General features: G+C 45.9%; 1 protein-coding gene and 2 long non-coding RNA genes across 5 annotated transcripts; 1 reads left to right on the top strand and 2 right to left on the bottom strand.

Annotated features, from left to right (window-relative positions):
- Positions 1–47,163: 47,163 nt before the first annotated feature.
- On the bottom strand, positions 47,164–77,145 carry LOC141270632 (uncharacterized). 2 transcript variants are annotated; one of them, XM_073680707.1, is made up of 7 exons: positions 77,057–77,145; positions 65,567–65,710; positions 65,258–65,437; positions 65,052–65,175; positions 64,886–64,968; positions 64,665–64,755; positions 47,165–49,012 (listed from the first exon to the last, which is right to left on the bottom strand). In XM_073680707.1, the coding sequence occupies exons 2-7, from the start codon at positions 65,630–65,632 to the stop codon at positions 47,346–47,348; spliced, it is 2,211 nt and encodes a 736-aa protein (XP_073536808.1). In that variant the 5' UTR covers positions 65,633–65,710; positions 77,057–77,145; the 3' UTR covers positions 47,165–47,345. The 2 variants fall into 2 exon arrangements, with proteins under 2 accessions (XP_073536807.1, XP_073536808.1); XM_073680706.1 differs by lacking the exons at positions 65,567–65,710; positions 77,057–77,145 and having other exon boundaries at positions 47,164–49,012; positions 65,258–65,512.
- Positions 77,146–92,739, top strand: LOC141270708 (uncharacterized). Of its 2 annotated transcripts, XR_012321731.1 has the most exons (4): positions 77,146–77,209; positions 91,319–91,459; positions 91,528–91,674; positions 91,756–92,739. It is a non-coding gene; the product is annotated as an uncharacterized lncRNA (long non-coding RNA). The 2 variants fall into 2 exon arrangements; XR_012321730.1 differs by having other exon boundaries at positions 91,319–91,674.
- Positions 92,740–99,348: 6,609 nt separating this feature from the next.
- LOC141270709 (uncharacterized) lies at positions 99,349–99,856 on the bottom strand. Its single transcript, XR_012321732.1, has 3 exons — positions 99,727–99,856; positions 99,555–99,648; positions 99,349–99,478 (listed from the first exon to the last, which is right to left on the bottom strand). It is a non-coding gene; the product is annotated as an uncharacterized lncRNA (long non-coding RNA).
- Between the last annotated feature and the right edge of the window lie 34,080 nt (positions 99,857–133,936).

Here is a 133,936-nt window from a genome sequence, read left to right on the forward strand (position 1 = left end):
TACGAGGTGTACGGAGCGGAGCCGTGTGTACGGAGCGGAGCCGCGTGTGTACGAGGCGTATGGAGCGGAGCCGCGTGTGTACGAGGCGTACGGAGCAGAGCCGCGCGTGTACGAGGCGTACGGAGCAGAGCCGCGCGTGTACGAGGCGTACGGTGCAGAGCCGCGCGTGTACGAGGCGTACGGAGCGGAGCCGCGTGTGTACGAGGCGTACGGAGCGGAGCCGCGTGTGTACGAGGCGTACGGAGCGGAGCCGCGTGTGTACGAGGTGTACGGAGCGGAGCCGCGCGTGTACGAGGTGTACGGAGCGGAGCCGCGCGTGTACGAGGTGTACGGAGCGGAGCCGCGCGTGTACGATGTGTACGTAGCGGAGCCGCGTGTGTACGAGGTGTACGGAGCGGAGCCGTGTGTACGGAGCGGAGCCGCGTGTGTACGAGGCGTACGGAGCGGAGCCGCGCGTGTACGAGGTGTACGGAGCAGAGCCGCGCGTGTACGAGGTGTACGGAGCGGAGCCGCGCGTGTACAAGGTGTACGGAACGGAGCCGCGTGTGTACGAGGTGTACGGAGCTGAGCCGCGCGTGTACGGGGTTTACGGAGCAGAGCCGCGCGTGTAGGAGATGTACGGAGCGGAGCCGCGCGTGTACGAGGTGTACGGAGCGGAGCCGCGCGTGTACGAGGTGTACGGAGCGGAGCCGCGCGTGTACGAGGTGTACGGAGCGGAGCCGCGCGTGTACGAGGTGTACGGAGCGGAGCCGCGCGTGTACGAGGTGTACGGAGCGGAGCCACGCGTGTACGAGGTGTACGGAGCGGAGCCGCGCGTGTACGAGGTGTACGGAGCGGAGCCGAGCGTGTACGAGGTGTACGGAGCGGAGCCGCGCGTGTACGAGGTGTACGGAGCGGAGCCGCGCGTGTACGAGGTGTACGGAGCGGAGCCGCGTGTGTACGAGGTGTACGGAGCGGAGCCGCGTGTGTACGAGGCGTACGGAGCGGAGCCGCGTGTGTACGAGGCGTGCGGAGCCACGCGTGTACGAGGCGTGCGGAGCCGGGCATGTACGAGGCGTGCGGAGCCGCGCGTTTACGAGGCGTGCGGAGCGGAGCCGCACGTGTACGAGGCGTGCGGAGCCACGCGTGTACGAGGCGTACGGAGCTGAGCCGCACGTGTACGAGGTGTACAGAGCGGAGCCATGTGTATATTATTGTGTACCCCCTTGGCACACCCACTTTTCCCCTTACCGCCCCTTTCTCTGCCCTGAGCTCAGTCCCGGTGGTCCAGCGCTCTCTGGGTTACAGATTTGGGGCATCTTGGTAGAAGTTCCTCCCGGTCTCTGACTTGCACGGACTCTTTGTTACTTACATACAGATATAGGATAATCTGCAGGGAGTCTGATCGGTGTGCGGCCTCCGTACTGATATCACGACTCCCATGAGATAATGGACTTTCTTCCTCCCGGAGCCGTTGGCTTTGTGTCACACAGGAGCGCTGGTGCAGCCGCAGTCACCGCCCAGTACTGGGACTGACAGTAAGCTTTGTACTGAGGCTCTGCGGAGCCAGCTATCAATCCAAGTGACATCAATCTCTGATGAGCGCTCACCACTACCTGGCGCCTATGAATAGATGTTCTTTACTGCTATTCACATATGCTGGATGCAAGGATCGTGAACTACATTGGAGGAGCTTCATGGGAACATTTTTTTAATAATTTGGTGAACGAGGGAAAGTGTGGGAGAGTCTTCATTCAAATAAAACATTTTCTGTGTGTGTTTTTTTGGGGGGGATTACTGGGTAAGTAATGGGGGTGTCTGATAACTAATCCCAGGGCTTGATACCAGCTGACATTATATAGCTGACATCAACCCCCAATAATATTACCTTGATTTCCACCGCATGAGGGCAATCGGGAAGAGCTGGGCAAAGCACCAGAATTTGCGTATCTAATGTAATGCGCCACTTCTGGGGTGGCTGCGAGATAGTATTTTTAGGCTGGGAAGGGCCCAATAACCAGGGACCTTCCCAGCCTGATAATATCAGCTCCCTACTTTATCTTTGCTGGCAGGGCTGTGGAGTCGGTAAGGCAAACCTCCCACTCCTCAATTTCCATGACTCCTGACTCCTTCATACATGGCTCATGTTTAAGTGATAAATTTACTGTAGCACAGATTCATCTCAGCTAAAAGTCTAGACCCTTAGATCAGGAATAGGACAGACATTTATAGGACATTTCATAACTTTCCCAAGTTCTTATGAAAAAAATATTCCCCACAAACTGCATTGAACTACTGTACCCAATAAAATATATATTTTAGGAGTTGGTCCATTTGATACCGACTCCACCAAAATGGTATCCGACTCCACGACCCCGACTCCACAGCTCTGTTTGCTGGTTATCAAATATAGGGGGGACCAGGCCTGGAGTCAGCACTCGGCGCACCCGGGCAAGTGCCGGGGCCCTGAGCAGGCAGGGGCCCACTCGCTGTCGGGCTCCCCGGCGCTTTGGTGCCTGTGAGCGGAGGAGTGCGGTGCCAGCGCCCACGAGTGGGCCCCCTCCCGCTTGCTCAGGGCCCCGGCATAATACCTCTCCTCGTGCCTCCGCAGCGCTGGCCTCTTCCGTCTCTTGACTGTGACGTCTCAGGTCAGAGGGCGCAATGACGACTTTCCAGCGCGCCCTCTGCTGAGAAGTCACAGCTCAGAGAATGGGGGACAGTATATTGTATGGAGCATTATATGGGGCCCATAATACTGTATGGAGGACTATAATGTCCGATCTGCACTGTGCGTTGAGAGAATTTGCCGGTTTCTGAGCTATTGTAGAATTTACAATAGATATCACACGTGTAATGTAAGAAGCGAAATCTTTGGCATTGTACTATATACACTGCTCAAAAAAAATAAAGGGAACACTTAAACAACAGAACATAACTGCAAGTAAATCAAACTTCTGTGAAATCAAACTGTCCACTTAGGAAGCAACACTGATTGACAATCAATTTCACATGCTGTTTTGCAAATGGTATAGACAATAGATGGAAATTATTGGCAATTATCAAGACACACTCAATAAAGGAATGGTCCTGCAGGTGGGGACCACAGACCACATCTCAGTACCAATGCTTTCTGGCTGATGTTTTGGTCACTTTTGAATGTTGGTTGTGCTTTCACACTCATGGTAGCATGAGACGGACTCTACAACCCACAGACGTTGCTCAGTTCATCCAGGATGGCACATCCATGTGCGCTGTGGCAAGAAGGTTTGCTGTGTCTGTTAGCGTAGTGTCCAGAGGCTGGAGGTGCTACCAGGAGACGTGGAAGGGGCTGTAGGAGGGCAACAACCCAGCAGCAGGACTGCTACCTCCGCCTTTGTGCAAGGAGGAACAGGAGGCGCACTTCTAGAGCCCTGCAAAATGTGTGCATGTGTCAGCACAAACAGTTAGAAACCGACTCCATGAGGGTGCTATGATAGTCCGACGTCCACAGATGGGGGTTGTGCTCACAGCCCAACACCGTGCAGGACGCTTGACATTTGCCACAGAACACCAGGATTGGCAAAGTCGCCACTGGCGCCCTGTGCTCTTCACAGATGAAAGCAGGTTCACACTGAGCACATGTGACAGATGTGAGAGTCTGGAGATGCCATGGAGAGCGATCTGCTGCCTGCAACATCCTTCAGCATGACCGGTTTAGCAGTGGGTCAGTAATGGTGTGGGGTGGCATTTCTTTGGCGGGCCACACAGCCCTCCATGTGCTTGCCAGAGGTAGCCTGACTGCCATTAGGTACCGAGATGAGATCCTCAGACCCCTTGTGAGACCATATGCTGGTGCGGTTGGCCCTGGGTTCCTCCTAATGCAGGACAATACCTGACCTTATGTGGCTGGAGTGTGTCAGCAGTTCCTGTAAGATGAAGGCATTGAAGCTATGGACTGGCCCGCCCGTTCCCCAGACCTGAATCCGAATGAGCACATCTGGGACATCATGTCTCGCTCCATCCACCAACGTCACGTTGCACCACAGACTGTCCAGGAGTTGGCGGATGCTTTAGTCCAGGTCTGGGAGGAGATCCCATAGGAGACCATTCGTAACCTCATCAGGAGCATGCCCAGGCATTGTAGGGAGGTCATACAGGCACGTGGAGGCCACACACAATACTGAGCCTCATTTTGACTTGTTTTAAGGACATTACACCAAAGTTGGATCAGCCTGTAGTGTGTTTTTCCACTTTAATTTTGGGGGTGACTCCCAATCCAGGCCTCCATTGGTTAATAAATTTGATTTCCATTGATGATTTTTGTGTGATTTTGCTGTGAGCACATTCAACTTTGTACAGAACAAAGTATTCAATGAGAATATTTCATTCATTCAGATCTAGGATGTGTTATTTGAGTGTTCCCTTTATTTTTTTGAGCAGTGTATATATTTCTCTGCCGTATCTTTGCATTATGAATCGTGATATGTGTTAAACGGACCCACTGAGACTTTTTCGCCCGGGGTCCACGAAAACCTGGAGCCAGCACTGGGGGGGGACCCTACGTCATTTTTTTTCATTCATTTATTTATTTATTTATTTATTAACAAGTTGTATCCTTAACAAATATATTTATTAGGCCACGGCCCCACTATCAGTATTCGGTCAGTATTTTTCTCTCAGGAGTGGGAGCCAAAACCAGGAGTGGGTGATAAATACTGAATTGGTGACTTGTTTCTATTATACCTTTTCTCTGATTGTTCCTCACCTGGTTTTGGTTCCTACTCCTGAGAAAAAATACTAACCGAATACTGACCAAATACTGATAGTGGGGCTGTGGCCTAAGACCAATAATAGCAAGGAATGTACAACCATGTACCAGAATAAATATATGAATGAATGGTTGTATTATTCAAAGAATTGAAACATTTTCCCCTTATAGTGCGACCATTTTATCACCATATTTAATGAAGAAGTATTCTTGATTAGACATTACTTTATTAAATAGTGATGTGTTTTCATTTAAGATATTAAAATAAAATAAAAATTATGAAAAATAAGAATAAAAAAATAAAAAAAATGAAATTAATAATAAGGCCTTTATACGTGTTGGTGACAGATGTAGAGTAGTTCTGTTCTCAGTAACACATAACCTTAATATTTCCACATTCTGGGGGATTTCATATCTGTCTTACCCTCGTATTACCAAAATAAACAACTTACACAACTTTGCATGTAATACTCTTCTTTAGTGTAAAGAATAACTCATTATTATAATACTTCATTTTATTATATCCGATAGTCAGACCATTGTACCTTATTAATATTTCTTCTTTACCAAAATGAGTGAGGAATATGTATTGATCAAATGTGATAATGTAATTATGAAATATTATGTTATGAAATCAATCAAGGCCAAAATTAAAAATAATTATTTATAAATCTTCTTTATAAATTCTAGATCAGCTTTATACCATATATTTGTCTGAAGATGTGTGCACCTATCTATGTAACCATTAAAAATAATATTGAATACTAGGGATGAGTGAATCCGAACCCCTTTTAAGGCTATAGCAACGCTTTGGACACAACGTATTTTCGCTGCGTCCAAAGCGCTGCGTCCGATCCCACATGTAATTCCGTATGTGCTCATTGAACACATGCTGAGTTAGCACACCCTATCCATTCTATTATGGAAATTTCTGATGCGGAGACTAGCATCTCCGCAACAGAAATTGACATGCTAAAGCCGCCTCATCGGTGAGTTTACGGCTATGCAACCCTGCCTGTGGGAGTACTATGCCTTTAAGTCTCTGTGTGTACTCAGCAACCCTGCCTGTGGGAGTATTGTGTTGTGGCTTAAGCTTCTGTGTGTACTCTGCACCCCTGCCTGTGGGAGTACTGTTGCAAAAAGCCTCTGTGTATTCTGCATCCTTGACTGTACGAGTAGTGTGCCTAAAAAATAATTCTACTCTGCAGCCATGTGTTTGCCATTTGCGGGCCAAAAAAAATAATTTTACTCTACCGCAGTGTCTGTACAAGTAGTGTGCCTAAAAAATAAATCTACTCTACTCTATGTGAGTAGTGTGCCTAAAAAACACTTCCAAAAATGAGGAGAGCATCAAATAGGGCACCTGGTGGTGCTGGTCTAGCTGGTGGTGGTGTAACTGCTGCAGGGAGAGGACATAGTTGTTCTATGCCCGAACATGTTGAGGCAGTTTTAGATTGGATGGCCGAGAGTGCTACGTGCCCAAATGAAACACCTTCCTTTGGTGTACACAGGTGACAGGACGTTCTGCATCATTTCGTAGGACCGAGTACCGCTGCATAAATGATGAGTCCACAAGATGGTGACAAGGTGTTAGGTTGAATGGCTCTGAGTGCCTCCAGTTCCTTTGCATTATCTTCTACCCAATTCACTGCAGAAAGTGCACAGTTGGTACCAGAGAACCATGGTCATCTGACTTCCACCTCACCCCCTTGCAAATAAGCCAAGCAGTCTGAGCCCCAAGTCATGCAGCAGTCATTTCTGCTTTTTGATGACTCCACTGGCTGGGGTTCCACCTGGGCATCAATGAGACTGCGTGCAGTGATGCCCAACCACTTGTTAAGTTGGAGGATGAGTACATGGGAGGACTAGTGCACATGGTCAGCGGACCACAGCAGCACATCTCAGAGGATGACAAAACACAGTTGCCAACTGCTGCATCTTTCTGTACCAGTACAGATTACTAGGTGGACACCCTGCTGGATCCAAGCTAGAAGGACAACGTACTATCATTACTTCGGTCACTGGAGTGGGATCGCAAAATGAATGAATACAAGCACACACTAGTAGAGAAACTACAGATGGTGTTCCCACCTGACAGCAGGGGCTCAATGGAAGAACAAGACAAAGGTGGAGGAGGAAGTCACCAATGCCGCTGTGGCTCTCGGAAGAGAAGCTTAGCATGGCTGAAATGTGGCAAAACTTTATGAGTATGCAACAACATCCATCACCACCATCTGATATGGTCTGTATTAGCAGGAGGCAGCATTACAACAACATGGTGGAAGAGTACCTGTCCACACGTCTCCACGTACTAACTGATGGGTCTGCCCCATTTAACTTCTGGGTCTCAAAATTGGACACATTGCCTGAGCTTGGCCTTTACGCCGTGGAGGTGCTGGCCTGCCCTGCTGCAAGTGTACTGTTGGAATGTGTGTTTAGGCGGTGTGATCACAGACAGGGGCATCCGCCTGTCTACATCCAATGTGGGGAAGCTAACATTCTTTAACCCCTTTTTGACATGTGCCATACTATTACGACACATGTCATGTCTCTCCCTTTGGTGCGGGCTCCAGCGCTGAGCCCGCACCTTTACAGGCACATGACAGCTGACCTGTACAGCTGTCATGAACCTCTAACAGCCGCTGTCAATCTCTGACCGGGGCATTTAACTCGCGCTTACCGGAAGTGTGTCACTAACCCCACCCATCAGCATCCATGTCACACGACCGCGGGTCGCTGATGGGTTGGCATGACAACCCAGGGTCTGCAGGAGACCCCAGTGGTTGCCATTTCTGCTAAACACAGGCGATCTGATCATCGCATCTTATAGTCTCCCATGGAGACTATTGAAGCATGTGTAAAGTAAAAAAAAATGTTTTAAAAATATTAAAAAAGGAAAAAATATATAAAAGTTTAAATCACCCCCCCTTTCCACCCATTCAAAATAAAACAATAAAAAAAAAGAAATATACACATATTTGGAATCACCGCGTACAGAATTGCCCAAACTATCAAAATATAAAAAGCATTAATCCCGTTTTTCAGTACACGATATCGTAAAACCAATGGTGTCGTTCAAATGTACAATTTGTCCCACAAAAAATAAGCCCCACATGACCATATTGACAGAAAAATAAAAAAGTTATGGCTTTGGGAAGAAGGGGAGCAAAAAAACAAAAACGCAAAATTGGAAAATGGCACCGAGGATAAAGGGGTTAAAATGAACCAGACATGGATCCCACAGAACTTGGCCTGGATGATTAGACAACTATAACAGCCGCACCAAGCCATTCGTTTCATTTGGGTGCCTCCACCCTAAATAAAAACCTCATAAACTGTGTTGGCTACTCCTCCTCCTCCTTTTCCACCTACACCGCCACGTTCACCTCCTTCAGTTAGACTTCCACCCTCTGGTTGTAGCTTGTTAGTTTATTTTGGGTTCATTATATGTTTTTTTAAGTCAGCTCCCTAAAAAAAAAAAAAATAAAAAAAAATGCCCAAAAACCACAGTGTTGGATTCCCCCTCCCTTACCTCCTCCACCTACACCGCCACGTCCACCTCTTCCTCCACTTGGACCTGCGCCTCCTGGTTCTAGATTGCTAGTTTTAGTTTTGTTAATTCAAGGTTGTTTTAAGTTAGGTGCATTAAAAAAAAAAAAAAAAAAGCATTTTTTTTTAAAAATGATTAACCGTTTCCCGACCGCCCACTGTATATAAACGTCGGCGCTGCCTGGGCTCTGTGCAGCGCCGATGTTTATAAACGGTCGGTGGTCCTGCAGCGCTCAGGACCCCCAGGGTCTTGCAAGCGCTGCGGGTGCGGTGCAGAGCGACAGCTCTGAGAGGGGACATCATCGGGACCTGATTGGATCAGGTCCCAATGATGTTAACTCTTTTCTATCTTCTAGATGCCACGATCTATAGCGATCGCAGCATTTAGAAGATAGTGAGAGGAGAGGGGGTCGTCCACTTACCTCTCTGACGGCCCCCCTGATGTCTGAGATGACCTGGCGTTGTCATGGCAGCCAGAGGTCACATGACCGCCCCCGGGTCTGCCATGTACAGTCATGGCCAAAAGTATTGAGAATGAGACAAATAGTAATTTTTCCAAAGTTTACTGCTTCATTTTTGTAATGGCAATTTGCATATACTCCTTAATGTCATAGAGTGATCAGCTTAACAGCAATTACTGTACTTGCAAAGTCAATATTTGCCCAGAAAATTAACTTTAACACCCAAAACACATTTCAACATCATTGCAGTCCTGCCTTAAAAGGAGCAGCTAACATCGTTTTAGTGATTGCTCCATTAACACAGGTGTGGGTGTTGATGAGGACAGGGCTGGCGATCAATCAGTCATGATTAAGTAAGAATGACATCACTAGACACTTTAAAAGGAGGCTGGTTCTTGGTATCATTGTTTCTCTTCAGTTAACCATGGTTATCTCTAAAGAAACACGTGCAGCCATCATTGCACTGCACAAAAATGGCCTAACAGGGAAGAGTATCGCAGCTACAAAGATTGCACCTCAGTCAACAATCTATCGCATCATCAAGAACTTCAAGGAGAGAGCTTCCATTGTTGTCAAAAAGGCTCCAGGGCGCCCAAGAAAGACCAGCAAGCGCCAGGACCGTATCTTAAAACTGTTTCAGCTGCGGGATCGGACTACCAGCAGTGTCGAGCTTGCTCAGGAATGGCAGCAAGCTGGTGTGAGTGCTTCTGCACGCACTGTGAGGCGGAGACTTTTTGAGCAAGGGCTGGTTTCAAGGAGGCCAGCAAAGGAGCCACTTCTCTCCAGAAAAAACATCAGGGACCGACTGATATTCTGCAAAAGGTACAGGGAGTGGACTGCTGAGGACTGGGGCAAAGTCATTTTCTCTGATGAATCCCCTTTTCGATTGTTTGGGACATCTGGAAAACAGCTTTTTCGGAGAAGAAGAGGTGAGCGCTACCATCAGTCTGGTCTCATGCCAACTGTAAAGCATCCTGAAACCATTCATGTGTGTGGTTGCTTCTCAGCCAAGGGAATCGGCTCACTCACAGTCTTGCCTAAAAACACAGCCATGAGTAAAGAATGGTACCAGAATGTCCTCCAAGAGCAACTTCTCCCAACCGTCCAAGAGCAGTTTGGCGCCCAAAAATGCCTTTTCCAGCATGATGGAGCACCTTGCCATAAAGCAAAGGTGATAACAAAATGGCTCATGGAACAAAACATAGAGATTTTGGGTCCATGGCCTGGAAACTCCCCAGATCTTAATCCCATTGAGAACTTGTGGTCAATCATCAAGAGACGGGTGGACAAACAAAAACCAACAAATTCTGGCAAAATGCAAGCATTGATTATGCAAGAATGGACTGCTATCAGTCAGGATTTGGTCCAAAAGTTGATTGAGAGCATGCCAGGGAGAATTACAGAGGTCTTGAAGAAGAAGGGGCAACACTGCAAATATTGACTTGCTGCATTAACTCATTCTAACTGTCAATATAACCTATTGGTACTCATAATATGATTGCAATTATATTTCTGTATGTGATATAAACATCAGACAAACACTAATAAAAAACAGAGGCCAGCAGATCATGTGAAAATATAATTTTGGTGTCATTCTCAAAACTTTTGGCCATGACTGTACAGTGTCCTGCTAGGTTCAGCCTGCAGCTGAGTCTAGCAGGAGATAATGACAGTGTTACACTGTCAGCAGAGCTCTCATGCAATGCAATACATGTCTATTGCATTGCATGAGAACAGTGATTAGAAAAATAAAAATTGATGTCCCATAAAGGGACTAAGTAAAAATGTAAAAAAAAAAGTCTAAAAAATGTTTTCAAACTGTTAAAAAAAAAAACAACACAAAATAAATAAAAATAAATGAATAAAATATTAAACCAATAAATCCGTATATTTATGCAAAAAAAAAGTACACATATTTGGTATCGCCGTGTCTGGAACAACCCAATCTATAAAACTGTCACACTAATTAACCCCTTCTGTGCACACCGTAAAAAATAAAAATAAAAAACGGAGCAAAAAACTATGCTTTTTCATCATATTGCCAAACAAAAAGTGGAATAAAATGCAATCAAAAAGCCAAATAGAAATAAAAATGGTGCCGCTGAAAACGTCATCTTGTCCAGCAAAAAAAAAGCCGCGATCAGCCGAAAAATAAAAAAGTTATAGCTCTCAAAATAAAGCGATGCAAAAAGATTATTTTTTCTATAAAATAGTTTTATTGTGTAAAAGCACCAAAACGTAAAAAACTATATAAGTGTAGTCTCGCTGTAAACTTACTGACCCGAAGAATAATGCTGCCTTATCACTTTTACCACATGCAGAACGGCATAAAAAAACCCTCAAAAAACAATTCCTGAATTGTTGGTTTTTGTTCATTTTACCTCCCAAAAAACGGTAAAAAAAGTCACGTACCCAAAAATGGTACCAATAAAAACGTCAACTCGTCCCGCAAAAAACAAGCCATCACATGACTGTCGGATGAAATATGGAAAAATGATGGCTCTCAAAATATGGCGATGCAAAATCTAGATTTTGCAAAAAATCGTTTTTTAGTGTGTGACTGCTGTCAATCATAAAAACCCAATATAAATCTGGTATCGCTGTAATCGCACCAACCCGAAGAATAAAGTAATCTCATCACTTATACCGCACGAGGAATGGCGTAAAAAATAAATAAAACCAATTCTTCACCTGCTACTGATTTGTTTATTATGTCTCCCAAAGACGGCACTAAGGCTCTGCTCACATTTATCCTGCGCTCTGCGCTGAGCGCTTACATCGGGGTTTCTGTGTAAATCTCTGAAATACGTGATTCAGACGGAACCCATGACGGAAGATTCCCTGTAATGAGGCAGATATAGGTACTGTGGCTGCCGTCTGGCCTGTGATCCCATGGTGTCAGTTTTTTTAGGCGTGCATAAAAGTGCGGTTGGCCACAGTTTTGTGCACTTCTGAAAAAAAGGACACCGCTACACAGAGGCCAGACGGAGTCCAGAGTAACTCTGCTGCCTCATTATAGTGAATGGATCTCTCGGGGGTTTCATCTGAATTACATCACTTGGAAATTTAGATGGAAACCCCGATGTAAGTGCTCAGCCTAGAGCGCCGGATAAATGTTACGTAAAATGTTCCCAATAAAAGCTTCAACTCAGTCCTCAAAAAAAGCTAGTCCCCACTCAGGTCCATTATCTGTTAAAAATATAAGGGACTTCCAAGTTACTGGTAGCAGAAAGGCTCTGGAAAAGCGAAATGGCCCTTGCCCCCCAAAAGAAATTCAGAAAATTTTTTGCTCCCAAATCCAAATGCCTCCCTCAATTCTGAGCCCCACAATGTGCCTAAACTACATTTAGGGTCCACATGTTTGGCATTCCTGTAGCGATGAGAGCTTGCCTAATTTACAGGTGCATGTCAACCCGAAGAACGAGCTGGGCACAACGTACTGGTCACTACAGCGTACTGGTCACTTCAACGGCAGTTTGAAATTTTCACTCAGCAACATCCACTGCGGCTTGTTTCTGGAAAAGACCCATGGAGTCAAAATCGTCATTACACCTGTAGTTAAATTCCCAAAGGGGTATAATTTTCAAAATGGGGTCAATTGAGGGGGGATTCTGCTCTTCTTGCACTTAGGGGCTGTGTATATGAAGTCCGCAAACTATTCTACAATAATTTGTTCTCCAAGAGTCAAATAGCGCTCTGTCCCTCCCGGATCTCGCCGTATGGCTAAGCGGTACGATACAGCCACATACGGGGTATTGCCACGGTTAGAAGAAATTGTGTGACACATTTTGGCACCATTTTTACCCATTGCCCTGTGTAAAAATGTAAAATCTGAGCCTAAAACATTTTTTGTGGTAAAAATATAATTATGTTTTCTTCACTGCCCAATGGTATAAATTTAAAAATTAAAAAATACTCACTACTTCCCTAGATGAATTCCTTGAGAGGTGTAGTTTACAAAATGGAGTCACTTGTGGGGGTTTCTGCTGTTTCGGCATGTCAGCGACTCTTCAAATGTGACATGGTGTCTGCAACCTATCCCAGCCAACATAGCGCTCCTTTCTCTTCCGAACCCTGCCGTACACCAAAGCATGGGTTTTCCCCCATATATGGGGTATCGGCGTACTCAGGAGAAATTGCACAACAAATTTCATGGTGCAATTTCTCCTGTTACCCTTATGATAATGCAAAATTAGGGGATGAAAAACATTTTTGTGGGAAAAATGTGAAAATTTTATTTTTACGGCTCAATATTATAAACTTCTGTGAAGCACCTGGGGGTTCAAGGTGCTCACCACACATCTAGATAAGTTCCCTAAGGGATCTAGTTTCCAAAATGGTTTCACTTGTTGGGGGTTTCCACTGTTTATGCACATCAGGGGCTCCCCAAATGCAACATGGCGTCCGCTAATTATTCAAACAAATTTTACATTCAAAAAGTCAAATGGCGCTCCTTCCATTCCGGACCCTGCCGTGCGCCCAAACAGTGGTTTTCCCCCACATATGGGGTATTGACTTACTCAGGAGAAATTGCACAACAAATTTCATGGTGCAATTTCTCCTGTTACCCTTATGATAATGCAAAATTAAGGGATGAAAAACGTTTTTGTGGGGAAAATGTGAACATTTTATTTTTACGGCTCAATATTATAAACTTCTGTGAAGCACCTGGGGGTTCAAGGTGCTCACCACACATCTAGATAAGTTCCCTAAGGGGTCTAGTTTCCAAAATGGTGTCACTTGTGGGGGATTTCTACTATTTAGGCACATCAGGGTCTCCCCAAATGCGATATGGTGTCCGCTAATTATTCAAACAAATTTGACATTCAAAAAGTCAAATGGCGCTCCTTCCCTTCCGAACCCTGCCGTGCGCCCAAACAGTGGTTTTCCCCCACATATGGGGTATCGGCTTACTCAGGAGAAATTGCACAACAAATTTCATGGTGCAATTTCTCCTGTTACCCTTATGATAATGCAAAATTAAGGGATGAAAAACGTTTTTGTGGGAAAAATGTGAACATTTTATTTTTACGGCTCAATATTATAAACTTCTGTGAAGCACCTGGGGGGTCAAGGTGCTCACCACACATCTATATAAGTTCCCTAAGGGGTCTAGTTTCCAAAATGGTGTCACTTGTGGGGGGTTTCCACTGTTTAGGTACATCAGGGGCTCCCCAAATGCGACATGGTGTCCGCTAATTATTCAAACAAATTTTACATTCAAAAAGTCTAATGGCGCTCCTTCCCTTCCGAACCCTGCAGTGCGCCCAAACAGTGGTTTTCCCCCACATATGGGGTATCAGCGTTCTCAGGAGAAACTGCACTACAAATTGTGTAGTCCATTTTTTCCAGTTACCCTTGTGAAAATAAAAAAATTGGGTCTAAAGTAACATTTTTGTGAAAAAAAGTTAAATATTCATTGTGTTCTTCCACATTCCAAAAATTCCCGTGAAGCACCTGAAGGGTTAATAAACTTCTTGAATGTGGTTTTGAGCACCTTGAGGGGTGCAGTTTTTAGAATGGTATGAATTTTGGGTATTTTTTTGTCATAAAGGCCCCTCAAAGTCACTTCAAATAAGATGTGGTCCCTAAAAAAATGGTTTTGAAATTCAAAGTTTGAAAATTACAAAATTTTCACCAAATTTCCAATTTTTTCACAAATAAATGCAAGGGATATTGAAGAAATTTTACCACTATCATGAAGTACAAGATGTCACAAAAAAACAGTCTCAGAATCAGTGAGATCCGTTGAAGCGTTCCAGAGCTACTACCTCATAAAGTGACACTGGTCAGAATTGAAAAAATTGGCCTGGTCACGAAGGTGAAAACAGGCTCTGGCGCGAAAGGGTTAAAAGAAAAGAGATGCGCTGCAAACCACTCATAAAATACAAAAAGTGTGATTAATACCTGTCTTAGAGAAAATGGTAGTCCAAATGAAGCACTTCAGATATACGCAAAGTATATATATATCTGAAGTGTTTCATTTGGACTACCATTTTCTCTAAAACAGGTAGGAATCACTCTTTTTGTATTTTATGAGTGGTTTGCTGCGTATCTCTTTTCTTTTAATCATTTCATTATTATTTGCACCGGTGCTTTGAGACTGTGGCTCTTTGCCTATCTGATCTTACTATAGCAGCAGCGCTACTGCAGTTTTTAACATTAAAAAAAACCCCTGATAAAACGAAGAAAAAAAGTCACCCACAAAAACTGTGTTGGATTACTCCTCCCTTGCCTCTTCCACCTACACCGCCACATCCACCTCCTCCACTTGGACTTGTTCCTCCTGGTTCAAGATTATTATTTTTTATTTATGCTCTGCTTATCGTAGGGACAGGACACAGCTGTAGTGAGGGACAGTATTAGGTTTTGTGTATGCGCAGTTCTCCAAAAACACTTTCTATGTGTACTCTGCACCCTTGTCTGTGATGGTACTGTGAGTGCCCTGAAGTTTTTCTTATTTGCAACCGTGCCTGTGGGAGTCATGTGCGTAAAAAAAAAAACTCTCTTATACACCTATGTGCAAATTTTTCTAATCTGCAACTGTGTCTGTGAGAGTACTTTGGCTAAAAAAAACACTTAAAAAAATGAAGAGAGTCAAATGATTGACGTGGATGACAAGTTCTTGCTTTTTGCTATCTTGTGTTTCTTTCATCTTCTTTCAGATCGATATCATTGTGTTTCTTCTTTCAGATCGGTATCATCTGCTGGAAATAAGTGTTCACTCAATTCACATACATTCCTTCCACAGTCCACAACATGCTAACGGCATTCCATGCATTCTTTACAGTTTCATAATTTTATGAAATCTGTAGCCAGAAATTAATCCACTGCACAAACTTTTTAGAATCGTCCCAAAATTTGTCCTTTTTTTGGGGGGCGGGGGGGATTTTATGTTATTTTAAGTAATTTCCCTATCCAAACTTGTTTGCCAGGCACTTGTCCTGCTCTTGCCCCATTTAGTTTCCTTTTACAGCCTCCTAGCCCTTACTATAACCATTTTACAGCACCGAAGTTCGGGTCACCATTGACTTCCATTGGGTTCGGGGTCACGTTCGGATACCGAACCGAACTTTAACTCTAGTTTGGCCGAGCCCAAAGAACCCGAACATCCATGGGTCCACTCATCCATATTGAATACTATAAAATTATCATTTGGAAAAAAGTACTCTAAATGTTACTCTTCTTGATTAACTATTTTGATGTGAGATTACACTTATCCACCATTAACTAAAGAAATAATAATTACTAAAGAAATATCTTCAGATTCTCATAATTAACCTTATCTGTAATATTTCACACAATCTAACCCTTTTTTCCTACATGAGGCCTCTCGCTCAGTCACACAATACCACATTATTCTTATGTTACATTCTGTCTTAGCAGCTGCTCATACGTCGTCTATCACATTCATTCTCAGAATGTCACCAATTTATGTTCATACCATATATTCCCCATAAGAAAGTATGCATACATATATATTATGTACAGTCTTTCCAGCATATGCAAGGCTGAGTTTCACCTTGTGGGTACGTCGCATATGATGTAGTGAGCGGGAAGGCAGAAGTGATGGTGCAGCGCAGACAAGCGAGCAACAGCAGGTTGAGAATGCCGAAACAGTGCACAGAACACCCCCACTTTCACCAGCAGCTTTGACATATTGGGTTAATTTTTAAGGAAGCTCAGCACCACCAAATTCAACACATGCACCAGGCAAGGAATGTGTGTCACACCAGCTAGGCCCAGTGCTGCTACAAGATTTCGCTCGTTATCGCACACCAGCAGACCGGGCTTGAGGTTCAGCAGCACTAACCACTCATTGTTCTGTTGTTTGATCTCCATCCACAGCTCCTCCGTGGGATCTTTCCTCCAAATGGATGAGTTTCTGAACAGCCTGCTGTCATTTCCCACTGGCTTTGCTGAAGTTGGTGGTGCAGGTCTTACAAGGAACAGATGAGGCGGTGGAGGAAGCGGAGGAGAAGGAGGAGGAACATGGACAGAGAAACGTCCAACAATCCTCGGTGGTGGTAGGACATGCGCCAGAATGCCTTCTGCCTCAAACCCAGCTACATTTACCCGGTGGGTAGTTAGAGAGATGTAACGTCCTTGGCCGTGCTTACTGGTCCACGTATCAGTGGTTATGTGGACCTTGCCACTGATGGAGTTGCACAGTGCACACTTGATTTTGTCTGCAACATGTGTGCAGGGCAGGAATGGCCTGTCTGGAAAAGTAGTGGCGGCTGGGAACCATGTATTGTGTGACAGCCAACGACAGCTGGTGGAGAAGGACAGTTTTTAAATTTGTCCTTCTCCACCAGCTGGAATGGCAGCATTTCAAAGGCCAGGAATTTTGAAATGCTGTCATTCAGGACCAGGGCTCATGGGTAGGGGGGTACTTTCGCTTTCTCTACAGTTTGTTAGAATCCTCCCGTTTGTTTTTTCCATCTTGTGTTTTGCGGTCACGTGACCATCTGCCTTTATATTCCAGCTCCGCCTTTTTGGCTGTGCTGGACTTCAGTGTTGTTTGACTATTTTGCTTGCCAGGTGCTTCTGTGCCTATCTCTGTCAGTTCGTTTGGTCCTTTTGGGACCTCTAGTACCTTTTTGTCAGTTTATCTTTTTGTGTTCTGTTCAGGAGGTGTCCCATTTTTGTTCCAGTCCTTAGTTCTTTTAGGGACCCCTTCCCTTTATTCTGTAGGTCTTCGTTCAGACTAGTCTAGGACTAAGGCGGGTCCATTCACTAGGAACAGACAGCCCGCTACATCGTAGGGATTCAGCTTAGTCTTACTGTAGGGAAAGCTTTCCCCTTCTTTCCTTAGTACTTGTTGCAGATCATAACAGTGTTTTGGGAATGGACACCTGAATGGACAGCTTCCATGGGATGATGTAGAGATGCTCGGTGACACAGTTGTTAGTGCTGTCACATCCTCTCTTTGCGGTGAGCCATATGGCCCTGTTGATTGGGAGTGGGAGGAAGAGACCGAGACCACAGCAGAAGAGGGAGAGGAGGAGCCTCAGATCTTCGTTGGTTTTTCACATGTGTACTCCACTGCACCTTGTGCTTTGAATTCAAATGACTCGTCATGTAGGTGGTGCTCAGGTTCAGAACATTTATGCCTCACTTCAGACTCTGATGGCACAGCGTGCAAACCACACGTCTCTTGTCGTCAGCACATTCCCTAAAGAAATTCAATACCAGGAAGTTCCTTTGAGCTGGCTTTGGTGTGCTCAGTTTGTTGGAGCGGTGGGCAGCAGTAGGTGACGTACTGCCAATGGGCCGGCCTCTGTGCTTTTGCACCCACCTCCTCTTCTTCCAAACTGCGCATGTCACACGGATGGCCTTTACTCCATGTGAGGTCTAGGACCTCATCATCTGTCACATCATCTTCCATCCACTCCTCACCCCTACCCTCCATGCCGGTCTGCACACTGCTGAAAGACGCAGCAGTTGGCACCTGTGTTTCGTTATCATTAGAGATGTGCTCCAGTGGTCCACTAATCGTGTGCACTAACCCTCCCATATACTCATCCTCCAACTGAACAAGTGGTTGGGTATCAGTGCACTCAATCTCTTTCACTTGTAGGGCAGGGCCAGGTGGATGGCCCAAGGAAACCCAGCCAGCAGAATCATCAGAAAGTAGAAGTGACTGCTGCATAACTTGGGGCTCAGACTGCTTGGCTGATTTGTAAGAGGGTGATGTGGAAGCCAGATTACCATGGTCCGCAGGTGCCAACTCTGTGCTTTCAGCAGGGGACCAGGTCGAAGATAATGCGAAGGAACTGGAGGCACTCTCAGCCATCCAATCTGAAACCGCCTCAACATGTCCAGGCCTCACCATTCGTCCAGCTGAACTCGGGCCTACGAAATTACGAAACATGTCGTGTTGCCTGCGTGCACCAGAGGAAAGTGTTTCATTTGGACACGTAGCAGGCAAAGAATGACCACGTCCTCTCCCTGCAGCAGCTACACCACCAGCACCATGACCACATCATCTTTTGTATGGTCTCCTCATTTTTCCACCCATAAAAGTGCACAGTAGAGAAGAGAAAGTGCCCTGCAGATTATTACACTCTTAGGGCACGCTGCACCAGGCTCCGAATAAAATGGCGGCACAATCCGTAATCTGGCATTTATACAGGCCGGGTCATGTGTGGCGCCGGCAATTACAGCCATGCTAATACTTATTAAACCTGAAGCTCATCAAGAGAATGCCAAGAGTATGCAAAGCAGTCATCAAAGCAAAAGGTGGCTATTTTGAAGAACCTAGAATATAAGACATAATTTCAGTTGTTTCACACTTTTTTGTTAAGTATATAATTCCACATGTGTTAATTCATAGTTTTGATGCCTTCAGTGTGAATGTCCAATTTTCATAGTCATGAAAATACAGAAAAATCTTTAAATGAGAAGGTGTGTCCAAACTTTTGGTCTGTACTGTATATATATATATATATATATACACACACATACACACTTACAAAAACCTATAGATACTATTACTATATTTAACTATTACGAATAACTAGAGATATACGACATATACACTGCTCAAAAAAAATAAAGGGAACACTCAAATAACACATCCTAGATCTGAATGAATGAAATATTCTCATTGAATACTTTGTTCTGTACAAAGTTGAATGTGCTGACAACAAAATCACACAAAAATCATCAATGGAAATCAAATTTATTAACCAATGGAGGCCTGGATTTGGAGTCACCCCCAAAATTAAAGTGGAAAAACACACTACAGGCTGATCCACCTTTGATATAATGTCCTTAAAACAAGTCAAAATGAGGCTCAGTATTGTGTGTGGCCTCCACGTGCCTGGACAGTCTGTGGTGCAGTATTGTGTGGTGCCTCCACGTGCCTGGACTGGTGGATGGAGCGAGACATGATGTCCCAGATGTGCTCAATCAATTCAGGTCTGGGGAATGGGCGGGCCAGTTCATAGCTTCAATGCCTTCATCTTGCAGGAACTGCTGACACACTCCAGCCACATGAGGTCTGGCATTGTCCTGCGTTAGGAGGAACCCAGGGCCATCCACACCAGCACATGGTCTCACAAGGGGTCTGAGGATCTCATCTCGGTACCTAATGGCAGTCAGGCTACCTCTGGCGAGCACATGGACGGCTGTGTGGCCCTCCAAACATCTACCCCCCCTCACCATTACTGAACCACTGCCAAACCAGTCATGCTGAAGGATGTTGCAGGCAGCAGATTGCTCTCCACGGCGTCTCCAGACTCTGTCACGCCTGTCACATGTGCTCAGTGTGAACCTACTTTCATCTGTGAACAGCACAGGGCGCCAGTGGTGACTTTGCCAATCCTGGTGTTCTGTGGCAAATGCCAAGCATCCTGCACGGTGTTGGACTGTGAGCACAACCCCCATCTGTGGACATCAGGCCCTCATACCACCCTCATGGAGTCGGTTTCTAACCGTTTGTGCAGACACATGCACATTTGTGGCCTGCTGGAGGTCATTTTGCAGGGCTCTGGCAGTGCTCCTCCTATTCCTCCTTGCACAAAGGCGGAGGTAGCGGTCCTGCTGCTGGGTTGTTGCCCTCCTACGGCTGCCTTCACATCTCCTGGTGTACTGGCCTGTCTCCTGGTAGCGCCTCCAGCCTCTGGACACTACGCTGACAGACACAGCAAACCTTCTTGCCACAGTTCGCATTGATGTGCCATCCTGGGTGAGCTACACTACCTGAGCAACTTCTGTGGGTTGTAGAGTCCGTCTCATGCTACCATGAGTGTGAAAGCACAACAAATATTCAAAAGTGACCAAAACATCAGCCAGAAAGCATTGGTACTAAGATGTGGTCTGTGGTCCCCTCCTGCAGAACCACTCCTTTATTGAGGGTGTCTTGATAATTGCCAATAATTTTCATCTATTGTCTATTCCATTTGCACAACAGCATGTGAAATTGATTGTCAATCAGTGTCGCTTCCTAAGTGGACAGTTTGATTTCACAGAAGTTTGATTTACTTGGCGTTATATTCTGTTGTTTAAGTGTTCCCTTTATTTTTTTGAGCAGTGTATATACATTTTAGTCAATCCCTAACCTAAATCTTATTTCTCTGCCAAATGTCCAGCAAAGCTCTATTTGCATGGCCATTTTAAAACGGAAGGTTTCTCTGAAGAACGCATAACAGTGTTCTACATATTTTCACAAGTTGTCAGATTCAGTTATGAAATGAGCCATTTCTTAATGATTTTGACCTCTTGATTTCAAATTTGATAATTACAATTTTTAGCTGACTCTTGCTTCTATATCAGAGTTTTCCTTTTACTGCTACATATAATTAATGCATAAAAGTTTCAGTGTTTTGAAATAGAATATTTTATTATGCCAAATTTCTGATATTTATTTAGAGGAAACTTAGCAACAATTCAAATAACTAAATCATGTCTAATCACTATTGCAAATTCTCAACAGATACAGAAATTACACTACAAAATGTGGTCCTCATTCAGTGACATCTCTTTTTTGCTTGTCTCTTGTACTCCTGCATCGGAGCATCTCTTACAATTGTCTAACAGTAATCAGCAAGCATTGATGGATTCTATTTCCAATGATATCTTTTCTCCATAGCCGCAATATGTTGGTGAAATCTCTTACCTTGCTTGTTGCTCACTGCTCTGCAGTTTGGTGGAAAACGGTCTAGATGTATATGTAAGAAATGAATCTTTAAGGACATGTTACAGCCAAGATTCTTGTATGTTTTGAGATTTTTCACCAACTCTTCATAGTTATCTGCTTTTGAGTTTCCCAAAAAATTAGTTAACACTAATGCAAATGCTACCCATGCAGCCTTTTCCTTGCCCTGCAACAATTGGAGGCTCCTTCCATTATGTTTGCTTCACTCAACCTTGGAAATTTATCAATAAGATACTTGAATGCATTTGCATTTTTACCCATTGCCTTTGCAAAGTTCTTTTGGCTCACCTTGATATGCAATGATGGTAACAAAATCTTATGTGGGTCAACAAGTGCTGGATGCAGAAATTTTTTATTCTCTGGGTGAAGTGAATGTCGGAGAGGCTGGTCTTTCTTATTGTAGTAATATTCTCTTGCACGATTATCCCACTCACACAGAAAGCAGCAGTACCTTGTGTATCCACCTGGAGACCAAGTAAGAGGGCAACCACCTTTAAGTCACCACAAAGAGGCCACAAAAGTTGGCCATAGTTTAGGCACCTCAACAGCTGTTTCATGTTGTCATAGGTTTCTTTCATGTGGACTGCATAACCAACTGGAATTGAAGGTAGCGCATTTCCATTATGCAGGAAGATGGCTTTTAGGCTTGTTTTGGTCAAATTAATGAATCCATTCCTCTGTATTCTAACTTATCGTCAGAGCTTCCATTAAACTGTTGATTTTATTGTCCTCCATGAAGAAGTATTGGAGAAGATCTTTATCACGGTTGTGGAACAAAGAAATCCAAACATCGCTCGCTAGGAGATTCCACAGCTTAACCCCTTTAAAGCCCATGACGTACTAATACGCGTCTGTGCCCTGGGACTTAAGAGCCTGACCCGTATTAGTACGCCATCGCGATCGCACACGCACACAGGCTGTGCGGGCGCAATCGCCACCGGGTGTCAGCTGATTGTCACAACTGACACCCGGTACTATGTGCAGGGAGCGGTCCCGCACCGCTCCCGGCACATTAACCCCCGCAATGCTGCGATCGAAGTTGATCGCAGCATTGCGGTGGCTAAGGGGAGGTGATCGCAATACTCACCTCCTCTTCCGGCCTCCAGTGCTGTCTGCCGCGGCTTCCCGGGTGTTGCCATGACGACCCGATGTCGTCATGAGAACATCCGGGTCACCAGACAGCAGGAAGATTTTTTGGTCATGCGCAGTGCATGACCAAACTATCTTCTCACTGTGCAGCGCTGACTGCCTGCATGGCACAGGGATGGTGCTCCATTCCTGAGCTATGCAGGCGATCAGAATAAAAAAAAGTGAAAGTCCCATAGTGGGACAAAGTAATAAAGTAAAAAAAACTCTCAGAAAGTGAAATCATTTTTTTTTTAAAAATTGTAAAAATATAAAAAAAATAAACTAAAAAAAAAAATCCACCAAAAATAAAAATATAATGTACCCATCAATAAATATTATTATGGAAAACAAACAAACAAACAATAAAAGTACATATATTTGGTATCTCCGCATCCGGAACGACCTGACCTATACAACTGTCCCACTAGTTAACCCCTTCAGTGAACACGGTAAAAAATAAAAATAAAAAACGAAGCAAAAAACAATGCTTTATCATCATACCGCCAAACAAAAAATGGAATAATACGCAATCAAAAAGACGAATATGAATAAAAATTGTACCACTGAAAACGTCATCTTGTCCCGCAAAAAACAAGCCACCATACAGCTCCATCATCCGAAAAATCAAAGTTATAGCTCTCAGAATAAAACGATGCAAAAAAATATTTTTTTCTATAAAATAGCTTTTATTGTGTAAAATCGACAAAACATAGAAAAACGATATAAATGTGGTACCGTTGTGAACATACTGACCCGAAGAATAAAGCTACCTTATCAATTTTACCACACGCAGAGTAGAATAAAAAAAAAAAAACAATTCCTGAATTGTTGGTTTTTGTTTATTCTGCCTCTCAAAAATAGGAATAGAAAGCGATCAAAAAATGTCACGTGCCTGAAAATGGCACCAATAAAAACGTCAACTCATCCCGCAAAAAACAAGCCATCACATGACTCTGTCGGACAAAATATGGAAAAATTATAGCTCTCAAAACATGGCGATGCAAAAACTCGATTTTACAAAATATGTGTCTTTTAGTGTGTGACAGCTGTCAATCATAAAAACCCGATATCATTCTGGTATCTCTGTAGTCGCACCGACCCGAAGAATAAGGTCGTCTAATCACTTATACCGCACTAGGAACGGAGTAAAAAATAAACGCTGGGGCTGGGGTTGGGGCTAGGGTTGTGCTCATGTTAGGGATCGGGTCAGGGTTGGGCTACGGTAGGGTTAGGGTTGGGGTTAGGGTTGTTTTTTTTTTTCAAAATTAAAAAATGTAAAAAAAAAAAAATAAAAAAAAGATGACGATATGGTAACTAGTGTTAAACGCAAGTGCTCACTACTTGAGTTTGCATCGGGTGCTCGGGTATGCATTGAGTATCGCGGGTGCTCGAGTCTCCGCACCATATACTTCGCAGCCAAAAAAACCTCGCGGGGATTGCCTGCCATGCACAAGCGATCCCCGCATGCTTTTTTTGCGGGCGGGGACTTGAGCATTTCACTTGAGCACCCGTGATACATGGTGCATACCTGAGTACCCGATGCAAACTCAAGTAGCGAGCACTTGCGCTCAAGACTAATGACAACTTATTCAATATGATGACCTAATGTTATCAAATTCTGTGTCGTACCTCTGGGTTCAAAATGTTCACTATACCCCTTGATAAAATCCTTGAGGGGTGTAGTTTCCAAAATGGGGTCACTTGTGGGGGTTTCAACTATTTAGGCACATCAGGGGCTCTCCAAACGCGACATGGCGTCCGCTCTCGATTCCAGCCGATTTTGCGTTCAAAAAGTCACACAGTGCTCCTTCACTTCTGAACTCTGCCGTGCGCCCAAACACTGTATTTTCCCCACATATGGGGTATTGGCGTACTCAGGAGAAATTGCACAAAAGTTTTTGGGGTCCATTTTCTCCTCTTACCCTTGTGAAAATAAAAAAATTGGGGCTAAAACATCATTTTTGTGGAAAAAGTTTGATTTTTTTATTTTCACGGCTCCAGGTTATAAACTTCTGTAAAGGACTTGGGGGTTCAAGGTGCTCACCACACATCTAGATAAGTTCCCTGAGGGGTCTAGTTTCCAAAATGGTGTCACTTGTGGGAGGTTTCCACTGTTTAGGCACATCAGGGGCTCCCCAAATGCAGCATGACGTCCGCTAATTATTCAAGCAAATTTTACATTCAAAAAGTCAAATGGCGCTCCTTCCCTTCCGAACCCTGCCATGCGCCCAAACAGTGGTTTTCCCCCACATATGGGGTATCTGCTTACTCAGGAGAAATTTCACAACAAACTGCATGGTGCAATTTCTCCTGTTACCCTTATGAAAACGCAAAAGTGGGGGCTGAAAAACATTTTTGTGGGAAAAATGTGAAAATTTTATTTTTACGGCTCAATGTTATAAACTTCTGTGAAGCACCTGGGGGTTCAGGGTGCTCACCACACATCTAGATAAGTTCCCTGAGAGGTCTAGTTTCCAAAATGGTGTCACTTATGGGAGGTTTCCACTGTTTAGGCACATCAGGGGCTCCCCAAATGCAACATGGCGTCTGCTAATTATTGAAGCAAATTTTACATTCAAAAAGTCAAATGGCGCTCCTTCCCTTCCGAACCCTGCCGTGCGCCCAAACAGTGGTTTTCCCCCACATATGGTGTATCTGCTTACTCAGGAGAAATTGCACAACAAATTTTGCGTCCATTTTTTCCAGTTACCACTGAGAAAATAAAAACAATTGGGTCTAAAGTAACATTTTTGTGAAAAAAGTTAAATGTTAATTTTTTTCTTCCACATTCCAAAAATTCCTGTGAAGCACCTGAAGGGTTAATAAAGTTCTTGAATGTGGTTTTGAGCACCTCGAGGGGTGCAGTTTTTAGAATGGTGTCACTTTTGGGTATTTTCTGTCATAAAGACCCCTCAAAGCGACTTTAAATATGATGTGGTCCCTAAAAAAATGGTTTTGCAAATTTTGTTGGAAAAATGAGAAATCGCTGGTCAACTTTTAACCCTTATAGCTCCCCAATAAAAAAAAATTTGTTTCCAAAATTGTGCTGATGTAAAGTAGACATGTGGGAAATGTTATTTATTAACTATTTTGTGTGACATATCTCTCTGATTTAAGGGCATAAAAATTCAAATTTTGAAAATTGCAAAATTTTCGCCAAATTTCCGTTTTTTTCACAAATAAACGCAAGTGATATTGAAGAAATGTTACCACAATCATGAAATACAATATTTCATGAAAAAAACAATCTCAGAATCAGGGAGATAAGTTGAAATGTTCCAGAGTAATTACCTCATAAAGTGACAGTGGTCAGAATTGAAAAAATTGGCCTGGTCATTAACGTGCAAACCACCGTGGGTTGTAAAGAGGTTAACCTGGACCCTGAGAACTCAGCCTTACTCTTGGGCAGATCCAAATTTATAGCAAGATCATTCAGTTCACTTTGTGTTATAAGGTGTAGTTCATTGGAGCTTGCTGACAGAAAGTCTGGATCGAGAGAGGAAGATGCTTCATGACAGCAAGCACCCTCATCCTTCCTCAATTGACTCGACTGAAAATGTTTCTGGTGTTTTTGGAACCAGCAGTTCTTCTGTATGTAGGACTGCAGATTGCAGATGGAATGTTTGGATACTGTATAGTCTACTTCTTCTCTGAAATTCCTTTCCTAGTGGGGGAACCATGCAGAAATAGCAATTGGTAGTGTGATCAGTTGGTTCTCTCCAGATCATTGGGACTGCAAAAGGCATAGATTGGCATTCTGTAAAGATGTGCGGTTGTGGATTTTAATAATCACCTAGGCAGGTTATCTATGCAATTAGTTTTATTCCTTCCGACCACGGTGAACAGCAATTCCAGGTAAATGTCCAACAGGCAATTCTCTTAGTCCTTGAGTTTCCAACCTGGGATCAGTAGTTCCACTTCCCCATACCAGGTGATACTCATTGTCCCCCAACTTTTGGTTGGCCCACAGCTTTTTGTATCTCCCGCCGGTATATTGGCAGTCACCCAGCTCTCAGTCCGAATAGCAATGAATCTTCCCTTTCTCCTGCACAGGGTTCAGCCCCCTGAATCGGCAGAAGAGCTCACCCCTCCCTCCCCCAGCTAATTGTGCTTTAGTGGAGATATTTTCTCAGATGGAACCCATCCCCTGGGTTTGCATGTGAGACTACCTGTGGTGACGGAGAGAACAATGGCCCAAGGTCTCGGAGATATAGTCACTGAATGGAATAGATACCTGAGGTTGAACTGATGAGCAAACAAATCACTAACAAAACACAGCAAGCACATTTCTAACAAAACACAAAAATAAGATTGACAAAAAGGGGTGCTCAGTGCTGGAAAAGTATTTAGAAAGTGGCCAGGTCCTCACACATGCAACCACTGGGTAAGTTGCGATGCACAAGTGGAGTAAATAAGTATTTGATACACTGCCGATTTTGCAAGTTTTCCCACCTACAAAGAAAGGAGAGGTTTGTAATTTTTATCGTAGGTACACTTCAACTGTGAGAGAGAGAATCTTAAAAAAAAAGCCAGAAAATCACATTGTATGACTCTTACATAATTAATTTGCATAAAATAAGTATTTGGTACAATAGAACAATAGAAAAACAGAACTTAATATTTGGTAAGAAAGCTTTGTTTGCAATTACAGAGGTCAGACGTTTCCTACAGTTCTTGACTAAGCACACACACACTGCAGCAGGGATTTTGGCCCACTCCTCTGTTATGGATCCGGGTGGTGGAACCTCTGTGCTGAAATGCAAGGAGGGACCAGAGGGGCGTGATTAAGTGCCTACTCGGACGGACCCTGGCCACACGGTGGCTTAATCGACTCCCTAAACCAGGAAGGGAGAGGGCAAGTGGACCAGGTGCCACTCTGGGACCGACCTTGTGTGAGAGCAGGTGACTCCCACGGGCCATTCAGATGGCTGAAGCTGACAGGTACAGCGGGTGAGCACGGCAGGTAGCCTGACGGGTGATTCGGGTAGGCAAACAGGCGGGCACAGCAGGTAGCCAGACAGGTGATCCGGGTAGGCAAGCAGGCGGGAACGTCAGGTAGACAGGCTGGCGGGAATGGCTGATAGGCAGGTGAGCACAGCTGACAGACAGACCGGCGGGCACTGGAACCTGAGGGCTGAGGAGAGTCTTAGCACACATACAACAACCTTGCACAGGCTACCTCCATATTGGAGGAGGTGCTTTAAATAGGAGTGGTCCTCCGGCCATTGGCCGGGGACTCTTTAGGACGGCGCATGCAGCCCCTTTAAGAGGGAGGGAGCGCGTTCCCCAAGCACAGTGCCCGGGAAGCAGCGCGCAGCAGCAGTACGGGAGCAGGAGGAAGACGGACCGGGGAGGTGAGGGGAACGGCGTCTCTGCCCGGCAGGCGGCAGATACGCCGATGCTACAGTGCCCCCCTCTTTACACCCCCTCTTCTTTAGGCCCGCAAGAAATTTTTCAAGAAGACGAGGGACATGAATGTTCTCCCTGGGCTCCCAAGATCTCTCCTCAGGACCAAACCCCTTCCAATCCACAAGAAAGAAAGTCTTTCCTCTTACCCTCTTGATGGCCAAAATGTTCTCAACCTCAAAGACGTCCTCTCGCGGAGATAGGAGCTGGAGTGGTACCTAGATCGTCAGAGAAAGAATTAAGGACAACCGGTTTGAGGAGAGACACGTGAAAGGAGTTGGGGATCCATAAGGAGGCCGTTTGTTTCAGCTTGTAAGACACAGGATTTATTGGGTTCAGAATCTCGAAAGGACCAATGAACCGCAGACCCAACTTGTATGATGGTATCTTGAGATGGACATACAGTACAGACCAAAAGTTTGGACAACCTTCTCATTTAAAGATTTTTCTGTATTTTCATGACTTTGAAAATTGTACATTCACACTGAAGGCATCAAAACTATGAATTAACACATGTGGAATTATATACTTAACAAAAAAGTGTGAAACAACTGAAAATATGTCTTATATTCTAGGTTCTTCAAAGTAGCCACCTTTTGCTTTGATGACTGCTTTGCACACTCTTGGCATTCTCTTGATGAGCTTCAAGAGGTAGTCACTGGAAATGGTTTTCACTTCACAGGTGTGCCCTGTCAGGTTTAATAAGTGGGATTTCTTGCCTTATAAATGGGGTTGGGACCATCAGTTGTGTTGTGCAGAAGTCAGGTGGATACACAGCTGATAGTCCTACTGAATAGACTGTTAGAATTTGTATTATGGCAAGAAAGAAGCAGCTAAGTAAAGAAAAACGAGTGGCCATCGTTACTTTAAGAAATGAAGGTCAGTCAGTGCGAAAAATTGGGCAAACTTTTAAAGTGCAGCTGCAAAAACAATCAAGCGCTACAAAGAAACTGGCTCACATGAGGACCGCCCCAGGAAAGAAAGACCAAGAGTCACCTCTGCTTCTGAGGATAAGTTTATCCGAGTCACCAGCCTTAGAAATCGCAGGTTAACAGTAGCTCAGATTAGAGACCAGGTCAATGCCACACAGAGTTCTAGCAGCAGACACATCTCTTCAACAACTGTTAAGAGGAGACTTTGTGCAGCAGGCCTCCATGGTAAAATAGCTGCTAGGAAACCACTGCTAAGGAGAGGCAACAAGCAGAAGAGACTTGTTTGGGCTAAAGAACACAAGGAATGGACATTAGACTGTTGAGGGAGGGCAATAACCCTTCACGGTTGACCAAGTGAGTGTCAAATTATTATGTTGATTGCGCAATCCACAGAAAACCAAACGGAGGCAATGCATGCTCTGTATGGGAGGATTCAAAGAATCTCTGATCCCGTTTATTTTGCTTAGCATTTTATATTGTTTTGAGTATTTTAATAGCCAATCAACTCTGCAGTCATACTACAGTACTATAGGCTAACCAATGTTAGTACAATTATTACGGAAACACATATATGGTCATATTATCATTGTTAGTTCGAAGCACTATGGAAATTTTACAAGGTCAATCCTGGCCTAAACTAGTTAGATAACAGGAGCGAAGTGTCTGACAAAATACAAAATGTTCTTGTGAGAAAAAGTTTGTGGGAAAGATCCATGGGAAGAGAAAGAAAGAAGTATGTTATGCAAGGAGTGATGATAACATGATTTTAAAGCAAGCAGACAAAATGGAGTTGCTCTAGCATGAGTATCAATATGTCCTTTACAAGACCAGTGGAAATCTGTGCTTTGGTCTGATGAGTCCAAATTTGAGATCTTTCGTTCCAACCACCGTGTCTTTGTGCGACGCAGAAAAGGTGAACGGGTGGACTCTACATGCCTGGTTCCCACGTGAAGCATGGAGGAGGAGGTGTGATGGTGTGGGGGTGCTTTGCTGGTGACACTGTTGGGGATTTATTCAAAATTGAAGGCATACTGAACCAGCATGGCTACCACAGCATCTTGCAGTGGCATGCTATTCCATCCGGTTTGCGTTTAGTTGGACCATCATTTATTTTTCAACAGGACAATGACCCCAAACACACCTCCAGCCTGTGTAAGGGCTATTTGACCAAGAACGAGAGTGATGGGGTGCTACGTCAGATGACCTGGCCTCCACAGTCACCAGACCTGAACCCAATCAAGATGGTTTGGGGTGAGTTGGACCGCAGAGTGAAGGCAAAAGGGCCAACAAGTGCTAAGCATCTCTGGGAACTCCTTCAAGATTGTTGTAAGACCATTTCCGGTGACTACCTCTTGAAGCTCATCAAGAGAATGCCAAGAGTGTGCAAAGCAGTCATCAAAGCAAAAGGTGGCTACTTTGAAGAACCTAGAATATAAGACATATTTTCAGTTGTTTCACACTTTTTTGTTAAGTATATAATTCCACATGTGGTAATTCATAGTTTTGATGCCTTCAGTGTGAATGTACAATTTTCAAAGTCATGAAAATACAGAAAAATCTTTAAATTAGAAGGTGTGTCCAAACTTTTGGTCTGTACTGTATATAGAAAATATTAGAACATCACCACAATTAAATCTGCCGAGTGCCAGGCCTCCCAGACAAAAATTCCCAATTGTTATAGTATATAGAAATTAAAACAGCAGTAGCTAATTTAAGTAGCCCATGTGGCAACGTTTCAGTTCACAGAACCTTTTTCAAGCAAACAAGAGTATAACAGAGAAATTTACATAGTAGTACTAGTTCATCATCTAGCCCTTTATTTTTTTGCACTTTATATTAATAGATGATATACAACTGTTGTATCCTGACACTATGTATCTACTGAATTGTTTTATTCTATAACTGTTTTCACTTATCAAATTAGTTGTATATTTATAAATACATCAATGAGGCTGCAATTAGATGATGAACTAGCACTGCTATTTAAACTTCCCTGTTACACTCTTGTTTACTTGCATGGCTACCACCAGGAATTTCTGGGCCCCATACTGGCAAAAGTTTAGGGCCCCCTTGAGATTCCGCCCAAGCTCCGCCTTCACTCATTGAACCTTCCACAGTCCCACTGTCCACTCTTGGAAAAACTCCACTTCTGCACCAAATCCTCACCAATCATACATTAACAGTTCCCATCGAACACCATATCACATACATAGCCATCAGCCTTTGTTTTGGCCAAAAGATTTTTAAGCTGCCACCACGACAAAGTAGACTCTTTTGGCCGGACCCTACTTTACTCTAACCTATTAAAAATGTATTAAAATACCCAATACTCTTCATTTATATTTTTATTTACGGTATTTCTCTTTAAGGGAATGTGTCACATACATTTTTTTAAATGACCAACAATACCACATACAAGGGACAAATACCATCACACCATGGCCCTACCACAGATTACCATCACATAGTGACCGAATAATACCACATACAAGGACCAAATACCATCACACCATGACCAGACTACATATTTCCACCACCTAAAGGGGCGAAATACCGTCACACCATGACCAGACCACATATTACCACCACAGTGACCGAATAATAACACATACAAGGAACAAATACCACCTCACTATGACCAGACCACATATTACCACCACCTAAAGGGGCGAAATACCACCTCACCATGACCAGACCACATATTACCACCACAGTGACCGAAAAATACCACATGCAAGGAACAAATACCACCTCACCATGACCAGACCACATATTACCACCACATAGTGACCGAATAATACCACATGCAAGGAACAAATACCACCACACAGTGATCAGACCACATATCAGCACCACATAGTGACCAAATAACCGTGATCAGACCATATATTACCACTGCATAGTGACCGAATAATACCACGTACAAGGAACAAATACTACCACCCCTTTTTCAATAATTTTTATTAAACTTTTTTTTATATAAGATAAATATGGGAAGTGAAGAATAGAAGGGGTATGGAGGGGGGGGGAGTAAACAAATTTTAATAGGTTAGGAAAGAAGGGAAAGGTAGTGGGAACAAAGGGTAAATGGAGGGAATAGTTCCTGAAGAGGGACAATGACAAGGGTACATTATGTTTCTATTCTCTAGTACAGATAAAATTGCTTAATGATTAAATACAGTTGACAGCTTATCAAAGAGAGAAGAATAAAGAAATACGGGTACGATTAGTATAACACGCTAGACATTCTTTATCAGTTGCTTATACAGTGAAGGAAATAAGTATTTGATCCCTTGCTGTTTTTGTAAGTTTGCCCACTGACAAAGACATGGACAGTCTATAATTTTAAGGGTAGCTTAATTTTAACATTGAGAGACAGAATATCCAAAAAAAAAAAAAAATCAAGAAAATCACATTGTATAAATTAGATAAATTTCTTTGCATTTTACAGTGAGAAATAAGTATTTGATCCCTCTGGCAAACAAAATTTAATACTTGTTGGCAAGCACAGCAGTCAGACATTTTTGTAGAGGATGATGAGGTTTGCGCATATGTCAGGAGGAATTTTGGTCCACTCCTCTTTGCAGATCACCTCTAAACCATTACGATTTTGAGGCTGTCGCTTGGCAACTCAGAGATTCAACTCACTTTATAAGTTTTCTATGGGATTAAGGTCTGGAGACTGGCTAGGCCACTCCATGACCTTACTGTGCTTCTTTTTGAGCCACTCCTTGTTGTCTTGGCTGTAAGTTTTGGGTCATTGTCTTGCTTGGAGACCCAGCCACGACCCATCTTCAATGCTCTTACTAAGGGAAGGAGGTTGTTGGCCAAAATCTCACGATACATGACCCCATCCATCTTCCCTTCAGTACGGTGCAGTCATCATGTCCCCTTTGCAGAAAAGCATCCTCAAAGTATAATATTTCCCCCACCATGCTTCACGGTTGGGAAGATGTTCTTAGAGTTGTACTCATCCTTCTTCTTCCTCCAAACATGGAGAGTTAAGTTAATTCCAAAGAGCTCAATTTTTGTCTCATCTGACCACAGCACCTTCTCCAAATAACTCACAGAATTATCCAGGTGTTCATTGGCAAACTTCAGAAGGACCTGCACATGTGCCTTTTTGAGCAGGGGGACCTTGCGAGCACTGCAGGATTTTAACCCTTTAAGGCGTAATGTGTTACCAATGGTTTTCTTGGTGACTGTGGTCCCAACTGCCACTGCCTTGAGATCATTAACAAGTACTCCTCGTGTAGTTTTAGGCTGATCTCTCACCTTCCTCATGATCAAGGATACCCCACGAGGTGAGATTTTGCATGGTGCCCTAGATCGATGTCGATTGACAGTCATTTTGTATTTCTTCCATTTTCTTACTATTGCACCAACAGTTGTCTCCTTCTCACCCAGCGTCTTGCTTATGGTTTTGTAGCCCATTCCAGCTTTGTGCAGGTCTATGATCTTGTCCCTGACATCCTTAGAAAGCTCTTTGGTCTTGCCGATGTTGTAGAGGTTAGAGTCTGACTGATTAATTGAGTCTGTGGACAGGAGTTTTTTATACAGATGACTATGTAAGACAGCTGTCTTTAATGCAGGTAACGAGTTGATTAGGATCGTCTAACTGGTCTGTAGGAGCCAGAACGCTTAATCGTTTGTAGGGGATCAAATACTTATTTCTCACTGCAAAATGCAAAAAATTGTATCTAATTTATACAATGTGATTTTCTGGGGGATATTCTATCTCTCAATGTTAAAATTAACCTACCCTTAAAATTATAGACTGTTCATGTCTTTGTCAGTGGGCAAACTTACAAAAACAGCAAGGGATCAAATACTTATTTCCTTCACTGTAAGTACTCTTGACAGGAGCCATTATGGCCTTGTTCGGGGGGAAAGTGTCTGGTTTTGAAATTCCAAAAGTAAAGTCTCGAAGAGAACCCCAAATATGTAATAAAGCTGAGTAGAATTCTGTAGGAACTCGGATCGTATCTGAGAGATCATAAGTAGTCCATACATAAAATAAATATGAGTCATGAGAAGTTCAGACAGGAGAAGACAAAGATAAGTGTTACGGGTCTGGGTGGTGGAATCTCTGTGCTTCGGTGCAAGGAGAGACCAGAGGGGCGTAACTAAGTGCCTACTCGGACCGACCCAGGTCACACGGCGGCTTAGTCGACTCCGTGAACCAGGGAGGGACCGGGCAGGTGAACCAGGTGCCACTCTGGGGCCGACCTTGTGTGAGAGCAGGTGACTCCCACGGGTCAAATGACAGAAGCTGATCGGTACAGCGGATGAGCATGGCAGGAAGGCTGGCGGGTGATCCGGGTAGATAAGCAGGCAGGTACGGCTGATAGCCAGACAGGTGCTCCGGGTAGGCAAGCAGGCGGATCCGGCGGATAGCCAGACAGGTGTTCCGGGTAGGCAAGCTGGCGGGCACGGCAGGTAACTGGCAGGTGCTCCAGGTAGGCTGGCTGGTGGGCACGACAGGTAACTGGCAGGTGCTCCGGGTAGGCAGGCTGGCAGGCACGGCAGGTTACTGACAAGTGCCCCGGGTAGGCAGGCTGGCGGGCACGGCAGGATACTGACAGGCTGGCGGGCTGGACTGACAGGCAGCGGGACCTGAGGGCTGAGGAAAGTGTTAACACACAAAACAACAACCTTGCACAGGCACCTTCATTTGGGACTCTTTAGGACGGCGCGCGCGGCCCCTTTAAGAGGGAGGCAGAGCGTGCGCGCCCTAAGGACAGTGCTCGGGAAGCTGCGCGCGGTGCGCGTCACAGCAGCAGCAGGAGAGGAGCAGGAATACGCCGGACCAGGACCGTGGCGGTGAGGGGAACGGCGTCTCTGCCCAGCAGGAGGCAGAGACGCCGATGCTACAATAAGGCAGTACTTATATTTCAAAGAAATAGGGAACAGTCTAAATAGGGGAGAAGAAAATATCAATTAATTAGTTGTTGTAGCAAACCTATGCCTTGCCTTCCTCTGGAGTTGTGACCATGGAAATCCCATTATCATAATAAATCTGAAGATTCCCAGATCCTATCCATCTTTATTTCACACCTGCTCTTGCAAGTTGGCTTGTGATATTTCAGACAGAGTGCCTAGCTAGGAGAGTGGCTTTGGATAGATCCTTAAAGAGTAAAATGGAATTATAGGGATTGGGGAGTCTTTTCGTTTTCCTGTTTAAATTTAGTAGTTTCTTACTTTGGAAGAGTAGAATTTGACAATGATATCTCTAAGAACGTCCTTGGGTAAGAAGTTAGGTTTTGGAATTCTGTAGACGTTGGCGACAATTTTCTCATCAGAGAGATCTGGGAGCAAATCAGTTATCATCTCTATAATATAATCCTCCAGGTTTAAAGGGGATACTGATTCAGATATTCCCCTGATTTTTTAATTATTTCTTCTAGAGTTATTTTCAGAGTTAGCTTGTTTTGTGATGTTTTTTTGAATTTTTGTCCTTTTCTGTGAGCTGTTTTTAATTTTAGCGTAGGGACTTGCAAGTATGGGGACCTGTGACGTGGGCTTGTGTATTTTGGCCAAAATATCGACCAATACCTCATGTATTGTATTTATCTTATACATTATTTTTCATCTTTTTGCACATTTTCCATTTTTTGCAGGATGCGCCCGGGCCCTTCATTTTTAGGTGGGTGAATTGGGGCGTCTGTCCTATGTGGTGCACGTATATAGTGCCGAGCAGCCTGCTTGATTTAAAATTATGGGCGTCATTATTAGCCAGACACAGTGCACCACACCTATCTGTGTGACTGGCATCCTATATAAGCTGCATTTGTGTGCAATATAAATACTACACAGCCAGTCACATATCTGCCAATTCACGGAGGGGGTGGCTGTCGCATCAGTATTTCGCACCTGTGAGATCCCCGCCTTTATCATGGGGTCTTCCGCATCCTGCTTGTTCTTTGGTAATCTGACCTGGTGTTGGTAAGGCTGTTTTTTTCTGTGATGTTTTCTTATTGTTGCTTAACAAAAATCACTTCATTATGGAGGGTTTCAAATGAGTTTGACAAAGCCTCTTTGTTTTTTTCCATATTAATAATGGTGTTTTCGGTAATGTTAATTCTATTTTGGACAGATTTAATTTCTGATATTAATTCTGCTGTTGTTGGGGGGTTATGACCTGTTGTATACATACAGTATTTTGGCTATTCCCCAATGATTCTTCTAAAGGTGTTATATTAAACTGTTTTTATCCTGTACTGTCTTCGTCTGATGAGAAAGCAACTGCAATATAAGCTCCATCTGAGCTGTAAAAAAGTTCTAATTGAGGATGGAGGAGATGCTGTCCCTATCGAGAAGCCACCTATATCAGAATCCTCCCGATCAGACTCCAAAGACTGACACAGATCAGAGGAAATGGAATCTGAACTGTAACCATTATATACAATGCAGGTTGAATTTATGAGTTCTATATTATTACAGGTTATTTCCCCTTCTAAGTAACCTTCTCCCAAGTGCTGAAAATTGTTACATAATATGGGATTATTAATATCATGCGACAGACACTGCACAGGGGACAGCTGAGGGATGTTGTTTAGCCCACTAACATCTTGAAGTCCCTCACCCAACTCAGTGTCGGCCGAGGAGCTAGCAGATGTTAGAACTCTCCTGTTAGGTTTTTTCTATCTTGCTGGTCACATGACCTTTTTTGCCTATTTAATCCTGCTCCGCCCTCCTGGCCTTGCTGGACTTCATTGTAATTTCTACTCTTAAGCTAGCCTGGTGCTTAGTTACCTTTCTCAGTCAGTTTAGCTAGGTCTTCGGACCTTTATGTTCTATGTTGTGTGTTTGTCTTTTACTGCTACAATTTCTGCTAGGAGGTGTCCAACTTTATCCCAGTCCCTAGTTCTTGTAGGGATCCCTCCCTTGCATCTATAGGTCTTCGTACAGACTAGCCGAGGACTTTAGCGGGTCTGATCGCAGGATCAGGTTCCCCGTTACATCGTAGGGATCTAGCTTAGTTCTATTGTAGGGACAGATCTCCTTTCTTTCCTTAGTGCTTGTAGCAGTTCATAACAGTAAGTCCAGCCCAAAAATATCTCTAAGGAAAGACCTCCAGTTTCCATCATGGTGTCGGTTCAGGATTTGGCTCAACGCCTGCAGGGACTCTCTCTGGAGGTGGCCGAGCTCCAACAACACGTGAGTAGCTGTTCTGGAGCACATTTTGTGGAGCCAAAGGTACGTTTGCCTGATTTATTTTTTGGTGATCAACAATAATTTTTTTCCTTTAAAAATGCTTGTTTGTTGTATTTTCGTTTGAGACCCAGATCCTCTGGTGATGAATCACAGCGCATAGGGTTCATAATGTCACTTTTGCACAAAGAACCTCAGGGATGGGCCTTTTCTCTCCAACCTAGTGATCCATGCTTTAGATCAGTGGATAGTTTTTTTTCTGCTTTGGGTTTGTTGTATGATGATCCTGATCGTGTCTCATCAGCTGAGACTGAATTGAGACGTTTGAGACAGGGATCAGGTAATGTGGAAAAATATTGTTCTCACTTCCGTCGGTGGTCTGCCCAGGTGGGGTGGAACGATTCAGCTTTGAAAAGTTTGTTTCTTGCGGTGCTAGGTGAAATGGTTAAGGATTTGCTTATTGCTTATCCCACACCTGGAAACTTGCAGGAGGCAATGCAATTAGCTATACGGGTGGACAGGAGACTGCGTGCAAGGGTTAATGAGAGTAAATCCTCTGCCATGTCAGCTCCGAGTCTTGAGAGGGTCTGTACTGACATTGGAGAGCCGATGGAGATTGGGGCGATGGCACCCCGCTCTCAGGAAAAAGACCGCAGGTCTTCTGAAGGTTTGTGCTTTTATTGCGGGAAATCTGACCATTTTATTAAGAACTGTGTGCTTCGTATGAACAAAGAAAAAAAAAGGTCAGTTACGCCCGTATAGCCTGTTTAAATAATAAGGGGGTATTTCTTTCTGCTACTACTACTGCTCAGGAAGAATTAATTGAATTTCGGGTATTTGTGGATTGTGGTTCTACTCTGAATGTGATTGATGGGGGATTCTTGGAAAAACTTAAATTAAAACCCAAACCTTTGTCATCCCCTATTGCTGTGGTTTCTGTCGATGGCTCCCCTTTGAAGAGTGTTACTCACTGTGAATTTCCCCTCACTATTAATGGTATTCACCAAGAAAATTTGGATTTGGTAGTATTAAATAATTTGCCTTCTCCAGTAGTTTTGGGGTTACCCTGGTTAAAATTGCACAATCCTGTACTGGATTGGTCTACCAATGAAATTAAGTCCTGGAGCCCTAAGTGTTATGACAAGTGTTGTAACAGACGTATTGCTGCGGTGGAAAAAGGGGAATTACCTGTACCTATTCAGGATTTTTGGAGAGTTTTTTTTGAGGAGGAGTCACAAATTTTGCCTCCCCATAGAGACTATGATTGTACCATTGAATTTGTCCCTGGAGCGACTCTTCCTAAAAGTCGTTTATTTAATCTTACTATTCCTGAGAGAAAGGCTTTGGAGGAATACATGCAGACAAGCTTGGCCGCCGGTCACATTAGGCCTTCCAAGTCTCCTGTGGCTGCTGGATTTTTTTTTGGTAAAAAAAAGGACGGCGGTTTACGTCCTTGTCTGGATTTTCGTGAGATTAATAAAATTACTGTACGCAATCCTTACCCACTGCCATTGATTCCTGATTTGTTTAACCAGATAGTGGGGGCCAAGTGGTTCTCTAAAATTGATCTCCGGGGGGCATACAATTTGTTGCGCATGAAGGAGGGTGATGAATGGAAGACTGCTTTTAACACTCCTGTGGGTCATTTTGAGAATCTGGTTATGCCTTTTGGTCTTACCAATGCTCCAGCATTTTTTCAGAATCTTATTAATGACATCCTTAGACCTTTGATTGGCAAAAATGTGGTTGTGTATTTGGATGACATTTTGATTTATTCACCGGATCTGGAGTCTCATTGGCGGAGCGTACATGAGGTATTACAGTTATTAATTGACAATTCGCTTTTTGCTAAGCTGGAGAAATGTGAGTTCGCTGTACAGAGAATTAGTTTTTTGGGCTACATTATCTCCAGCGAGGGCTTTGAGATGGACCCGGTGAAAGTTCAAGCTGTGCAGCAATGGCCTAGGCCTATTGGTTTGAAATCGATACAGAGGTTTTTGGGTTTCGCCAATTATTATAGAAAATTCATTAAAAATGTTTCTATTATTGTCAAACCACTGACCGATCTCACCAGGAAAGGTGCTAATGCGGTTCAGTAGACTACTGAGGCCATTGAAGCTTTTGTGTTTCTAAAGGAGAGGTTCAGCTCTGCTCCCATCCTTATGCAGCCTGATGTGACTAAGCCGTTTTTGGTTGAGGTTGATGCTTCTTCGGTGGGGGTCGGTGTGGTGTTGTCTCAGAAAAACAAGGATGGAGTACATCCCTGTGCCTTTTTTTTCAAAAAAAATTTCTGAGACTGAACTTAATTACAATATTGGTAATCGGGAATTGCTGGCTATTAAACTCGCAGTTGAACACTGGCGTCATCTCTTGGAAGGTGCTGAATTTCCCAATCAGGTTTTCACTGATCATAAAAATCTGATCTATCTTGATGCTGCCAAGCGCTTGAATGCCCGTCAGGCTAGGTGGGCACTTTTTTTCTCGCGGTTTAATTTTTCCGTTACTTACATCCCGGGTACCAAGAATGTTAAAGCTGATGCTTTGTCTCGCAGCTTTTCTCCCAAGGTCGGTGCTGAGGAGGAGGGGAGCATTTTACAAGAAGGTGTTGTGATTGCTGCATTGGACTCCATTTTGGAAGATGAGATTCTTAAAGCACAGGAGAATGCCCCATCTAACACTCCCCATGGGAGGTTGTTTGTGCCTAGGACCTTTAGGAGAGATTTGTATGTTGAGTGTCATGAGTCTCAGTTGGCAGGTCATCCAGGAATTTCTGAGACCAAGAGACTTGTGGGTCGCAGTTTTTGGTGGCCTGGATGGCAGAAGGAAGTCATTAAGTGGGTGCGTCAATGTACGGTGTGTGCTAGATCTAAGTCTTCATATACTCCTGCAGCGGGGTTGCTTTGCCCTCTGGAGGTTCCTAGTGCACCTTGGACACATCTGGCTATGGACTTTATTACTGACCTTCCCCCCTCTGAGGGTTTCACAGTCATATGGGTGGTCGTGGACCGTTTTAGCAAGATGTGTCACTTGGTTCCTTTCATCAAACTGCCCTGCGCTAAGACACTCGCTAAGCCCTTTGTCAAGGAAATTTTCAGACTACATGGCGTTCCTACTGACATTGTTTCGGATAGGGGACCTCAGTTCGTGGCTCGTTTTTGGCGTGCTTTTTGTGACAGGTTGGGAGTTCATTTGTCGTTTTCATCCGGATATCATCCTGAGTCTAATGGCCAGACAGAAAGGAAGAATCAGGATGTTGAGCAGTTCTTGCGTTGCTTTGTGGCAGACAATCAGGAGGGGTGGTCTGAGTTTCTGCCACTTGCTGAGTTTGCTCTTAACAACCATACATCCTCTTCTGCTGGTTGTTCGCCTTTTTTTTGTTGTTCTGGGAGACATCCGTCTTTTGGGTCATTCTCCAAATTGGTATCGGCTGTGTCTGAGGAGGAGAGTTTTTCCGGTGATTTGGAGACAGTTTGGACGGATGTGCGTGGTAATCTTCAGGAGGCTAACAAAAAATCTAAGAGGTACTTTGATAGGAAACGGCAAGAGGTTTTGTTTGCTATTGGTGACATGGTTTGGTTGTCCTCTAAGAATCTGCGGTTGAGGATTCCTTCTAAAAAATTGGGTCCCAAGTTTGTAGGGCCCTTTAAGGTGCTTCAGGTAGTTAACCAATCTGCTGTTAGGTTGGAGGTTCCTACCTCCTGGAAGATTAATCCGGTGTTTCATGTTTCTCTGTTGAAAAGATCTTATGTGTCGGATGGAGACGCCTCTGCCACTGTTCCTCCAGTGGTGGAGGACGGGGAATACGAAATTTTCCGCATCCTAAATTCTAGACGGTATAGAGGGAGTTTGCAGTATCTCGTCGATTGGAAGGGTTTCGGACCCGAGGATAATTCATGGGTGAGGGCGGATGATGTTTCTGCTTCCAGACCTGTCAGAGCGTTTCACAAGAGGTTTCCTGATAAGCCTGGGCCTAGGGGATCCGGAGGATCCTCATAGAAGAGGGGGTACTGTTAGAACTCTCCTGTTAGGTTTTTTCTTGTTTGCTGGTCACATGACGTTTTTTGCCTATTTAATCTTGCTCCGCCCTCCTGGCCTTGCTGGACTTCATTGTAATTTCTACTCTTAAGCTAGCCTGGTGCTTAGTTACCTTTCTCAGTCAGTTTAGCTAGGTCTTCGGACCTTTATGTTCTATGTTGTGTGTTTGTCTTTTACTGCTACAATTTCTGCTAGGAGGTGTCCAACTTTATCCCAGTCCCTAGTTCTTGTAGGGATCCCTCCTTGCATCTATAGGTCTTCGTACAGACTAGTCGAGGACTTTAGCGGGTCTGATCGCAGGATCGGGTTCCCGGTTGCATCGTAGGGATCTAGCTTAGTTCTATTGTAGGGACAGATCTCTTTTCTTTCTTTAGTGCTTGTAGCAGATCATAACAGCAGACACCTTACAGTAGGTCCCATTAACAAGGTTGCCCTTTGAAGCGATCACTCCAGGCATCTGCAGAACACCCTGGGAATCCCTTTCCGATCCAGGAAGAGTCTTAGAGGGAAACCCAGCCCTATGATCAACAGATAAGTTGTTTCCGCGGCGCTCTTCTGTTTGTGTGGGGAAGATCCTCCTGTATGTCCCAAGAGATGACCCTGTGGTTGTGCTTATGGAACCTGGCTTTGGAGACAGGTCACCCTTATTTGAAGGTGGACTCTTAACAGGGAAGGATCCCTTGTTGCAGGTCACTGCAAGAGAGGTGACCTCTAGTTCTGACCCACCAGATATATATTTTCCTTTATTGCCTGATCTAGGATTGGAAGGTACAGGGAGAGAAGCCCCAGCTGAAAAGCGTGGAGCCGCAAACCTCCCCCGGTGCTCCGGGACTCACGGGGAGCTGCTCTTTAAAGAGGCCACCTGGGCAGCCACCACTGCTCTCACCACGCCCCCAGCCCCCCGGTGACTAGACATCCTCAGAGTGAGAAGAGCCTAGACCAGGAGAGGCTATCAGCGGCGACTCCAGCTGCAGGGTGCTGCTGTCCAAGCTTGCGGACAGGAGCGGAGACACCGCCCCCAGCAAGCGGAGTCCCCCGGCAGCACGCTGCACTCTCCAGGACCGTTGCCTTGCTCCCCCGCTCACCTTGTCTGGTGTGACCTGGGACAGAACAGGCAGAGGAGAGTTGCAGCCGCCGTGCCGGGAGCCGCAACTCCCCTCAGCAGCTCCGACATCCTCAAAGCGCCGCTGTTCCTTTGAGTCCCCAGGGTCTCCGAGCTTGCTGCGACCTCACTCTTCATGTGCCCCATCCCCTGTGACAGGGCACCTCTAGGGACAGAGGAAGCAGGCTTGGCTGGAACTGATGAGAGCCTCTTGGAAAAGGCTGTCTGCACTGGAGCTGCGGTACTTCTGACAGCAGCTTTAGGCCTCTTCTGAGTGCTCTCCTTTGCAGCGTTAATAATCCTTGTAGCATTCATTTTTCTTCTTTGGGCTTCTCCTGGCATGATCCTGGAATGTTCCCACAGCATATACAGTGGGAGCAGAAAGTATTCAGACCCCTTTAAATTGTTCACTCTTTGTTTCATTGCAGTCATCTGGTAAATTCTAAAAAGTTCATTTTTTTTCTCATTAAAGTACACTCTGCACCCCATCTTGACTGAAAAAAAAAAAACAGAAATGTAAAATTTTTTTCAAATGTATTAAAAAAGAAAAACTGAAGTATCACATGGTCATAAGTATTCAGACCCTTTGCTCGGACACTCATATTTAAGTCACATGCTGTCCATTTCCTTGTGATCCTCTTTGAGTGGTTCTACTCCTACACTGGAGTCTAGCTGTGTTTAATTAAACTGATAGGACTTGATTTGGAAAGGCACACACCTGTTTGTATAAGACCTCACAGCTCACAGTGCATGTCAGACGAAATGAGAATCATGAGCTCAAAAGGAACTGCTCAAGGAGCTCAGAGACAGAATTGTGGCAAGGCACAGATGTGGGGAAGGTTACAAAAGAATTTCTGCATTACTCAAGGTTCCTAAGAGCACAGTGGCCTCCATAATCCTTAAATGGAAGACGTTTGGGACCACCAGAAGTCTTCCTCGACCTTGCCGTCCAGCCAAACTGAGCAATCGTGGGAGAAGAGCCTTGGTGAGAGAGGTAAAGAAGAACCCCAAGATCACTGTGGCTGAGCTCCAGAAATGCAGTAGGGAGATGGGAGAAAGTTCCACAAAGTCAACTATCACTGCAGCCTGCCACCAGTTGGGCCTTTATGGCAGAGTGGCCCGACCGAAGCCTCTCCTCAGTGCAAGACATATGAAAGCCCGTATAGAGTTTGCTCAAAAACACATGAAGGACTCCCAGACTATGAGAAATAAGATTCTCTGGTCTGATGAGACAAAGATAGAACTTTTTGCTGATAATTCTAAGTGGTATGTGTGGAGAAAACCAGGCACTGCTCATCACCAGCCCAATACAATCCCAACAGTGAAACATGGTGGTGGCAGCATCATGCTATGGGGGGTGTTTTTCAGCTGCAGGGACAGGACGACTGGTTACAATTAAAGGAAACATGAATGCAGCCAAGTACAGAGATATCCTGGATGAAAACCTCTTCCAGAGTGCTCTGGACCTCAGACTTGGCTGAAGGTTCACCTTCCAACAAGACAATGGCCCTAAGCACACAGCAAAAATAACAAAAGGAGTGGCTTCAGAACAACTCTGTGACCATTCTTGGCTGGCTCAGCCAGAGCCCTGACCTAAACCCAATTGAGCATCTCTATAGAGACCTGAAAATGGCTGTCCACCAACGTTCACCATCCAACCTAACGGAACTGGAGAGGATCTGCAAGGAAGAATGGCAGAGGATCCCCAAATCTAGGTGTGAAAAACTTGTTGCATCATTCCCAAGAAGACTCATGGCTGTACTAGTTCAAAGGGTGCTTCTACTCAATACTGAGCAAAGGGTCTGAATACTTCTGACCATGTGATATTTCAGTTTTTCTGTTTTTAATAAATTTTCAAAAATTTCTACATTTGTTTTTTTTTCAGTCAAGATGGGGTTCAGAGTGTACTTTAATGAGATAAAAAGATGAACTTTTTAGAATTTACCAAATGGCTGCAATGAAACAAAGAGTGAAACATTTAAAGGGGCCTGAATACTTTCTGTACCCACTGTAAGTCCAAAGGGGATCCCTTTCAAGTCTTCTGAAGTCGCTTTGTCCCAGGGGAAGACAATGCTCAGTAAAAACACAGCAGCTCACTTCCCTGGCAAACCACGCCCCCCCATACTTCCACACCTTGACCAGATCACATATTACCACCACATAGTGACCGAATACTACAAAACTGATCATACATAAAAAAAACAATACTAATATTACCATAAGTGCCATTATTCACATTAGCTCTATACATAGTATATAGTGTAAGGTGTCAGTGTACAGGTAATACAGGGATCACCAGTGACATTATAAACAGGAGCTCTGTACATAGTATATAGTGTATAGCGTCAGTGTACAGGTAACACACTGACTCACCAGTGCCATTATACACACAAGCTCGGTATATAGTATACAGGTAATACAGGGATCACCAGTGACATTATATACAGAAGCCCTGTATATAGTATACAGTATAATGTACAGGTAATACAGGGATCACCAGTGATATTATACACAGGAGCTCTGTGCATTGTAGTATCAGTGTACAGGTAATACACTGACTCACCAGTGCCATTAAACACAGAAGTTCTGTATATACTATATAGCGTATAGGTAACACACTGACTCACGTGTGACATCTGTAGTTGAATTCCTTCATCTTTGCTTTTCTTCTTCATCCAGCGCAGACCGCCACCACTTCTTCCAGACAGACCTTGTCTCTGCAGAAAATAACAGTTATCTAGAGCACCGCTTCCAGAGCACATTCCCCACATCTTCTCCAACTTCTACACTGTCAAATGAAGAAAAAAAGTGACAGTGTCGCCCTGCACAGTAACAGGACCCCCCCTCCATTGAAAACAGTATCCTCAAAAATAAAATACATCACAGCAGTAATAATATCCCTTAAGTAACCCCTACAGTACTAGTGTCCCACATCCATAACATATCGCTATATATGATAGAGGATACTATGTAATAAGAAACGGTGCTATATATAAGAGGACGCTATATAATACAAGACGGTGCTATACTTAACAAAATGCAACGATACATAATAAGGTGCAGAGGAATATATAACAATAGGGAACGCTATATAATATGGGACGGATCGCTAAGTGCGCATCGTTTAAAGGGGTGGTTCATAACTAAATTATATTTTCATCCTAAACTCTATTTAATGCCATAATCTAATCTTGAACTGGAATTCTCAAATGAAGCATCAAATAGGAAATAGTAGAAAAACAATAATGCAGTTAGATAGAGGAGTGTAAGATGGATAGGGACTTTTTAATTAAAGTATATGAGAAAAAAAGATTAAATTGTGTTATTAAATAAAATTTTGTTTCAGACTACCCCTTTAATAGCCTGTTTAAACAGACAGACCACAGTAAATGACTGCTGGACGGTAATGGTTTACCGACTGGTGGTCGTTTAGTGCCATTGGTCACTCCGTGTTAACATACCCCTATACAGAATAAATATTTCCATCCAGTAACTCACCGCTGGCATCTTGTCTCATTACAAGCCTTTGTCTTCTCCAACTTGTCAAACCTTCATGTTGACTTCCTTGCGCCGGGACTAGGTCATTGCAGTTTGCTGCACTGATCACTACGCTCCTGAAAATAAAAAAGGAGTCGTATACAGTATATATACTGCAAATGTCGAGAAGGGGTTAAAGTAAAAACAAAAAAAAAGTCACCTTAAAAATCGGTCACGAAGGTTTACCTTGGGCTCCGGAAAAATCAAGGAAGGTGCTGCAAGGGCTTGAGTGGATTCCTGATGCTGAATCAGCTCTGCAAAACCTTGGACTAAATGGGCCAAGTCTTGCATTTGAGCCACCACCGTTTGGAAGGGTCCATGATTTGGCTTGTGCCAGATATAATGTAATGTCTGCCTGAAGACACAGTCTCAAAAGGCTGCCTATGACAGACTTGGCACAAGCCACTCTGTCTGGCAGACTCTAGAGACATCCTAATACTGTTTAACCTCTGTGCAGGGATTTGGTTTTACAAAAGGATCCAGTGGAATGGTACAATGGAAGGGCTGCCATCCTGAGGTAAGCATGGTGGCCAAGTAGGATCAAAGCAAATAGATCACGTCAAGGACAAAATAAGGATCTGTAAAAAATAGTCTGGAACAAGTCGGGATCAAAACAGGAATACACTAAACCAAACAGGAGCAGAAGAAGCACATCTAGCCAGGGAAACACTAAGCTATATCTCACACTTCCAGCAGCAAGCTGGAAGCCTCAGTAGGGTGCGGTGCTTTCCATTTGGCTGGAGCAGGGAGCTGATAACTTCAGCTTGACAGAGCACAAACCCATACTGCCAGACTGGATGGCACTACAGCATACAAAAGTAAAAGACGGCGTCCATGCCAGGGTGTTCAGTTGCAAAATAAGTGTTTATTCCGCCATCCCAAACCACACGTTTCGACCCTGTGTGGGTCTTTGTCAAGTGATAGAACACAAACCCATACTGCCAGACTGGATGGCACTACAGGTCCCAGCCACACTAACCTTAGTGGCTGGTCAGATCCCGTCAACCAGAGTTTCTGACATCTCGTCTCTCACCAGTGCCAGCTGCAGAGTGAATACGGCGGCCCCTGGCGACAGAAGCAGATGTCTCTGAAGTAGGTTCTGGTGGAGATGTGACAGGACCCTGAGTGTCCCAAGTGTCAGATTAACCCATCCTATGTTATTGTTAAACTGTAAAGTGAGAATTTTGGGGGTCAGCTTATTGAGACAATTGAGGAAGCCTTTAAAATCAAATCCTCAAACCAATAGTGCGTATTGAGGTAAATAAAAGGGAATCAGTTTCTAATGAAAGTGAAAAACTACTATACTTCGCATGGAAAGTGCTTTTAAAAAAGGGATCCCATCAGATGTTCCTACAAAGAAGGAATGGATCATAGATGTAAATAGCAACTTGCAACATAAACAGGTTTATTACTGTAATATACATAAACTAAAGACGTTTGTTCAGACATGGAGATTGTGTATTAGGAAAAAAGAGGAAGAAATATAGGGGGGTAGGTGTAATACTCTTGTCCATATAGTGAATATATAAATATATAACAATATGAAATATTTATTGCTAATGTTATATTGCTATTTAGATAAGAGATGTCTATTAGAAACTACATATATTTTAATTCTAATGTAAGTTCTAACTTGCTTTTCCTTTCTCCTTTACTTATTTGTCGTTACTTTCACTTTCACTGTCTCTGTTATGTGTTGTCTTGTACAGTTTGTAAAAATATATGGTTCCTCCCCTGTATGAGTTCTCTGGTGTATAACAAGACTTGATTTCTCAGCAAAACATTTTCCACATTGTGAACATATAAAAGGTTTCTCCCCTGTGTGAGTTCTCTGATGGATAGCTACATATGATTTCTGATTAAAACATTTCCCACATTCTGAACATGAAAATGGCTTCTCCCCTGTGTGAGTTCTCTGGTGTCTAACAAGATGTGATTTCTCTGGAAAACATTTCCCACATTCTGAACATGAAAAGAGTTTCTCCCCTGTGTGAGTTCTCTGGTGTAAAACAAGACGTGATTTCTCTGGAAAACATTTCCCACATTCTGAACATGAAAAAGGTTTCTCCCCTGTGTGAGTTCTCTGATGGACAACTAAAACTGATTTCTGATTGAAACATTTCCCACATTCTGAACATGAATATGGCTTCTCTCCAGTGTGAGTTCTCTGGTGAGTAACAAGACTTGATTTCTCTGCAAAACATTTCCAACATTCTGAACATGAAAAAGGTTTTTCCCCTGTGTGAGTTCTCTGATGGACAACTAAAATTGATTTATGATTAAAACATTTCCCACATTCTGAACATGGAAAGACCTTCTCCCCTGTGTGAAGTTTCTGATGTCTAACAAAATTTGATTTATCTGCAAAACATTTCCTGCATTCTGAACATGAAAAAGGTTTATCACCTGTGTGAATTTTCTGATGAATAACAAGACTTGATTCCTTTGCATAACATTTTTCACATTCTGAACATGAAAAAGGCTTCTCCCCTGTGTGGATTTTCTGATGTCTAACAAGATGTGATTTACCTGTATAACATTTCCCACATTCTGAACATGAATATGGCTTCTTTCCTGCGTGGGTTCTCTGGTGTCTAACAAGGTTTGATTTATCTGTATAACATTTCCCACATTCTGAACATGAAAAAGGTTTCTCTCCTGTGTGAGTTCTCTGATGGACAACTAAAATGGTTTTCTGATAAAAACATTTCCCACATTCTGAACATGAATATGGTTTCTCCCCTGTGTGAAGTTTCTGATGTCTAACAAAATTTGATTTATCTGCAAAACATTTCCCACATTCTGAACATAAAAAAGGTTTATCACCTTTGTGAATTTTCTGATGTATAGCAAGACTTGACTTATCTGTATAACATTTCCCACATTCTGAACATGAATATGGCTTCTCCCCGGTATGAACTCTCTCATGTCTACCAAGACTTGATTTCTGGTTAAAATATTTCCCACACTGCAAACAAGAAAATCTTTTCTCCTTTGTGTGAATTTTTTTATGAGTAACAAAAGACATTTTGAGGGAAAAATTATCTCTATTTTCTGCACTTGATAATGGCTTCTTTGCTGTAAGAGCTGTTTGAGTTTTAATGCCTCCTTTGTGACTTTTATTTTTCTTAATAGTCTGTGATGAATCAGAACTGTGGACCTGTTTAAAAGGATCGGATGATAGATCTTTGCTGTGAAGGGATGATAATATATCTGGAGTAATGGCATTCACTTCAGTTAAATCTTGTGTGATCTCAAGGTCATCTGATTTAAAAATTGCAGATGTCACTTGTCCCTGTGATCTCCGGGTACACTCATCTGCCAATAAGAACAATTATTATTTTTGAGTAAAATATCCTTAAAAAATGTATTAGCATAACATTTCTAAAATATAAAAAGAAATTGCAAGTTATGTAGTCAAAACCAATTGACAATCAATCAAACATTAGACCTCAGAGCAAAAATGAGTAGAGCATGATGGTCGACCCAGTTTGTTCGTTCTATCTCCCAAATACTGGAATAATAAACTAGCAAAAAGTATTATGTAGGCCAAAATGATACCAATAAAAACTTACCCAATAAATGGTCCATGGAAAATACCAATACAATGGGAAAAAAAAGTTTTTTTGCATTATTCAGAATTTTTTTCCATGACTTAAATAGAAAAAAACAAACTATCAATGTTTGGCATCGCCGTAATCAGACTGATGTGGACAATTATGTCTCCAGCCATTTTTACCACAAAAATTAACGCAGTGAAAGCAAAACCCAAAAAACAATGGCAGCATTGCATTTTTTCACCATTTTGTTGCAGTAAAAAAAAAATGTCCCTATTTTTCAACACATTATATGGGAAAAGGAATGGTGTCATTCAAAACTTCAACTTGTCCAGCAAAAACACAAGCGTAAACACATCTATGTCGACAAAAGGTTATGGGTCTTGGAAGAAGACAAGGAAAACACAAAAGTGCAAACATGAAAAATAATAAGGTCCTTAATAGGTTAACTTCACTTACTCTTTTAACCACTTCGCGCCAGAGCCTGTTTTTGCCTTCGTGACCGGGCCAATTTTTTCAATTCTGACCACTGTCACTTTATGAGGTAATTACTCTGGAACGCTTCAACGGATCCCCCTGATTCTGAGATTGTTTTTTTGTGACATATTGTACTTCATGATAGTGGTAAAATTTCTTTGATATCACTTGCGTTTGATTGTGAAAAAATCAGAAATTTGGTGAAAATTTTGAAAATTTTGCAATTTTCAAACTTTGAATTTTCATGCCCTTTAATCAGAGAGATATGTCACACAAAATAGTTAATAAATAACATTGCCCACGTCTACTTCACATCAGCACAATTTTGGAACCAAAATTTTTTTTTGTTAGGAAGCTATAAGGGTTAAAAGTTGACCAGCGATTTCTCATTTTTACAACAAAATTTACAAAAACATTTTTTTTAGGGACCACATCTTATTTGAAGTGACTTTGAGGAGCCTTTATGACAGAAAATACCCAAAAGTGATACCATTCTAAAAACTGCACCCCTCAAGGTGCTCAAAACCACATTCAAGAAGTTTATTAACCCTTCAGGTGCTTCACAGGAATTTTTGGAATGTGGAAGAAAACAATGAACATTTAACTTTTTTTCACAAAACTGCTACTTTAACCTCAAATTTTTAATTTTCACAAGGGCAGCCAGAAAAAATGGACCCCAAAATGTGTTGTGCAATTTCTCCTGAGCACGCTGATACCCCATATGTGGTGCAAAGCCACTGTTTGGGCGCACGGCATGGCTTGGAAGGTAAGGAGCGCCATTTGACTTTTGGAATGGAAATTTGACTGGAATGGATAGTGGACGCCATGTTGCATTTGGAGAGCCCCAGAGGTGTCTAAACAGAGGAAACCCCCGACAAGTGACCCCATTTTGGAAACTAGACCCCTCAAGGAACTTATCTAGATGTGTGGTGAGCACCTTGAACCCCCAGGGGCTTCACAGAATTTTATAATGTTGAAGTGTGAAAATAAAAAAACACATTTTTAACACAAAACTGCTACTTTAGCCTCAAATGTTTAATTTTCACAAGGGCAGCCAGAAAAAATGGACCCCAAAATGTGTTGTGCAATTTCTCCTGAGCACGCTGATACCCCATATGTGGTGCAAAGCCACTGTTTGGGCGCACGGCATGGCTTGGAAGGTAAGGAGCGCCATTTGACTTTTGGAATGGAAATTTGACTGGAATGGATAGTGGACGCCATGTTGCATTTGGAGAGCCCCAGAGGTGTCTAAACAGAGGAAACCCCCAACAAGTGACCCCATTTTGGAAACTAGACCCCTCAAGGAACTTATCTAGATGTGTGGTGAGCACCTTGAACCCCCAGGGGCTTCACAGAATTTTATAATGTTGAAGTGTGAAAATAAAAAAACACATTTTTAACACAAAACTGCTACTTTAGCCTCAAATTTTTAATTTTCACAAGGGCAGCCAGAAAAAATGGACCCCAAAATGTGTTGTGCAATTTCTCCTGAGCACGCTGATACCCCATATGTGGTGCAAAGCCACTGTTTGGGCGCACGGCATGGCTTGGAAGGTAAGGAGCGCCATTTGACTTTTGGAATGGAAATTTGACTGGAATGGATAGCGGACGCCATGTTGCATTTGGAGAGCCCCTGAGGTGCCTAAACAGAGGAAACCCACAACAAGTGACCGAATTTTACAATCTACTCCTCTGTATAAATTAATCTAGTGGTGGGAAAATAAGTAGATAGGTAAATGGTCACTAAACCCATAGATGAATTCCCACAGAGGTGTCATTTCTATAATGGGGTCACTTCAGGGGGGATTATGCTGTTCTGGCACTTTTCAGAGTACCAGAGCTAAAGAATCCCCCCTGAAGTGACCCCATTTTGGAAATGAAACCCCTCTGGGAATTCATCTATGGGTTTAGTGACCATTTTAACTCAATGGATGATTTCCAGAAACAAGCACGCAATGGAAGGTTTAGATTCTGGAGAACCCCCCCTGGAAATTAAGTGAGCTCTACTCGAATGTGTCATTCACTAAATGAACCAAATGTTTGAATGACAAATTGGGATACATTTTTACAGTTTAAAAACGTGGTTCTGTGTGGAAGATTTTAAAGCAGTCAGTGATGCATAAGGCTGGCAATGATGGGCATTGTGGGCAATAGTAGCGGGTATCACGCCTCATTCCTCTCTTAGTACATACACGACATCTTTTCTGGGGGTTCCTTCTTGTTTCCGTTGCTGGAATAAGTGCAATAAAATGTCGCTCAGTGAGTCTTTTCACATCCTCAGATTCTAATGGATGAGCGGGGCTAACACTTTGAAAGACAAGATTTTCAATTACCTTTTCTTGATAATCAAGAAAAGGATCTGAATTTCCTGCTTTTTTGTACAACACAAAAGAATTGTATGTGGCCACCTGAAACAAATAAATAACCAACTTTTTATACCAGGTATAGGACTTTCTTGATACTTGGTATGGCTGTAGAACCTGGTCTGCAAGGTCCACACCCCCCATGTGTTTGTTGTAGTCAATGACTGACACAGGTTTTTGCTTCGGAGTGGTGGATCCTAGTTCTACAGTGGCCCTTGTGGCATCTGTGTGGATCGAGCTGAGGACAAAAATATCCCTCTTATCCCTATATTTCAGGGCAAGCAGCTCTCCGTTGCGTACAGCCCCTGACTGCTCCTTTTGAAACTTTTGGTTGACCAATGGTTGTGGAAACCCCTGACGGTTTTTACGGATGGTCCCACAAGCCCCGATGTTGTGTTCAACCAGACTTTTAAATAGGGGTATGCTGGTGTAATAATTGTCCACATATAGATTGTAGCCTTTTTGAAAAAATGGACTTATCAGCTCCCAAACAATTTTTCCAGATGTCCCCAGATAAGTAGGGCATCCTGGTGGGTTTAGTTGGCTATCTTTCCCCTCATATATGCGAAAAGCGGATGTGTATCCGGTTGAACTTTCGCACATTTTATAGAGCTTTATTCCAAACCTTGCCCTTTTAGATGGGATAAATTGCTTGAGGTGCAGTCTTCCTTTGAATTTTACAAGGGACTCGTCTATAGAAATATTTTGTGTTGGGGTGTAGAGGCTTAAGAATTTTTCTGACAAATTTTCAATGATGGGTCTAATTTTATATAACCTGTCATGTTCTGGGGCATTTCTGGGCAGGCATTGACTATTGTCGTTAAAATGCCAAAACCGCATGAGCATTTCATAACGGGTCCTAGGCAGAATGACTGAAAACATAGGGGTGGCTTGAACAGGGTGGTTGGACCAGTAGGATCGAATGCTCGGTTTTTTAACAAGCCCCATGGCAAATGTAAGTCCTAAAAAATTTTTTATTTTCGGGACATTAGTTGGTGTCCATAAATTTGCCCTAGCATAGTAAGATCGGGGATTCTGGCTTATGAATTGGGACGCGTATAAATTTGTTTGCACGACAATATGCTCTAGCAAGCTGTCTGTAAAAAACAAATTAAAAAAATGAATTGGTCCAAAATCTTCCACCTCCACATTTATACCAGGAATGGCGTTGAAATCAGGGCTGAATGGAGCAGCCGAATCTGAAGCCTCCCATCTGGGAAATGCTAGATCATGTGGCAACGCCCCTTGTACACTGGCGTGCGCCAATTCACTAGTAGCAGGGACAGCGCTTGTACTGGGCAGTGTTCCCTGATTTGGAGACGTTTTTCCAGTAGCGCTATTTGCCCCTATTGCTGTACTGGTCCTTGGGCTTGAGGATGGAACAGAATCACTTCTCATTTCTGGGCTCTCAGTGTCGCCGCTACTAAAGCCCTCAAAATCCATATCTCCATCTGAGATTGCGCTGTTATCAGTGTCAGAACACAGCAGGGCATACACCTCCTCTGCGGTATAAGTCTGACGGGCCATTTTATTTTTATATTTTTTGACTGGACTGAACGGACCGGACTGAAAGGACGGGACCGGACTGGACTGACCGGACTGATCTGACAGGACTGACTGACTGATCTGACAGGACTGACTTACTGACAGATCTGACAGGACTGACTTACTGACAGATCTGACAGGACTGACTGACAGATCTGACTGACTGACAGATCTGACAGGACTGACTGACTGACAGATCTGACAGGACTGACTGACAGACAGATCTGACAGGACTGACTGACTGACTGACAGATCTGACAGGACTGACTGACAGATCTGACAGGACTGACAGGACTGACTGACAGATCTGACAGGACTGACAGGACTGACAGGACTGACTGACAGATCTGACAGGACTGACTGACAGGACTGACTGACTGACAGATCTGACAGGACTGATGGATCTGACTGGACTGATCTGACAGGACTGACAGATCTGACTGGACTGATCTGACAGGACTGACTGACTGACAGATCTGACTGGACTGATCTGACAGGACTGACTGATCTGACAGACTCACTAACCCTAACTCTTACTTTCTTTTTTATTTTTTATTTTTTTTACTTTCACAGTGGCAAGGCTGACAGCTCTTGTCACACTGTTTCTCCTCTGCTCTCTCACTGAGATCGGAGGAGAAACTGCATTTATCAGGCAGATCGCCCGGGAAAGTTTGTTGCTAAAACAAACTTCCCTGGTGATCTCTCTGATTGGCTGGTGTGACGCTGACATCATCGAGACCTGAGCCAATCAGGTCTCGATGATGTCAGAGGTCACAGCACCGGGATCCCCGCTGCTGACAGGTATGTGGGGGGTCCCGATCGCCGACCACCGGCTGTCCCTATCTTTTAAATGCCGCGATCGCTATGGATCGCGGCATCTAGAAGATAGGAACAGGTTAACATCATGGGGACCTGATCCAATCAGGTCCCCATGATGCCACATGTCAGAGCTATCGCTCTGAACCGGTACCGCAGCGCTAGCAGGACCCTGGGGGTCCTGAGCGCTGCGGGACCACCCACCGTTTTTAAACGTCGGCGCTGCACAGAGCCCAGGCAGCGCCGACGTTTATGTACAGTGGGCGGTCCTGAACCGGTTAATAAAGGGGGACTTTTATTTTCTGGCCTCTCAGACTCAACCATGAATGGCTACAGTACAAGTTCTTATACAATGTCCATTTATAGAATTCTTAACAGAGAAAATATCTTTCAGGCTCTAAGGCTATGTGCCCACGATGCAGAAATGCTCCGGATTTTTCCTGAGCGTTTCTGCATCTCCCTGGCAGAAAAAAACACATGTGGATTGTACATGCGGATTGTACATGCGGATTGTACATGCATTTTTCCTGCAAGGGACATGCGGATGTGAAGCGTTCTTCACATGCATTTCCGCATGCGGGTTGACAAGCGCTTTCCAAGCGATTTTAGCATCACTTGGAAAGTGCTTGTCAACTTGGTCACACTATATAAATCCATGCAAACGTACCTTCCGATGGCCCCCGGAGTCTTGCTTCGCTCCGTCCTGGCTGCTGGCAGATCGCGATACACTGCACTGAAGGACCTGCCGTCACATGACTATGACGTCAGCGCAGGTCCTCCAGTCCATCGCGATCTGCCGGCATGAGAGGACGAGCGCACCGGGGGCCATCAGAAGGTAAATATTATATTTATTTTTTATTTTATTCTTTTTTTCACAGGTACTATGTTACCCGGGTCTGGAGGAGAGTCTCCTCTCCTCTAGACCCGGGTACCATCCGCACATTGAACGCATGTATTCCGCATGTGCTTATCTAGTGAAGCGGAATACAAGCATTCCAATGCAAGTCAATGGCGGCGAAAACGCAGCGCTTCCGCAAAATAATTGGTAGTGCTGCGTTTAATCCGCAGCATGTGCACAGCACATGCGGATTATCATTGGGAAACATGGCAGGCCTTCTACCATGCGTTTTTTAAGCGTTTCTGCAGCGCTTTTGCCGCTGCGGAAATGCTTAAAAAACGCATTGTGGGTACACAGCCTAAAAGGTAAAAATATCAGACTTTTATGTATTAAACGGAACCTGTCACCAGGTCTTCCCCATATACAGTATGGCCACCACCATTAGGGCCTCTTTTACAGCATATTAGAATACTGTAAAAAAGTCGCAAATCCACTCAGTAGATCCAAAAAAGGGAAATTAGATCTACCGGTAATTAGATTTCCAGGTAGTCCCTCAGAACAGGAAACCAGGAGGTAGTCTTTCCTTGACCTTTATAGGATATAGGGACTGTAGTGTCTGCCGGACTAAGAGACTCAGCAAATGAGGGTTCCTATTTCCAAATCTGATTCATTCTGCTCCAAGAATGTCCAGCCGGTGAGAGGCATCCTGGCCAAGAAGAAGGTGGGAGATGTAACCTTCTAGTGGCTTGGAAAGAACGTGGTCCTGATGAGAGGTCATGGGAGTTCAGGAAGAAGAATCTGGCTTCATCTTCTCTGCAAGGAGTCCTCAGGGGCTTGAAGAAAAGGGGGCGTAAAGGGAGGGGTACTGTAGCTTCTACCGGCGCCTTCGCATGGCTCCCCTCTTTCCACCATGTGGGGACACCGGCTTACTCACCGCCCCAGCCGCAGCAGCATCCTTGGAAGCTGTCTCCTCATCCTCTGTGTGCACCGCACTGTGTCCCGGCGGCACGCCTAGTATGCGTGCTCCCCTACCCTTAAAGGGGCAGCGTGCGCACATGGCAAAATGCCCCTGGCTGACAGTAAATCATCAGCAAGGTGTCTCCCAGCCAATAACTGTGAGGCATCTTGTATAAAAGGCACCCTCCCCAATAAGGAGATGATTGAGCATAGTTATTGTTAGGTGGTTTGGTGTGTGCAACTATATGTTGCCAGGTCCCCGGTCCCTAGTCTGTTAAAATCTTTCCCATATCCGGTGTCCAATTAATCCAGTATAGTTTTTCCTAGTTCCTGTGACAGCTTCGGCGGTGTCTCTATCCTGAAACCGCATCAGCGGTACCTGTCTGCTATCCCGAAACCTGTTAGCCTGAACCTGTCCCAGTGGCCATCCTGTCTAAACTTGTCCCAGTGGCCGTCCTGTCTGCACAGTCTGAACCTGTCCACGTGGCTGTCCTGTCTGCTCAGTCTGAACTTGTCCAAAGTGGCTGTTCAGTCTTGTTTGAGAATCTGTAGTAAATGTCTCTGACCCCTGGGTTCAGCTGCTACTGCTGGACGCCGCCCTGGAGTGGCACCTGGCAGCTACCTGCCGCACAAGCCAGACCTCACTACTAGAGGCTCCAGCGAACACCAAGTTACTTGCTTAGTTACGCCCCTGCAGGGTAAGTCCGGGCCGTGGCACAGTGGATCCACGAACCATGTGTGCCACTTACAAGCATAGCAAAGAAAGATAACAGAGGTTAACAGGCCGCTCCCACCTCCACCCTCCAGTGTCTTTCAAATTACCAAAGAAGGATGCAAATGGTCTATATGAACCAATAGCAACTCATCTACAAGATAAAACATAAGGGAGGAGAAATAATAGTGCTGTCCTGAGGGACTATCTGGAAATAGAATTAATGGGAAGGTCCAATTCCCCTTTTCCAGTACGTCCCTCCGTACAGCACATAGGAGCAATGCCAGAGAAACTACAGCTACAGCTGTAATGAGGACTGCTGTAGACCAATAATAAACCCACATGTGCTTGAAAAAATTGGATTGTTCTTTCGGTTATCCTAAGCTCCAACAGAACAAAACCTTGGATACAGATAAGCTTACCATACCACAAGGAGTCCTGCAGGACAGAGGCCCTGAATTGTCGAAAGACTTATCCAATACCCTTTAGAATATGGATAAATGGGCACAGCATTGGGCTGTTTATACATTACACACCTCAAAGCCCACTGACGTCTATTCTAAATCCATAAATCCCTAGGCCTGAACTCAGGAGTTGGACCACCATTGAAGCTAAAGAAATATACAACCGTAGTTTGGCAGGTAACCTCCCCTGGGTTTATGATCACATCATCTGGTAGAGGAGCATGTTTCATCACTCCTGTGATGCTGATGTTAATTACAGAGGGAGTTTGATGAAAGTGGCCTCAAAAAATGCACTTACCATCAGTCGTGCCAATCATGAACTGATTTGTTATATCCGTATCTCCTAATAAAGGACCTCGTTCAAACTCAGAGAGCTGGTAGAAAGAACCCTTCTCACAGGAGACAGACTGTATAAACAGGGCTGGACTATATCCCCAAGACAATGGGTTTGAATTAGCACCTATACAAGAGACTTGTCCCGACGTATGCAAAAAAAAAAAAAAAAATTCTTGGCAAATGGGACAGATTATCAATCTTGGGCTCACTCCGCTTGGAAGAACAATGAACTTAATGTAAGTCCACTACAATGTGCAAATATATGAGGAAACAGCAAGGAATCTTCCCAATGATCTTTTACGCCTAGTCTGCAACACAGACAAGGGGCCAAACTCTAGAGGAAAGAAGGTCTCCTCCCAATCACATAGCCTAAAGAGTTGCCCTATGTTCACACGGTGCGTTTTTGGTGAGTTTTCGCAGCGTTTTTTCTGCGCAGAAATGGGCCAAAAAAGCTAGCGAATCCTTGTACCAGCTAATGCAATGACAATCCTGAAGTGCTGTGCACATGATCAGGAATTTCCGTCAGGACTATCATTACATTTAAACCTGCAGCTTGTCAATACTTCGTGCGTTATTGCCACGTTTTTCACCCATTGACTTCAATTGATTCAGTCAAATTCGCAGCAAAAAAGCAGGTATAAAAATATTTGCGAATTTTTGCTGCGTATTTGACTGACTTAATTGAAGTCAATGGGTCAAAAACGCAGCAAAAACGACCAAAGAATTGACCACGGGTGACAGGCGTCGGCTGATGAGAAACTACCCCCCCCCCATCAGCCTATGGCTGCTGCTGCCACTGCTGTGAGCTGTCATCAGCCGGCGTCTGTGCTCGCAGTGAAAAAAAAAAAAGTTACAATTAGTGAATGTTAAAATAAAAACACATTATACTCACCTATCCGCCGTAATCCCAATATCCCACGGCTATCGGCTCACCCGGCAGCAGGCTATACAGTGCACAGCGCAAAGCTGCCGGGACAGAGGTCACATGAGTTCATTAGCTGACCATCAACTGATGAGATCCGGTGACCTCATTTACTGCACTGCTCCAAGAGAATTTTCTAACGCAGCATCGGTGCAATAAGTGAGGCCACTGGAGCTCATCAACTGAAGAACTCATGTGACCTATGTCCCAACAGCTCAACGCTATACACTGACAGGGGTGATTACACTCCTGTCAGTGTATAGAGCGCTGTCCTCTAGAGCAGTCAGTGATTGCGAGTGTGACTGCACTACAAGTGACCCAGATCGCCGTTGGACACTGTGGATTATGTCATAACGGCGGATAGGTGAGGGATATGGTTGTTTTTCACTTTTCTTTTTTACAGGTGACAATGGATTCATCAGATTTAGCGTTAGGCGAGTATTTTTGTTGTTTATTATTTTCTGTTGTTTTTTTACAGGGGACAATGGTTTTAGCGAATTAGGCGTTAGGTGAGTATACAGTGTTTTTTATTTGTAAATAAATTATTAAAACCGTGTGGACTTTTATTTCAACTAAAGGATTTTTTCTGACATGTGTTTAATATGGGGTTAGTAATGGGGGCGTCTTATTGACGCCTTTCATTACTAACCTGGGCTTCATGTCAGCTGCCAATACCAGGCTAACATGAACCCCAACATCTTCGGCTAATGACCCCTTCCATGGCTAGTAATATTAGCCCCCAGTGGTCAGCTTTCCGTCTGCTGATTATGAACATAACGAGGGAGCTCACGCCATTTTTTTCATTTAATTCTTCATTTTCTTTCATTTATAAGAAATTCCATGCCCACTGTACTTGTTTTTGACGCTGCGTAAACTTACCCACAGCATGTCAATTTCTGTAGCGGAGATACTAGTCTCCGCTGCAAATTTTGACCGATTGAAATGTCATTACATGCGATGGATTTGCATGTACTGACAAAACGAGTGCGGCATTTGGACGCAGCGTTTTGGATGCAGTGAAAATACGATGCGTTCAAAGCGCAGCTGGTTGCTGATCGTGGGGACGTAGAGGCTAACAAAACAGCTGTGAGCTGTTATTAATAACCAGGGAACATGTTGGCATAATGGCACCTTCCTAGTCTAAAAATAGCAGCCCTCAGCTGCCCCAGAAATTACACTTTATATTTGAAAGGGATTAGGGTTTATGGGCTTAGGCATCGCTGACACCAAGCCCTTGGTTTAGTGATGAAGAGGTGTCAACCAGACACCCTCATTACTAAACCTGGAAGTAAAAAGTTAAAGAAATACACACAGAGAATAAAACACTTTATTTGAAATACAACAGACACATTCTTTAATCATTTAAATTAACCAATATACTCACCCCAGGTCTGTCAGTAATCCAAGAGTTAAAGCAATATCCCAAATTTATTTTTTCAAATATCTTTATTTAGCTCCAAAAAACATTCATTGCTGTACAAAAACGCATAAAAAACGCATGCAAAAATGCATCAAAATAGCGGCAAAACGCCCTTTTTTCCCGCAGTGTTTTTGATGGCAAGAGATGCAGAAACCTTGCAGAAATTTCAGCAACCAAATACTCAACGTGCGCACATAACCTTACTGTCAGAGCCTAGAGGCTATGGGAAAAGAAGAGGCAAAATACTTTGACTACATCGTTGGAAGGGGCGAAATAAATCCGCAAGTGAAGAAGGTGGAAGCAATCCAAAATTGGCTGCGACCGGCCTCTAAGAAACAGGTTCGAGCGTTTCTAGGAATTGTGGGATACTATCATCGATTTATCCCGAATTTCGCCACGATAGCCGCACCCCTGACCGACCTGCTTCAAGTTACGAAGACGGCAATGGCCAAATGGTCTTCCATGTTAAGCAAGTGAAGGTGCCAAAACCCCCAGTTTTGGGCAGAGGGGGAATATGTGACAAAGTCACTGGCAGAGTACTGGAGGGGAAATATGTTTCACTGCAGCTGTTAGCTTCAGTGAATTGAAACCTTTCTCAAGCATGTTATGTGCTGGGGGGTTAAACAGCCATTTTAAAAGGGCTTGGTTTTTTGTGAATGGCCATAGTGCGGGTGGGAGGCCATTCACCATATCTCCACCCCAGGGTGTGGTCTGGGCTATAAATAGCCAGCCTTTTGACTCAGGTGTTGTTCAGTGTATGGAGAAGCTGGCTCCTGAGATAGGAGCTTGTGTTTTTTTGCTAAGCTGGAACGTTTGTTATTGTCAACCCTGAGTGGCCGGACCCGACCGATGTAAGGACTGTTCTTTACCTTTTCCTTTACTGTTATGCCACAAGGGCCATGTTTATTTTATGAACAATGTTCCGTGTCTACCTCCGAGTGAGGCAGAGCAAAGCTCTACATATCTATCTATACACACATAATATATATATATATATATATATAATATATATATATATATATATATATATATATATATACATATACAGCTCTGGCAAAAATTAAGAGACCACTGCACAGTTTTCTAAAAATCACCATCTCTACATGTCTGACAGCCATTCCATTCCAGTGTCAGTTGAATTCCAACCAAAGTCCACCTCATTCTACTTAATGTGCTTCTGAGTAGATTATCACCTGAACCAAATCTTATGTAACGAGGGAAAGTATAAAAAACACTGCTGTGGTCTTCACATTCTCTTGCAATAGGACAAGCTGAATGGCAAAACAAGTGCTAGGAATAGCCCAAAAGTAATTTGAATGAAAAAATAACTTTTAACCATGCCAAAGGAGTTGAAACGAAAATTCTTGAGTGAGGAAAAGAAGGGCTCAATTCTGGCTTTACTAGCAGAGGGATACAGTGAGCGTCATGTTGCCGCCATCCTTAAAATTTCAAACATGGCAGTCCATTACTACAAGGTCAAGCAGCAGACATTGGGGACAACAAAGCTACAGACCGGCAGAGGGTGAAAGCGACTCTCCACTGACCGGGATGACCGTCATCTTATTCGAATGTCACTCAGCAACCGCAGGATAACATCAAGTGACCTACAAAATGAATGGCAAATGGCAGCTGTGGTGAAGTGCACGGCAAGAACAGTTCGTAACAGGCTCCTAGAGGCAGGCCTCAAGTCATGTAAAGCTAGAAAAAAGCCTTTCATCAATGAGAAGCAAAGGAGAGCCAGGCTGAAGTTTGCCAAAGACCATAAGGATTGGACTGTAGAGGACTGCAGTAAGGTAATCTTCTCTGATGAGTCTAATTTTCAGCTCTGCCCAACACCTGGTCGTCTAACCTGGAGAGGCATACAAGCCACAGTGTCTTGCACCCACTGTGAAATTTGGTGGAGGATCGGTGATGATCTGGGGAGGCTTCAGCAAGGCTGGAATTGGGCAGGTTAATCTTTGCGAAGGAAATATGAATCAAGCCGCATACAAGGTTAGCCTTGAAAAACACTTGCATCCTTCTGCTCAGGCAATGTTCCCCAACTCTAAGGACTGTTTTTTCCAGCAGGACAAAGCCCCTTGCCACACAGCTAGGTCACTAAATGTGAGGATGAACGGGCACCACATCAAGAACCTGTCTTGGCAAGCCCAATCTCCAGACCTGAACCCCATTGAAAACCTCTGGAATGTAATCAAGAGGAAGATGGATAGTCACAAGCCATCAAACAAAGAAGAACTGCTTAAATTTTTGTGCCAGGAGTGGCATAAGGTCACCCAAAAGCAGTGTGAAAGACTGGTGGAAAGCAGCCAAGAAGCATGAAAGCCGTGATTAAAAATCATGGTTATTCCACCAAATATTGATTTTTGAGTTAAAACATGAGTATTGTTGTTTCTAAATGAATAAGAACTTGATTTCTTTGCATTATTTGAGGTCTGAAAGCACTGTTTCTTTTTTATCATTTTGACGCTTTATCATTTGCTGCAAATAAATACAAAATTTTTAGCTTTGAATTTCGGAGACATGTTGTCAGTAGTTTATAGACTAAAACAACAATGTACATTTTACTCAAAAATATACCTAGAAAGAGAAAAATCAGAGAAAATGAAAATTTTGCAGTGGTCTCTTAATTTTTGACAGAGCTGTATATATTACACACACACACACACACACACACACAGGAAAATATATACACACAAAAAAAATCCCCCTTGTTCATATCCCAACACAGCAAAAGATGAGATGGAAAGCAGCTGCACAGGTTACGTGGAGTGTGCTGGGCAGAGGACACCACACACAACAGACATGCTTGCTCTCATCTTGCACTGCTGCTCTCTGATGTCCTGTGAGTCCCTCCGCTCCCCCCCTGGCTGATCTGACAGTATAGAGACAAGAGGAGGATGCTGCGTGCAAAGTAAGTAATTCAGCCTCCTTTTTTTCCTTTTTCGCTTGTTTGTCGGGTGTAATGATGGCATTACATAAACAGCTCTGCTATGGCAGTGAATACCTTCTTCAGAGACATTACAGTACCATAGCAGAGCTATCAGGGCACAGCAGGGTGATAATTACTCTGCTGTGCTCTGTACATCACAGCAGTGATCAGCAGCCTGGTAATGTACTATTAATCCCAGGCTGCTGGTCACCACTGATAATGCTCACCTCTCCCCTTACCTTCACTCCCCGGCACCTGCTGTCACTGGACACTGAGCAGTGTGTGCAATGAGAGGGGGAAACGAGCTCGCAGCATAGGAGTGTACCCAGCTCACAACTATGGTAGTCTCAATAGAAGAGATGCGGTCGGACGGCGACCTCAGACTCCTATACCCAGAGGTTGCCGTCTTTGAGGTTTGTAGCTGTCCATACACACCAGCAAATGCAAATGCAAATAGAAGCCCCCAGGGGCTGCAAAAAATATTAATAAATCAAAAAATATTTAAACAGTGAATTGAATTTTCTATTAAAAATAATTGATTATATAATCAATAATTATTCATACAAAAATAAAAAGTTCTCTATAAAAACATTCAATTAATCATCTATCAGAAGAGAATAAATTCTGGAATCAGATCTTGGATTTATCTTAAACAATGGGAAATAATTGTAAATTCTGCTAATGTTCTTCTCTACGTCACATGAGAGAATGTTCCAATTTATGGTTATTCACAGGTCTCTCCGTCCCCGGCTTTTATGCAGAAAATCGGATATATTAAATATTCTAGATGTCTCATGTGTAACTCAGAGGCGGCAGATCTATCTCATATGTATTGGGACTGCCGGGAAATTAAGGAATTTTGGGAACCAGTTATCACATTTGTTGCTGAGAGGCTGAATATTGTTTTGTCATTTCATTTTTTTAGTCAAGATGGATTGTCCTACTAAGGATCTAATTACTTCACCATTGTTATCTGCAGGGGGACGATTTTTAAGGACTGGATAACTTCCAACAGCTTGGGCCAAGTTACACGTCCCAATAAATTAATTGCTGGGATAAGTAGAAGCAAAGAGTTTAGGAAATATGGGCAAGAATTATGGATTGAAGGGTTTTCTCTGCTTTTCTCTCCTCTGAATGTGGGGGGTGTCGGGGAAGCGTTTAAAGAGATAAAAAAAGGAGAAAAAAAAAAGATAATTGCATTATATTTCTTGTGTTCATGTGTCTGCTGATTATGTATGAGCATATAAATAAAAAGGACTTGGACTGGTGTCTTGTCATGAAAGCAAGGTCCACCATACAGATTATATTTTTCCTCACATGATTCTCCATATTGTCAGCACATTATATGTACGTGGTCATTTGGCTTTGCAGTTTAGAGATCTGGGAAGGTAAGGGTCAGCATCTTCTAATTCCAGGTAGTAGGAACATTCTCCGGGCAGCAAGCTCTGGCCGGAACAGGTCTCACTCCAACAGAAGGACTTCCAATGCCCAAAGTAACTAGGACTGCTTTGGCTTAGCAGCAAAATGATGACTGCTTGATTGTGATATGGCCGGACTACACCACCTATAAAGCAGCCACAGCCAGTGACTGAGGAGAATCTATAATTTCTCTACCTTTAGTGGTCACTACTCACCTGTGCAGTTATCTGTAGGAATCTCCTCTTTATACCGCTCATGACCCCTCACATATGTCTCTGTAGTATTAATATGGGTCAGATCTTTACCCTGGAATAAATATTGTACAAGTCACAGACAGATGGAGAAATCACATCTATGATTAGATCTAATCCTGCCATCTCCACCATTCTCTTTACACAAGTATAAAACATATAATATTGGTGGATATGTAAACTACCTCTTTGGGATTTTCTTGTTTATGGTACTCTGGAAGAAGAGGACAGGGACATCTCTCTGGTGTCGTCCTCTTACTGGATAAATCTGGAGGAAACACATACAGGGACTGAATTCATTCCATACATACAGAGAAATATAGGCCATGTGTACTTAGTCCTGTCCATTACCTGGTGATGTGAGGGGCTGGGGAACCTCCATCATGATGTCTTTGTACAGATCTTTGTGTCCTTCTAAATACTCCCACTCTTCCATGGAGAAATAGACGGTGATATCCTGACACCTTACAGAAACCTGACACATACAATGATACCGTCATCCCCTGATCGCTTCATAGCGTTACTGTATAATATCCCAACATTCCCAGCAGTGTCACCTCATCAGTCAGCAGCTCAATCATTTTGTACGCGAGTTCTAGGATCTTCTGGTCATTGATGTCCTCATTTTTCAGGAGGTGAGGTGGAGGTCCCATGATTGGGCTCAGGTGTCTTCCCCATCCCTCAGACCCAGGGGCCCGACAGTGCTCAGCAGAGGTCTTCTTCACTACTGTGTAATCCTGGTTATGGAGAGACACATTAATAAATCTCACTACAGACATTTCCAGAGTCCTCACCTCTCCAGTTCTGTCCATCTGTTATTCCCATAGATAAGAATGATGTAATGTGACGTCATCAGAATCTCTCACCTCTCCAGTAAGCCGGAAGAGGATCTCTAGGATGAGGTTTAATATCCTTTCCGCCATCTTGTCCATATCTATCCTTGACTGGACAACCAGGAAAATTATCTTATATAGAAGATCTCCACTGAGAGGTTCCAAAATTGTCGGAATCTGAATGGGAAAAAGATGAGCCCATGTAACAGCTTAAAGATTCCAGTGTAATAATACAATTACTGTAAATAATATGAGAACATATCAGGAGATAGACAATGAAGACATTGTATTGCTAGATCTTATACACTGGAACATTAATTGAATTGGTGACAGTCAGTTTGTCCCAGTCACTGGCTATTTTGGTCACTGTTTCAGCCACTGTTTGGCTGTAGAGATCACATGTGACCAGAGAATACAGAGATTGGCAGGGGACCCAGCAGTGGGGGTACAGGGATTGTGGGGGATCATGAATGTGAGTAATAATATTTTTAGTATTCAGTTTTTTTTTCTTTATATCTACTAATAAATCCTATATATTTTAGGCCATACACCACAAGCAGTTTCTTCCTTGGAGTCTGCAGCTGAATAAGTTTCTCATAGACTCATCTTCCATAAGGCTAATTCTGGTCTCATTTACCGACACTGGAATCGGCATTAGCAATACCGCAGGAGATAATCATTACATGTGAAATGAGAAATAACTACTTCATGATAAGGACGACATCTTCATTTTCTACTACGACTCTACAAACATATTTGGCCAGAGTCCGTCACTGACTATATCACTACCAGCCGCCTGTGTGAATGTTTCCCGTCTTCCCCGGGCTGTAATCTTCTATCGTGTTAGATCTCATGTCTGATTCACACACAGAATCTTGAGGCATTTTTGCTTCCAAACACACCGTGGACAGGAGTTATTTGTAAATTACAACAATAACTGTTATAAAGTCTACATGGACAGTGTTGTGGCATTTTTTAATTGTTTTTTCCTGTGCGTATATTTTTTTCTGGCATCTTCCCTTTAAGTGTCCCAATATTACAAGAAAATCGCCAAGAAAAAAGCAAGTGTTAAATTGTTACAAAATAAAATTGTCAGGAACAATTTTTGTAAAAACCATGGAAAAAGCACAAGACACATGATGATCCTTTTTATCAAATGTTAAACATTAAATTTAAAAGAACTAACTCTTTTCAGCACCATAACATACAAGTTTGTCACATGGATGATCCTGGCTGTTTAATTATTTGCTTCTGACAAAAGCAACCATGGCATTTAAGAAGGTTGCCAGAGTTATGTGGCTCCTTCATTCTGCCCTATGTTACCCGTCACTACTCGATCGTGGAGTGCTGCTGGGTTACTAAAGTACCAGGAGGCTTAACCCTCCGTCACATACAATATCGGTTCTAACGAGTTCACATACAATGTGACTGTCAGGCGCAGGCTAGAAAAATACCTATAATATCTAATGTTTGCAATTTCAGTGCTCTAAAAGTGATCAGTGACCTTCATAGGGATGTAATAAAAGAGACTACACATAATCAGGTGCAAAAAAAAACCATTTACTTAACATAAAACTAATAACTCTGAAATACAAACATTTCAAGACTCCCGCCAAATAAAAGAGATGTGCCTGTCAGGCCTATTGTATGTGACGGAGGGTTAAAAATGGCCTCTGGGCCTGCAACATATGAAAGTCGATAAAGCCATGCCAAAGGCAGAGTGTATTAGATACCTCTTAGGCCCCATACACAGACTAAAATCAGGTAAAACTACTGATTTGAGCAGGATCGGCTGGCTACCTAATGTACAGTGGGGAAAATAAGTATTTGATACACTGCCGATTTTGCAAGTTTTCCCACTTACAAAGAATGGAGAGGTCTGTAATTTTTATTATAGGTACACTTCAACCGTTAGAGACAGAATCTAAAAATAAAAACCAGAAAATCACATTGTATGATTTTTAAATAATTAAATTCATTTTATTGCATGAAATAAGTATTTAATGACCTACCAATCAGCAAGAATTCTGGCTCTCACAGACCTGTTAGTTTTTCTTTAAGAAGCTCTCCTACTCTGCACTCATTACCTGTATTAACTGCACCTGTTTGAACTTCTTACCTGTATAAAAGACACCTGTACACACACTCAATCAATCACACTCCAACTTCTCCACCATGGTCCAGACCAAAGAGATGTCTAAGTACACCAGGGACAAAATTTTAGACCTTTACAAGGCTGGGATGGGCTACAGGACAGTAGGCAAGCATCTTGGTGAGAAGACAACAACTGTTGGCACAATTATTAGAAAATGGAAGAAACACAAAATGACTGGCAATCTTCCTCGGTCTGGGGCTCCGTGCAAGATCTCGCCTTGTGGGGTAAGAATGATTCTGAGAAAGATCAGGAATCAGCCCAGAACTACACGGGAGGACTTGGTCAATGACCTGAAGAGAGCTGGGACCACAGTCTCAAACATTACCATTAGTAACACACTAGGCCGACATGGATTAAAATCCTGCAGGGCAAGCAAAGTTCCCCTGCGCACACCAGCTCATGTCCAGGCTCGTTTGAAGTTCACCAATGACCATCTGACATGGATTAAAATCCTGCAGGGCAAGCAAAGCTCCCCTGCGCACACCAGCTCATGTCCAGGCTCGTTTCAAGTTAACCACTGACGATCTGGATGTTCCAGAGGAGGCATGGGAGAAGGTCATGTGGTCAGATGAGACCAAAATAGAACTTTTTGGTATTAACTCCACTCTCCGTGTTTGGAGGAAGAAGAAGGAGGAGTACAACCCCAAGAACACCGTCCCAACTGTGAAGCATGGTGAGGGAAACATCATACTTTGGGGGTGCTTTTCTGCAAAGGGGACAGGATGTCTGCACCGTATTGAAGGGAGACTAGATGGGGTCATGTATCGCGAGATTTTGGTCAACAACCTCTTTCCCTCAGTAAGAGCATTGAAGATGGGTCATGGCTGGGTCTCACAGCATGACAATGACCCGCAACACACAGCCAGGGCAACTGAGGAGTGGCTCCGTAGGAAGCATTTCAAGATCCTGGAGTGGCCTAGCCAGTCTCAAGACCTGAACTCAATGTTGCGAAGCGACAGCCCCAAAACCTGAACGATCTGGAGAAGATCTGTATGAAGGAGTGGGCCAAAATCCCTGCTGTAGTGTGTGCAAACTTGGTCAAGAACTACAGGAAACGTCTGACCTCTGTTAGTGCAAACAAAGATTTCTGTACCAAATATTAAGTTATGTTTCTCTATTGTATCAAATGCTTATTTCATACAATAAAATGCAAATTAAATATGTAAAAATCATACAATGTGATAAAAATTACAGACCGCTCCATTCTTTGTAGGTGGGAAAATCTGCAGTGTATCAAATAGTTATTTTCCTCACTGTATATTGAGGCCTCCTGACGGATGATAGGTGAGTGAAGGATCAGTTATGATAAATTTCAGAGGCCGACCCTTTTGTTCTCCTTGGAGATAATCCTTCATGTGTTCATGTGTATGGGGGAGTCAGGAGAGATAGCTGTCAGTCGCATGATCGCTTGGCCAACAGATATCTAATGTGTATGGGGCCATTAGTATTACACTGACTGGCAGGGATAATACACCGTACTACAGTAGTACAGTGGATCACCGGAGCAATCAGAGGCTTGTATGTTGTATGATCGCACTAATGAGGGTTGTGGAAAAGAGTTTAAAAATAGGTTGTAAATGAAGAAAAAAAAACAAACAAGAGTTTTAGCAATAAGAAATCACTTTAGGGAAAACTGCAAAATGTTGGTGAAATCACATCCACGACTTTATTATACTCTATTATCCTACACAACTATTGTGTGGTGATTATCTCATATGTCCCAGGTTCAAATGTACAGTCATTATGAATTTGGCTAAGCGAGTATTTATTAGCCAGTCGGGTTGGTGGTAAAAGACTGTGAGGGGCAGCCTGTAATATCATACTGTGTGTGGCGGGTTGGCGGTACTGTGGGAACATTATACTGTGTGTGGAGGAAATGGCGGTACTGTGGGAACATTGTACTGTGTATGGGGGATGGCAGTACTTTGGGAACATTATACTGTGTGTGGGGGGATGGCGGTACTGTGGGAACTTTATATTGTGTGTGTGGGGGATGGCGGTACTGTGAGAACATTATACTGTGTGTGAGGGGATGGCGGTACTGTGGGAACATTATACTGTGGGGGGGGATGGCGGTACTGTGGGAACATTATACTATATAGGGTCCAATAAAAGGGCACAGTACTGTGTGAGGAAAATGTGTTTCCGGTTTATCATAGTTGGGTCGTATGTATCTACATATCTCCCACCTATTGAAGAACAGAAAGAGGGAGATATCATGCGGTGCAGCAAATGTTTGCCACACTCCTGGCCACACCCCAATCCACACCCATTTACCGTTTCTTTCTCCCCTGGCAGGAGGAGTTGCCAGAGGGGCGGTGGTAATGAGGGACATTCAGCAGACGTCGGAGACTGCAGGGCGTAGACCCAAATCCAGGACTGTCCATTGTATCCAAGATGGTTGGGACTAGAGATGAGCGGATCGATTGACGGGACTCCGGTCCAGTGTCCAGGACAGTGGTACCTGGCGACTGGATAGTAGGCCATGAATCTCTAACCATCTGGCGTCCCAGGAGTGGATTTTGATCACCAAGGGCAGCGTGACGTCATCTGTGTATCCATACAGTACGGGCCCCATATATAGCTCCATACAGTATGGGCCCCACATATAGCTCCATACTGTATGGTCCCCACATATAGCTCCATACAGTGCTATCCAGTGTACATCTTGCCACATGTATGCAATCCTTGAACAGCCGGTCGTGGGTGCATACTGCTGTGCGAGATGTTTGGAAGCCCAGGTACTGGATCTAAATGAGCAGCTGGTAACACCAAGATCCATTGACAATGTGGAAAGGAGTTTGCTGCTCACTGAGCAGCTGCTCACTGGGGTAGATGTGGGGGAGGGTGGTAGTAGGGAGCTGCAGGACAGTGAGGCAGCTAGCTGGGTGACAGTTAGAAGTTTGGGGTAGAGGGAAGAGTGCCAGGGAGGCTAGTCCTGATCTGGCACACCCCAATAAGTTTGCAAAGTTGGCAGATGAGGGTGGTGTCAGTACAAGGGTAACACTGCTGCAGCAAGGCATGTCCTCTGAAAGCCGGATGAGTGTCAGCTCCAGTAAGGGGGGAAATAGGAGAGCAAGGCAGGCCAGGCAGGTGCTGGTAGTGGGGGACTCAATTATTAGGGGACCAGATAGGGCAACCTGTCACAAAGACAGGGATCGTCGAACAATGTGCTGGCTACCTGGCGCTCCAGTCTGGCACATCACTGATCGGGTTGACAGATTACTGGGAGGGGCTGTTGAGGACCCAGCGGTCATGGTGGAAGGTCCTTAAAGATGATTTCGGGAATTAGGCTGCAAGCTTAAAGCAAGGACCTCCAAGGTGGTATTCTCTGAAATACTGCCTGTACCACGTGCCACGCCAGAGAGGCAACGGGAGATTAGGGAGATAAATAAGTGGCTCAGGAATTGGTGTGGGAAGGAGGGATTTGGGTTCCTGGAGAACTGGGCCGACTTCTCAGTTGGCTACAGGCTCTACGCTAGAGATGGGCTGCACCTCAAAGGGGAGGGTGCAGCTGTGATGGGGGAGAAAATAGCTAGAAGGTTGGAGGAGTGTTTAAACTAGGGATTGGGAGGGTATTCATTTTATAAGTGGGGAAGATAGTGCAGATAGTGACCTGGGCACAAATAAAGAAATTGGGGGTGTGGTTAGAACATTCAATATAGTAAGAAGGAAGAGAGGTACAGAGAGATACATAAAATGCATGTACACTAATGCCAGAAGCCTCACCAACAAAATGGAGGAATCGGAATTTATTTTTTTGGAAAATAATTATGACATGGTGGGGATATCTGAGACATGGCTGGACGAGAGCCATGACTGGGCAGTTAATTTACAGGCCTATAGTCTGTTCAGAAATGACCGTACAAACAAGCGAGGGGGGGGGGTGTTTATATGTAAAATCATCCTTAAAACCCATCTTGCGTGAGAATATATGTGAATCTAATGAAAATGTAGAGTCCTTGTGGGTGGAGATAAGGGGAGGGGGAAAAAATAATAAATTACTGATAGGGGTTCGATATAAGTCTCCAAAAATAATGGAATCAGCAGGGAATATCCTCACAAAGCAAATAGATGAAACAGAGACTCAAGGAGAAGTCATTATTATGGGGGACTTTAACTACCCTGAAATACATTGGGGAACAGAAACCTGTAGTTCCAGCAAAGGTAATAGGTTTTTGACAACTATGAGAGACAATCATCTATCACAACTGGTTCAGGACCCAACAAGAAGGGGGGGCACTGCTAGACCTAATATTAACCAACAGGCCAGACCGCATATCAAATATACGAGTTGGGGGTCACTTGGGTCATAGAGATCACAAAATAATATGCTTTCATGTAACCTTTAATAAGATGTGTAGTAGAGAGGTTACAAGGACACTAAACTTCAGGAAGGCAAATTTCCAACGGTTGAGAAATGATCTTCGTGCAATAAACTGGGACGATATCCTGAGACATAAAACTACACAAAGCAAATGGGAGACATTTATTAGCATCCTGAATCAGACCTGTGCACAATATATACCCTAAGGGAATAAACATGCTAGAAATAGGAGGAAACCACTATGGCTAAATAGAGCTGTAAGGGGCGCAATAAGTGACAAAAAGAAAGCATTTAAAGAACTAAAGCCAGTAGGTAGTGATGAGGCATTAAATAAATACAGAAAATGAAATAAATTCTGTAAAAACCAAATCAAGGCAGAAAAGATTGAGGCAGAGAGACTCATTGCCAGAGAAAGTAAAAATAATCCCAAAATATTCTTTAACTACATAAATGGTAAAAAACTAAAAAATGATAGTGTTAGCCCCCTTAAAAATAGTCTGGGTGAAATGGTGGATGAGGATGAGGAAAAAGCTAATATGCTAAATTATTTTTTTTCAACCGTATTTACACAAGAAAATCGCATGACAGAAAACATGATCAGTGATGGCAAAAATTTTCCATTAAATGTCACTTGCTTAACCCAGCAGGAAGTACGGCGGCGTCTAAAAATCACTAAAGTTGACAAATCCCCGGGTCCGGATGGGATACACCCGCGAGTACTGCAGGAATTAAGTAACGTCATAGATAGACCATTATTTTTAATCTTTAAAGATTCCATAATAACAGGGTCTGTACCACACGACTGGCGTATAGCAAATGTGGTGCCAATATTTAAAAAGGGGACAAAAACTGAACTTGGAAATTATAGGCCAGTAAGCTTAACTTCTACTGTGGGTAAAATCCTGGAGGGTTTCCTAAGAGATGCTATACTAGAGTATCTGAAGAAGAATAACCTCATGACCCAATATCAACATGGGTTTACGAGGGACCGTTCCTGTCAAACTAATCTGATCAGTTTTTATGAGGAGGCAATTCCTGGACTGGACCAAGGAAATGCAGTGGATGTTGTGTATATGGACTTTTCAAAAGCTTTTGATACGGTTCCACACAAAAGGTTGATACATAAAATGAGAACAATGGGGATAGGGGAAAATATATGTATGTGGGTTAAGAACTGGCTCAGTGATAGGAAACAAAGGGTGGTTATTAATGGAAAACACTCAGACTGGGTCTCAGTTAACAGTGGGGTACCACAGGGGTCAGTATTGGGCCCGCTTCTTTTTAACATATTTATTAACCCTAGAACGCATGACCATAAAAATCTACTTTTTCACATACATGGGGCCTTTTAGGCCCGTGTGCAAATAACATGGAATAACTCAAAAAAAATGACAAACAACTATATACCTGAGGAATACCTAGAGTTTCAAAATTCTAACTAAAGTAATCTTGCAGAAAATAGAAAACAATTAACAGGGCGGGCCTGCGAGGCCCCAGGTATGCGTTCTAGCGTTAATGACTTTGTAGGGGGCATACAGAGTAGTATTTCAATATTTGCAGATGACACTAAACTCTGCAGGGTTAATCAATACAGAGAAGGACAATTTTATATTACAGGATGATCTATGTAAACTAGAAGCTTGGGCTGATAAATGGCAAATGAGCTTTAATGGGGATAAATGTAAGGTAATTCACTTGGGTAGAGGAAATAAAATGTATAATTATATGCTTAATTGTAGAACACTGGGCAAAACTGTAACTGTAAAAGACCTGGGTGTATTGGTGGACGACAAGCTCACGTTTGGTGGCCAGTGTCAGGCAGCTGCTGCAAAGGCAAATAAAATAATGGAATGCAATAAAAGAGGCATAGATGCTCATGAGGAGAACATAATTTTACCTCTACTCAAGTCACTAGTGCGACCACACTTAGAATACTGGGTTCTGGTCTCCGGTGTATAAGAAAGACATAGCTGAACTAGAGCAGGTGCAGAGAAGAGCGACCAAGGTTATTAGATGACTGGGGGGTCTGCAATACCAAGACAGGTTATTACACTTGGGGTTATTTAGTTTGGAAAAACAAAGGATTAGGGGTGATCTTATTATTATGTACAAGTATATGAGGGGACAGTACAAAGACCTTTCTACTGATCTTTTTACTCTGAGGCCAGAGACGGGGACAAGGGGGCATCTTCTACGTCTGGAGGAAAGAAGGTTTAATCATAATCACAGAACGCGGATTCTTTACTGTAAGAGCAGTGAGACTATGGAACTCTCTGCCGCATGATGTTGTAATGAGTGATTCACTACTAAAATTTAAGAAGGGCATTGATGCCTTTCTTGAAAAGTATAATATTACAGGTTATATATACTAGATTCTTTGATAGGGCGTTGATCCAGGAAAATAGTCTGATTGCCGTATGGAGTCAGGAAGGAATTTTTTTCCCCAATGGGGAGCTTAGTGTTTGCCACATGGTTTTTTTTTTGCCTTCCTCTGGATCAACATGTTAGGCTATGGGTTGAACTAGATGGACTTAGTCTTCCTTCAACCTTAAAAACTATGTTACTATGCTGCTCACCATTATTGGCACCCCTTCATTTTTTTCATAGACTGTACAAGATCTTCAGAAATAAATGGAAATGTACCAAAGTTATATCCTCAGGATTTTTTAATTAGTGGTCCAAAGTAATACAACAATAAAACTCGGGCTGTGGAGTTGGTAAGCCAAACCTCCGACTCCTCAATTTCCATGACTCCAACTCCTACTCCCTCATACATGGCTCATGTTTAAGTGATAAATTTACTGTAGCACAGATTCATCTCAGCTAAAAGTCTAGACCCTTAGATCAGGAATAGGACAGACATTTATAGGACATTTCATAACTTTCCCAAATTCTTATGAAAAAATATTCTCCACAAACAGCATTGAACTACTGTACTCAATTTATTATATATTTTAGGAGTCCTGAATAAAACATTGTTTTTGAACTTCCATATTGCAATTTCAAAGAAAAAACAGAATAAACAGCATGTGCAGCAATAAAGGCACCCCTAATTAATACTTGGTTGCACACCCTTTGGCATTGCAAACAGCCTCCAAATGTTTCTTGTAGCCATCTATAAGCTTCTTTCACTTCTCAACTGGCATTTTCTCCCACTCTGCCTTTGCATTTTGTTCAAGCTCTTGAATGTTTGCAGTTCTTTTTCCAAATGGCAGATTTCAGCTCACCCCAAAGATTTTCAATGGGATTGAGGTCAGGACTCATTGCTTGCCATTTTACAACAGTCCATTTTTTGCTCTTCAACCTTTCCTGTGTACTTTTGGATGTGTACTTTGGGTCATTGTCTTGCTAAAGGGCCCATGATCTTCGACTCAAAGTTTTCTTACACTGGGTAGGACATTTCGCTCTAAAATCTCTTGATAATTCTCTGATTTCAGGATTCCTGTGATACGGTCAAGGCTTCCAGTACAAGACGCAGCAAAGCTGCCCCACAGCATTATGGAAACTCCACCATGCTTAACTGTTGGTAAGGTGTACTTTTCCTTATAAGCTTCATTGCGCCGTCTGTAAACAAACTGTTGCTTTGCATTGCCAAAAAGCTCTATTTTTGTTTCATCTGTCCACAGAACATTTTGCCAGAAGGATTGTGGTTTGTTAAGGTACTCTTTGGCAAAGAACAGTTGTTCCTTTTTATGTTTTTTTCTTCAGCAATGGTTTCTTCCTTTGCCTTTGCCCATAAAACTCTGCTTGGTTTAGTGTGCGGCGTCTGGTACTTGTTGAAACCATGACCCCAGACTGTTCCAGATTGGCCTTCAGGTCTTTGGATGTTTGACGTGGTGTTTTTTCTACCATTCGCACCAACCTTCGAAAACACCTCGTCAATTTTCCTCTTTCCCCCATGTCCAGGGAGGTACTTGACGGTTCAATGCTTGGAAAACTTCTACTAACATTGCGCACTGTTGAAACTGGGATACCAAGGTCTTTGAAGATTGCCTTATACCCTTTGAAAGTCTTGTGTTTGCTAATGATAGCAGTTCTGATGTCCTCAGACAGCTCCAAACTCTTCATCATTGTGACAAAGGAACAGGGCCTACCATGTGACTTTTTAAAACAATGAAGTCATCATTCATTGGCTAATTCATGTCACATGGGAACGGACAATTAATTACAGGAGAATCTCTTTTGTGATTTACCACAGGTGAGTCAAAATGTGTTTCTATACTAAATTAATGTAAAGGGTGCCAATACCAGTGACACAGCAAGCTTTAGGTTTTTCTATTTTTCCCTTCCATTGTTTTCTATTTTCAATTATTGTTTATCATTTGCTCTTTTGTATTTAACATTAGTCTCTATATAAAAAAACTGTTTCACTTGATTCATTTTTTTTCAGGAGATATTCCACACTATGTACTTAAACTTCATGGTTGACAATAACGATGAGCAGGACTGTACAGTATGGGCCCCATATATAAAAAAAATAAAAATAAAACATTCACCTCTCCTCGCTGGCGGCAGGTCAGGACTTCTCAGTGTCTTCCCGCACTCAGCACTGTCAGAGCAGAGGGAGCACTGTAGTGACGTCAGCAAGCCCTCTGCCCTGACACGTCACAGAGTCAGGAGACGCTAAACATGCCGGAGATGTGGAGGATCGAGGAGAGGCAAGTATGGAAAATGCCGGGGCCCTGAGCAAGCGAAGGGGCCCACTCGTGGGCACTGGCACCGGGCTCTCCCGACTCACAGCGTACCAGGGACCCCGATGGCGAGTGGGCCCCCCACTTCCTCAGGGTACCGGCACTTGCCAGGAGGCTGACGCCAGCCATGAGGCCAAGAGAACAGCTGTGCCGTGACGGGACGCAGGACTGAGCCCTCAAATCAGGACAATCCCACCGAATACAGGACGGTTGGGAGCTAAGTGTATCAAATGAGAGGAAAAGAAAAACTCTGTAATTCTTAGAAAGTGGCAACAGAAAAGCATCAAAACAGTCTCAGCGCTGAAGGGATTAATGCGGCCTGCACCCAGTAATGGGGGATCTCCACATACCTCCACCTGCAGAGCCGCCACCACATATATGGCTGTTCTGTGCGCACAGGACCTGTGATGAGGTCACAGGAGGGGAGGAGTCAGGGGTCACATGATCAGGGGCCTCAGTGGATGCAGGACTCTGCTGTGCTGGTTGTCATGGTGCTGGATGAGGTGAAGGTTATGTGTGGGGTCAGGAGGGGTTTACAGTGTGGATGTAGCAGAGCCGCGTGTGTACGAAGCAGAGCCTCGCGTGTACTAGGGGTACGGAGCGGAGCCGCGCGTGTACGAGGCGTAAGGAGCGGAGCCGCGCGTGTACGAGGTGTACAGAGCGGAGCCGCATGTGTACGAGGTGTACGGAGCAGAGCCGCGTGTGTACGAGGTGTACGGAGCAGAGCCGTGTGTGTACGAGGTGTACGGAGCGGAGCCGTGTGTGTACGAGGTGTACGGAGCAGAGCCGCGCGTGTACGAGGTGTACGGAGCGGAGCCGCCTGTGTACGAGGCGTAGGGAGCGGAGCCGCACGTGTACGAGGTGTACGGAGTGGAGCAGCGCGTGTACGAGGTGTACGGAGCGGAGCCGCGCGTGTACGAGGTGTACGGAGCGGAGCAGCGCGTTTACGAGGTGTACGGAGCGGAGCCGCGTGTGTACGGAGCGGAGCCGCTTGTGTACGAGGTGTACGTTGCGGAGCCGCGCGTGTACGAGGTGTACGGATGGAGCCGCGCGTGTACGAGGTGTACGGAGCGGAGCCGCGCGTGTACGAGGTGTACGGAGCGGAGCCGTGTGTGTACGACGTGTACGGAGCGGAGCCGTGTGTGTACGACGTGTACAGAGCGGAGCCGTGTGTGTATGATGTGTATGGAGCGGAGCCGCGTGTGTATGACGTGTACGGAGCGGAGCCGCGTGTGTACGGAGCGGAGCCGCGTGTGTACGAGGTGTACGTTGCGGAGCCGCGTGTGTACGAGGTGTACGTAGCGGAGCCGTGTGTGTACGAGGTGTACGGATGGAGCCGCCCGTGTACGAGGTGTACGGATGGAGCCGCGCGTGTACGAGGTGTACGGAGCGGAGCCGCGCGTGTACGAGGTGTACGGAGCGGAGCCGTGTGTGTACGACGTGTACGGAGCGGAGCCGTGTGTGTACGACGTGTACAGAGCGGAGCCGTGTGTGTATGATGTGTATGGAGCGGAGCCGCGTGTGTATGACGTGTACGGAGCGGAGCCGCGTGTGTACGAGGTGTACGTTGCGGAGCCGCGTGTGTACGAGGTGTACGTAGCGGAGCCGCGCGTGTACGAGGTGTACGGATGGAGCCGCGCGTGTACGAGGTGTACGGAGCGGAGCCGCGCGTGTACGACGTGTACAGAGCGGAGCCGTGTGTGTACGACGTGTACAGAGCGGAGCCGTGTGTGTATGATGTGTATGGAGCGGAGCCGCGTGTGTATGACGTGTACGGAGCGGAGCCGCGTGTGTATGACGTGTACGGAGCGGAGCCGCGTGTGTATGACGTGTACGGAGTGGAGCCGCGTGTGTATGACGTGTACGGAGCGGAGCCGTGTCGGTACGACGTGTACGGAGCGGAGCTGCATGTGTACGACGTGTACGGAGCGGAGCCGTGTCAGTACGACCTGTACGGAGCGGAGCCGAATGTGTACAACGTGTACGGAGCGGAGCCGTGTGTGTACGACGTGTACGGAGCGGAGCCGTGTGTGTACGACGTGTACGGAGCGGAGCCGTGTGTGTATGACGTGTACGGAGCGGAGCCGCGTGTGTATGACGTGTAAGGAGTGGAGCCGCGTGTGTATGACGTGTACGGAGTGGAGCCGCGTGTGTATGACGTGTACGGAGTGGAGCCGCGTGTGTATGACGTGTACGAAGTGGAGCCGTGTGTGTATGACGTGTACGGAGTGGAGCCGCGTGTGTATGACGTGTACGGAGCGGAGCCGTGTTGGTACGACGTGTACGGAGCGGAGCTGCATGTGTACGACGTGTACGGAGCGGAGCCGTGTCAGTACGACCTGTACGGAGCGGAGCCGAATGTGTACAACGTGTACGGAGCGGAGCCGTGTGTGTACGACGTGTACGGAGCGGAGCCGTGTGTGTATGACGTGTACGAAGCGGAGCCGCATGTGTATGACGTGTAAGGAGTGGAGCCGCGTGTGTATGACGTGTACGGAGTGGAGCCGCGTGTGTATGACGTGTACGGAGTGGAGCCGCGTGTGTATGACGTGTACGAAGTGGAGCCGTGTGTGTATGACGTGTACGGAGTCGAGCCGTGTGTGTATGACGTGTACGGAGTGGAGCCGTGTGTGTATGACATGTACGGAGTGGAGCCGTGTGTGTATGACGTGTACGGAGTCGAGGCGTGTGTGTATGACGTGTACGGAGTCGAGCCGTGTGTGTATGACATGTATGTAGCCGGGTGTGTAAGACAGTGTTTCCCAAACTCCAGTCCTCATGGCCCCCCACAGGTCATGTTTTCAGGATTTCTATAGTGCTGCACAGCTAAGAGAATTACTGATGCCTTGATGATACTTCCACCACCTGGCCAATGCTAAGAAAATCCTGAAAACATGAGCTGATGGGGTCCATGAGGACTGGAGTTTGGGAAACACTGGTGTAAGAGGTGTGCGGAGCAGAGCCGTGTGTGTATAAGTATGTGGTGTGGAGTGGAGCTGCGTGTACGACGTTTGTATAGACCACACAAATGAGATAATCATTACCAGTTGCCGGACGACTACTATATGGCGGCATTGCATTTTTAACCCGTTCACTAACTTTGACGTAAGTTTACGTCATGGTGGCACAGGAGCTTTGCTCGTGCGATCACCGCTAGGAGTTCGGCGTAAGTAATTGCCAATCTCCGGCTGTTACAGCCTGGAGCGGTGCATGCACCACTTCAACTGTTTAACCCATGAATTGCCACAATCCATAGTGATCGCAGCATTTAGGAGGCTGAGAGAGAGAGGGGGGCTCCTTCTCCCTTCAGATCAGCACCCTTGCGACATCATGGCGAGGGTCCGATCGTTGCTATGGCAAACCGAGGTCGTCATGACATTCTCCAGGTCTGCCAGCTATGGTAGCCTGTTTAGACCATACCAGCAGCATGGTTTAAGTGGCTTATGTCAGTGTCACATTAACAGGTATGATCCTGTAGCTGTTTTGCTCTGATCCAAAGTCAGATTGCCTGTTCACCAGAGGTCGAATTAGGAGATTAGGCCTCCAAATAACGAGCGCTCGGAGAAAAGAATGTACACTTGTGAGAACAATTCTGTTTATTCTTCTGTGAATGCTTCTTCTTATACCATTTACAGACAATGTAATTCTCATTTAGGAATCTCTACCTGCCGCTCCATGTTACCCAGGACATGATGACTTTTATTTATCACTAGCTGTACCCAGCCATGCGTTGCTGTGGCTCAGTCTGGTTAAATGGAAAGAAAGAAAAGAGAAAGCGCAACGTTTCTAAAATATGTAATTTCACAATGCTTGTGGGTATACAATATTTTTTGCTGTTCCATTGTCTCTGTAGATATAGAGATTGTCTGGTTTGCTGACTCTAGAACACGCAACATATAATTGTCCATGTGAGAAGCAATCCGTGTCTAGATTTAAACCGCACAATTCTAAACATTGGCCCTGAGCTTTGTTGATGGTGATTGCAATCGCCAATCGAATTGGGAATTGCAATCTCTTAAATTGAAATGGCATATCCGTTGGAATCATAGGAATGCGAGGAATGAGGACATCTTCACCTTTGAAAGGTCCTGTCAAGATTGTTGCTTCAATGAAGTTGCTCATTAATTGTCTTACTGCAAGCCGCGTGCTGTTGCAAAGCTTTGGCTGGTTGATATTTCGCAACAGGATAATTGGCACGCTGATTTTCAATTACAGTACGTGCGGTGGCATCTCTGGCAGATCGAATGAATTAAAAAATTCTGTTGGATAATTAACCACTTCATCTGCTTCCACAACAGTGTCGACAGACTTGTATGTGATTGCCTCGCTTTGAATGTTAGACTGAATAATATTAAGTTCGTAGACGTCTTTGAATAGCTCTTTCACTCAACCAACCGTGATTCTTAAAATTGGTTTGAATATTGGGAAATATTTTTTCAACCAATTGTTCTTTTGACATCACTACATTGCAGAAGTTATGAGGCAATGAAATTTGTCCTGAGGTCAGATCAACCGGCACCTTTCCTTTCCCAATTTCCAGCAATTGACATGAGAATTTTTCAGTTGATCGATCGTTTTGCAGCTGGACATGCATATTTGTAGTTAATTTTAATGTCTTTACGTGTAGAGTATTTTAGGCAATAATTTATTTTGTCCGCAGGTGTTGATCGAGGAATTACAGGTAATGTTTGCCTGAAATCTCCTGCAAGCAATATAAATACGTTCCCAAATGGTCTGATGTTTCCACGTAAATATTGCAATGATCGATCAAGAGCCTCGAGCGATTTTTTTTGTGCGCCGTTGTGCATTCATCCCAAACAATAAGTTTGCATTTCTGTAATACTTTTCCCATGCCGGATGCTTTGGAAATGTTGCACGTGGGAGTTTCAACGAATTGCATGTTCAATGGCATTTTCAAAGCGAAATGAGCAGTTCTTCCACCTGGTAGCAATGTCGCAGCTATTGCGGACGACGCAAGAGCTAACGCTATGTCATTTTGGGATCGAATTGCTGCCAGAATCAATCTAATTAGGAACGTTTTACCAGTTCCTCCTGGCGTATCTAAGAAAAAGATTTCTACATTGAACGAAGCAGCAGCAGATCGATTCGGTGATGGCATTGATTGAGGACTTTGTTTGCGATTTCTAAGCACAAATCTTCAATGATTATCAACGTTTCGTTGTAGATTTCTGCTGTAAAATCCACTTTCATAATTGAATTTTCCTTGCGTATTTGACGGAAAATATCTTCAATCATGTGTGATTAATATTTCTCCCATAACTCTGTTAGATGAAGGAGAGCAGGCGGTTAGTGTGATTGCAAACAATGCTCGAATTTGATTTGGATGTGACGTGTTGCGTGCGTCATTAATGTATATATCCCAGTGTCGGTCATTCTCCAATAAATTCAGAACTTGACATGCACTGCTGAAAGTGGCATGTGTAACACCGTTGACAATCCTCAATTGCTGGAAAGACGTTGGACCGGCTACATTTACCAACATCATGCGAAGAAAGAAGCATTCATCTTGATTGGGATGCACGGTGTACAGTCTACCTATCGTAGTTTATTTGAATATGCCAGGTTGTCTGTCGACTCACTTTCCTCGTTTGCGTCGTTCAAATGATTTTGTACTCGCATTCCATGTGTAACCCGTAGGCACGTCCGAATACAGTAGTGTTTTTGAAAACATGTAATTTTGACATAACGTGAAGAAAGCAGTTAACGTTGTAGCCGGTGGATTCAGGGCTATTTGTTGCACATTTTCAGCTGTGAAATATACGCGTTGTCCATTTTCTAGATGTACTGCTAAGTGAACGACAGCTGGACTTCGTTCATGTATGAGAAATGAAAGAATTCGCCATACAGCTTAATTGCTGCTTATGTATTTTCCAGCCTGATACTGTGCAATTTCATCGATATGTATGACCACATTCCTATCACTTCTTTCTGGTTGCACGCCAAAAACTGTCATGTTGCCATGCCATACCTCCCTCCATACAGCATAATGGGCACAAAAAGTCCTCCATACAGTATAATGGGCCCCACACAGTGCTCCATACTATATAATGGCCACGCATGGTGCTCCATACTGTATAATGTGCCTGCATAGTGTTCCATACTGTATAATGGCCCCGCATAGTGCTCCATACTGTATAATGGTCCTGCATAGTGCTCCATACTGTATAATGGTCCCGCATAGTGCTCCATACTGTATGATAGCCCCGCATAGTCATTCATACTGTATAATGGCCCCACATGAGTTCCATACAGTATAATGGCCCCACATAGTGCTCCATATAGTATAATGGCCCCACATGATGCTCCATACAGTATAATGGCCTCATATGATGCTCCATACAGTATAATGGCCCCACATGATGCTCCATACTGTATAATGGCCCCACATGATGCTCCATACTGTATAATGGCCCCACATGATGCTCCATACGGTATAATGAACCTTCATGATACTCCATACTGTATAATGGCCCCACATCATGCTCCATATTGTATAATGGCCCAAGATTAAAAAAATAAATAAATACTCACTTCTCCCGTTCCAACGCTGATCTGGTCTCTTCATATATTGCAGTCCTACCTTGTGGTCAGGCACGCCATCCCCTCACCCTCCTCAGCATGGCCACTCTCCTCTACACATGTGCCCTCTCATCAGGCTGCACGCCCTCCCATCATACTATATAGGGGCTGTGGGGGGACTGTCATATAGTATTGGGGCTATGGGGATCTTCATAGTATATGGGGGATCTATCATACTGTGTGTAGTGGCTGTGGGGGGGATCATCTTACTGTTTAAGGTGGTTGTGGTGGACATCAGACTGTGTGGGGTGTGTTACGGTTCCGGGTGGTGGAACCTCTGTGCCGCGGTGCAAGGAGGGACCCAGAGGGGCGTGACTAAGTATCTACCCGAACCGACCCTGGTCGGACGGCGGCTAACGACTCCGTGACCAGGGAGGATCCGGGCAGAGGGACCAGGTGCTACTCTGGGGACGACCTTGTAAGAGAGCAGGTGGCTCCCACGGGTCAGATGGCTGGGACTGACCGGTATGACGGATGGTCACAGCAAGCAGGCAGAAGTCTCCGGTTAGCTGACAGGTGGTCACGGTACGTGACAGCAGAGCAAGTAGTAGTCTCTAGGTTTACCAGGCAGGTGGTCACAGCAAGTGACGGCGGAGCCTCCAGGTAGGCAAGCAGGTAACAGATGGGTGCTCCCAGGTGAGTGGGCTGACGGACACAGCAGGTAACAGGCGGGTGCTCCCAGGTGAGCTGGCTGACAGGCCAGGCAGGTAACAGGTGAGCGCTCCCAGGTGAGCGGACTGACGGGCACAGCAGGTAACAGGCGGGTGCTCCCAGGTGAGCGGGCTGTCAGACAAGGCAGGTGACAGGTGAGCGCTCCAGGTGTGCGGGCTGGCAGGCTAGGCAGGTAACGGGCAGATAACAGGCTGGCAGGTAGGACGAGGAGTCAGGCTAGCAGCGGAACCTGAGGGCTGAAGCAGAGATAAGTAACTGTGCAACAACTTTGCTCGGGCACCTCCATTTTGGAGGAGGTGCCTTAAATATGGGAGGTCCTCCGGCTATTGGCCGGGGACTCCTTAGGGCGGCGCGCGCGGCCCCTTTAAGAGAGAGGGAGCGCGCATGCGCGCGCCCTAAGCACAGTGCCCGGGAAAGAACGTACGCTGGCCACTGCAGGAAGAGGAGCGCAGGAGGACGCCACGCGGGGAGGTGAGAGGGACGGCGTCTCTGCCTGGCAGGAGGCAGAGACGCCGATGCTACAGTATCCCCCCCCCTTTACGCCCCTTCTTTTTTTAGGCTGGCAAGAAATTTTCCAAGGAGAAGCGGGGCGTGGATGTTCTCCCTGGGTTCCCAAGTTCTCTCCTCTGGGCCAAACCCCTTCCAATCCACCAGAAAAAAGGTTCTCCCTCTTACCCTCTTGGTGGCCAGAATATTCTCTACCTCAAAAACGTCCTCAGCAGCAACCGGAGCAGGAGGAGTACCTGAATTATTGGAGAAAGAGTTAAAGACAGCAGGTTTGAGGAGAGATACGTGGAAGGAGTTGGGAATGCGTAGGGTGGATGGAAGCTTCAACTTGTAGGCCACTGGATTGATCTGTTTAAGGACCTCAAATGGACCGATGAACCGAGGGCCCAGCTTGTAGGAGGGTATTTTGAGCCGCACATGTTTGGAGGAGAGCCAAACCTTGTCTCCCGGACGGAATTGAGGCGGATCCAGACGTCTTTTGTCAGCAAATCTCTTCATCCGCTCGGAAGACTGAAGAAGTGCGGACCTAGTATTCTCCCAAATAGTGGAAAAATCACTGACCAGGGACTCCGCAGCAGGGTTGTCCACAGAAGCGGAGACAGGAAACGGAATCCGGGGGTGTTGGCCATAGACAATAAAGAACGGGGATTTGGAAGTGGATTCGCTCTCATGATTGTTATAAGAGAATTCGGCCCATGGTAGGAGGTCCACCCAATCAGTATGATGGGCATTGACAAAGTGCCGGAGGTAGCTGGTAAGGATCTGGTTTATCCGCTCTACTTGACCATTGGACTGAGGGTGGTAAGCGGAGGAGAAATCCAGGGTGACATCCAGCAACTTACAGGTAGCTCTCCAAAAGCGTGAGGTGAACTGAACCCCTCGATCTGACACGATGTGGAGGGGTAGGCCATGGAGACGAAAGATATGGTGAAAGAAGTCCTTAGCTAGCTCAGATGCAGACGGGAGGCCAGGCAGAGGAATGAAGTGGGATATTTTAGAAAAGCGGTCCGCGACCACCCAAATGACTGTACAACCGGCAGAAACAGGGAGATCGGTAATAAAGTCCATAGCAATGTGTTGCCACGGGGCAGCAGGTACGGGAAGAGGCAGGAGATGACCGGCTGGTAAATGTCTGGGAACTTTGTTGCGGGCACAAGATGAACAGGCTGAGATGAAATCTACCACATCCTTACGCAGGGTAGGCCACCAGTAATGCCGGGTAATGAGCTGGAAGGTCTTCTTTTGGCCAGCATGGCCAGCTAGTTTAGAAGAATGGCCCCAGCGAAGAACCTTCTCACGGTCTGGCACCGCTACAAACGTCTTATCGGGTGGAAGACGAGTTACATCCAAGGGGGCCACATTCATCACCTTGGAGAGATCGATGATGTGCACAGGCTCCTCCTCTAGATCGGAGGACATGAAGGATCGGGACAAGGCATCGGCTTTGACATTCTTGTCCGCCGGGCGGAAATTTAGGATGAAGTCGAAGCGGGCAAAGAACAAACACCACCGGGCCTGACGCGGATTGAGTCTTTGGGCATTCTGGAGATATGCCAGATTTTTGTGATCCGTATAGATGATCACCGGGTATAGAGCCCCCTCAAGCAGGTAGCGCCACTCCTCCAGCGCCAATTTGACGGCTAGCAATTCTCGGTCTCCTATGGAGTAGTTGCGCTCAGATGAGGAGAAAATTTTGGAGAAGAAGCCGCAGGTTACCATTCTCCCGGAAGAAGATTTTTGGGTGAGCACCGCACCGGCTCCGGAGGAGGAAGCATCAACCTCCAGGTAGAATTGTTTATTGCAGTCCGGACAGTGCAGTACTGGGGCAGAGGAGAAGGCTAGTTTTAAGGAAAGGAAGGTCTCCTCGGCTTCGGGTGACCATACCTTGGGATTTGCCCCCTTACGGGTGAGCGCAGATATGGGAGCCGTCCGGGACGAGCAGTGTGGAATGAAGAGACGATAATTATTGGCGAAGCCCAGGTATCGCTGAATCGCCTTCAACCCCACCGGACAGGGCCACTTTAGGACAGCAGAGAGTTTCTCGGGATCCATTTGCAAGCCTGTCTGGGAGATAACATAGCCCAGGAATGGAAGAGAGGTCTGTTTGAAGAGGCACTTCTCGTATTTAGCATAGAGGTGGTTCTGCCTGAGCCTAAGCAGGACCTGACGAACATCCCTCCGGAGGTGCCTTAAATATGGGAGGTCCTCTGGCTATTGGCCAGGGACTCCTTAGGGCGGCGCGCGCGGCCCCTTTAAGAGAGAGGGAGCGCGTGCCCTAAGCACAGTGCCCGGGAAAGAACGCGCGCTGGCCGCTGCAGGAAGAGGAGCGCAGGAGGACGCCGCACGGGGAGCGGGGAGGTGAGAGGGACAGCGTCTCTGCCTGGCAGGAGGCAGAGACGCCGATGCTACAGGGTGGCTGTGGTGGACATTGTACTATGTGGAGGAGGTCTATAGGGTACATTATACTATGTTGGCGGGGTTGGTGACCATCATACTGTATGGGATGGTTATGGGGACATCAAACTGTATGGGGGTTGTGGGGTCCTCCTACTGTACGGAGGCTTTGGTGAACATCATACTGTGTGGGGGTCTGTAGTGCCTCTCATACTGTATATTGGGGCTGTGGTGGATGCCATAATGTATGGGAGGCTGTGGTGACAATCTTACTGTGCAGGGTGCTGTGGGACATCATACTTTGTGTAAGGCTTGTGGGGCAATCATGCTGTGAGGGTGCATTATACTCTGCGGGGTTCATGAAAGGGGTATCATAGTGAATGACACCACTTAGGGGATTCAGTAGGAGCAAAATAACTGTCTAAGTGCTGCAATACATTTCTTTCTCCGTTTCTTAAAATGTTTGGAGATTTGCTCTTCTTTGACTGTGACATATAGGATTTTTTCTATGGGGCGCCTGTTAATTCTATGCACGCCCCTGCTCAGGAGCATTATTACAATAAAAAGGCACTGAGGGTCATTATTATAAGGAGGCACAATGGGGGGATTGTTATCATTTTAGGGGAAGCTAGGAGTCATTATTATTAATATAAGAAAGCACAGGGGACATTTTTATTATAAGGTGGTAGAGGGTCGTTATAAGAAGTCAAGGGGGAGCATTATTAAAGGAGGCACAGTGGAATTCTTATAAGGTGTCACAAGTTGTGTTTTTTGTAGAGGTGGTAGAAAGTGAGGAGGATCCTGGTAAATCAGTAAAGTGAAGATGTCTGTATGTTACATTTTGTATGGACGAGTAATGGATGGAAGTAGAGGTCAGGTTGGTCTGGACCGAATGCAAAAGTAAAGGGAAAATGAATGACAACAACCAGCGTTTTTTGTCACTTGTGAGAACCTGCACAATGCACAATATACCACTGCAGAGCATTGGTGTAAATCTGATATTACCATTATATAGTCACTGTATGGTGGTAATAAAATGGTGGTAGTCTTAGTACAGTGTTTTTGGTTAAAGTAGTTGTCCAAGCTTGAAGTTAAAGCGCACCTGTCAGCAGGATTGTGTTCAGTAAAGTACATACACTTTCAGGTGGGCGCAGTTACACTGATTACACTGTGCCATCCGGGACCTGCCTCCTATTTTACATACTGCATATAGTATTGTGGGCTTTTAAAAAAAAATTTCACCCATGAAAATGGCGCTCGCGCATGCGCAGCAAGCAATAGATGATACTGCGTATGCGCGAGAGTGGGTGCCATTTTGATGGGTGAAATTTTTTTTTAGAAACCCACAATACTATATGCAGTATGTAAAATAGGAGGCAGGTCATGGATGGCACAGTGACCTGTCAGAAGACATACAGTTGAATATGAGAGCAGAGCACCATATAAAGCCCCGCCCACAGGCCCACCCTGAAGCACGAGCATATCATTATCTCCAAACTGAAAGTAAAGATTACACAAGAACCACAGGACAGATTTCATCAACCAAGATATCATTTTAATCAGTGTAATGGTGCCCACCTGACAGTGTATGTAGTTTACTGGGCACAATCCTGCTGACAGGTGCGCTTTAAAGTCTGCAGTGACTCTATGTGACTGCGGACTTCTGAATCCTCACAGAGCTCGGGTGCTGTGAGGATTCTCCGGTGCAGGCCATGGGAGTATTATTATAAGTCTTTGATAGCATTGGTCTTTTCCTATAGGCCAAATAAACTTTTGGGGTCCCCTAGGCTCCAGAGTCCAGGTGTGATTGCAACCCTCGCACCTACTGTAGTTATGCCCCTGATCATGCGACCGCAAGTATGCGATTTGCATACATGCGCTCACGTGCTAACTAGACGTGCATAGCCTCGCTCAATACAAGTGAAATTAGCAAAGCCGAGTACGATTAGTCGGAACGTGGCCGGAGGTGTGAAAATCGCAGTCACATGAATGCTGGCACCAGAGAATCCTCAAAGTGTGTGCTATGAGGATTCAGAAGTCTGAAGTTACAAGGACTTTAACCTCAACCCCTTTAACGATTAGTATAATGGTATTATCAATATTGTATATGCTGCTAATATTTGGTTAAGGTTTGTTTGCATTTGTCTTTAATATTGCAATATTAGTATTTTGATATTATAATTATTTAATCTTATATAGTATTATTATTGGTATTATTAGAAATATTGGTCCTTTACTAAAGCTTGACTTTCTCCAGGCACAGTAATATTAGTAATATATCCCCATCTGGTGCTCGGGGACGGGGACAGCATGGGCCTGTGTGATTTGAAATGCCAGGGCTGAATTTCAGCCTCAGTCCATCCCTGAATCTAACTTTAGATTTCCATTTCACATTCTGCATATAAGCTAAGCCAGAAAACTTCTAAATTAGATTTATCTGAAGATGTAAATCTTAGTCTACTTTGCTTAGAAAAAGAAGTAATAACATCCATTTTTCTTACCTTGAAATGACTCAGTTTGTAGCTTTTTTATAACTTTCCTGTCTGCGCTCTGGTCATCAGAACGTCTGAGGTTATGTGCACACGTAGCGTTTTTGATGCGTTTTCGCTGAGTTTTTCCCGCTGCGGAAACGCTGCGAGAACAATGCTAATCCGGATGTGCTGTGCACATGATGCGAAAATTTCCGCCCTGGATTCGCATTATGTTAAAAAATGCAGCATTACCATTTCTAGCGTGATCCCACAGCGAATTTGCACCTATTGAGGTCCATTGAAACGCATCAAATCAGCAAGTATTAAAAATACTTGCGCATTTGCTGTGCATTTGCTGCATTCTTGTTTCACAAAAACGCAGCAAATACGAAGTGACCTCAGTGGGTGGGAATGGCATCCCATGAGCATCCCATAATCCAGGAAGTAGAAAATCCCATAGAAGCTAGCCTTTGCTGGTTACAATTTATAGGGGGACCCAACGTCATTTTTTTTTCTGGGGTCTCCCTGTAAAAAAGGCCAGAAAAGACTAAGCAAAGAGCTGCAGGCTGGTATTAATAGCCAGGGAAGGGGCCATGACTATTGGCTACTTCCCAGCATCAGCCCTCAACCGTCTGCTTTCCCTCTGCTGGGTATTAAAATTACACGGGAGCCGACGTAAAAAAAATTGTAAAATATTTAAATGAACAGGCATAGCGGTGCACGCAGGTTCATGTACTGTACAGCATATGTAGGTTCATTCCGTGAATACTCCTACATAGGCTGTCCGGTTTCACGCGTCCGCATATCTCCGGTACCGGAGATATCCGTGTCCGAGTGTGTGATACACGTATGGCAACCGTGTTCTGCAACAGGAGCACACGCATTCATGTTTCCTTCAATTGCAACCAGTCGTCCTGTCCCTGCAGCTGAAAAACACCCCCATAGCATGATGCTGCCACCACCATATATCACTGTTGGGATTGTATTGGGCAGGTGATGAGAAGTGTCTGGTTTTCTCCACACATACCACTTAGAATTATCAACAAAAAGTTCTATCTTCATCTCATCAGACCAAATAATCTTATTTCTCATAGTCTGGGAGTCATTCATGTGTTTTTGAGCAAACTATGCGGGCTTCCATATGTCTTGCACTGAGGAGAGGCTTCCGTCGGGCCACTCTGTCATAAAGGCCCCACTAGTGGAGGGCTGCACTGATAGTTGACTTTGTGGAACTTTCTCCCATCTCCCTACTGCATTTCTGGAGCTCAGCCACAGTGATCTTGGGGTTCTTCTTTACCTCTCTCACCAAGGATCTTCTCCCACGATTGCTCAGTTTGGCTGGACGGCCAGGTCTAGGATGACTTCTGGTGGTCCCAAACTTCTTCCATTAAAGGATTATGGAGGCCACTGTGCTCTTAGGAACCTTGCGTAATGCAGAAATTATTCTGTCTCTGAGCTCCTTGGGCAGTTCCTTTGAGCTCATGATTCTCATTTGGTCTGACATGCACTGTGAGCTGTGAGGTCTTATACAGACAGGTGTGTGCCTTTCCAAATCAAGTCCTATCAGTTTAATTAAACACAGCTGGACTCCAATGAAGGAGTAGAGCCATCTCAAGGAGGATCACAAGGAAATGGACAGCATGTGACCTAAATATGAGTGTCTGAGCAAAGGGTCTCAATACTTATGACCATGTGATATTTCAGTTTTTCTTTTTTAATAAATTAGCAAAAATGTCTACATTTCTGTTTTTTTTTCCAGTCAAGATGGGGTGCAGAGTGTACTTTAATGAGAAAAAAATGAAATTTTTAGAATTTACCAAATGGCTGCAATGAAACAAAGAGTGAAAAATTTAAAGGGGTCTGAATACTTTCCGTACCCACTGTATATATATACATGCATATGTATGTATAATATACACACATTTTTGGTTAGACATTGTTTTAATGACATTACGTTATACATTTTAGGAGGATCAATATGAAGAGATATGGGATCCTGCAAGTCCTAGCTAAAGGACAAACTGAGGTGGGATCAGTGCTGGAACTCTGTCTTCAAAGCATTTTATACTGAATTTGAGGAAGCTTCGAAAGCCGTGCAGGATGAAATTGGTAAAAAAATATATATATCTTTTTGGATGTCCAAAATGCAGTAAATAAACATTGGTTTTGTATTGCAGAAAAGGGCGTAAAAAACAGATGGCGGTCAGTAACAGACAGCTACGTGAGGGCCCAGTTGGGGAAAAACGGCAATTGGGGGGATGAAAATGGAAAGTGCCTTATGCGGATCTGCTGGGGTTCATTGCCACCAGCCGCAGTTTACGGAGGTAATTTTATAATAATTTTTCATTATTTTTTTTTAAATGTATATTTTTATTAACATGCATGTTTTTTTCTATTTCTCACAGTACGGAGGGAAATATTGCTGCTGCTAGTCCAGCTGAGGGTGAGGAAGAGAAGGTCAACATGGAGGTTGCAGCACGCCAGGAATCAGATGACATCTTCCTGACATCCTCTCCTGATCCTGACGCCGCTGCTGCTTCCACTTCAGCCACTGCTGCTTCCACTTCAGCCTCTGCTACTCCGTCTTCTGCCACTGCTGCTTCTGCCGCTGCTGTACAGATGCTGCTGTTGCGTCAGGGGCCACAGTGGGCACTGGCACTGCCGGTCCAGTGGCACAAAGAAGGGCCCTAACTAAAGGGAAATAAAAAAAACAAAAAGGCCAAGAGGGTGTGAGCGATGTTCATGCCTTGACTACTCACACCCTGAATCTAATTGACAGGACCAACAGGGAGGATGAATTCGACCATTTCGTGACAGCGGTTGCAGGTCAGCTTCGGGCAATTCCACGGCAATTAGATGGCGAGCACCTCTTTGCTCATGGCTCTGGAGAGCCCATTGCCTGTTTCCTCTGGGCAGACCATAATAAATGGTCTGTTCAATTTATTTCAACCAACTTGACCACCACCATCATCTGGAGTACCACATCGACATCCCCAAACAGCAGCCTATCGGCCGAAAGGTGGGGAGGCGGCCGGCTTCTATGTCAACCCGCCGCCCCCTGGATCTGCTGTGCATCGTGCTGGCCCCTCCCCAAATGTCAGTTATTCCCTGGACATGGTCCCCAGTTATGGGTATGACCCAGAATACCATCAATTTCATTAAAATGGTATTCCACCTGTCACCAGTTTTGGACCATAGAAACTATGGCCAGCACCTATAGGTCCTTATATCCACCATTTTGGAAAGCTGTAAAGACTGCATGAAAAAAACACCTTTTATTATAGTCACGTATACCAGGCTCCAGGCAGATGTGTCACAGTTCTTGATCCGGTGCCTCCTCTCTGCTTGTCATGTCCATCCTGCTTCATGTCGATGATGCTTCTCTGTGCTAAGGAGGGTCGAAAGAGCGCCAGCTTTAACCACCATACAAGAAGCATCATCCACATGTAGAAGGACAGCCTCTGCGGGTCTGGAGGAGTTGTCAGACCAAGACCGGCGACACTCATCAAACTGGATTATGGCGTAGATGATTTTAATAAAAGGGGTTTCGTTTTATATCCTACTGACAGAAAGTGCCTACAGATGCTGGCCGTACTTTATATGGATCAAAACTGTTGACAGGTTGCAAAATAGTTTTTTTTCCTGTTGGAAAAGTTTACTGTGTTTTATGACAATGTTTGTCATTTGTAGTTTTAATAATTTGCTTTATGTTTAATGACAATGTCATTAGTTTATTATGTTTTTTTGTATTACTTTGTATTTCAAGTTCACAATGACAATGTTTGTCATTTATATTCCAGTTTTGTTCTAAAATAATATTATATTTAAAAATTTGTGTTAATTTTTTATAAAGAAATAAAAATGGTCTATACATGGCATGTATTCTCCAGTACAATAGATATTTTGTACCAACTACAGCTATTTAATTTTCTATGTGTTTGGTTGGTGTTAAAAAAATAAAAATAAAAAAACAGTGGGCCGCTGACCTCAGTGCAGGTGAGGGGACCGCTCCCTGCAGCGAGTAAATTACTCTGCTAATGAACGTGTGTGGTCGCCTCTAACCAGGTGATTTGAATTTTTTTTTTTTTTTTGTCATGTTCACACAGTTTAGAAAAAACGGGATGAATACTACGCTCAACATTGTCCCTTGCTAGTACTGCTCACAGCACAAGCAAGGGACAATGGTGAGTGATTCCTTCAGTACCCAGTACTTGGGAAGAGCGCTATTGTACCGCAGATTCCCAGGCACCGATACGTGTGAGAGGTGCCACACACGTATGCAAAATAGTTCCACGCGAACATCTCAGGTACGTTTTTTTCCATACCTGAAACATCAGGATGTGTGAAGCATCGTTTACTGGGCCCTATGCCGCATGGCAATGCCATCTTGTGACCACTACTTCTGACTGAGTATAATCAGAGTTAACGGTCACAACGTAAGTGTATGATAGCCTTGTTCTAGCCTTGTTGTGGCTGTCATACACTTACATACACTTGTGAGTTGTCGATTGACCAGAAAACACCAAGGTTACTTACCGGTAGCCGGTTTTTCCTGAGCCCATGACAGCACACCTTGAGAGAGAGGATCCGCCCCACCAAGGACAGGAAACCGTCTGAAATAAAAGGGCGGTACCTCTCCCTCGCTTCAGTTGTTTACAGAGCATTGAGAGGACCTCCCTAAACAGGTTAGGCACATAACCAACACCACAATATACATATACACACCACCGCAAACAGTGCACACCAGGGTGTGAGAAACATAGAAAAAATAAGGGGGGGAAACTACGGGTGCTGTCATGGGCTCAGGAAAAACCGGCTACCGGTAAGTAACCTTGGTGTTTTCCCCTCCCCCATGACAGCACACCTTGAGAGAATTTTGGAGAATTTATGAGCACCCTAGGGAGGGACCACCGCCTGAAGTACCCTTCTCCCAAAGGTGAGATCAGAAGAGGATAGATCCAACCGATAGTGCTTAAAGAAGGTGGATGGTGTAGACCAAGTAGCAGCCCTACATATCTGCTCGATCGAGACGTCTGCTCTCTCTGCCCAGGAGGTTGCAACGGCTCTGGTGGAATGAGCCCTCACATTGTCCGGGGCTGGAACCCCTGTGGACGTATAGGCTAAGCAAATGGCCTCCCTGAGCCACCTAGAGATGGTACCCTTGGACACCCCGTGACCTTTCCTACACCCTTGAAAGGCCAGGAACAGAGAACCGTCTTTCCTCCACAGACTAGTCATGTGAATGTACTGTAGCAGGGACCTCCTAACATCTAGGCTATGGAACCTGACTTCCCCTGGGTTCTTGGGATTGCTGCAGAACGAGGGTAGCACAATCTCCTGACTACGGTGAAATCTAGATACCACCTTGGGAAGGTATGCTGGATCTGGCCGCAAGGTGACCCTATCCTCAAAGATTTGTGTGTAAGGAGGATTAACCGAAAGGGCCTGCAGATCACCCACCCTACGGGCTGACGTTAAGGCCACTAGGAGGATGGTCTTAAGGGTGAGAATTTTTGGAGAAACCTTGTGTAGAGGTTCAAATGGTTCACTAGTAAGAGCGTTCAAGACTAAGTTCAGGTCCCAAGGAGGAACACCCAAGGATCTAACCGGTCCTGCTCTGGCACAGGACTTGATAAACCTCGAGATCCACCTATTCCCAGCCAGATTACAATTGTAGAGTGCTCCCAAAGCTGAAACTTGAACCTTAAGGGTCCCTGTAGCTAGACCCAGGTCCCGCCCCTTTTGCAGAAATTCCAGGATCCCTCTGATCGGAGGTTAGCTCGATAGCGGGATATCTATAAACTCTAGGAATTTACCCCAAACCCTGCTATAAATCTTAGTTGTAATTGGTTTTCTGCTCCCCAATAAAGTAGAAACTAAGCCTGGTGAAAACCCCTTGCTACTCAATAGCGACCTCTCAAATTCCATGCCGAAAGATGGAACCCCCTGGCCTGGGCATGGAATACTGGTCCCTGCATGAGAAGGTCCGGCCTCTCTGGTAGAATCCAGGGATCTGACACCGACATTAGCCGAAGCAGAGAGAACCAAGGCCTCTTGGGCCAAAAAGGGGCTATCAAAATCACCCTGGCGCCTTCCTCCCGGATCTTCCTCACCACTACTGGAATCATCACTAATGGCGGAAAGGCATAGGCCTTCCTGAACCCCCAAGGAATCTGGAGGGCATCTACGGCATGGGGATTTTCTGCCGGATTTAGGGAGCAAAATCTCTGCACCTTTCTGTTTGCCCTTGTGGCGAACAGGTCTATGTCTGGCTGCCCCCATAACTGGACAATCTGATGGAAGACCTCCGGGTTCAACCCCCACTCCCCCTGTCTTAGGGTATGGTGGCTTAGAAAATCTGCTTTCACGTTTTCTATCCCCTTTATGTGAAGGGCGCTGAGGGATAGGAGGTTTCGCTCTGCTAGACCAAGGATCCTGTCTGCCACCACCATCAGAGGGCGTGACCTTGTCCCTCCTTGGTGATTCACATAGGCTACTGCTGTCCGGTTGTCGGACCTGACCTGGACATGGTGATTTTGGATGTGAGGGAGGAAGCCCCTGAGGGATCTTTCTATGGCCCAAAGCTCCTTTAAGTTTGAGGATGCTCCCCCCTCATGGTAAGCCCAGTGACCCTGTATTGCGAGTTCTGCCAGATGACCCCCCCATCCGGAACTGCTTGCGTCGGTCGTAATTACCCAATCTACTGGTCTGGACCATTGAACGCCTGCGGTTAGATTTCCCCTGACTGTCCACCACGAAAGGGAATCTACTACTTGTGGGGAGAGAGCCTGCCTTCTAAATGCCCGTTGCAGGACCTCTGTGCTGACAGGACCTCCCACTGAAGCCGCCTCATATGCCCCTGGGCCCACATTACTGCTGGGAGACAGGCCGTCATAGAACCCAGGAGGGACATTGCCTCTCTCAGAGACATCTCTGGAGCTTGAATGGCCTTCGAGACTAATGCAATCAACCTGCAGATTTTGTCCTCTGGGAGGAAGCAGGTTTGGCGACGAGAGTCTAGGATTAGACCCAGAAAGGTCTGAGTCCTGGAGGGGGTTAGTCTTGATTTTTGGAAATTTACTAACCACCCCAGCTGATGCAACACTTCCGTGACCACTAGGAGCTGACTGGAGCAGTGGGCTTCTGTTTTCCCTATTATCAAGAAGTCGTCTAAATATGGCACGATCACTACATTCTTGATCCGTAGGAAGGCTGTCACTTCTGCTATTAGTTTCGTAAATATTCTCGGGGCAATGGAGAGGCCAAAGGGTAGGGCAGCAAACTGAAAATGCCTCAGCTTCCCCTGAATAAACAGGGCTACTCTCAGATACTTCTGATACTCCGGATGGATTGGGACGTGATAATATGCATCCTTCAAGTCTATTACAGCCATAAAGCAGTTGCGATGTAAGAGCTTCACTGCCGAGCTTACTGACTCCATCTTGAAAGTCTGGTTTTCTACTACTTGGTTCAGACTCCTGAGGTTGATGATGGTCCTTAAGGACCCGTTTGTTTTTTTTATCATGAATAGTGGGGAATAGAACCCCCTCCCTCTCTGTGTTGCTGGTACTTCGAGAAGGACCTGCTTTCCTACTAACTCTAACACTTCTGTTTCCAGGGCTAATTGTTCTTCCTGGACCTTTCGTAGGGGGGTAACCACAAAGGTCCGCCAGGGGGTCTGGCTGAACCGGATCTTCAGGCCCCCACTGATAATTTTCAGAATCCAGGGGTTTGCTGTTATCGCATCCCAAGCTGGAAGAAAGTGGGAAAGCCTTCCACCCACTTCCAGCCTGGCGTCATTGGGAGGATCTCTTCGAACTCGAGGATGGTCCTCCAAACATGTAGCCCGATTCTTTTTTGGACTTGGCTTCCCATTTCTTTTTGTCTCCCGGAGGACGACCCCGGTTAAATTTTCTCCTCCGAAAACTAAATCTTCTTGGTTCCCCCGAAAATCCCGGGAACCCTTTGGTTTTATCGCCTGCTTTTTCCAACAGGTCTTCTAACTTTTGGCCAAACAGGAGTCTACCATCACATGGGAGGGAGCACAGTTTCTGTTTCGAAGGTAGGTCGCCTGGGCAACCTTTGAGCCACAAGGCCCGCCTGGCTGCGTTGGATAGTCCCGCTGCCCTAGCTGACAGTCTGACCGAGTCAGCTGAAGAGTCGGCCAGGAAGGCCGATGCTGTTTGTATTAGAGGTAGCTCTGCAAGTATTGCCTGTCTGGAGACCTTTTTATCTTTAAGCTGGTCTTCCAGCTGTTGGAGCCACACCATCAAGGACCTCGCCACACAAGTGCTAGCCACCGCTGGTTTTAGGCCACCTGCCGCCGCCTCCCACGTGTGGCGCAGGAAGGAGTCAGCTCTTTTATCCAGGGCATCTTTTAGGACGCCAGAGTCCTCCAAGGGCAGGGAAGATCTTTTTGATGACCTTGCCACAGTCCCGTCCACCTTGGGGATCTTATCCCAAGGTTCCGCATCCTTCTCTTCGAAGGGGTACCTTCTTTTGGAGAAGGAGGGTAAAGCCCCTGATCTCTCAGGTCTCCTCCACTCCCGGTCAATGAGGCCCTGAATCTTACTGTTAACCGGAAATGAGCGTCTCTTCTTCTCTCCCAAGCCCGCAAACATGATGTCCTCCCGGGATTTAGATGCTCTCTCTTCCTCCAGACCCATGGTTGATCTTACTGCCCTAACCAGTCTGTCTGTATTCTCAATGGGGAAGCAGGGTCTACCGCCCCCCGATGAGGAAGAGGACGATGAATCCCACTGCTCCTCGGACTGGGAGGAATCAGAGACGGGGGAAACCTCTCTACGGGGCCTTTTCTTCCCTCTAAGGAACCCTTTCAGGGACCCCTGAACTTCTGCATGTACTATGGACTTTAAATCTGCAGCAAAATCCTGGGAATTCTCAGCTATGGTTTTGGTCACACAGCCCTGGCAAAGTGGTTTCTGCCACTCTACTGAGAGAGAAGCTTGGCAAAGGGCACACATTCTATGCTTTTGCTTGGCACTACTCTTCTTAGGCTCCTAAAAAAAGGAAGCACATAAGAGACTTCCCGTTATTAACCAGTGACATTAACGAAGCTCACTCACCCTCGGAGGTCACAAACGGGTACCGGATTCGGAGGCTGTCGCGGAACCGATGATTCCATTCTGGATGGTCCCGAGGCACTCGAAGCCTTACTCCTGCGGCTGCCACTACGATTACTCGAGCGGCTGTCTGTATACGATGCATCCCTCTGCTTTTTCTGTTGCTGAGGTGGGGGGGTAAGCTGCTGCTGCTCCTGGCTATCTGGATCAGCCATGTCTCAGAAGCGCACCACGCTTCCAGGATAGCTCCCCCCCCCTTAAATATAGGGCCATCCAGCCTCCTCCGGTCTGTGGGCCCTCCCCCTTCCTCAGGCCGGAGCTCCGTTGAAAAAAAAAAAAAAACGGCCTGGGACGCTCCGATGGGCGCCGCCATCTTGGATCGGCGCCGCCTCCTGACGTCACCCAGCGCGCCGCTCCCAGCGTGCCCTGCGCCGTCAGGCGCGTCACACCCGGAAGCGTTCCACACTGCAGGGGGAGGACGGCGCCGCGGTCTCCGGGAGGACAGAGCCTGCCTCACCGCGTGCGCCCCGCTCGGCGCAGAGACCCCAGGGGAAGCTGCGGACGGCGCTTCTGGGATACTGAACCCGGTGCACAGGCCAGTGCCCGCTCTTCCACACCGGGACAGCCCCAGGTAAGTCTTCTTACTTCCAGACAGGTTCCCCATCAAGGACAGGAAACCAACTGAAGAGAGGGAGAGGTACCGCCCTTTTATTTCAGACGGTTTCCTGTCCTTGGTGGGGCGGATCCTCTCTCTCAAGGTGTGCTGTCATGGGGGAGGGGAAAACCATGTAGAAGGTGATAATTCAATAACTGATGGAGACTATACTGAAAATCAAACAAATTTACGTTTATTATGGAAAAAGAACAATTTTTGCAAAAAATATTAGAAATAAGAAACAGTTTTCTTGGTGATCTTTTTTTTTTATTGGGGATCAGATCTTCTCTGCTGGTCAGGCTGCATACCACCAACACAGGAGTATTGCCAGTGCACGACACCTTCAGGACTCATGAAGTAGTCAGAAATTGCAGAAATTGATCTGGATATCTGAAAAAAACAAAAAACAAACATTAGGTACACACTGATGACAATATACTTTTCATCCCATATGATAATAATTTACCTCCTCAAATCTTGATATAGCACATAGAAGTGCCCCTTGTCAGATCTTTCCTGCACTATACCCACAGTTTTTTCAGTCTTCTTCTAGTCCGCTCCTATGGAACAGTAATTGATTAGTGCACACCACGGGGAAAAAAAAAATGAAATGTACATTCTACCTACATTTATATTACCTGCGCGTTGTGCATACGCAGGATATTTAGCACACTAATCAATAGCAGGTTCATATACGGCCTGCGGAGACGCAGGGGCTGCTCTTCATCTGGCATTGTGTGACTTGCAAAAAGCAGAATGGAAAAAGAGGGGTTGGGCAAGGAAATGACATCAGAAAATCAATTTTTTTTTCAACTATCTTTATTAGCTCCCAACCACATACATTTCTGTGTAAAAACGCATGTAAAAACCACATCAAAAACGCATGTAAAAACCACATCAAAAACGCATATAAAAACCACATCAAAAACACATGTAAAAACGCATGCGTTTTTCCTGACAAGGAGATGAAGAAACACACAGGAAATTTCTGCTTCAAATACTGTCCGTGCGCACATACCCTGACACTTGTAGTAAATCTTGCGCTCAATACATCTGACACTTACTAGTCCACATCAGAAAATTCTAGATCCATCCAATAACGTAGAAGCTTGATTCTTTTTGAACTCATTACTTCCCCCTTCAAGCTCTGAGCCCGAATCGAGTATCACAGCCGCTTGCCGTTGTTAAATATACATTTTCAGTGCATATTTTTTTTTATTCAGGACTTCTTACCAGATGTGATACTCCAAAGAAAATGTCATGATAATTCTTATAAAAAAAGTAAGGGTTTATGGGATTGTCCATCAAAAAGAATTATTGTAGCAAAATGCAAAAGATGAGAAGGTGTTACAAATAAATAGTTCATTTGTCCATATTTAGTCAGTTCGATTAGTTGAGGTTTGTTCTCACTATTCTTTTCCCTGGATTCTGAATGGAAGTTTGCGTCTGTCCATGTCAATTTCATGTCCTAAGATGTTGCAGGAATAGGAGCATGTGTCAGCTGCTTATCTATGAGTGAGAAAATCCAAGATCCGGATCCAGCAGGAGCACATGTCAGCCTCGGTGTGTGTAAGCCCAAAATGCTACAGGGCCAAGAGCAAGTGTCAGCTCCTGAACACAGACCCCCTGAGTGGAGAAAGAGAAGAATGACCATCCTCCTGTGTGTCACGTGGTATGTACAGTGGTGTGAAAAAGTGTTTGCCCCCATTTCTGATGTCTTATTCTTTTGCATGTTTGTCACACTTATATGTTTCAGATCACAAAACTAATTTAAATATTTGGCAAACATAACACAAGAAAACACAAAATGCAGTTTTTAAATGAAGGTCTTTATTATTAAGGGAAAAAGAAATCCAAACCTACAGGGCCCTGTGTGAAAAAGTGATTACCTTTCCCCCTTAAAACATAAATTAACTATGGTTTATCACATCTTTGGGAAGCTGAGTAAATTTCCCTATCTACACACAGGCCTGATTACTGTCACACCTGTTCTCAATCAAGAAATCACTTAAATAGGACCAGCCTGACCAAGTGAAGTAGACGAAAAGATCTTCAAAAGCTAGACATCATGCTGTGATCCAAAGAAATTCAGGAACAAATGAGAAACAAAGTAATTAAGATCTACCAGTCTGGAAAAGGTTATAAATCCATTTCTAAAGCTTTAGGACTCCAACGAACCACATTGAGAGCCATTATCCAGAAATGGAGAAAACATGCAGTTGAAACCAGAAATTTACTTACACTATATAAAAAGACACATATGCATGATTTTCTCAATATCTGACATGAAATCAGAATAAACCTTTCCGGTTTTACGTCAATTAGGATTACCATAATCTTTAATATTTACCAAATGCCAGAATAATGAGAGAGAGAATGTTTTAAGGCATTTTTATTACTCACTGCAAAGTCAAAAGTTTAAATACATTTCATTAGTATTTGGTACCATTGCCCTTAAACTGAATGACTTGGGTCAAACGTTTGGGATATCCTTCCACATGCTTCTCACAATAGTTGGTTGGAATTTGGGCCCATTCCTCCTGACAAAACTGGTGTAACTGATCCAGGTTTGTAGGTCGCCTTGCTCGCACCTGCCTTTTCAGTTTTGCACATAAATTTTAAATAGGATTGAGATCAGGGCTTTGTGATTACCACCCCAAAACATTGACTTTGTTATCCTTAAGCCACTTTGTTACCATTTTGGCAGTATGCTTCGGGTCATTGTCCATTTGGAAGACCCATTTCCACCCAAGCTTTAACTTCCTGCCTGATGTCTTGAGATGTTGCTTCAGTATTGCCACATAATCTTTTTTTCTCATAATGCCATCTATTTTGTGAAGTGCACCAGTCCCTCCAGCAGTAAAACAACCCCACAACATGATGTTATCACTCCTTTGTTTCACAGTTGGGATGGTGTTCTTAGGCTTCCAAGTCTCTCCCTTTTTCCTCCAAATGTAATGATGGTCATTATGCCCAAAAAGTTCAATTTTAGTTTCATCAGAACACAGGACATGTCTCCAAAAATTAAGGTCTTTGTTCCTGTGTGCTTTTGCACACAGTAATCTGGCTTTTTAATGTTTCTTTTGGAGTAATGGCTTCTTCCTGGCAGAGTGGCCTTTCAGCCCATGTTGTGTTGATACAGTACTCGTTTCACTGTGGATATTGACACAATCTTACCAGCTTCCACCATCATCTTCACAAGGTCTTTTCCTTGGGTTGATATGCACATGTCGGACCAAAGCACGTTCATCTCTGGGACACAGAACCCGTCTCCTTCCTGAGGGGTATGATGGCTGGACATTCCCATCTTGTTTGTACTTGCATATAATTATTATTTGTACAGATGAATGATGCATCTTCAGGTATCTTGAAATTTTATCCAAGGATGAGCCAGACTTGGGCAAGTCCACAATTCTCTTCCTGATATATTGGCTGATTTCTTTAGACTTTCCCATGATGCTACACAAAGAAGCAGTGTGTTTCAGGTGTGCATTAAAATACATTCACAGATGTGTTTCTAATTAACTCAGATATTGGCAAAAAAAACCTATCACAAGCTTCCAAACACATGACAACATCATATGGGCAGTCCAGAATTGTTTAAAGGCATAGTAACCTTAGTGTATGTAAACTTTTGACTTTGCAGTAAGTAATAAAAATGCCTTAAAACATTCTCTCTCATTATTCTGACATTTGGCAAATATTAAAAATTATGGTAATCCTAATTGACCTAAACAGGAAATATTCTGATTTCATGTCAAATATTGAGAAAAACATGCATGTGTCTTTTTATATAGTGTATGTAAACTTCTGGTTTCAACTGTAGGACAGAGGTGAACCTTCCCAGTAGTGGATGGCTGACCAAAATTACCCCTAGTGAGCGAGGAGTCATCCACGGAGTCACAAAAGACCCCACAACAACATTCAAAGAACTGCAAGCTTCACTTTCCTCAGTTAAGGTCAGTATTCGTGACTCCACCATAAGAAAGAGACTGGGCAAAAATGGTATGCATGGCAGAGTTCCAAGATGAAAACCATTGCTGAGCAAAAAGAACATAAAAGCTCATCTCAGTTTTGCCATAAAACATCTTGATAATCGCCTAGACTTTTGGGTGAATACTCTGAGACTGACAAGAAAAAAGTTTAACTTTTTGGAAGGTGTATGTCCCATTACATCTGGCGTAGAAGTAACACAGCATTTCAGAAAAGAAACATCATACCAACAGTAAAATATTGGATTTTTTTGTCACCACTTAAATAAAAAAAGAACCTATGCATGTTTGGTATCTGCAAAACTCATAATGACCTGGAGAATCATATTGACGGAAAAATAAGAAAGTTATGTGATGAAGGGGAGCAAAAAACGAAAATGCAAAAACGGAAAATCTCAAGGTTGTGAAGGGGTTAAAATCAAATCCTCTTCAACCCAATAATAGGTGTATTGTGGTATAGAAAAGGGAATCAGTTTCTAATGATGGTGAACAACTACCATACTTAGCACAGAGAGTGCTTTTAAAAATATGGATCCCATGAGATGTCCCTACAAAGAAGGAATGGATCATAGATGTATGTGAGGAGCTGGCCTTGTTCTAATTGGACCAATGCTCATAGAGCGGAATCCATGGCTCTAAGGGATGCAGACTTTTTCCAGCACAGAGCACCAGTTACGTCAATATTATTACTGTGTGGTATTAGAGATTTGCTTGCTGTGTTTTATTAGAGATATGCTTGCTCGTCTGTTCAGCCTCTGGAATCAATGTTTCTGTAGCGCCCCGAGGGTTCGGTCGCTACAGAGGTATTGCATCTCACCCAGAGGTGTGATATCTCACTTCCAGGTAAGGATGGAGTGTGGCTCAGGACCCTAACACCCACATGCACTACACCACATTTCCGGGGGACAGGGCGACAATGCTCCCGGGTGTGAGCACAACTGTCCCTGTCCCTGGCTGGAGTGGGGGGAGGGAACACCTAGAAAGGGGGAACCCAGTAGTGTGTGGGTGGGGAGAGTAGATCCCGGGTGCACTGTATAGGAGAGTATATATGGTGGGCACCATCTTAGAGTCAGGTGGCGTAGAGAAAGAGAGTAGAAAGTGAAAGGGAGCAGAGGCTCAGCATGGGCTCTGCTCCGCAGGCAGGCCAAGTCTTAAGGCCTGGGCCTGAAGGAGAAGGAAGGAAAGGAGAGAAACGGAGGAGGCTCCAGGAGTGGAGTGAAGGGACCCCAGGGGTGCGGACCGGCCAGCCGCCACCGCACGCCCGCCACTACCAGAGTAGGGGGGTCAGGCCAAGAAAGGGAACCGGATCCCTCATCTAGTGGAGGAGAGCAACTACCCTCAGCTAGTAACCGGAGGCCGTGGCATTGCACGTGTTACGGCCCCTCACTACACCCGTTAGGAAGGCACCATATAGGACCCAGGGAAACGGAACATACATTTGCCCGCCAAGGCCCAAGGCAGCTGGACAGAAACGTGGTCAATTGTGGGGTACAACAGGCCAGAGAAAGGACACACGAAGGGGGTCCTGAAAAGCATTCCAAAGGTACCTGGGAGTTGGCCGAGCCCCTCACCTGGTGAGCACAGCACGACGTGGGCAGCCATTACCTGCAGAAGTGGCTTGGAGTGTAAAACCGAGTAAAGACCCTGGACTGCATCACTGGACTCCGAGTCATTACTGTTGCTCCCGCGCACCATCACCCCCACCATCTGCACTCACTGCCCTGAGGCTATACTCCTCCCGTGGGGAGTTATGCTACCCCCTGCTGCGCACACATCAGCCTCTGTGGTCTGCCCCGCAGCGGCGGTTCTCAGTGACCGCAATCCACGGGTGGCGTAGTCGGACATTTAAGCGTTACAAAAACTAAAGAAATAGATCCGCCACGGGTTTGACCGCCCTGAGCCACGGGACCGGGTCGAAGCCAAGGAGACTACAACCCCCAGCATTACGCAGAGACCCGGCTCCAGGTATTCCCCTACACACACGGCCCAGGGAGCGCGTCAACTTTGGCGTAGTCGGCAGGATCGAAACCAACCCATTATCATCGGGTATTGTGTGCCTAGAGACTGTTTCACTGTATTGAATGTGGCTCCCTCCCAAGAAGAACGGACGCCATTATGTGCACGCCGAAAGACAATAAGAAGCCACCTCCCATCTTGGGCTAGGTCCCAGAATGGCGCCAAAGACGAAGCCCACCCCCAACAGCCATGAGTGCGGCTTTAGAGATGTCCATCAACGTGGGGGGGGCTGATCCTGAGAGTGATTGTCAGCAGATTGCCCCGGGACCACCCCCAACAGGGGCGGAAGGGAAAGAAAACCGAGGGGCAGGGTGTGGTTTGGATCAGTCTTGGCAGACCACACCCGGAGATGGCGGGGAGCGCCAGTCTCAGTGCCCTGACGAGTGGCCTGCTGCAGGCCGAAGCGGCTCCGTGCAGCCTCGCAGAGCTGGTGGCCCAGCTCCCCAGAGAGGACCCTGAATTCCTCCGGGCTGGACTGGGGGATTTGGACCGGAGAATGGTCCAGGCGCAGCGGGAGGCCATCGCGGGGTGGAGAAAAGAGATGGGCCGGCGGGTCGCGGCCCGGCAGCAAGTGGTGCTGCAACCACCCGACAGCGTGCCTGCCCCTGAGGACGGAGGAGGACCACTGGAGACTGAGAGCAGCTCTGCAAAGGGAGCAGGTAAGGGGGACGCCCCTGATACCAGCCAGGACACCACTAACCTGCCCCTGGACCCTGTTGCGGAGCCGATCGCCCCTTTAGCCGCTGCACCTCCTCCGCTCCCGCCGCCTGCACCTAGGCCCAAAGCCCCAAGCGCAGCCGCCGGACCACGTCCCACGCCGTGCCCCTTGATCCCGGGTGCGGCCAGAAGCGGCCCGCTCCAGGCCCGGTCACAAGGCCTGATGTCCCCAGGCGCCTTCCAACAGCGAGCGCCCCCGGTCCCAACACTACCACCCCTAGGGACCGACTTATACAGTCAGCTCGCCGGGCCTGATGGAGAGCCGGTCCCCCTGCCACGCAGATGGGTTCACCCTTGCCCCCGGAGGGACCTGTCCGCAGGGGCCAAAGCCCCACTTTCTTCGCTCCTGCCCGCTCCGCAGCCAGTCACCATCCCCCAGCTCCCGGGTGAAGAGGTCCAGATAGAGTGGGACCAGACCGGGGAGGACCTGATGGGGTTCTCGTAGGAGACGTGGGCGGACGCAGCTCGCAGGCAGGAATTCTGCCGCCGGGAAATAGAGCAGCTGGAGAAGGAGAAGCGGGCGTGGCGCCAGAAGCAGGAACAGCTACAGGCCCAGAGCGCGGAGGAAAAGACCCGGACCCGCCGAGACCCCCAGGCAGCACGCGGTCCCACAGTCACCGGGATCGTGGTCAAGTTCCACCAGGAGAAGGGGTGGGGGTTCATACGGGACCCGACGACGGACACAGACCTCTATGTTGACAGGAGGGATGTAGAGGGTTGTCTGCCCGCGGGTCACCGGAAACGGGATCTGTTCCTGGGGGATCGGGTATCATACACCCGACACCGAGGTCTGCGAGGGTGGTACGCTCTCAACGTTCGGAGGGTGGAGGAGAACCGCTTACCTGAACCCTGCTACGCGGAGGACCTGGACGAGCCTGAGGAGGATGAGGCGCAGGGAGACCGCTATTGAAGAACAACAGCAGGAACTGTATATAATTACCCGCCAGGGTGAAAAACGTTTTGCGACACGCCGTTTGAGGATTATGAAAAGTTCACCCGGTTTGGGATTGTTGTTCATTTATTTGTTCTAGTTACCCGAAAAGGGTCTGTGAACTATCCGGCTGAGGACTGGGAGCAGCCAACCCTTTTCTATCCGGCTGAGGACTGGGAGCAGCCAACTCTTTTCTATCCGGCTGAGGACTGGGAGCAGCCAAATTTTGTAAATAGTTGCACTTCTTAAAGTGCCTTCTATTGGTTTTATACACACCTACCTCAAAAGATACCTGAAGGTGTTTGAAAGTTTGCACTTAAGAAAATTGCACCTTATTGGATGATATGGACACCTGGTCGCGGCAAGGACTGTGACCTGCTAAAGAGACTTCATCGCAAGAGTGCTGCTGAGAATAGTTTGTGTTTTCTACTTGAAGAAATGTTTTATATACATCTATATGCCGAGAGTTATATATTTGAAAGAAAATTTCATACATATTAAAAAAGTAAAGTTTAATAATGCTGAAAGTAGCAGGAAAAGTTGTCTCCCATAAAGGGAAAAAGAAAATGTTGAATTGCTTGCATATGGTAGCATTTAAAAATATTTTTGCATGTCTTGAAATCAAATGTCTTTTGCTCTGTTCCAGCCCGCGGACGTGCTGTGATTTACCAGGGGGGGAATGTGGCGCCCCGAGGGTTCGGTCGCTACAGAGGTATTGCATCTCACCCAGAGGTGTGATATCTCACTTCCAGGTAAGGATGGAGTGTGGCTCAGGACCCTAACACCCACATGCACTACACCACATTTCCGGGGGACAGGGCGACAATGCTCCCGGGTGTGAGCACAACTGTCCCTGTCCCTGGCTGGAGTGGGGGGAGGGAACACCTAGAAAGGGGGAACCCAGTAGTGTGTGGGTGGGGAGAGTAGATCCCGGGTGCACTGTATAGGAGAGTATATATGGTGGGCACCATCTTAGAGTCAGGTGGCGTAGAGAAAGAGAGTAGAAAGTGAAAGGGAGCAGAGGCTCAGCATGGGCTCTGCTCCGCAGGCAGGCCAAGTCTTAAGGTCTGGGCCTGAAGGAGAAGGAAGGAAACGAGAGGAACGGAGGAGGCTCCAGGAGTGGAGTGAAGGGACCCCAGGGGTGCGGACCGGTCAGCCGCCACCGCACGCCCGCCGCTACCAGGGTAGGAGGGTCAGGCCAAGAAAGGGAACCGGATCCCTCATCTAGTGGAGGAGAGCAACTACCCTCAGCTAGTAACCGGAGGCCGTGGCATTGCACGTGTTACGGCCCCTCACTACACCCGTTAGGAAGGCACCATATAGGACCAAGGGAAACGGAACATACGTTTGCCCACCAAGGCTCGAGGCAGCTGGATAGAAACGTGGTCAATTGTGGGGTACGACAGGCCAGAGAAAGGACACACGAAGGGGGTCCTGAAAAGCATTCCAAAGGTACCTAGGAGTTGGCCGAGCCCCTCACCTGGTGAGCACAGCACGACGTGGGCAGCCATTACCTGCAGAAGTGGCTTGGAGTGTAAAACTGTGAGTAAAGACCCTGGACTGCATCACTGGACTCCGAGTCATTACTGTTGCTCCCGCGCACCATCACCCCCACCATCTGCACTCACTGCCCTGAGACTATACTCCTCCCGTGGGGAGTTATACTACCCCCTGCTGCGCACACAACATCAGCCTCAATGGTCTGCCCCGCAGCGGCTGTTCTCAGTGACCGCAATCCACGGGTGGCGTAGTCGGACATTTAAGCGTTACAAAAACTAAAGAAATAGATCCGCCACAGGTTTGACCAACCTGAGCCACAGGAAAGGGTCGCCGCCAAGGAGACTACAACCCCCAGCATTACGCAGAGACCCGGCTCCGGGTATTCCCCTACACACACGGCCCAGGGGGCGCGTCATTTCCATTCAGTGACAGTAAGCAGAAGAAGCCGTGCAGGCTGGATCTTATGCATACATAAGGCCAGACACAAGATTTATAATCCGGTAAAGCAATCATTCCATTACTCTCCTTAGTGTCTCAGAGGCCTTAAGTCATTGTTCTCCCAGTCACTAGTCCCATTATGTGGATGGGGATAGAGCGGGCCACGGAGAAAGAGCGAGTGGCACTGTTAAGCAAATATCTGGGAGTGCATGTAGCAGCCACCCACCTGCCAAAGCGCAGATGACAGGAGATAAAGATGCAGGCCCCTGTAACGGGTCTGGGAGGCGGAACCTCTGGGCTACAATACAAGGGGGCGGTCCTTGTAAGGGAGCGGGTGGCGACCAGGCAGGTAGTCACAGGAGGTGACCAGGACAGTCTCTGGGTGTACGGGCAGGAGGACACGGCAAGTGATCGGGGCAGTCTCTGGATAAAGGGTAGGTACGACCTGTGATGGCTGAACCTCCAGGTAGGCTAGCAAGGCAGATGGAGAATGTGTGCTCCCAGGTGAGCAAGCGAGAGTCTCTGGAATAGCAGGTGGTCACAGCACGTGACGGCGGAGCCTCCAGGTAGGCAAGCAGGCAGGTAACGGAGAAGCGCTCCCAGGTGAGCGGGCAAGAGTCTCAGGAATAGCTGGTGGTCACAGCACGTGACAGCGGAGCCTCCGGGCAGGCAAGCAGGCAGGTAGCGGAGAAGCGCTCCCAGGTGAGCGGGCAAGAGTCTGGAGTAGCTGGTGGTCGCAGCACGTGACAGCGGAGCCTCCGGGCAGGCAAGCAGGCAGGTAGCGGAGAAGCGCTCCCAGGTGAGCAGGCAAGAGTCTGGAGTAGCTGGTGGTCACAGCACGTGACAGCGGAGCCTCCGGGCAGGCAAGCAGGCAGGTAGCGGAGAAGCGCTCCCAGGTGAGCAGGCAAGAGTCTGGAGTAGCTGGTGGTCACAGCACGTGACAGCGGAGCCTCCGGGCTGGCAAGCAGGCAGGTAACGGAGAAGCGCTCCCAGGTGAGCGGGCAAGCTGGTCCATAGACAGACTGACCGGAGTTGTAAGGCAGACCGTCGGACCTCTGGCAAGCAGGCAGGTAGCTGAGGTGCGCTCCCAGGTGAGCGGGCAGGCTGGTCCTTAGACAGACTGACAAGAGTAGTAAGGCAGACCGTCGGACCTCAGACTAGCAGACAGGTAGCAAGTAATCAGGCAGGAATCTGACAGGTAACTGGCAGGTAACTGGCAACGGGACCTGAGGGCTGAAGCACAGGTGAGACACAGGTGCAAACAACATTGCTCGGGCACCTCCATTTTGGAGGAGGTGCCTTATATATGATGAAGTCCTCCGGCCATTGGCCGGGGACTCCTTAGGACGGCGCGCACGGCCCCTTTAAGAGGAGGGGAGCGCGCGCGCGCGCGCGCGCCCTAAGCACAGGGGCCGGGAAGGAGCGCGCGCTGAGAGCAGAGCGGGAGGAGGACGCCGGGAAGGAGCGCGCGCTGACAGCAGAGCGGGAGAGGGACGCCGGGCACGGGGCAGAGCGGTGAGGGGAGCAGTGTCCCTGCCTAGCAGAGGGCAGGGACGCCGGCACTACAGTACCCCCCCCTTTAGGCCCCCCCTTTTTTAGGCCAGACAGAAATTTAGCTAGGATGAGAGGGGCATGGATGTTCTCCCGGGGCTCCCACGTTCTCTCCTCAGGACCAAACCCCTTCCAATCTACCAGAAAAAAGGTCTTTCCTCTTACCCTTTTGGTGGCAAGAATGTTCTCTACCTCAAACTCGTCCTCAGCAGAAACCGGAGCAGGAGGCGTACCTGTAGACTTGGAAAAAGAGTTAAGTACCACAGGTTTGAGGAGAGATACATGGAAGGAGTTAGGGATCCGTAAGTTGGCCGGGAGTTTCAATTTATAGGCCACCGGGTTGATCTGACTGGTGACCTCCAGAGGTCCGATGTACCGAGGCCCTAACTTGTAAGAGGGTATCTTGAGTCGAACATATTTAGATGAGAGCCAGACCTTATCTCCTGGACGAAATTGAGGAGGATCCAGGCGTTTTTTGTCAGCGTGTCTTTTCATCCGCTCGGACGACTGAAGGAGTGCGGATCGGGTACTCTCCCAAATGGAGGAAAATTTGCTAACGAGAGATTCCGCAGCCGGGTTGTCCACCGAGGTGGAGACAGGAAAAGGAATCCGAGGATGCTGACCAAAGACTACAAAAAACGGGGATTTGGAGGAGGATTCGCTCTCGTGATTATTGTAAGAGAACTCGGCCCATGGTAGGAGATCCACCCAGTCAGAATGGTGGGCATTAACGAAGTGCCGGAGGTAACTGGTCAGGTTCTGATTGATCCGCTCCACTTGACCATTGGACTGTGGGTGGTAAGCGGAAGAGAAGTCCAGGGTGACGTCTAGTAGTTTACAAGTGGCTCTCCAGAAGCGTGAGGTGAACTGTACCCCACGATCTGACACGATGTGGAGGGGCAGGCCATGAAGACGGAAGATGTGACGAATAAAGTCTCTAGGTAGCTCGGGTGCAGACGGGAGGCCTGGCAGGGGAACGAAATGAGCCATCTTGGAGAAGCGGTCAGCGACCACCCAAATGACCGTACAACCGGCAGAGAGTGGGAGGTCAGTTATGAAGTCCATTGCAATATGCTTCCAGGGGGCAGCAGGTACTGGGAGCGGAAGGAGGCGACCGGCTGGCAGATGTCTCGGAACCTTGTTGCGGGCGCAGGACACACAGGCAGAAACAAAGTCTATTACATCCTTGTGCAGGGTAGGCCACCAGTAGTGCCGGGAAATAAGCTGGAGGGTCTTCTTCTGACCAGCGTGGCCAGCCAGTTTAGACGAGTGACCCCAGTGAAGGATCTTCTCCCGATCAGGTACTGATACGAACGTCTTTCCGGGAGGGAGACGATTTAGACTCACGGGAGCCACCTGCATTACTCTGGCGGGATCGATGATGTGTTTCGGATCTTCCTCGAGATCAGATACCAGAAAGGATCGAGACAAGGCGTCCGCCTTGACGTTTTTGTCAGCCGGGCGAAAATGAAGGACAAAATCAAAACGAGCAAAAAACAAGGACCACCGGGCTTGGCGCGGGTTAAGTCTCTGGGCATGCTGGAGGTAAGCCAAGTTCTTGTGGTCAGTGTAAATTATTACCGGGTGAAGAGCCCCCTCAAGCAGGTAACGCCACTCCTCCAATGCCAGTTTGATGGCCAATAACTCTCGATCTCCTATGGAATAATTGCGCTCAGAGGAGGAGAAGAGTTTAGAGAAGAAGCCGCAAGTTACCATCCTCCCGGAAGAAGATTTTTGAGTAAGTACCGCTCCAGCTCCAGAGGAGGAGGCGTCCACTTCCAGGAAGAACTGCTTGTTGCCGTCCGGGCGATGCAGCACCGGGGCGGAAGAGAAGGCCTGTTTTAAGGAAAGAAAGGCTTCTTCTGCTTCGGGCGGCCACTCTTTGGGATTAGTACCCTTACGGGTGAGCGCGGAAATTGGGGCAGTCCGGGAAGAGAAGTGTGGTATGAAGAGGCGGTAGTAGTTGGCGAAGCCCAGGAACCGCTGAATGGCCTTCAACCCCTCCGGTCGGGGCCATTTCTTGATGGCAGACAGTTTCTCTGGATCCATTCGTAGGCTGGTCTGAGAAATAATGTAGCCCAAAAACGGAAGCGAGGTCTGCTCAAAGAGGCACTTCTCGTATTTAGCGAAGAGGTGATTCTGCCTGAGCCTGAGCAGGACCTGACGAACGTCCCTCCGGTGAGTCTGGAGATCCGGAGAGAAGACCAAGATGTCGTCCAGGTACACCACTACGCAGGAGTAGAGAAGGTCCCGGAAGATGTCATTGACCAACTCTTGAAAGACGGCAGGAGCGTTACAGAGACCAAAGGGCATTACCAGGTATTCATAGTGGCCGTCCCGGGTGTTGAATGCCGTCTTCCATTCATCTCCTTGACGGATACGAACCAGGTTGTACGCCCCACGGAGGTCTAGTTTGGTGAAGATTCTAGCCCCCCTCAGACGATCAAATAATTCTGGAATGAGCGGAAGGGGGTACTTATTCTTCACCGTGATCTGGTTTAGGCCTCTATAGTCTATACAGGGACGGAGAGAGCCGTCCTTCTTTTTGACGAAAAAGAAGCCTGCTCCCGCCGGGGAGGTAGATTTCCGGATGAATCCCCTGGCCAGATTCTCCTCAATATATTCGGACATCGACCGGGTCTCAGCAGCGGATAAAGGATAAATACGCCCACGGGGAGGAGTAGTACCGGGTAACAGGTCGATGGGACAGTCGTATGGTCTATGAGGGGGTAATGTCTCTGCCTCCTTTTTATTAAAGACATCAGCATAAGACCAATAAGGAATTGGAAGTCCAGGTAGATTAGCTGGGGTAGGAGAGGGACGGACGGGATGGACGGGAACCAGGCAGGTCTTATGACAGTCTTGTCCCCAGCGAAGGACTTCTCCGGTTTGCCAGTCAAGCACGGGTGCATGTTTCTGGAGCCAAGGCAGACCTAGCAAGAGGGCGTGAGAGAGTCCAGGCAGAACATGAAAGGAGATACTTTCAGAATGCAGCATTCCCACCTGCAGAGTAATGGATTCGGTGATGAGTTGGATGGGGCGTGGTAAGAGCCCCCCATCCACGGCAGCCACAGACAAGGGTACAGCCAGAGGTTTGGTGGGGATGCGGTATTTCTCTACCAGGGACTGTGAAATAAGATTCCCGGCTGCTCCAGAGTCCAGTTGGGCTAGTTCGAAATAACGGTTCTCCCCGTAGACGATTGAAACTGACAACAGCAGGGATGGAGAGGATTTATTCTTGTCTAGGTGGACCTCTCTGAGCGAACCTAGACACAGGCGTTTCCCGACCTCTCCGGGCAGGCACGGATCCGGTGCTCCTTACTGCCACAGTAGAAGCAGGTCCCCTCGGCACGGCGTAAGTCCTGACGGGTCTTGACCATCTTGGTCTGGTCGACCTGCATAGGCTCAGGAGGGTGTACCTGGTTAGAGACAGAAGGAGTGACGGGTTTCTGAAAAGTAGGAGCTAGACGTGGTAACCTCCTCTCACGGGTGACCTCTCTGGCACGCTCCTGGAACCGTAGGTCAATCCGGGTGGCAAGAGTTATTAAGTCATCGAGAGTGGTAGGAATGTCCCGACCGGCAAGTTCATCTTTAATACGGCCGGACAGACCCTCCCAGAAGACGGAAACCAGAGCGTCGTTATCCCAAGCCAGCTCCGAGGCAAGGGTACGGAACCGTATGGCATATTGGCCCACGGTGAGACTCTCCTGACGGAGGCGTAGCAACGATGATGCAGATGAGGTCTTCCGTCCGGGTTCGTCGAAGACTTTCCGGAAAGCCGTGAGAAAAGCAGGCAAGTTGGACACCAGGGGGTCTCCTCTCTCCCATAGAGGATTTAGCCAGGCCAGGGCCTCCCCGGTGAGATGGGACATGATGAAGGCAATTTTGGCCCGGTCGGAGTTAAACTGGTGGGACAAAAGTTCAAAGTGCAGGGTGCACTGATTTAAGAAGCCCCGAGCCTGGACGGAGTCGCCTCCGAAGCGAGGAGGTGCAGAAAGCCGGGGTCCGGGGTAGGATACCATGGTATTAGTGGGCAGCGGAGCTGCCGGATTGCAAGATATGGCACTGGCGGAGGTTGTTGGTGGATCAGACAGTGTTCAGGCGAGTATTGACATTCCGCAGGTGACCCAGGATGGACTCCTGTTGGGACCTCTGACGGGACAGTTCAAGACAGAGGTCCGAGAGCGAGGGAGCTTGGGTGCCACCGGGTTCCATGGCCCGAGCAAACTGTAACGGGTCTGGGAGGCGGAACCTCTGGGCTACAATACAAGGGGGCGGTCCTTGTAAGGGAGCGGGTGGCGACCAGGCAGGTAGTCACAGGAGGTGACCAGGACAGTCTCTGGGTGTACGGGCAGGAGGACACGGCAAGTGATCGGGGCAGTCTCTGGATAAAGGGTAGGTACGACCTGTGATGGCTGAACCTCCAGGTAGGCTAGCAAGGCAGATGGAGAATGTGTGCTCCCAGGTGAGCAAGCGAGAGTCTCTGGAATAGCAGGTGGTCACAGCACGTGACGGCGGAGCCTCCAGGTAGGCAAGCAGGCAGGTAACGGAGAAGCGCTCCCAGGTGAGCGGGCAAGAGTCTCAGGAATAGCTGGTGGTCACAGCACGTGACAGCGGAGCCTCCGGGCAAGCAAGCAGGCAGGTAGCGGAGAAGCGCTCCCAGGTGAGCGGGCAAGAGTCTGGAGTAGCTGGTGGTCGCAGCACGTGACAGCGGAGCCTCCGGGCAGGCAAGCAGGCAGGTAGCGGAGAAGCCCTCCCAGGTGAGCAGGCAAGAGTCTGGAGTAGCTGGTGGTCACAGCACGTGACAGCGGAGCCTCCGGGCAGGCAAGCAGGCAGGTAGCGGAGAAGCGCTCCCAGGTGAGCAGGCAAGAGTCTGGAGTAGCTGGTGGTCACAGCACGTGACAGCGGAGCCTCCGGGCTGGCAAGCAGGCAGGTAACGGAGAAGCGCTCCCAGGTGAGCGGGCAAGCTGGTCCATAGACAGACTGACCGGAGTTGTAAGGCAGACCGTCGGACCTCTGGCAAGCAGGCAGGTAGCTGAGGTGCGCTCCCAGGTGAGCGGGCAGGCTGGTCCTTAGACAGACTGACAGGAGTAGTAAGGCAGACCGTCGGACCTCAGACTAGCAGACAGGTAGCAAGTAATCAGGCAGGAATCTGACAGGTAACTGGCAGGTAACTGGCAACGGGACCTGAGGGCTGAAGCACAGGTGAGACACAGGTGCAAACAACATTGCTCGGGCACCTCCATTTTGGAGGAGGTGCCTTATATATGATGAAGTCCTCCGGCCATTGGCCGGGGACTCCTTAGGACGGCGCGCACGGCCCCTTTAAGAGGAGGGGAGCGCGCGCGCGCGCGCCCTAAGCACAGGGGCCGGGAAGGAGCGCGCGCTGAGAGCAGAGCGGGAGGAGGACGCCGGGAAGGAGCGCGCGCTGACAGCAGAGCGGGAGAGGGACGCCGGGCACGGGGCAGAGCGGTGAGGGGAGCAGTGTCCCTGCCTAGCAGAGGGCAGGGACGCCGGCACTACAGCCCCTCTCTCCTGTTAAGATACTGGGACATATCACAGTTCAATGAAGACACCTCAGATATTGATGAACATCTCCGGTTATTTGAGAAGCTCTTCCTGCTGCATGAGGTGTCAGTCGGTGACTGGCCCAGATTTTTGGGAGTTGCTCTGACCAGAAAAGCATAAGAAGCTTTTAATAATTTGCATTCTGAGGATCAGAGATGTTACTATACCATTCGAAGGGCATTACTAAAGAGGTATGCAGTCACACCTGAAACCTACCGGAGGAAGTTTTGAGAGACTGACAAGCCGGCTGCAAACACTGGGAGTTTGCCAACACATTATGTACAGTATGCACTCGGTGGATAGAAGGACTGGGGGCTCGGGAAGCAGAACATGTCTTGGATATATTCATGCTGGAACAAATCATGTCCAAGCTCCCAGGTGACTTAAAAGAATGGGTGGCAGATAGAAAACCACTCCGCCTGGGTGAGACTGCAAGATTGACTGATGATTGGTTTGCCAATCGACACAGGCTACGTGAAAGCACAGCCTCAGCAAATCGGGAACAGGGGCTTACAGGGAGGCCAGTGAGATCCATAAACTGGCAAGGGGAGGAGCTGCAGGGATTTAGGACTTCACAAAGACGGGGGAGGTTTCCCAAGCCCCCAAGTACGGACCGCGTCAACGCAAGGGAGGTTAAGCTCCCATAAATGTGGACGTATGCTAGGGAATGCCAGAAATGTTCTAGCCCACATCATCCGCGTCCCCAACCGGTGAACACTATGCTGCAATGGGGCTGGAATGCAGGGGGAAAGAGGATCCCACTACCCCAACCGGAAAAGGAAGAGGCATATGTGGTACAAGGACAGGTGTCCCCGGACTAGATGGGATTCTCAGCTACCATGAACCGACATCTGCAGCCAGTCTGGATAGAGGGCGTGGACAGGGTCAGACTCGAGTGCCTAGTGCCCACAGGGGGAATTGATTCCAGAGGGCCCACCCCACTGTTACTCTACATAGACATTTTACCGGTTCAAATTCCAGAATCCAGCCTCATGCACATGTACAACATACAATACAGTGTGTAAAACAGCATGCGCCTCCTAATGAATTTGCCACATTTTTCAGCTTCCATGCGCCACAAGAAATGCCCTACAGCCAGGGACCGGCTGACATTTCTGTTGTATTTTCGCCACTTTTATGGAGTAAATAATGTTAAAAATGCTTTTTCAAGGGACAGGCCAGATCCTTTTATTTGTTCTCCTGTCACCTATATAGTGACGCCAGTCCCGGTAATGTCACTGAGGCCGGTGATCATGAGTACAAGACAGTCTCTGCCTGGATCAGACTTTCCTCCGATCTCGGCAGGTACAGCAGGAGCACAGCTGTTACCACCACCATCCTCCTCCTGCTGGTGATGCTGTATTATAATAGCACTGCAGTATGCGGTGAGACTACAACTCCCAGCAAGTGACAGTGCAGGCCCAGGTCATGGAAGGAAATCATCACTATGCCATAATAGCACTGCAGTATGGGGTGAGAGACTACAACTCCCAGCAACTTTATTTCTTTTTATTTTACACGTTGCTGTTTTTCACAGTGATTTACTATAAAGATCTGCACCAAAATCACACAATGCAAAATTTTCTTGCTACTTTGCTCTGATTTTCTATGGAAATTCTCCACAAAAAATTCTTTTTGAACAGATCCTTAGGTCTCATTCAGACATCTGTAGTTTTCTGGTAAATTGAAGAAAAAAAGCTAACTAATTTTCATCAAAGGAATGGAGCAGAATTTTATCAATGTTTGTTACTATATGCAAAAAAGTACACAGATATGTGGACTGCCCCATAGATGATAAAAGGTACAAATTCTATCTGTCAAAAACATGGATGTAGCACAGATGTAAAAAAAAACGACGTCTGAATGAGACCTTTATTCCACAAAATCATCTACCAATAGTGCAGCTCTCACGCCATACACAGCATTCACAGAAAGGCTCATACTCAACACATGATGTCTCTGTGACCCGTAAAGTGTCCTCCTCCCCACACATTGCACACACTACATATACATTCACAATGAAGCTGCTCCCATAAAATCCATTTATAGAGGATACAACTGTCCCACACTTACCACATATAGCCAAGTCCCCATCCCCTTTACATAGTGTATACAGCCAAGTTCCCCTCCTCCATGTATAGCATACAGTACATTGCCAAGTCCCCCTGCCCCACATATAGCACACAGCATATAACCAAAGCTCCTGCTCCACATATAACATACAGTATATAGCCAAGTCCCCCTGCTCCACGTATATCACACGGAATATAGCCAAGTCCCCTACCCCCACATATAGCACACAGTATATAGCCAAGTCCCCCTGCTCCACGTATATCACACAGAATATAGCCAAATCCCCCTGCTCCACGTATATCACACAGAATATAGCCAAGTCCCCCCCCACATATAGCACACAGTATATAGCCAAGTCCCCCTGCTCCAAGTATATCACACAGAATATAGCCAAGTCCCCCCCCACATATAGCACACAGTATATAGCCAAGTCCCCCTGCTCCACGTATATCACACAGAATATAGCCAAGTCCCCCCCCAACATATAGCACACAGTATATAGCCAAGTCCCCCTGCTCCAAGTATATCACACAGAATATAGCCAAGTCCCCCCCCCAACATATAGCACACAGTATATATCCAAGTCCCTTTCCCCCACGTATAGCATACAGCATATAGCCAAGTCCCCCTCAACCACGTATAGCATACAGCATATAGCCAAGTCCCCTGCTGTGCTTGTCCTTGGTGTTGGAGTCAGACTGACATCTGTGTAGGAGAGGTGTTCCTGTCAGTGACACCTCTCCTGCACTGATGTCAGCCAGACTCTGACACCTAGTGAGAACACAGCAGGGGAACAAGGGAATGTGCTGCTATGGGTTGGGATTAGCCCAGCAGACCATAGCTAAGCTAGGGTTGGAGGGGGGGGCCTTCCAATTTCTTCCAGTGTGGGGCCCACCGGGGAATCCCCTGAGTCTCCGGCAGGCCAGTCTGAGCATGGGCGTGGAGGCATCGGTGTTACATGAATTTAGATCACAGTCATAGAATGGTCGATGTAGGAGTAGTCCATCACCTACCGGTAGTTGTGTTGCTGAGAAACAATCTAGGAGCAGGATTGGTGTGCCACTGGGCTAATGTCATAACCCAAAGCCAAGGACTGGTTCCCACTGCATCAGCCGACAGGGAACAGAGCAATGTCAACATGTTGACTAACCCCCCGCCAGTGGTGAGTAATGCACAAAATAAAATGACTGTTGTCATGAAGGAACGTGACCTGGGGGAGGTAGATGACATCAGGGAGGCTCAGGAACTTCGGAACACTGGGTCTTCCATCATCCTGGTCAGCCAAGCTATTGTCCCCCCAGAACACTATTTACCAGGCCGCCAAGTGACCATTCCTCTCGCTGGGGGTCAGTGCTTTGGGAATGGGCGCATTTATGTGGGCAATTTACCAGCCAACGTGCTGAAGGAGCTGGAGGTGTTGTTCCATCGGTATGGGCGGATCTGTACCATCGAGCTGAAGAATCGCAGGGGGAGCAGTGCAGCACCGTTTTTCTTCATCAGCTTCCAGTATCCTCAGAATGCGAAGGACGCCGTGATTGGACGCAATGGATACAAGTTTGGTTCTCGATGGGTACATATGGAATTTCCCAGGTCAAACTACGGATCAGCGGGAGGATATGGAGGACCCGGCCGTAGGAACAGTAACCTGAAATTCAACAAGTATTAATCTCAGGGCTCCCCCCATCGGGGAGTTGGCAGAATCTGAAAGATTATAGGAGAAAAGTTGGAGATGTCTGCTATGCTGATGTAGAAGGATGGAATGGGGATTGTGGAGTTTATTTGCAAGGAAGACATGGAATATGCTTTGGGGAAACTGGATGATACAAAGTTTCGTTCTCATGAAGGTGAAACCTCTTACATCTGTGTCCATGCTGAAAAAGTGGGGGAGGAGTGTGAGTAGCTGGCCTTGTTCTAAAGACTATGAAATCAATACACGTAGAGTGGAATCCACTACTCTTAAGCCCCCGTCTCACATAGCGATCTCGCTAGCGAGATCGCTGCTAAGTCACGATTTTGGTGACTCACCAGCGACCTCACCAGCGATGTCGCTATGTGTGACACTTTGCAACGATCAGGCCCCTGCTGTGAGGTCGCTGATCGCTGCAAAGTGTCCTTGACCATTTTTTGGTCGTTGGCCTCCCGCTGGCCAGCACACATCGCTGTGTGTGACCAGCGGGACCAACGATCTGGCTGGTAACCATGGTAAACATCGGGTTACTAGGGGCACGCGCGCACTTAGTAACCCGCTGTTTACCATGGATACCACTCTGCTAAGGTGAACGGTAACCTCCCGTGCACGTAGCAGAGTGGTATCCATGGTAAACAGCGGGTTACTAGGGGCACACGCGCACTTAGTAACCCGATGTTTACCATAGTTACCAGCCTGCTCCTGCTTCAGCAGCAGGCTGGTAACAGGAGCAGGACATCGTGGAACGATTCTTTCCACGATATCGCTGCTCCCCTGATCGCTGGTGAGCCTGCCTGTTTGACAGCTCACCAGCGATGTATTAGTGATGCAGCAACGATCCCTGACAGGTCGTATCGTTGTCGGGATCGCTGCTGCATCGCTTAGTGTGACGGGGCCTTACGGGATGCAGACTTTTTTCAGCACGGAGCACCAGTTACGTCAATCTTATTGCTGTGTTGTATTAGAGATTTGCTTGCTGTGTTTTATTAGAGATTTGCTTGCTTGCAAGTTCAGCCTCTGGGATCAATGTTTCCATTCAGTGACAGTAAGCAGAAGACGACGTGCAGGCTAGATCTTATGCATACATAAGGCCAGACCCAAGATTGCTAATCAGGCAAAGCAATCATTCCATTACTTTCGCTAGTGTCTCAGGGGCCTCAAGCCATTGTTCTCCCAGTCACTAGTCCCATTATGTGGATGGGAATAGTAGATCCAGTGGAGGCGTCACCATAGGGGGTTCTCACATGCAGACCTAGGTGATGGGGCTCGATCTGAGCAAAATACCTCCACCAATATGCAGTTAGCTTTGGGTGGGGTTGTTTCCCTAGGGCCGGGCTCAATTCCAGGGGGTGGTATGGGGTATTAAGGACACTGACAAGGAAATAGAGTTGCTATTGTTGGCTGGAGTTGGAGGAGCATGGACTGGGACTGCAGACTATAATGGCAAGAGATACAAAAGCTGTGGGCCAACCAAAAGTTTGGAGACAGTGGATATCGCCTGGAACAGAGGCAGAGGAACTATCGGCCTCAGGATGGGATCTTATGGACTAGGGACATTGCATTGTGACCATTGACCTGGAATTGCTGTAAGACCGTGGACATATGGAATAAAAGTAGTTACAGTGGGAAAGAAAAGTATTCAGACCCCTTTAAATTTTTCACTCTTTGTTTTATTGCAGCCATTTGGTAAATTCTAAAAAGTTCATTTTTTTCTCATTAATGTACACTCTACACCCCATCTTGACTGAAAAAAAAAATAGAAATGTAGAAATTGTTGCAAATTTATTAAAAAAGAAAAACTGAAATATCACATGGTCATAAGTATTCAGACCCTTTGCTCAGACACTCATATTTAAGTCACATGCTGTCCATTTCCTTGTGATCCTCCTTGAGATGGTTCTACTCCTTCATTGAAGCTGTGTTTAATTAAACTGATAGGACTCGATTTGGAAAGGCACACATCTGTCTATATAAGACCTCAGCTCACAGTGCATGTCAGACCAAATGAGAATCATGAGCTCAAAGGAACTGCCCAAGGAGCTCACAGACAGAATTGTGGCAAGGCACAGATCTGGCCAAGTTTACAAAAGAATTTCTGCATTACTCAAGGTTCCTAAAAGCACAGTGGCCTCCATAATCCTTAAATGGAAGAAGTTTGGGACCAGCAGAAGTCTTCCTAGACCTGGCCATCCAGCCAAACTGAGCAATCGTGGGAGAAGAGCCTTGGTAAGAGAGTTAAAGAAGAACCCAAGATCACTGTGGCTGAGCTCCAGAAATGCAGTAGGTAGATGGGAGAAAGTTCCACAAAGTCAACAATCACTGCAGCCCTCCACCAGTCGGGCCGTTATGGCAGAGTGGCCCGGCGGAAGCCTCTCCTCAGTGCAAGACATATGAAAGCCTGTATAGAGTTTGCTCAAAAACACATGAAGGACTCCCAGACTATGAGAAATAAGATTCTCTGGTCTGATGAGACAAAGATAGAACTTTTTGGTTATAATTCTAAGCGGTATGTGTGGAGAAAACCAGGCACTGCTCATCACCTGCCCAATACAATTACAACAGTGAAACATGGTGGTGGCAGCATCATGCTATGGGGGTGTTATTCAGCTGCAGGGAAAGGACGACTGGTTGCAATTGAAGGAAACATGAATGCGGCCAAATACAGAGATATCCTGGATGAAAACCTCTTCCCGAGTGCTCTGGACCTCAGACTTGGCTGAAGGTTCACCTTCTAACAAGACAATGACCCTAAGCACACAGCTAAAATAACAAAGGATTGGCTTCAGAACAAATCTGTAACCATTCTTGACTGACCCAGCCAGAGCCCTGACCTAAACCCAATTGAGCATCTCTGGAGAGACCTGAAAATGGCTGTCCACCAACGTCTCCATCCATGCAGAGTGTACATTAATGAGAAAAAAATGAACTTTTCAGAATTTACCAAATGGCTGCAATGAAACAAGAGTCAAAAATTTAAAGGGGTCTGAATACTTTCCGTAACCACTGTAGATTGTTAACCTGCCTTGGGTATCGCAACCCACAACCTCAGATCTTCACACTGTAAATAGTAACTTGCAACATGAACATGTTTATTATTGTAATATACATAAAATAAAGACATTTCTTCATACTACCTGTGGCACTTTGTCAATGCTCACCACAGTGATTGGGCCAAACTCCTGCCTTGGGCCGAATTCTCATATAACAACCATGTGAGTGAATCTTCTGCTGAAACTCTCCTTAAGGGATTCTCTAAGATCTGGGAGGACACCAAGACCTCTTTAATGAAATCTTCTGAACGGATTAAGAGACACGCGGACAAGAGATGTCTGGACCAGAGGCGTAGCTAGTTGTTCAACTCAGAGGGGGGAAACATCTGAGTGGGCCACTAACCAAGAACCCGTGGGTACAACTACAGTGGTGAACCCTGACCTTGGGTATAAAGGAACCTCAGCAGATGAACACACTGTTACTGAAAATGAGTTTCTACACAAAGACCAGCACTGATATTACCACCATATGGTGACCATATAGTGGTAGATACCAGACCTGCAGACCATACAAGTAATCACACTACAGATATATATAGTAACTTACAGCTGATGATCTTTCTGGTGGAGTAGTTCATTTTCCCGTCTTTTCCATCTGGCCCTGACCGACATGACAACTTCTTCCAGCCATGACTCATCTGCAGAGATTACAAAGAAAACACATTTGACTTCTCACGTTTCCAGCCCCGTCCCCATCTATTCCCAACCTATACAAACTCCTCATATTGCTGATCCCCCAATACTGAGCGGCTGCTGTCGAATGTGTCCCTATTACAGCACCTGTTGTGTGGTACAAAAACAGAGCTCCTCTTAGTGCCCCACATAATAGTGCCCACCACTGTGCCCTTTGCAAAGTAATAATGCCTCCTTTGTGCCCTCTAGATAGTAAAATCGCTTATTTGAAAAGATTAATACCCTGTGCAAATGCCCTAGAAAAGTGTCCACATTTTGCCCCTTTGGTGCCCCTATAACAATAATGCTTCTTAAGTGCCCACTTATTTATTTATTTTACTCATATAGCACCATTAATTCCACAGCGCTTCACAGACAATATTGACACTGTCCCCAGCGGGGCTCACAATCTAAATTCCCTATCAGTATGTCTTTGGAATGTGGGAGGAACCCAGAGGAAACCCACGCAAACACGGCGAGAACATACAAACTCCTTGCAGATCTTGTACTTGGTGGGATTTGAACCCAGGACCCCAGCGCTGCAAGGCTGCAGTGCTAACCACTGAGCCACCGTGCTGCCCACTTGACATTCAATAATGTCTACTGGGTCCCCCAATATACAGCTCCTCTATATACAATATAGTGGACCCATAGCTCCCTTCACATTAACATCCATCATATACAATAAAAGTCTCTATAACCTTCTGCTCTATAAGGCGCTTACCTTTCCCACTTCGGCAGCAGGGTGATGGCAGCAGCAGGGTGACGGCCACTGTAGGCAGCCAGTGGCAGAAAGGTGACTGCCTCTGATCAGTTATGGATTGGTACATTTGTACACGATCAGGACCACGGTCAATACATGAATCCATTACCAGATCCACTGTCAGTACATGAATCCATACTGTGCCCCCACTTAGCCATATTGTCCCCAAAGCTCTCACCTCTCCACACTGTCCCCTCACGCTCCCATCTCTACATACTGTTCCTCCACTTCTCCATATTGTCCCTCACACTCTCAGCTCTCCATACTGTCCCCCCATCTCTACATACTGTTCCCTTACTTCTCCATACAATCCCCTCACACGCCCACTTCTCCATATGGTCCCCACATTCTCCCAATTCTCTATCCTGTACCCCCATTTCTCCATATTGTCCCCTAAGCTCCTACCTTTCTATACTGTCCCCCCACTTCTTCATATTGTACATCCATTTATCCATATGGTCCACCCCCACTCCCACCTCTCCATAATGTCCCCCACTTCTCCATACAATCCCACCACACTCCCACTTCTCCATATGGACCTCAGACGCGCCCAATTCTCCATCCTGTTCCTCCATATTGTCCCCACCTCTCCATACTGTCCCCCCACTTCTTCATATTGAAAACCCATTTCTACATATGGACGCCCCATGCTCCCATTTCTCCATAAGGCCCACCACATCTTCATAATGTCCCCCACTTCTCCAAATGGTCCCCCCACTCCTCCATTTTGTGCCCCATGCTCCCTCCTCTCCATACTACCCCAACACTTCTCAATATGGTCCACCTACCCCCACGCTGCTCCCTCTCACAATTTTCCTCACTGCCCCAAAATATGCAAGCACCGACTCCATGCTTTGCCGCTCTGCAGCTTCATGATCTGACAGCAGCAAAGTGATGAGCTCTTCACTCCACTGCACCTCAGGCTGGGGAGATAAGTGCTCCCCTCCTCCCAGTGCTGCAGTGTTGCTCAGACTTATTCACGTCTAAGAGATGTGAATACATCGGAGCACAGGGAAAAGGGAGCCAGCAGCAAGCAGCATGCTGTGCAGCCCTGGCTTAACCATATCGGAGCAATGTGCACTCCGATATACAGTAGTTAAGGGTAGTGTAGCTCCGGGTGGGCGCCCCATGGTGAGCACCCCTGGGACCAGGGCGACTGCACCCTCTTCCCCTCCCAACGGTAGCTACGCTACTGGTCTGGACCCACCATTGTTTCACCCTGGGGATAAGGTTTGGCATTCGTCAAAGTATGTCAGTCTCAAGCTACTCTTGTATAAATTGGGTCCTCTCTTCATCGGTCTGTTCGAGGTTCTCAAACATATTAATGCCATAGCTTACAAGCTCAAACTCCCAGTCTCTTTACGAATCCCCAATTCATTTCACGTCTCTCCTCAAGCCTGTTGTTGTTTGTCCCTTCTTCAAGGACCCAGTACCACTCCTGTTCCTGTCAGCACTGAAGGTTTTTGAGGTAGAGAATATTCTAGCCACTAAGAGCGTAGGAAGGAAAACCTTTTTTCTTGTTGATTGGAAGGGGTTCAGTCCTGAGGAAAGGTTAAAGGTTGTGGGAACCCAGGGAGAACATCCATGCCCCTCTCCTCCTGGAAAGATTTCTTGTGGGCTTGAAGAAGAGGGGGCATAAAGGGGTGATACTGTAGCATCATAGTCCCTGCACCTTTCCCTCCTCCCCCCAGCAGGGACACCAACTCACTCACCACCACGACCCCCCTCCTGCACTTCCTCCTCCTCCTGCCTGGGATCTGTGCACAACTCGCACCCATGCTTAGGGTGTGCGAACTACTGCCCTCTTAAAGGCAATGTGCATGCCATCCTAAAATGTCCCCAACCAATGGCTGGGAGACATTTATTATTTAAGGCACCTCCACCTGTTGGGAGCTGCGTGAGCAATGTGTATACTCTGCTTGTTGAATGCTTGCTAGTTCTCAGGTCCCCTGTTCTACTTTGTCTTCCAGTACCTGGCTGTATACAAGTCATATCTGCCTGCCCACCTGTACATCAGCCGTGCCTGCACCTGCCATGCTCACCTGTGTGTCAGCCTTACCTGTCTGCACCTGCCTGTATACCAACCTTACCAGTCTGCACCTGTCGTGCCCTTCTGTATACCAGCCATTCCTGTCTGCACAACCAGCACCTGCCGTTCCTGTATTCCTGCCTTGTCTGCCTGTACCAGTCGAGCTTTCCCTTTCTGGGCCATTCCAGCTTTGTGCCCCTGGGGTTCAGCTGCTGTGTGTCTGAGGTCCGTCTTGGAGTAGCAACTGATGTCCATCTGGAGCCAAGTCTAACCTCACCATCAGGGGTTTTAGCGAAGAGTCAGGTGTTTATAAAGGGGGGTACTGTAGTGCCTGTGTCCCTGCACGCTTCCCACCTCCCATCCGGGATGCCTACTCACTCACCACCACGGCCCCAGTCTTACACTTCCTCCTCTTCCTGCTGTTGCCCGGGGTCTGCGCATGGCTCGCAGATCCCCAGGCACTGTGCTTAGGGCGCGCAAGCTCCCAGCCTCTTAAGGGACAGTACGTGCCGTCCTAAAGTTTCCCCAGCCAATGGCTGTGAGACAAATTATTTAAGGCACCGGCACCTGTTGGGACGTACCTGAGCAACATGTATACTCTACTTGTTGCATGCTTGCTAGTTCTCAGGCTCCCTGTTCTAGTTTGTCTTCCAGTACCTGCCTGTATCCTAGCTGTACCTGCCTGCACCTGCCGTGCTCACATGTATATCAGCCTTACCTGCCTGCACCTGCCAGTGCCTGCCTTTATACCAGTCTGCACCTGTCGTGACCTTCTGTATACCTGTCTGTTTACCAGCTGTTCCCACCAGCACCTGCCGTTCTTGTATTCCTGCCATGCCAGCCTGTACCAGTCGAACTTTCCCTTTCTGGGCCATTCCAGCTCCGTGCCCTTGGGGGTCAGCTGATGTGTGTCTGAGGTCTGTCCTGGAGTAGCACCTGGTGTCTATCTGGAGCCAAGTCTAACCCCACCATCAGGGGCTTTAAGCCCCATTCCCGGTACAGTTTGCTCAGGCTATGGAATCCGCAGCCTCTCAATTTTCCTCTATCTCTGACCTGTACCAGGAGGTTTCCTGCCAAAAAGATCAGCAGGACAAAATTTTCTCCTGAGGACAGTGACCACCCTCTTGGACACACTAACATCTGCGGCTACATCCACTCCTGTCCAAGCTGCGGTAACCTCAGCCATGACTCACTGGCCTCTCAACCATGTTCCTGGTTCTGGACCCTGCCAGCTGTTCAACTAGTTACGCCCCTTCAGGCTCTCCTTGGATCATGGCGCAGTGGTTCCACCAACATTCCCATTACAGTGATTTATTTTTAAAACATTTCCCACATTCTGAACATGAAAAGGGCTTATCTCCTGTGTGAAATATCTGATGTCTTACAAGATTTGACTTAACTTGGCCTAGGTAGGATCAAGCTAATTTTTAGTTACATATGCAAGTCACTCTCTTAGCTTGCACCTTTTCACACCTATTTTTCAGTTTGGAAGTGATGGTCAGTCTTTGATATTTGTATACACAGGATTTCTGACTGAGCACTCCACCCATTAGCCTATGGCAGTTTTAATTACAGCTAGATCCTACCTACCAAAATAATTGTAGGCTAGGAGAGGTATCATATTAGGTTAGGTTCCCAGCAAAGAAAATCATCTTGTCGATGGCGGTTGGGCACACATGAATAGGTTAATTTTTGCGCTATCTTCATTTTAACCTATTTTCTAGATCAAAAATGCAGTTCCAATTTCATATATTCCACGTTCGCATACTATAGCGTTACAGAGTGCAGCTTTAATTTGTTAGTTAAATATGTAAGTGGCTTCCTTAGCTTACACCTCTTCACACCTACAGGTGCTTCTCACAAAATTAGAATATCATCAAAAAGTAAATTTATTTCAGGTCTTCAATACAAAAAGTGAAACTCATATTATATAGTCATTACAAACAGTGATCTATTTCAAGTGTTTATTTCTGTTAATGTTGATAATTATGGCTTACAGCCAATGAAAACAAAAAAGTCTATCTCAGTAAATTAGAATTAACAAAAAACACCTGCAAAGGCTTCCTGAGCATTTAAAAAGGTCCCCTAGTCTGTTTCAGTAGGCTCCACAATCATGGGGAAGACTGTTGACTTGACAGATGTCCAGAAGGCAGTCATTGACACACTCCACAAGGAGGGTAAGCCACAAAAGGTCATTGCTAAAGAAGCTGGCTGTTCACAGAGTGCTGTATCCAAGCATATTAATGGAAAGTTAAGTGGGAGGAAAAAGTGTGGTAGAAAAAGGTGCACAACCGAGATAACCGCAGCCATGAAAGGATTGTTAAGAAAAGGCCATTCAAAAATTTGGGGGAGATTCATAAGGAGTGGACTGCTGCTGGAGTCATTGCTTCAAGAGCCACCACACACACAGACGTATCCAGGACATGGGCTACAAGTGTCGCATTCCTTGTGTCAAGCCACTCTTGACCAGAGACAACGCCAGAAGCGGTCCAAGGTGTTGTTTTCAGATGAAAGTAAATTTTGCATTTCATTTGGAAATCAAGGTCCCAGAGTCTGGAGGAAGAGTGGAGAGGCACACAATCCAAGCTCCTTGAGGTCTAGTGTGAAGTTTCCACAATCAGTGATTGTTTTGGGAGACATGTTATCTGCTGGTGTAGGTCCACTGTGTTTTATCAAGACCAAAGTCAGCACAGCCGTCTACCAGGAAATTTTAGAGCACTTCATGCTTCCCTCTGCTGAAAAGCTTTTTGGAGATGGAAATGTCATTCTCCAGCAGGACTTGGCACCTGTCCACACTGCCAAAAGTACCAATACCTGGTTTAAAAACAACAGTATCACTGTGCTTGATTGGCCAGTAAACTCGCCTGACCTTAACCCCATAGAGAATCTATGGGGTATTGTCAAGAGGAAGATGGGACACCAGACCCAAAAATGCAGACAAGCTGAAGGCTGATATCAAAGCAACCTGGGCTTCCATAACACCTCAGCAGTGCCACAGGCTGATCGCTTCCATGCCATGCCGCATTGATGCAGTAATTGATGCAAAAGGAGCCCCGACCAAGTATTGAGTGCATTTACTGAACATACATTTCAGTAGGCCAACATTTTGGATTTTAAAATAATTTTTCAAGCTGGTGTTATAAAGTATTCTAATTTAATGAGATAATGACTTTTGTGTTTCCATTGGCTGTAATCCATAATCATCAACATTAACAGAAATAAACACTTGAAATAGATCACTCTGTTTGTAATGACTCTATATAATATATTAGTTTCACTTTTTGTATTGAAGAACTGAAATAAATTAACTTTTTGATGATATTCTAATTTTGTGAGAAGCACCTGTAATCTTCTTTTCTCATGATGCCATCTATTTTGTAAAGTGCACCAGTTCCTCAGCAAAACAACCCCAAATTATGCTGCCACCCCTGTGTTTCACAGTTGGGATGGTGTTCTTAGGCTTCCAAGATTCTCCCTTTTTCCTCCAAATGTAACAATGGTCATTATGCCCAAAAAGTTCAATGTTAGTTTCATCAGAAGACAGAACATGTCTCCAAAAATTAAGGTCTTTGTTCCTGTGTGCATTTGCAAATATTAATCAGGCTTTTTTATGTTCCTTTTGAAGTAATGGCTTCTTCCTGGCAGAGTGGCCTGCAGCCCATGTTGATACAGTACCCGTTTCACTGTGGATATTGATACAATCTTACCAGCTTCCGCCATCATCTTCACAAGGTCTTTTGCTTTTGTCCTTGGGTTGATATGCACATGTCGACCCAAAGCACGTTCATCTCTGGGACACAGAACCCGTCTCCTTTCTGAGCGGTATGATGGCTGGACATTTCCATCTTGTTTGTGCTTGCGTATAATTGTTTGTACAGATAAAGGAGGCACCTTCAGGTATCTTGAAATTGTACTCAAGGATGAGCCATACTTGTGCAAGTCCACAACTCTCTTCCTGATATATCGGCTGATTTCTTTAGACTTTCCCATGATGCTACACAAAGAAGCAGTGTGTTTCAGGTGTGCATTAAAATTACATCCACAGGTGTGTCTCTAACTCAAATGTTGCCAAAAAACCCCATCATTTTCCAAACATATGACATCATCATATGGGTAGTCCAGAATTGTTTAAAGCTAAAGTAATCTTAGTGTATGTAAACTTTTGACTTTGCAGTAAGTAATAACAATGCCTTAAAACAGGGGTCTCAAACACACGGCCCCTGAGGCTGCTTTATGCGGCCCGCAGGCACAGACCCCTTGACGATCCCGACCTGGTCCAGGAGGAGCCGCCGACAGCAGCGCTGAATTGCCACACAGAGACTGTTTCCCAGCTGCTGGCCTCTGATTGGCCGGCGGCTGACATTGAAAATGCTGTGCTGGGAGACGGTCTCTGTGCGGCAATGCAGCGCTGCTGTCGGCGGCTCCTCCTGGACCAGGTCGGGATCGTCAAGGGGTCGGACTCTGTGGTGCCTGCGGGCCACATCTGCAGGAAGGCCGCCGAGGGAACGGAGGACAGGTGAGAATCATCTTTTTTTTTTTTCTATTTTATGTGTGTGAAGAACAGCACAGGGGGCACATAGCCACAAGAGGGGACCTGGATGGGGCACATAGCCACAAGAGGGGACCTGGATGGGGCACATAGCCACAAGAGGGGACCTGGATGGGGCACATAGCCTCAAGATGTGGACCTGGATGGGGCACATAGCCACAAGAGGGGACCTGGATGGGGCACATAGCCACAGGATGGGGACCTGGATGGGGCACATAGCCACAGGATGGGGACCTGGATGGGGCACAGAGCCTCAAGATGTGGACCTGGATGGGGCACATAGCCTCAAGATGTGGACCTGGATGGGGCACATAACCACAAGATGGGGACCTGGATGGGGCACAGAGCCACAAGATGGGGACCAGAGCCACAACATGGGGACCTGGATGGGGCACATAGCCACAGGATGGGGACCTGGATGGGGCACATAGCCACAAGATGGGGACCTGGATGGGGCACAGAGCCACAAGATGGGGACCTGGATGGGGCACAGAGCCACAAGATGGGGACCAGAGCCACAAGATGGGGACCTGGATGGGGAACATTGCCACAGGATGGGGACCTGGATGGGGCACATAGCCCCAAGATGGGGACCTGGATGAGGCACATTAGTACAAGATGGGCGCCAGGATGGGGAATGTTGCCACAGGATGGGGACCTGGATGGGGCACATAGCCACAAGATGGGGACCTGGATGGGGCACAGAGCCACAAGATGGGGACCTGGATGGGGCACAGAGCCACAAGATGGGGACCAGAGCCACAAGATGGGGACCAGAGCCACAAGATGGGGACCTGGATGGGGAACATTGCCACAGGATGGGGACCTGGATGGGGCACATAGCCCCAAGATGGGGACCTGGATGGGGCACATTAGTACAAGATGGGCGCCAGGATGGGGAACGTTGCCACAGGATGGGGACCTGGATGGGGCACATAGCCACAGGATGGGGACCTGGATGGGGCACATTAGTACAAGATGGGGACTTGGATGGGGAACATTACTACAAGATGTTTTCCATTATTACTATATGATGCTAATTGTAAGACAATATTACTGTATGTGGCCAATTGGGGGAAATAAAATTGTAAAAAAAATAAAGAATAAAATAAAGCATGAAAAAATATTGGGCACTAAAAATGCTGTTTTATATGTAAACTAAAGTAAACACAAAAAAGTGCACGTTTATTATCGCCACATCCATAACGACCCAAGCCATAAAAAAATAAACACGGCAAAAATGTTCAAAAGGTGTATACAAAAAAAATGGTATCACTAAAAATGTCACATTGAACAAAGAATGCGGCCCCCCAAATTCAAATTTTTTCCATGTGCGGCCCATATACCCAGCCGAGTTTGAGACCCCTGCCTTAAAACATCCTCTCTCTCATTATTCTGGTATTTAGCAAATATTAAAAATTATGGTAATCCTAATTGACCTAAAACGGAAAAGGTTTATTCTGATTTCATGTCAGATATTGAGAAAAACATGCATACATGTCTTATATAGTGTATGTAAACTTCTGGTTTCAACTGTAGTTCTCACTATGAACTGAGCACCACTACCTCTGTCTCCTTTTCTACCTGCCTTGGGGAGTGTTTCAAGATCTGTGGACAGGCATTTCCCTCTCAGTCCTACTAAGTAGCTGTTATCTGGATTTTTTCAGTGTCGGTGAGCATTTACCCCTTCACCCCTGAGCCTGTTTTCATCTTCATGATCAGGCCAAATTTTACAATTCTAACCAGTGTCGCTTTATGTGGTAATAACTCTGGATCCCACAAATTCTGAGACTGTTTTTTCCTGACATATTGTAGTTCATGATAGTGTCTGTGCAGCAAGGGTAAACTAGACAATTAATACTTAACCTTTAATAGACTTAGTTAAAATGTTTTAAGAATTAAAAGGGAGATAACCACGGTATATACCCAAACAGAAACAAACCATGTCAGGTCAGGGACCTACAGTACAGACCAAAAGTTTGGACACACCTTCTCATTTAAAGATTTTTCTGTATTTTCATGACTATTAAAATTGTACATTCTTTAGAGTCTGAGGGTATTGCAGGTTTTCTATCAACAGGATTAAACACATAATAATGCATCTTTTAGAGAATTAACACAGACATATAAGCTTTATGCAGTTATTATTAGAACAGGAACAGTTGTCCCTGACCACACTGAACGAGAGGGTAAAGGAACAGGTGGAGGTCATTAAAAAATTTTCAGCTGAGCCGGATTTTTCAACTAAAGAGACTAAACTTCAGAACGCTCTAGAACATTTCCAATATCATCTAAAAGATCGTAAACATAAACAATACTCTAGAGACAGTCAGGACTTTAAGGATAATAAGGCCCATCTTGTACTTAATAATAAAATTACTCCACATGAGAGAGAAGTTGACCTATCCTCTACTGAAAACCAACTGTTGGACTCTCAGACTAGGGGTGGACAACAAAGGAGAGGGTGGAGGGGTAGATGATGCTCACGTGGGGGATACAGAGCATATGATCAGCAGTTTAAATCCCCTGGCTCCCCTTTTCCTTTTTTAGAACAGGCTTACCCACTCAGGAGTCGCACTCAACAGAACAAAAACTAAAATCTGACATTCAGATTATCAACCTCTCTAAGAGAATTTTGAATCAGACCAAAATGGGGGTCCTCAGCAAGGCTCTATCCTTCATCCCTACCTCCAATTTTGATACTTTCCGGACCAATAAGTACCGCCACTTGTTCCTTCGAAAGTTAAAATGGAAGAAACATTTTATTCGACAAGATAATCGCATGTGCTCAGAAATGGGCATTTCTAGTGATATACTACCCGATATAAGATTGCTGAATAGTATCAGTGAGGTAGATCCCAACCTGAGAGGTATGGGTCCGTTCACTTCTCTAAAAAATAAGAGCACAAAAAATCCACCTCCCACAAATGACATCTCTGCAATTGATGTTTTTTATAATCTTGTCAGCAGGGATATTAAAAAACTTCCTGGTCAATTTAATCCCTCGGTTTTCAACTGCACTAAATCAGAGATAACGGCCTTGAGGAGTTTGGAACAGGACAGCCACGTTGTTATCAAACCATCTGACAAGGGTGGCAACGTGGTTGTCCTGGACACTCCTCATTACAGGCAGTTGTGTGAGAATCTATTGAACGATCCCCAGGGGTATGAAGTGTTACCCCATAATCCCACTGTACAGTATACACAATAATTTAAAGTGATACTTGATGAAGAATTCACTCCTACAATGGGATAGAAGCCACCCTAAACATCTAAAAATGGGCATACCCAAGGGGCAGTACCTAAGGTTAA

This window comes from Phyllobates terribilis, unplaced genomic scaffold (assembly GCF_046119375.1).
Source record: "Phyllobates terribilis strain yellow unplaced genomic scaffold, ASM4611937v1 Scaffold_5__5_contigs__length_657084704, whole genome shotgun sequence".
NCBI lineage: Eukaryota > Metazoa > Chordata > Amphibia > Anura > Dendrobatidae > Phyllobates > Phyllobates terribilis.

Coding starts and splice junctions, on each gene's coding strand:
- LOC141270632 (XM_073680706.1), bottom strand. CDS start 65,512: ATGGACAGAACTGGAGAGGTGAGGACTCTGGAAATGTCTGTAGTGAGA. Junction 65,176..65,257: donor TTGAGCTGCTGACTGATGAG/GTGACACTGCTG, acceptor TGTATGTGTCAG/GTTTCTGTAAGGTGTCAGGA. Junction 64,969..65,051: donor CCAGCCCCTCACATCACCAG/GTAATGGACAGG, acceptor TGTTTCCTCCAG/ATTTATCCAGTAAGAGGACG.